Source organism: Mustela nivalis (assembly GCF_964662115.1).
Source record: "Mustela nivalis genome assembly, contig: HAP1_SCAFFOLD_1655, whole genome shotgun sequence".
Taxonomy (NCBI): domain Eukaryota; kingdom Metazoa; phylum Chordata; class Mammalia; order Carnivora; family Mustelidae; genus Mustela; species Mustela nivalis.
In genome coordinates, this window is record NW_028135009.1 from 1 (window position 1) to 113,480 (window position 113,480).

Genomic DNA, 113,480 nt, shown 5'->3' on the forward strand with positions numbered 1-113,480 from the left:
TAAGGAAAATGTATATAAAGTAGAAGTTTCTAAAAAATACTATAAAAGGGTTAAGAAGTTTAATACTGTGTCATAGAATAAAAGGAGTCCACACTTTATAATAAAACTAATATGAAACCCTTTTAGCTAACATAAAGTCATATGGCAGAAAAAAAAAGACTGCAGATCACATCAGTCAATAATATGAAAGAATATAAATTTTGTGTATACTGTTCTTCATGTTGCCCCATCAGAATAATTGCTTTCTGCCTAACTGATGACATGTCGACATTTTTCACTATGTAATTATAAATTATCCTCTTCTTATTAAGTTAATCTTTCTGACTTATTACCACCCTAGAACAATATAAGTTTAAAAAAAAACAACTACTGTACCTTTTAAACTTATCAACCACATGTACATCTGCTTTTTCTCTAATTAACAATTCCACCATTTTGTGGTTGTTTTCATTTACAGCAAGTAAAAATGGTGTGAATTCGACCTGTAAAAGTGTAAAAACAATTTATAATTTACAAAATTACATATTTCCATACTGAATTTTAAAACCTATAAAGGATCCTCTAACCTTAAACACATACATAAGTACTCTCAACCCCCCACCTTCCCCAGCCCTCAGTCTTCCCCACCCCCTCACACCGCCCCTACCCTCCCCCCCGCCCCCACCCCCACCCCTCTCTTTCACCAGCTGCTCCTTCTCTTGGCAATAGCCCTCCTCAGGGGACCTGGGCAGCTCAATCTGAGGGTCTGCCTTCAGCTCAGGTCCTGAGCCCAGGGTTCTGGGATCCAGCCTCACGTCAGGCTCCCTGCTCAGTGGGGAGTCAGCTTCTCCTTCTCCCTCTTCCCCACCCCTCTGCTCACATCTCTCTCCCATTCTCACTCTCTCAAATAAATAAATATTTTTGAAAAAATAAAATAAATTAAATTAAGTTAAATAGCCCTCCTCCACCTCTTCAACAGATTAACTGTAGTCATTCTCCAAATCTTACTTCAAACATTGACCGGTTCCAAGAATCTCGGCTTCTATCACAGCATTTACCACTGTATACTCCACTTATTTTATTGTACCCATCGAAACCAAGAGCTTCTTGAGGGAAAGGACTATATTTTATCTCTGTATCTCCAAACTCTAAAACATAGCTGTAAAAGCTGAAAGTATTTTTACTGAGTTAACAGCCTAAAGGATTATCTCCGGAGTAGTGTTTCTTAAATTATATTCCAAAGAACATATACTTCCTGGAAGGTGAGGATTGTGCCTCAATAGAAAGATTCAATGATCCGTGAGGATTGTGCCTCAATAGAAAGATTCAATGATCCTCGATGTTTGAGAAATATTACAGAACTGCACATTATCTCTAGCGCAAAAGAAATCAGTTTAAATTTGCTTATCCCCATTTTACAATACTTTCATGGCAAACATTAACATTTCAGAATTAGAGTTTCAGGGATACAGTGTTGAGAGCTTTCCAGTAAAGGTGAAGCTTTTCTCCAGGTTATACCAACATGCTTGATTCTCTTCTATCAATGGTATCAGGATCCCAGATGTCAACATAAAGCACTCTTGCTCCAAATGGGTCACTAAGGAGATGGACTCTGAATTAAAAGAGCAGCTGTGGGGCATCTGGGTGGATCAGTCAGTTAAGTGTCTGCCTTTGGCTCAGGTCCTGTTCTTGGGGTCTTGGGATCCAGCCCTGCATCAGGCTCCCCTACTTTTCCCTCTCCCTATGCCCTTCCTCCCTACTCATGTGTGCACTCTCACGTTCTCTCTCAAATACATAAGATCTTTCTTTTTAAAAAAGTTCATTAAAGTGAAATCTTAAAACTTCAAATAACTGACTTGACAGTTTACAGCACTGTTAGCCAAAGCCGGCCTCTTTCAAAACTTGAAGAAAACCAACACTTGGGTCAACAAAAACTTAAGAACTATAATCAATTGTAGATAATTGCTGCATTTAAGAATGAAAGTGTATCAAAGACTAGTATTAATATCAACTGAATCATAGAAACATAGATCACTTCCCTATCCCTATAACTAGATCATGGTCTTAGAGCAGAATAAGGCATATTCCATGTAAAATTACTCAGAATTACTACTTGGGTTAGCAGTCAAGAAAGAAAAATTCTTGCTATGTGAAGAACATGCTTCTCTCCTTATAAGTCTGCGTATGTGCTTTCTTCCTGCTTTCTTTATTTACAGTCCCTAAAAAAATGTATTTCCAATCTTAGACAATTAAGTTATTTAAAAATATTTTCATTCAGGGAATGCTCGAGCTTCTACGTATGAAAAATTGACCCTATCTATGTCAACCAACAGTGCTTCCTTAAGGGCAATGGTAGGAGGTAAGGCATGTCAAAGAAATAACAAATGGAAGAGTGAGTGTGGTCCCCCTCAACTCCCCATGCACAGCTACTACCCCCTGAGGACCTACACAATGCTGAGCAGGAACTACTCTGTGAAATGGGAGACCCCAGTGTGGGACATGGCAGGCAGAGTGGCTATGAGCACAAGTAGATGCCCCTGGAGGATGTCAGGACCCGATCCCCGTGCTCTCATCTTCAGAACCTTGGGGCCTGCAGTGCCCGGGGCCTGCAACCTGCTGCTTTCTCCTCCCACTCAAACTCACCCAAGTTACCCCACTGGGTCATGGTCTCCCACCCCTTCCCAAGAGCACCCGTTTCCTAAGCCCCTGCACAGCACCCAGCCTCCATCATCACCTCACTCCCCTCAGGCCTTCAAGCCTTTGTGGGCTCTGAGCCCACCATCCACTCCCAAACACTAATGGGAAGATTCTCCTCCTGGGGTGGAAGGGCGGCTGGGAAACAGAACTCTACCCTTTCCGTGGGCTTCATCGTTCTCTAGTCCTCCCTGCCCTGGCTTTGGAGTTGTTTCCCTGGTACAGGACTTGATGTATAGAATTCAGTATTTATTATTTATTACATATAGGAATAAATACATAAATAAATGTTTTGTAGCTAAAATATATATGTGTGTGTGTGTGTGTGTGTGTGTGTGTGTTTTAAAATTTTGAATACTTTATAAATAATGTTGACGTACCTTGTTTCTTGCTTCAATATTTGCATGGTATAAAATCAGCTTCTCTACTATTGATGTGTTCTCACCAGCAACAGCATAGTGGAGGGCAGTATTGCCAAACTTATCCGTAAGATCTGGATTAGCCCCATGTTCTAAAAGAGTAGTTACACATGCCTCTTCCTGGTATTGTACAGCCTGTCAGTAGTATCCCAAGAAACAGAGTGTAAATTCTGGGAATTTAAAGCAAGCATGCTACAACCAATTAGTTACATTTAATTGCAATAAATTTTCATTCTAAGTAATTAAATCAAATCCACCTCAGGCAGACACAGCTGCTACCACACACCTTCATTAGAGGAGTCCTATAGTCTCCATCATAGAGGTCAAGCTTGCATTTCCTCTCTACAAGAAAATCTACCATGTCGGCATGGCCGATGGTACAGGCCAGATGGAGAGGTGTCCTATGAAAGTGAAAGAATGTTTTAGGAAATTATAGTGCACAATTTCAAAACATGCAATTAATTCATGTAATTGTAAACATTAAATAGCATCTTATTCCTTTGACTCAAAAACAAAGATTTCATTTTCTTTTGAAGAAAGTACAATAATTATTAGTGATCATTCACCATACTAATAAAAGAGCAGTCTATCTGACTAGGTAGAGCATGACCTCAGGATTCAGCTCAACCTACTTAATAGTTATGGCTCAGCCTTATCCTCAATTTCCTCATCAAATAATGGAGATAAAAACAGTTAGCTCATGTTCCTGCCTTGCTCAGTTTGAAGGTCATGTGACTCTTGATCTCAAGGATCATGAATTCAAGCCTCATGTTGGCTACAGAGATTACTAAAAACTAATAAAAATAAAGTAAAGAATAGGTATCTCATGAGACCTCGTCACCATGCTTAAATGAGGATCTATGCAAAGTTTGTTACATATTATTATTATGACTATTACTATTGATACTACTGTACAAATCCCATTAGGTAAAGTGATACAATCATGCCTACTTCTCAGATATGCTTTAAATATTCACAAGAATACTACATATCAATGATTCTAGGAGGCTCATTTTGTCACCTTTTAGTATCTCTGACATTGGAATGTGATTTATAATTCAAAATGTCTTACAACTATAATTGGCAGAATTTTTTAAGATTTCTTATTGGTATACAAAATGGTGGGGCATCACACAATCAATGTGCCTTACGTTAAATGTAATAATGTTATATACATACAACAGCTCTACTGCAGTTCTAGTCACATGGTTGGCATTTAAATAAATTTTAGTTCTTGAAAGCATTATAGGAAAAGAGGACTAAAATAATGAAGAATTCTTTTTAAGTAATTCTTCACTCTGATTTTCAAGAAACTTTAAGCCAAAGGAAGCTCAGGATTCAAATAAACAGGAACAGTTTTATTTTTGTACATTATGTATTTTATATATATTTTATATGAAATAATATATTTTATATATCTTATACATAAATATATCATGTTTATATATGATATATTTTCATATACATTATATGAAATAATAAAATTATTTTTTTCATTTTATTAGATTTATAGATCATATGAAAATCAAGAATTACCAATTATCAATATTAGTATTTAATACCATTATAAATAAATAAATAGCAGATCTTTCTTCACCACTTATGAATGATTCACCTTTTCCTACTAATATGAAATGTCACCATATTGGGGTGTTTGGCATTTTCTTCTCTACCCCATTCATTCATCTATCCTTTCAGCCATTAGTAACTGTGTAATTTGTGGAAATTTAAGATACATTTTGATATCTGGAAGGGTATATCTGTCTACTTATAAAAATTTAAGTTTTTATTTTAATTCCAGTTAACATGCAGTGTTATATTACTTTCAGGTGTACACTCTAGTGATTCCAAAAAATTTCTTAATGTCATCACAATGATAAAAGACAGCAGGAGTAACACAAAATTCTTAAAACCATGATGATTTTATTTGCATTATGGAATGTCGATAAATACAGGAAGAGTACACATTTTGAGAAATACGTCTTCCTAATCACAAACAGAACCATCTTCCCAATTCAAAATTTATTTCGACAGCCATTCAGTAAATAACATACATACAAAGTGGACACAGATAAAAATTATATATTGGATTTTATCGAAAGAATTTGTAGCCCAGAAGTTGATCTATTATGGGATTAGACTTTTTTTATAACATTATCGTATAAAAAGATGTCCATTAAATATAAAATACTGGAGGTGCCTGGGTGGCTCAGTCATTCAGCATCTGCCTTGGGTTCAGGTCCTGATCTCAGGGTCCTAAGATCAAGTCCCCCATCGGGCTTTCTGCTGGTGGTGGGGGGCTGCTTCCATCTCTCCCACTCCCTCTGCTGTATTCGCTCCCTCTGTGTCTCTGTCAATAATAAAATCTTAAAAAATAAAGTGAAATACTGTATATACTTCATTTCTTTTCTGTCACTATTGAAATGTGGTTCAGTCATATCAAAGCTGTCTCTCAACTGGCCTATATGGGGACTTATGAGTGGGTCAAAAGGCAGCTGAGGATTTTGTTTTGTAGCTCAGCCAGCCTGGGCGCTAGACCCCTTGCTGCCCAGCCTCAGGAGGGAAGACCGCCAAGTGCCCTCAGTGACAGGAGGGTATTTACCCCAAAGATACATATGTAGTGAAAAGAAGGGCCATCTGTACCCCAATGTTCATAGCAACAATGGCCACGGCTGCCAAACTGTGGAAAGAACCAAGATGCCCTTCAATGGATGAATGGATAAGGAAGATGTGGTCCATATACACTATGGAGTATGAGGCCTCCATCGGGCTCCTTGCTCCGCAGGGAGCCTGCTTCTCCCTCTGACTCTGCCTTCCACTCTGTCTGCCTGTGCTCGCTCTCACTCACTCTCTGACAAATAAATAAATAAAATCTTTAAAAAAAAAAAAAAGAAAAAGAAAGGATGAATACCTAACTTTTGTAGCAACATGGCCGGGACTGGAAGAGATTATGCTAAGTGAAATAAGTCAAGCTCAGAGAGTCAATTATCATATGGTTTCACTTATTTGTGGAGCATAACAAATATCATGGAGGACATGGGGAGATGGAGAGGAGAAGGGAGTTGGGGGAAATTGGAAGGGGAGTTGAACCATGAGACACTATGGACTCTAAAAAACAATCTGAGGGGTTTGAAGTGGCAGGGGGGTAGAGGTTGGGGTACCAGGTAGTGGGTGTTATAGAGGGCACAGATTGCATGGAGCACTGGGTGTGGTGCAAAAACAATAAATACTATTATGCTGAAAAGAAATAAAAAATAAATTTAAAAAATGATAACATTAAAAAAAAATTCCTGGTTCCTTACCTCTTTCTCTTTTCCCTCTTCCCATTCTAGTTCCTCCTGCATTTACTCCCTGGCATTTAGCACATCCATGAACTACATCCTGAAACATACGCCCTAATTTAGAAACCTGGAACTGCTTGCCTATAAGCTCCTTAAGTTTTCATGTCCTCAAATGAGTACCCTGATTTATCTGGCCTACTAAGTTCTTACCTAGTCTCCGAGAAAGAATTAACTTTCCTGTTTTAGTCTTAGCCCAATTCCCCTCATGGTCTAATTTAGGCCATTTTTGTAAATACTTTAAATCTTCTGAATAGTTCAGTTTTTCTGGTAGGGCTGGAGCCAGAAGTGTAACCAGCTCCTGCACTGTTTTTTTGGGGGTGCTTGCTTTGCAGGTTGATCTGCTAATTGGTTTCCTTTTGAAGTCAGATCAGTCCCCTTTTAGTGTCCTGGGCAGTGCATAACGGCCACCTCTTTTGAGTCCCAAATAGCTTGGAGGAGAGCCAGTACTACTTCTCTGTTTTTAATTCTTTTTCCTTCTGCTGTTAATAGGCTCCTTTCTTTATGAATAGCCCCATGTATATGGAGAGTAGCAAGGGCATACCTGCTGTCCATATAGATGTTGGCAGTTTTACCTTTGGCCATCAGCAGTACAATCAGCTCCGCTTTTTGCACCGATGTTCCATGTGGCAGGGCTGCTGTCCAGAGTTCCTGCTCAGGGGAAACCACCGCAGCCCCTGCATCCCTTTCTCCATTGACCATGTAACTACTCCCATCCATGAACAGAGTCACCTCTGCATCCAGAAGGTGAATGTCTCTGAGGGCCGGCCTTACTTCTGTGACTCGGGTTAGGACCTCCCCGCAGTCATGTAGGTGGTGAGCCAGCTCTACTGGCAGCAGCGTGGCTGGATTTAGCACCACTGGGGGCCGGAAGCTCACTCTTGTTTCGTTGAGGAGGAGGCCCTGATACCCTGTCACTCGGGTGTTCATCACTCATCGGTCTGGTGGATTCTGGAGGAGGCCTTTGGTAGTGTGGGTGGTGGTCAAGATGAGATTTTGACCCAAAGTCAATTTACTTGCATCCTTGACCAGGAGGGCCATGGCAGCAATTATGCAGAGGCAAGGGGGAACCCAGCTGCTACTGGATCTAGTTTCTTGCTAAGATATGATACTGGCCTTTGCCAAGCCTCCAGAGTCTGAGTCAAAACTCCTTTGGCCACCTCTGCTTTTTCATCCACATACAACTGGAAGGGCTTCTGGGATGGCCAATGCTGGGGCACTCAGTAAGGCTGTTTGTAATTCCCAAGATGCTCCTTCTGCCTCAGCCATCCACTCTGTCATAGTGAGCCCACATTTTGCCAGTTCATAGAGAGGTCAGGCAATCTCCGTAGACTGCAGTATCCACAGCCTACAGTAGCCCACCATCCCAAGAAACTCCCTCACTTGTTGGGACGTGGTGGGGCGGGGGTATTGGGTGATCACCTGTTTCCTGGACTCAGACAGTGAACGCACTCCCTCGTGGAGATCAAAGCCTAGATAAGTAGCATGGCTCTGACAGAGCTGTGCTTTCTTTGCTGACACCCAATACCCTTTTCCTGCAGAATCTGTAAGAGAGCTCCCATCCCCACGAACATGACTCATAGTCCTCAGTGGCTATTAGCAAGTTATCAACATACTGTAACAGAGTGACTCCCAGGTTAGAGGTTCTATACTCATGCAAATCCTCATGTAGGGCCTCTCTGAAGATAGTGGGTGAATTCTTGAACCCTTGGGGAAGTCCTGTCTAGGTGAGTTGGCCTTGAAATCCTTCCTGTGGATTGGGCCACTCAAAAGCAACGAAGGGGCTGAGACTCCCTTGCTAAAGATATGCAGAAATATGCATCTTTGAGATCTAAGATGGTATAAACAGTTCTTTGGGGGCCCAGGAGGGAGAGGATGGCATAAGGATTAGGCCCCATTGTTTCCTGGAGGGTTTGGAGAAGGCTCCCTTCTCTTGTCTCCACTGGTTCTGAGACTGGCTCGTAAAGAAGGTATTCATCTACAGCTGGCACAGACATCTGCACAGTTGTACATTTATGTCTTTCTATGCCATTCACACCTTGTACCAAGACTTCCTCTTCAGATAGTTTTCCCATAGGTTTCAATTGATTTTCCCTCCACTTCAGTTTTTACCTGAGGTTTGGGGAGGGGCTCTGAACCACAGCCCCTTCAGTCTCTGGAGGACAGCATGGCCATCTTCCATTCGGGGCACTCCCTGGCCCAATGCCCTTTTTCCTTACAGTAAGCACACTGATCTGAATCTACGTCTTCCTGCCTGCCTTCTCTGTGCTTAGGCTTTTCCTTCCATTTACCATCCTCTACCTGCCAGATTGTAAGGCCAAAACCTTCCTCCTGTGCATCCCTGTTGTTAAACACCTTTTCTACTAGTCCCACTCACTCAGTCACATTCTTCCCTTCCAATCCTTCAATTTTCTGAAGTTTCCTCCCTATATCTGCAGCTGACTGACTGGCAAAAGCAAGATCATCTAAACAAGCTATCATGCAACTTCCCTGATGTTTACCTCAGGTTGTGTAGCTTAGGTAAACAAGCATTTAAAGACAATCACATGTAGAAGTTAACATCCATAAAGGTGTATTATTAAAACATAATTTTTCTCTCTAAAATAGCCCTCATTTCCAGAGATAACCAAATCAGGACTAATTTATTTGAAAAACAAGTCCAGTTTTAACAAACTTGGCCTAATTACTTACATAAGCTCTGCAAGAACAGTGAGTGATCATATAAATCTTTTAGAATCTGCTTTGCTGGAACTTCTCATAAGGAATCTCTAGGTTGAACTTATAGTAGCCTCTCCAGGCCAGAAGCCAAGCCACGTACTTGCCATCAGACATGCCTGCAATACCTCTCGATTTGGGCGAATTCCTCTTCCTGAGGTCCCCAAAGTATCCTGAGGTTCCTGCATCTGCCAGGAAGTTATATCCTTTACTCGCCTGGGGAGGCTGTTGGGAACTCTCTAAGCAAGGTATCAGGCCAACAGTACCAAAGGGCTTTCAGGCTCCAGGTTTTATAAAGTCCACCTTAGTTCCTTTAAGCTGTCTAGGCATAGCTGAATCTTTTCAAATATGACATTCCAGTCAAAGCCTTGGTAAAATAACCAGTGTTTCCAATGGTGTCTTGTTACAAGGAGAACCGATTCTTACTGAACTTGTGCAAATGACTGATTGCCATGGAAGAAAGAATACTTGCTGAGACCTTTCGGTTTCAGAGGGTTCAGATAGAGAGAAAGAGTTGAATACCTTGATTTGTTTACAAATGACTACTTTTACATCTCTGTAAGTTACAGATAACTTAAGAAAAAGTTTAACAAGCCTGGAAAAGCAAACACTACAGAACCAGTAATGTTTAAAATAAGACAAAACATCAAGAGATACAACATTACAATCTTTCAGTTCATCTAGTCCCATGTTACTCATTCTGGTTTAGTCTGAATGCAGCTTTTACTTCTGGCAATTCTTACCCATTTTAGTTCCAGGATTTTAACATATCAAAGACCTGTATTTGTCCTGAAAGTCTACCCATATGAATTTCCTTTAAGGCGGAAGTCATTTTACAAGAGAATTCTTAGAAGGCAAATTTATGAATCAGTTAAGTACAAAACATGTTCACCAGCAGATTTCAAAAGCACAAAACAGTTCCAGCAACCAACGCTCTAGCATTTTATCCCATTTGGTTAAGACCTAGATGTACAACAAATTTAATTCCATTTGTCATTCAAGCAAACCTTCATGTTTTCACAGTTTCAGGATACCAAAGACTTTGAGAGCTACTTTAACAATTACCCATTAAGACCCTGAGACAGACAATTAACCATCAGTTTAGTAACCTCTTTCTTAACATATTTCATGTTCCACCTGGGCCCACTCCACTTCAGATGCCATGCTCTCCTGCCAGCAAGGGGGAGGGGCTAGGCAGTCCACATCGGGCCATAGAAGACAGGAACTGCCCCAAAACAAAGAGAGTTTCAGCAGCTGCTTGGGAATATTCCTTAAAGTCTCTGTCTCGAGTTAGACTAACCACAGTCAGTTCCAGTTATACCCATTAAAAGTCAGAGTCCCCTCATTCTCTGCTTGCCCCATTTTTTCAAACACAGCAAACAACACAACAGACAACAACAACAACAAAAAAACAAGACAAAGACAACTGCAGGCCCAGTGGTCCTGCCACAGGTGGGGATTTTCTAGGGGGACTCGAAACCCCTGACAGCCTAGGGGGACTCGAACCCCCTGGCTGCCTAGGGGGACTCGAACACCTGGTGACAGCTTAGGGGGACTCAAACCCCCTGACTGCTTATAGGGACTTGAACCCCCTGGCGACCTACCAGTGGAGGGAAGGGGCATCCCCGCATCCACTCTAGCCCTGGGGAGCATGGCTGCTCCAGCTCCTTCCCGGTGGGCCATACCCTGGAGTTCCACAATCAGACAGACAGGATCCCGTGATCTTACATCCAGAGGCTTTTCCCAGAAATCCTGATACTGGCTCAGTGCTCATTGTTTTTTCCCGGACAATCCCGTAATCAAAGGAATGAGACTGATACAAAGCAAAGGTCAAGCAATGCTTTATTTCGCCCCAAGCATCGAGAATCAAACTGACCGCTCAGGGCTGTCTCTTGCAAAGAGATGAACCCTCCCAGCCTCACAGACTTTTCTAGAGGTCGTTTAGCCGGGCTATACACAGGTGGGCAATGAGATTGTGATACACAGAGAAAACTGCACAATCATGCTAGGTCTGCAACACACAGAGAAAACTGCCTGGGCTTTCTCTGTGTGGCCAATTGAATTTCAATTTACCCTAGTAAATATACGGATGGCCAACTGAATTTCAATTTACCCTAGTAGATATATGCGCATCCCACTGATTGGATGTCTTCACCTGGCCTGACATGCCCTTGTATCTAGGCTTTGCAAGTAATTTCCTCTGGGAGGGGCGGGGTCAATCTAAGTTCACTACATAAACACAAAATGACTCCCTCTGGCTAAGCAGGCCCTTAATGCCTATTACCTTTTCCTCTTGTCTCTTTTATTCACGTTCTTCCCACGCAGTAGCAACTGATCCATATTCCATATATCACCCAGGAGAGCAACTTTGTGGATCTTTTTGAGCTCTTTCCGGCGGATGTTATACCGGGGCTGGGTCTCCGTGACTTCCTCCTTGTGAACCCAAGCCATCAAGTCATTCATCCCCTCGATGTCCGAGGATGAGCACACCTTCCCACTCTGAAAACAAAAAAACTTCTTCATTGCAAAGCCTAGAGGCTTTACCACCACTTCACCTTCCGCTTGGCTCTTCGCCGCTTCTAGACACCAACACCAGTGCTAGAGATAAGCCGAACCCACCACGCAACAGTTCGGAATCTTGGAGCACCTAACAACGGTAACTATGACGCCAAGCACAAATGCGCATGCGCAACTCTGAATCCGGCGTGGCTGCGCCTGCGCATAAAGGGCAGCCACTAAGGGTGCCCAAAGCACACGTGCGAGGCTCAAGCCTCACAGATCGTAGTGTGGCAGAGCCTCCGCTCGGCTCCCCGCTCCGGGGCGACGGGGCAGCGGGCCTACGGGGCGGCGGGGCCTCCGCTCGGCTCGCTGCTCCGGGGCGGCGGGGCGGCGGGAGGGCGGGGCCGTGGGGCCGCGGGGCCTCCGCTCTGCTTGCCGCTCCGGGGCGGCGGGGCGGCGGGGCGGCGGGGCGGCGGGGCCTCCGCTCGGCTCGGCTCGCTGCTCCGGGGCGGCGGGGCGGCGGGAGGGCGGGGCCGTGGGGCCGGGGCCTCCGCTCTGCTTGCCGCTCCGGGGCGGCGGGGCGGCGGGGCGGCGGGGCCTCCGCTCGGCTCGGCTCGCTGCTCCGGGGCGGCGGGGCGGCGGGAGGGCGGGGCCGTGGGGCCGCGGGGCCTCCGCTCTGCTTGCCGCTCCGGGGCGGCGGGGCGGCGGGGCGGCGGGGCCTCCGCTCGGCTCGGCTCGCTGCTCCGGGGCGGCGGGGCGGCGGGAGGGCGGGGCCGTGGGGCCGGGGCCTCCGTTCTGCTTGCCGCTCCGGGGCGGCGGGGCGGCGGGGCGGCGGGGCCTCCGCTCGGCTCGGCTCGCTGCTCCGGGGCGGCGGGGCGGCGGGAGGGCGGGGCCGTGGGGCCGCGGGGCCTCCGCTCTGCTTGCCGCTCCGGGGCGGCGGGGCGGCGGGGCGGCGGGGCGGCGGGGCCTCCGCTCGGCTCGGCTCGCTGCTCCGGGGCGGCGGGGCGGCGGGAGGGCGGGGCCGTGGGGCCGCGGGGCCTCCGCTCTGCTTGCCGCTCCGGGGCGGCGGGGCGGCGGGGCGGCGGGGCCTCCGCTCGGCTCGGCTCGCTGCTCCGGGGCGGCGGGGCGGCGGGAGGGCGGGGCCGTGGGGCCGGGGCCTCCGTTCTGCTTGCCGCTCCGGGGCGGCGGGGCGGCGGGGCGGCGGGGCCTCCGCTCGGCTCGGCTCGCTGCTCCGGGGCGGCGGGGCGGCGGGAGGGCGGGGCCGTGGGGCCGCGGGGCCTCCGCTCTGCTTGCCGCTCCGGGGCGGCGGGGCGGCGGGGCGGCGGGGCGGCGGGGCCTCCGCTCAGCTCCTGCTCTGGGGCTATAAATCTGAATAATAATAAAGACTCAGAGGACCTACAACAAACTAAGAAGTGTTTATTCATGAAAATTACTGAAGTTTGATTGGAGTTGTGAGAGTCTGCTGTGCTCTCACCTCCCATGCCAGAAACCTGTCACTTAGAGAAGGGACTTGCCTGACCTGAGGCAGAGTAAGTCAAAGGGGTGGCCTCCATGCTAAGCAGACAGGGTTCTCTAGCCTGAGGTTGCAATGCTGTTTGGTAACAGTAGCAAGGTACTTAACTGTAAGCTCTGAGAGGTCAGAGAGCCATCTGAATGTGATAAGCACTATACATAAACTCCAGGTTTACCCAAGGCATGCAGTTGAAACTGAAGCTGGTTCAAGCCACCCACATACCCATGGTTGCCAAGCCATGCACATATACGCAAAGAAGCAAAAAGCTTGTTAGCAAAAACCAGGCAGCCTTGAAAATGACCCAAGTGTTGAATGGACTTAGAAGCCCACACAGATCCATCAGCAGAGGAGAAAGCATGAATAATGGGGTCTGCACACAACATCTGCCCAATCGTTGGCTAAATGTGAAAGGATGCAGGCACAGCAGCAACATGTAGGAAGCAAGACTTAAAAATTTAAGAAATGAACAGAGACATCAATGGCTGCACACTGCAGGAGAGACAGACTTCATAAATTTACTGGAGGCAAGTTATTAAGCAGAACAAGACAACCCCCTGGGGTGGAAATCAGAACCCCTAATTGCTACATTACCTGAAATTCAACAAGATTATAAAACAAAGGGACAAGAAAGGTGACCCTTACTACAAAAAGCATTAAGGAGAAACCATCTAAGTATTTCCAGATGGTAGATTCAGCAAAGATTTAAAAGCAGCTACATGCACATGGTCAAAGACGAATGGAAATAGTGCTGAAAACCATGATGAAAATGACACATGAAGAGTCTCAATAAAAAGATACAGGGGTGCCTGGGTGGCTCAGTGGGTTAAGCCTCTACCTTCAGCTCAGGTCATGATCTCAGGATCCTGGGAACGAGGCCCACATTGGGCCCTCTGCTCAGCAGGGAGCCTGCTTCCCCCTCTCTCTCTGCCTGTCTATATGCCTACTTATGATCTCTCTGTCAAATAAGCCTTTAAAAAATAAAAATTTAAATTTAAAAAAAATACAAAGTAAAAGAATTGAATGAGAACTTACAGCTGAAAAATACAGTACCTGCAATGGAAAATTCAACTGATTTGAGATGACAGGAGAATCAGTGAACTTGAAGAATCAACAGAAATTACTCAATCTCAAGCAGAGAGGTAGAAAAAAAAAAAAAAACAATAAAGAAAATGAACAAAGCCTGAGACCAGATCAACGATAAGGAGATCCCCAGAAGGAAGACAGAAAAGGATTAATAAATATATTTGAAGAAGCAATTGCCAAAAATTGCTTAAATTTGATGAAAACCTAATCTGCAGATCCATGAAGCCCAGTAAATCCTAACCAGGAAATAGACAAGGACATCCACACCTAAACGTGTCATCATGGGGTCAAACCGCTAAAATCAAGGATAAGCAAATGAACACAAAACCTTGAAATCTGCAAGAGAAAAAAACCAACCTATCACAAAAGGAGACCAAAATTATGATTAACAGCTGACTTCTTACAAAAAAATAATGGAAGCTAGGAGTCTATGGCATAACATAATCTAAATGATTACAGATTTTTTAAAAAGGCAACCATGTATTCTATATCCATCAAAACTATTCTTAAAAAAAACAAAGGCAAAAATAAATGACATTCCCAGAGAAAGACTGTGGAAAGAAGAGTCTATAAAGCACTAGTAGCACTGTATTGTTGAGTTGCTGTAACATGCACAGATATAACATATGACACTAGGAGCACAGAGAAGAAAATGAGAGCTACTGAAACAAAGTTCCCACATTTGACCAGAATTAGAGTAGACTGACAAGATGCACACAGTCATACCTAGATCAATCACTAAGATCTAACTCAAAAAAGGAGGAACAGAAGAATCTCTTGGGATACGAGAAAACCAGGAAAGAAAAAGCAAAGTGGGAAGTGAAGAAACAAGTATATCAAAACTAAATCTGAATTAACTAAACACTCCACTAAACAGAGATTGTCAATTGGATTTTTAAAAAGCAAGATTGATAAAGAACTTGTGTTCAGAATATATGATCTCTTACACCACATAATAAGACAACCCAAAAGGGACAGTGAGGGTGCTCTGAATGGATGTTTCTCCAAAGAAAATATACACACACGGCCAATAAAACAGGAGAGGATATCACTAGTGTAGCTAACCGTATGTTAATCCATGAGGTATTATTTCATTCACACCAGAATGACTCTCTAAGAATGACATTTTTATCAAAAAGTCTCTAAGAATATGCTGTAGAAGATACGGAGAATGATGCATTTCATCAGGTCCGTAAAAAGGTAAACAGAAACTTACTACATGACCCAGCAACTTCTACCCCAGAAGTCTGTCTAGGATAAATAAAAACCTGCATCCACACAAAGACATGTATACACACAGGGAGAAGGAAGGAAGGAGAGAGTGACAGGGAAGGATGAAAGAGGAGAGAAAGGGGAAAGGGAAGTGGCCAATTAAAAAATGGGATAATGAATCTGGACCAAAGGTACACGGGGTTCCTTGTATTATTCAAGTAACATTTCTATAAGTTTGAAATTAGATCAAGATTTAAAGCTACCAAAAAAAAAAAAAAAGAGGCAAGATACTGTATAGCAAACTCCCTCTATCAACTTCTTAAATTAAGACCATATACAGCTTAAAAGTTATTAGAAAACTGTAGGTAATTTTAATAAAATCACTTCAAGAATATAATCTGGTTGCAAAGCCAATACAATGAGCTCTAAAATAATTCTCTATTCAGTTAAATAAAGTCGTCTGTAAATCCTGTAACAACATGTTCATATTCACAAAATCTGAATGAAAAGCAAATATGATTTTCCATAACCAGGAGGGTAATGCAAAGTTCACTTTGAAAGGACTGAGATTTGGGGTTAATCTTTTAATACCAAGCAAAATTGTATAGTTATTCAGATTTTGAAGTGACTTGCTTTTTATTTAACAAAATATTTGCTGCTCTGAAATAAATTTCATTAGAAAGAATGATGATGTATAAAACAACAACAACAAAAAAAGACCATGAAAATACAAGCTGCATTTCTAAAAGGATGTAATCATTTAAATTCTGATTAAATCTGTACATTTACAATTCTCTCTTAGATAGACAAAAACAGAACTATTTTTTATATGGACAATCGGGAGCACAATAATTAAGTGCATCTTAATGAAGGTTCCACTGACCTATATAGAAATATGCTTCACTTGAGCCAAACGGCAGCCTTTCTTCATCAAAGATAAATAGTACTATATAAAAACAAAGATAAGCCTTTGATAATTTTACGTTGCCAAGTAAAAGTACTTCCCAAGAGCTAAAGGCACAATTTTTATTTACATCTAGTAGAGGAACCAACCATAAAATCATTACTTATTTTCAACTGAATAACTGATTAACATTTCTCAAATAAGCTTCTTCCAGTCCTAGTAGTTCTTTATTTTTCTTAACACATTTGCTAGGTTGATAATTTACCATAGGTGTCATCATGAGAATAACCAGAATTAGATTAAATGTGAAAAAAGAGAGGCAAAGTGTTTCACACTCTTGAGTGATACCAAGGCAAGAATGGGAGAAAAGCATCGCAAAAGGAGACTACGGAAATGCTACTTATATATTCCTGCAGCAAAACCAGCAATGCATCCATTTTAAAAGTTATCATCTTCGGGGCGCCTGGGTGGCTCAGTGGGTTGGGCCTCTGCCTTCGGCTGGGGTCATGATCTCAGAGTCCTGGGATCGAGAGCCCCGCATCAGGCTCTCTGCTCAGCAGGGAGCCTGCTTCCTCCTCTCTCTCTGCCTGCCTCTCTGCCTGCTTGTGATCTCTGCCAAATAAATAAATAAAATCTTTTAAAAAAAAAAAAGAATTAAAAGTTATCATCTCACTACCAATTTCTTTCCCTCAAGAACAATTTGAATCTCTTTGGCATCCAAAGTCTCATAAGTTAGTAAAGCTTCTGCTAGATTCTTACGCTCTTTTGCATGAGTCTTCAAGATACGTTTCGCTCGTTCTTATGAGTCCTGAAATGACAAAAAGGAGGTATCTAAGAGGCAGAAAACGTAGTAGAAGCAAAAAGCATAAAAAGTATATGCCTTTAAAAAAGTGAACTATATTCATTTCTATTTATAAAAGATAAAAGCATGAAGCTCTTTTTAAAAATTAACATAGAATGTATTATTTGCCCCAGGGGTACGGGCTTGTGAATCATCAGGCTTACACATTTCACAGCACTCACCATAGCATATACTCTCCCCGCTGTCCAGAACCAGCCACCCGATCCCTCCCCCCACCTCCCCCCAACAACCCTCAGTTTGTTTTATGAGATTGAGTCTCTTAAGGCATGGAGCTTTTAAACACCAGCATGAAGCCTACTTGATTAATTGATTGATAGATAAGGCAACCTTGGTTCTCAAAGATTAGTTTCATACTTGGAAATGTTCTATTTTAACCTCAAAATGTATCACATGGATAAGTGAGGACTACTTAGACAGATATACTTAAAGATACATAAATATATACTAAACTTATCTGTTTTTCTATTCTTATTTGGTAACAACTTACCTCTCAGTCAGTGACCACTATATCACTGTAAAATGAGTTTAACAACACCAAGAAGCATACGTCATATAAAAATAACACAATTATTAAAAATAAAGATCCTTAGACATTCTGAACAAAACTGTTATGGTCAAGTGAAATATCAAATTAAAGAGAACATATAAAGTATTATAAATATGTCATGGAATATTGAAACTAAAAACCTAGGATGAATTAGTATTAACTTTATAAACTCCATTGGAATGAAACCCGTACACTGTAACATGTGAGACTATGCTAAGGTTTTTATATCTTTAAGTTTCATATACATTTGAACCTAAAACGTATACTAAGCATCATTTTCCTTAATAACAATGTAAGTGTGCCATCTAGTGGAAAGAGTACCTAACGCCCTCGCAAGCTTAACATTTCAGAAAAGGATTAAGAGCAAAGAAAGAGTATTTCCAATGCTCTAATACTAGAAGAGATAATTTACTCAAGATAACATAAACATTAAAAAAAGGAATAAAGATCCAGGCAAGGGAGAGAGAATTCCTCTTCTGAAACACCTTCTAAACCTTTCCAACATATAAACTTTTCATAAACTTAAAGACTTTAAAGCTTTTACCTCCTTGAGTTAATCAAAACCTGGCCCTCCTGGGGACACTCTGAATCCCTCGACTGACAGCTACTGATTCCCTCCTATCCCAGATCTTTCAGAGTAAAGAGGTGAGACCATGGCTCCCCTCACCACTGACAGACGATTACTTTACCATCCTCTTCTATAAAGCATGATTTCTTTGAAGTTTACACCATCTGACTTCAACATCCTTTATTCAGCCATCTACAACCCTAATTCCAGTTCTCATTCACTAGACTTTCTGCCACGTAGCTCAGTCTTTTCCATTCCAAGACCTTCCTTCATGTACATCCAAATGGAATGCACATATCCAACCTCTGCACTAAGCACCAGACCCACGTATCCCTCCCCACGTGAAATTTTCACTAAGACACCTCAAATTCAGGAGCTGAGCTGGTTAAGTGTCTGCCTTCAGCTCTGGTCATGATCCCAGAGTCCAGGGATCGTGCCCCACATCAGGCTCCCTGCTCAACAGGGATATCTGCTTCTCCCTCTGCCCCTCATGCACCCCACTTTATGCTCATGCTCTCTCGCTCTCTCTCAAATAAACAAGTAAAACCTTAAAAAAAGTAAACACTTCAAATTCAATATGTATAAAACTCAGCTTGTAATCTACACACTTCCCCAACTTAGGTCATCATCAGTGGTTTCTCAGTCAATGGCACACAACTAGATGGCACCAGGCAGAAATCGAGAACACAGCTTTGTTACGTAATTTAGCTGCACTCTCACCCAAATATCAGAAAGGCATTCGATTCCACTAGATCAGAATCTCTTGAATGCTTTCATTTTTCTCAATTTCCCCTCTCACTGCCCTAATCCAAGCATCTGCACTGCCTTAAGCAGATTACACAGAACCTACTCACTCATCTCACTGAATTGACGCTCACGTACTCTGTACTGGACCCTGCAATCAAAAAGGCTTTTGTTTTCAAAGACCTTTATGCTTCATTCTCAGTGTATGTACACAGCGAGGCACAAAGCAACTAATATTTGTGGAATAAAATATGTTTCAGAGTGAAAAACTAATAAAGATTCAAATAATCAAATATCCTCCCTATTCTAACAACACTATCGTTTTACAGATGATGTAGAATATTTAAAATTACTGATATTGACAGTTCCTAGCCTATGGCCACAATAAAATAAAGATTCAGTCTATGACCAGAGGCTCCCAACTACATACTGAAATCGTGGCTTCAATGGTGCACTCATTCTCTTGATTATATATAGTGACAGCTCTACACAGGGGATAACCATTATCTTCTGGTAGCACCTATTTAGGCACATTAATGACTAGACAGATGAATAAGCACAGAAAAAAAGGAATTATTACCCTTAGAAGGATTCTAATTTCTTGTTCAATAGCAGATTGAGTTTCTGGACTCAGTTTCCCAGTATCACTGTAGATCATAACTCCAAGCTAAAACAAATGAAAAGAAAGAAATTGAACAGAAACACCCGAAACCACTAATGCATGTAAACAGAGGAAGTACTATCCTATACTTAAGGAAACCTCATCAAGGGCAAGGAAGAAATTCAGGATAGAAATTTCATCATTCTTCTGAAAGTGTAAGACTAAAAAGCATGAACAAGAGAGAAACTTTAAAATCCCAAGTATGGTTCTGAGTACCTTCTTAGAAAACCTTTGCCACTATTCTAAATCCAGAAATCCACAATGTAGTTACTAGAAGTGCTGTATGAAGCCACAGTGATAACGTAGGAGAGTGAAATACATGGGAAGGGCAAAGTAAGCAAGCTCAGCAAACAGAAGTTTTATGTCATATGAACAGAAACAGGATATCTTATCGTTTGCTTAACTCATGACATACTACTATTGTCCAAGCAGCAAGAATGGAAAGTGAATACTATACTTTAGCACTCAAAAAAAAAAAAAAAAAGTTTAGTTTAGAATGAGCTGTGACAAATCTACTCGGAATGAGAGGGGGAAAGTAAATGTTACCAGTTTATAACAAGAACCCTCTCTCCTAAGGTGCCTGGGGTAGCTCAGTGGGTTAAGAGACTCACTTCAGCTCCAGTCATGGTGCCGGCGTCCTAGGATCAAGTCCTGCACTGGGCTCCCTGCTCAGCTGGGAGTCTGCTTCTCCCTCTGACCATCCCCCCTCTCATGCACGCTCTCTCCAATAAAATAAATAAATAAAATAAAGTCTCAAGAATAAAAAAAGAACCCTGTCTCATAAGGAGACACTTGGCAAATCATTTGATACATGAGGGAGGGGTAAAATTAGCTATTCCCTTTTCGCTCATTCCAAATTTTGGTAACCATCCGCTTTGCAATTTTGGCTGCATTATCAAAATCACTGGAAGCCCCTAAAATTTAAAAATATACATAGACTCAATATTTTAAAATATTTTCATATCAGCAAGCACAATATGAACTAAAGCCATTCTTTACAGCCAACCTGTTGTGATATGGTCAGTTCCAAAAATAATCTCCTCAGCCCCTCTTCTTCCCATACTAACATCCATCTGCACAAGCAGCTGAGCTCTAGTTTCATTCCATCTGTCATTCTCAGGCAAGAGGGACACCTAGACAATTGGAAACAAAGAAAAACTCCAGACACAGTTGGAAATATTTACATTAATGATTAGAATTATCATCTGGCTCTTGCTATAGCACTTAATGTCATGATGCTGACAGTTCAGACATTTAGTAGAGTTGGTCTCAGAGACTAATGACAAAACTGGCATTATACAAAGGAAGAAAAATTCCTTACAAAGCAAAAGTTCATTTTACATGTCATAGCTCTATAACCCTGCAATAGGATAAAGCTGCAAGAGGATGGACTTGTACACAGGTGCTGTAAAGGGCTTAAAATGTCTATCGTTAGAAAGATAAGAAAATGAAACTTGTACTCAGTGAGAAAAATCTTAAAGGACTATGGAACCACTAACCTAATTTCTTTGTGGAGGGAAAAAAGCAGTGACATATTTAAGAATGATACTTTGTTGTCATTCAAGACTTAAATTTCATCATGTAGATATATAATATTTGAATTCTTAGTATTCTTTATTAGCATATAAGTTCATGAGTATCTCTGATCTCACAATGGTTCAGAATGTTAAAGAAGAAAGTTATCAGCAAACTTAGAACTTAGTTGAATTTTCTTTTAAATTGTTTTCCTCAACAGTTTCCTACAGCTTTTAGAGAGTGTTATTTTAAGGAAAAGAGGGGGAAAAAAAGATACATGTCCAGGTGTTGGCCCTCTTGGCATGATTGTAGCTTTGTTGATAGGCATTGCATCCTTAGTGTAATATGCAATAATAGCATGACCGGATTCGTGATATCCTGTGATGGTTTTGTTTTTATTGTCAATCTCCATGCTTCTACATTCATGCCCTAAGGATAAAAATTTAATTGAATAAAATTATTCCATTAGTAAGGTATATTTAGATGAATGAAACCCACTTGCCTTTAAGCAATTCTTAGAGTGACATGACTTAATATCATTAATAAGTTATTTTAAACCAAAATAAGTTGCCAACTGACAATCAAATTTGTAAGAGCTGTCCTCTTACTCCTTACTATCAACCAGGAAAGTTTAATCCTATTTCCAGAAAATAAATTTAAACAAGAAATGTCACAACGAAATTGTTCTGAAGTTCATTCAAGATTTAAAATCAAATACTTAAAATTAGAAAAATTTTTCTTTTATCAGTACAATTATTCTTTTATCAGCTATACCAGACAAGAGTAAACACATAGGCACCCCCTGCCCCCAAACTGTATAATCATATAAACTGTATTTGTTCTGTAAGAGGCCCAGTTGTGTGGCTACTTCAGAGTAAATATTTTCTTGCTCCTATAACTTTCTTTCTTATAACACTTTTCTCAAAAAGAATTTATTCTCTAATATAATGAACAGTGTAAGACAGGGAAAATGAAAAAGAAAAAAGAACCTACCCATTAGAATTTTATCTTTGGAAAACTCTAGTTCCTTCATGGTAACCATTTCTTTTCCATCAAGAGCTGCCTTTAATGCAGACTGGTTCACAAGATTCTCCAACTCTGCTCCAGAAAAGCCAACAGTACCTCGAGGTACAATTTCTGGATCCACAGCTATGTAGATAAACACAATATTAAAATTCCAAAATGACTCTTCACAAATGACTCATATTCCAAAAGAAAAAAGAAAATAACTATCCTGAACTAGAACTTAAAATATTTATATCACTGTAACTACAAAATAAACTTACTTTTTCTAAAGGAAAACCAAAATTGCCATTAAATAAATCATTAAAATCCCATTAGGACACATCACAAAAGTTCTTAAATTTAGACAACTTTGTGAAAAATAAAGAAATGCAGAGTTGCCAGACATGATTTATAAATCTTTAAATTATAACCTAAACTGTTATTAGCCTAAGCACAGCTGAAAACATTCAGAAAACATTTTGTTTTCTGAATTTCATCTTGAAATACTTTATACTTAAGTGTTTAGTATTATATGTACCTTTATAAAAGCTACCCCTATTAAAGGAAACATACCAGGCTTTTTTTTAAAGATTTTATTTACTTTTATTTGAGAGAGAGAGAGCATGAGAGGGGAGAATGTCAGAGGGAGAAGCTCCCTCATGGAGATGGGAGCCCGATGTGGGACTCGATCCTGGGACTCCAGGATCGTGACCTGAGCTGAAGGCAGTCACTTAACCTACAGAGCCACCCAGGTGCCCCAACATATCAGGTTTTATAAATTGATTCACCTGTCCTTGAAAATACTAGAGCTTAATTTAATAGCTGCATTTATTACTCAAGTGGGTCCATAATATTTTCCTATGTTTTGTTTTACAGTTTGCTTCTTTTTGGTCCAAAGTGATGACATTTTATGTGCTTTTTCTATTATTTCATATTTTACATTCATCTAAAACCACTTATATTTATCTTCAACAATTATCTAAATATTCTCAAGAAAACATTCCTTTTTAAAAAAAGAATTTTTTTGAAAATTGCTAAATTTTGTCAATCCCATTTACAATTGCACCCAAACCCATAAGATACCTAGAAAAAAACTCAACCAAAGAGGCAAAGAATCTATACTCAGAAAACTATAAAGTACTCATGAAAAAAATTGAGGAAGACACAAAGAAATGGAAAAATATTCCATGCTCATGGATTGGAAGAACAAATATTGTGAAAATGTCTATGCTACCTCAAGCAATCTACACATTTAATGCAATCCCTATCAAAATACCATCCATTTTTTTCTAAGAAAGAAAACAAATAATCCTAAAATTTATATGGAATCAGAAAAGACCTCGAATAGACAAAGGAATATTGAAAAAGAAAGCCAAAGTTGGTGGCATCATGATTCCAGACTTCAAGCTCTCTTACAAAGCTGTCATCATCAAGATAGTATGGTACTGGCACAAAAACAGACACATAGATCAATGGAACAGAATAGAGAGCCCAGAAATAGACCCTCGACTCTATGGTCAACTAATCTTCAACAAAGCAGGAAAGAATGTCCACTGGAAAAAAGACAGCCTCTTCAACAAATGGTGTTCGGAAAATTGGACAGTCACATGCAGAAAAATGAAATTGGACTATTTCCTTACACCACACATGAAAATAGACTCAAAATGGATGAAGGACCTCAATGTGAGAAAGGAATCCACCCAATCCTTGAGGAGAACACAGGCAGCAACCTCTTTGACCTCAGCCACAGCAACTTCTTCCTAGGCACATCGCCAAAGGCAAGGGAAGCAAGGGCAAAAATGAACTATTAGGACATCATCAAGATCAAAAGCTTTTGCACAGCAAAGGAAACAGTCAACAAAACCAAAAAGACAACTGGCAGAATGGGAGAAAATATTTGCAAACAACATATAAGACAAAGGGCTAGAATCCAAAATCTATAAAGGGCTCAGCAAACTCAACACCCAAAGGACAAATAATCCAATCAAGAAATGGGCAGAGGACATGAACAGACATTTCTGCAAAGAGACATCCAGATGGCCAACAGACACATGAAAAAATGCTCCACATCACTTGGCATCAGGGAAATACAAATCAAAACCACAATGAGATACCACCTCACACCAGTCAGAATGGCTAAAATTAGCAAGTCAGGAAATGACAGATGCTGGCGAGGATGTGGAGAAAGGAACCCTCCTACACTGTTGGTGGAATGCAAGCTGGTGCAACCACTCTGGAAAACAGCATGGAGGTTTCTTAAAAAGCAGAAAATAGAGCTACCGTATGACCCAGTGGGTATATACCCTAAAGATATAAACGTGGTGCTCCAAAGGGACACGTGCACCCGAATGTTTATAGCAGCAATGTCCACAATAGCCAAACTATGGAAAGAACCTAGATGTCCATCAACAGATGAATGGATCAAGAAGATGTGTCATATATATATATATATATATATATATATATATATATATATATTGCATCCACCAAAAGAAATGAAATCTTGCCATTTGTGATGACATGAATGGAACTAGAGAGTATTATGCTTGGCGAAATAAGTCAATGAGAGAAGGACAACTATCAGAGATCTCCCTGATATGAGAAAGTGGAGATGCAATGTGGGGGATTTGGGGGATAGGAACAGAATAAATGAAACAAGATGGGATCAGGAGGGAGACAAACCATAAAAGACTCAATCTCACAAAATAGGCTGAGCATTGCTGGGGTGGGGGGGTCGGGAGAGGGTGAGGGGGTTATGGACATTAGGGAGGGTATGTGCTATGGTGAGTGCTGTGAAATGTGTAAACCTGATGATTCACATACCTGTACCCCTGGGGATAAAAATACATTATATGTTTATTTAATAATTTAAAAATAAATAAATAAATAAATTATAGATTTTTAAACTAAAATTACTAAACTTAATTTATTATTTTAATTGTTTATTTTATATTTAATCATTTCATTCATTTATAGTTATAATAATTTATTTATATTTAATCATTTTATTTATTTATTTAATCTGTTAATTAAACTCTTTTTTTAATTTATTTTTAAAATTTCTTTTCAATGTTTCAGGATTCATTGTTTATACACCACACCCCGTGCTCCATGCTATACATGCCCTCCATAATACCCACCACAGGGCTCACCCAACCTCCCACCTCCTCCCCTCCAAAATCTTCAGTTTGTTTCTCAGAGTCCACAGGCTCTCATGGTTCATATCCCCCTCCAGTTTCCCCCAATTCCCTTCTCTCCATCTCCCCATGTCCTCCGTGTTACTCCTTATGCTTCACAAATAAGCAAAATCTTATGATAGTTGACTCTCTCTGCTTGACTTATTTTACTTAGCATCATCTCTACCAGTCCCATCCAACAAAAGTTGCTTATTCATCCTTTCTGATGGAGGCACAATACTCCATAGTGTATATGGAACACCTCTTCTTTATCCATTTGTCCACTGAAGGGCATCTTGGTTCTTTCCACAGTTTGGTGACTGTGGCCATTGCTGCTATGAACATTGGGGTTTACAGATGGCCCTTCTTTTCACCACATGTGTATCTTTGGGGTAAATACCCAGTAGTGCAATTACATAGTCATCGGGAAGCTCTATTTTTAATTTCTTAAGGAATCTCCACACTGTTCTCCAAAGTGGCTGTACCAACTTGCATTCCCACCAACAGTGTAAGAGGGTTCCCCTTTCTTCACATCTTCTCCAACACAAGTTGTTTACTGTCTTGTTAATTTTGGCCATTCTAACTGGTGTAAGGTGGTATCTCAATGTGGTTTTGATTAGAATTTCCGTGATGGCTAGTGATGATAAACATTTTCTCATGTGTCTGTTAGCCATTTGTATGTCTTCTTTGGAGAAGTGTCTGTTCATGTCTTCTGCCTGTTTTTTGACCTGATTGTCTGTTTTGTGTGTATTGAGTTTGAGTTTGAGTTTATAGATCTTGGATATCAGCCCTTAGTCTGTACTGTTGTTTTTGAATACATTATCTTGTTTCATGGGTTGCCTCCTACTTTTGTTGGAGGCAACCAGCTTTGCTGTGACAAAGCTTTTGATTTTGATGAAGTCCTCCAAATTCTTTTTTGCTTTTGTTTCCTTTCCCTTTGGAGACATGTCTTGAAAGAAGTTGCTGTGGCCAATGTTGAAGGAGTTACCTTGACATGTTCTGATTTAGGATATTGATAGAGTCCTTCCTCATGTTAAGACCTTTCATATATGTGTTTATATTTGTATATGGCATAAGAGAGTCATCAAGCTTCATTCTTCTGTACATAGATGTCCAGTTTTCCCAACACCATTTATTGAAGAGACTGTCTTTTTTTCCACTAAACATTTTTTCCTGCTTTGTTGAAGATTATCGACCATGGAGTTGTGGGTCCATATCTGACACTCTGAAGACAAGATGAAAAGATAACGACAACCAGAAGCTGGATGGAGCTTTGTGGTTTTTTCCACTTGTTATCTGTTTTATAATTGTTCATATTTTCTTTATTACTTTTTTAATTCACAAAGATATTACATGTTTTCAGTGACAAGTATAACCATAGGGGGACAATAAAAAAAGTTAAGATTCTGAACACACACTTGGATAGACATGGCTTTGATTTCTATATATACAAACATATATCATCTATAGCTATACAGAGCATTAGATAATACATAAAGTAGGATATGTAATATATATAGATAGATAGATTATAGTATTTTGTAAGAATTTATATCCATTAATTTGAACTTTGCTTTTAAATTTTTACTAAGACTATAGATCTTCCTTTAGCTCAGTATATATACATATATTTAATACTTCTACCAATTTTGTTTTTAAATTTAAATTCAATTAGCCAACATACCAATATATCATTAGCTTCAGATGTAGAGTTCAATCATTCATCAGCTGTGTATAACACCCAGTGCTCATCACGTCAAGTGTCTGCCTTAATCCCCATCCCCTAACCACCTCCCTTCCAGAAACCCTAGGTTTGTTTCCTATGGTTAAGAGTCTTTCATGGTTTTTAAATTAGAATTATTTTATCACTGACACTATAAAATTGTAAGTGCCTAATGCTTAAAAATGTGTTTGTTAGAACAAAAATACTTTTGCTTTAAGACACATGAAAAAATTTCATCATCACTAGCCATCAGGGAGATTCAAATTAAAAACACATTGAGATACCACCTTACACCAGTTAGAATGGCCAAAATTAACAAGACAGGAAACAACATGTGTTGGGAGGATGTGGAGAAAGGGGAACCCTCTTACACTGTTGGCAGGAATGCAAGTTGGTGCAGCCACTTTGGAGAACAGTGTGGAGATTCCTTAAGAAATTAAAAATAGAGCTTCCCTATGACCCTGCAATTGCATTACTGGTATTTACCACAAAGATGCAGATGTAGTGAAAAGAAGGGCCATCTGTACCCCAATGCTCATAGCAGCAATGGCCACAGTCACCAAACTGTGGAAAGAACCAAGATGCCCTTCAATGGACGAATGGATAAAGATGTGGTCCATATACACTATGGAGTATTATGCCTCCATCAGAAAGGATGAATACCCAACTTTTGTATCAACATGGATGGGACTGGAAGAGATTATGCTGAGTGAAATAAGTGAAGCAGAAAGAGTCGATTATTATATGGTTTCACTTATTTGTGGAGCATAAAAAATAACACAGAGGACATGGAAGATGGAGAGGAAGGGAGTTGAGGGAAATTGGAGGGGGAGATGAACCATGAGAGACTGTGGACTCTGAAAAACCATCTGACGGTTTTGAAGGGGTGGTGGGTGGGAAGTTGGGCCAGCCTGGTGGTGGGTATCATGTAGGGCATGTATTGCATAGAGCACTGGGTGTGGTGTCTACACAATGAACTCTAGTACGCTGAAAAGTAATTTTTAAAAATAAATAAATAAAAATAAAAGTTCTAGTATCATTTGATAGATATTTTCATGTTTGGAAGAGTAAATATGATTAAATGTTGCAAGTTAATGCCTCTCATATCCATTAACATTAAATATTTGAAGATTATTATCTTGGATGGAGTTTTGTTTCTTATTTCAATTCCAGGATAGCCAACATACAGTGCTATGTTAGTTTCAGGTGTACAGTACAGTGATTCGACAATTCCACACGTCACCCACTGCTCATCACAAGTGTGTTCCTTAATCCCCATCACCTATTCCAGCCTAGACTGGCATTCTGAATATAAATATTCAGAGAACTCCTTGTAAAACATGGCTCAAGTAACAGGTTCAATAACCAGAAGGCAGAACAAAGGTTGATAGAGATAGATAGCAGGCAATCCACATAAACAAAAACATGAGAGCTAGTCGCTCTAGGAACAATAATTCTACAGCAGTCTATTATGAAAGCTACACTGTGATAGCTTCCTATCACAACTGCTTTAAGTATAGAATGTTAAACCACAGACTTAGGCAAAGATTACAAAAAAAACTATTAGATCAAATTAAAATATGAATAACTTCACTGATAAAATTTAAAAATTTAAAACTGCTATAAATTTTATTTTAAAAATACTCTCCACCACCCCCAGACTTTTGTGATATAAAGTTGTCAGAAGATTCTTTTAACAACTTTACTGAAATTTAATTCACACATCACAGAATTCAAAGTAGATAATCCAGTGGTTTTTAATATAGTCAGATTTGTGCAATTACCAACAATCTAACTTTTTTTTTTTTTTTTGCTTTTTTATACCACTTTATTCCAACCTGAGCACCTCAATATAAAACTAAACACTGGTGAACTGTTTTCCTTACTAATTCTGAATTACTGTAATGTACAAGTTCTGCTAGCAGTTCAACACTTAAATAGATTAAATCATCTCTGACACATGGTAGATTTCATATAATGAAAATACCTAGAACAATTAGTGCAATATACTGAACTGATCAAAATAAAATGAACTTTGGAAAACAAGCCTGCAAGATTGTTACTAACATACTGCAATACTTATGTTACAAATTACTGGTACATTGTTTATTATGGTTCTAAGCCATGTAGGAACAGAAGCCCCTTCCTTTCAAAGGGAGAGAAAAGGAAAAATTAGCTGTTTTAGTAACTGTACATTTTGTATACTTTTAAGTAATTCTTAAATATTACAGGAAAGTAATAAACATATATGGAGACTACAGTGCAGTACCCTATTTACAGTACAGCTGAAGATCGAATTTAAAATAATCAAGTTTGAATGTACATAATTGTTAGTGCATTGACTATATTATGTCCAAAGGGAACAAAAGCTCCCTCCCTTCCCCCAAACAATAAAACCTATGTAATGGCTAGCAGTGATTAAACAGAAATCACAGACACCTGGTTCGTTCCACTTCTGCTGAAGAGCTCACCTGTTTGAAGGGAACACTATCCATTAAGATGCATTTATCAGTATTCATACTCTTAAAACAAGATGAGGTTACATTTGACTTTTTTTTAACCCCACTAAAAATATCAGGACTGGCTATACTTTAGATACCACTAATGTTCGTGTTTTCCCCCTGAAGATGTGGGACTGTTTTCTTGTGGTTAACTTGTTAAAATGTGGAATGTACATTTTAAATATGCATACTAAGAAATTACCAGTTGCCTGAATACTGTAGCTAAGCATAAATATTTTTAGAACCTCCTTCTAAAAAAAGACTGTTTTTGAAAAGCCCAAATTAATAAGTTCCAAATCTTTTACATAGAAGTGGCTGGTTAACTGTGGGTTTACATCATCCTTTGACTCTATCCCTGGTGACGAGAAATGATTCCCTAACCGTCCAAGGAAACAAGCGTACACGCACAACTCTCATTCCCCCCTTCTACTTCTGAAACATTAGTCAGAGGGTCACATGCATGTTATTAAAAATTAAGTTCAAAACACTTAAAATAATTCTGTATTAGAAACTTGACTCTATCATAAGTCTCTTCTTTTTGGAAGTCATACTGGGCTGTTTAAATGCTCCAATTCCACTGTCATTAACATTTAGGAAGCAGAAGAAAATTCCAGCAAGTTCAAACTGGAGGTTTAGTTACTACAACACTGACTCCTGGTTGGCTGCGTGGGTTCAGTAAGGTCTACTCCTCTTCCTCTTGCAGAATTTGCTCCTGGATTCTGTGGTTCATTCTTTGGCAACTTTTTAGCTATTGCCATGAATATTTCATTTACATTCATCGATGTTTTGGCTGATGTCTCCATGAATAATAAACTGTTGTCATCTGCATAGGACTGTGCTTCCTGGAAATCGACAGCTCTTTTATTTGCAAGGTCAGCCTTGTTTCCTGATAAAGCTATTACAATGTTAGGACTGGCTTGCCTCTGAAGTTCTTTAACCCAGTTTTTGGCTCTGGCAAAGGACTCCTCGCTTGTGATATCATATACAACTATGGCTGCTTGTGCTCCTCTGTAGTACATTGGTGCTAGGCTATGGTATCGTTCTTGACCAGCTGTATCCCATATTTCAAACTTTACTGTTGTGTCATCAAGACACACAGTTTGGGTTAGAAAAGCAGCCCCTATGGTACTCTCTTGAAATTCATGAAACCGGCCCTTCACAAAACGAAGCACTAGGCTGGATTTCCCAACAGCAGACTCTCCCAGAAGTACTAGTTTGAACTGGCATATTTTATTTCCAGTATTTGGCCCGTTGGGTCTTGTTGCTCCTCGATTAGCCATGTCCAAATTTGAAAGAAGTCCCTAATTTCAGTCTCTTAAATGAACTTCCAGGATGCAAGGTGTCCATTTTTTTCTTTCTAGATGTAGAGAAACCTGAGGCGGCAGCACGCGGAGCCGCGGGGCTGAAGCCTCCCGGCAGCAAGTCCCAGGCGTAGCCCGAGAAGAGGCTGAAGCAGTGGCGGTGGCTTAGACGGTGGCGGCGCGTCTCCTCCTCAGGCCGCTCCCCTCAGGCTGGACCGTGCGGGGATCGTGCCGTGGGGCCGCCCCCGTCCGGCTCCGTCTCCGCCTCTCTCCGCTCCGCCTTCCTCTTTCCTTTCTCCTCCTTCACCGCCGCCGGCGCTCGAGTTCCGACTAATTCTTCCTCCTCCTCCCTCCTCTGCCTCCTCCCCTCAGGCTAGCCGCCGGCTCCGCCACGAACCAAAACACAAACACTCAAGTCCCAGCCCGGGAGCCACTTCCGCCGCCCCAACAATCTAACTTAAGAATATTTTGATTCCCCCACTCCAAAAGAAATCCCATAGCCACCAACAGTCACTCTTCATTCTTTCCTCCTCCTGGCAGCCACTTATCTACTCTCTGTTGCCCCCGATTTGCGGATTCTGTACATTTCACATAAACAGATCATATGTGATGTTTGGTGATGGGCTTCCTTCTCTTTTAAAGTACATCCACGTCTCAGTATGTATCAGTACTTGTAAAAAACGGTCTTTTAATACATACTTATCAAATGCCTCTGGGAAGCTTGTGGCTCCTATTATAACTCCTTCACTGGGTTTAAAGCTAGTAAAAAAGAAGGAAAGTAACATTTCACTGAAAATTAAAACAATACACATATAGAAATGCTCTACACGAAACTATCATTAAATTTGGTAACAGTAAAGAAAAGGGACTGATCCTTTTTATACCCAAAGTGATAAGACATCCCTATTATTTTTTTAAAAGAACAAATATTACTAGGCCAGTACTCAATAAAACTGCTAACAATAAATCACAAAGTCATCTATGATTACATGCCTTCACAGTATTTGTTCTACTTAGGAAGACAGGACCGGACAGAAAAGGCTAGGGAACCTAATTTGTGAAAAATTATCCTCAAGCTTACCAATTCAAATTATTTGCTCCTAGACTTCCTGTTTGGTTCCAAAAGGTCATACATGGTTTTAAGAAGTCTTTCCTTCTGGGATACCTGGGTGGCTCAGCGGGTTAAAGCCTCTGCCTTTGGCTCAGGTCATGGTCTCAGGGTCCTGGGATGGAGCCCCGCATCAGGTTCTCTCTGCTCAGCAGGGAGCCTGCTCCCCCCCACCCCGCCTGCCTCTCTACTTGTGATCTCTCTCTGTCAAATAAATAAAATCTTAAAAAAAAAAGAAGTCTTTCCTTCTTCCAAAGCAACCCCACTTCTTGCTCTTTATATTATAAACACTCATGCAAACTTTTAACCTACCACAACACTAAAAGTGAGTCACGAATTTTGTAGGAACCAGCAAACACTCTTTACGTCTCCAAACAGACTAGTATTCTCAATGGGAATCATCACTTTCCTGTCATGATACAATCAATGAAAAAAGGTATAGAGTCACCAATTAAGAAAGGTTGATACCTCAGTCACCCCACTAGTAATGGAAAGAACACAATACAGAGAATGCAGCTTGTCTTGACTTCATACACAGAGACTACTCTGTTGCCTACAATTTTTCCTCTTTCTATTTTTGTTAAGATTTTATTTTAAAGTAATCTCTATACCCCACATGGGGCTCAAATGTACAACTCCGAGAGGAAGAGCTGCATGCTCCACTGACTTAGCCAGATGCCCCGCTATTTCTCTAATGTTCCCAAATATATTACCATATCCCAAAGACAGATGAAGATTCAATTACCCATTCATTTCAGCAAGAAGCTGATTTATAGTCTGCCTTGAATATGGATGCATTGGAGACTCAATTCGCTTCCCACCAACAGAACCTAATTCATCAATAAATATAACACAGGGAGCATTTGCTTTTGCTTCCCCTAGGAAAAGAGAAGAGATACAAATAACCTTAATGAAATCAATGTTTTTTGAACAAAATCATGTAAGTATTAAAAAACCTGTAAAACTGTCAAAGGCAACAAAAGACATTCATTAAGAAGAAGTCCATAAAAATGAGTTCTCTTTCTTTTCTTTAAAACTGATTTAAGAATGGTAGCCTCAGAAAAAAAACTGTATCATATAAAATGATATATTATAAAAACAACCAAGTATTCATTCTTCTGACTGTACAAGCCACAGTCAGATCTGAGGCTAACTATTCCTTAATTACATACTACTGAATTAATGAATAAGATAGTTTTAAAGAAGTTCCTGAAGAGAATCACTACTAGAGACATATGTTTTACTTTGTTTTAAAATAATAGTCAAGTGCTTTCAACCTCAAAACTATGTATGCATTAATTAATAACTATTTGTTTCATAGGTTGACATCAGGTTTTATTTTTATTTTTTAAGTTGAATTAATGAATAAGATAAAAAGGACAACAGAAAATCCAGCTTTTCAACAGGCCCCAAGCTCACCTAACACTTCTAGCTCTCTATTTGGGAAAGTACAGTTCTGTTTTAGGTCACACATTAAATTACCTAAAACCAAAACCTCACAATGGCGAGGTCAGCTATCAATCATAATTGAATAACAAATAGGTAAGAATCCCTCTTCCCCTAAAATTAACAAAATTACGTATTGCATGAAAAGTACATTAAAACGTACTAAATAAATTTCTGATATGGCTGGCTCCCACACTCACAAACATTTCATCAAATTCTGATCCAGAAGAATAATAAAAAGGACCATCAGCTTCTCCAGCCACAGCTCGAGCAAGAAGGTTCTTTCCTGTCCCTGGTGGTCCGACTAAAAGTATTCCTAAAAGAGAAAACAAATACACTAATTCAACTTAAAAAATAAAAATAAAACCTGATGTCAACCTATGAAACAAATAGTTATTAATTAATGCATACATAGTTTTGAGGTTGAAAGCACATGACTATTATTTTAAAACATTTAAAATCCTAAATTTGCAGAGATTCATACCAACACTTTTATACACTGCTGAACACTGTCAGTAGAGATAGTGGGAAGTATAGAAACAAACCTTAAATATGAGTGCCCCATTTAACTTACCAATTCTGTTTCTAGAATTAGAATACAGAATAATCAATAAATAAATGAGTAAATCTATAATTTATTCTAAAGAGATAAATAAGGATGTAGGCAAAGCCTTGAGATAATAAGATGACCATCACAAGTGCTGATTTTACTATTTTAGTTAAAAATGTCTGAGTATAGTTGACACACAGTTACATTAGTTTCACGTGTACAACATAGTGATTTAACAAGTTTAAACATTATGCTGCTCACAAGTGTAGCTACCCTCTGTCACCATACAACATTATCACAGTATCACTGACTGTATTTCCTATGCCTTTTACTCCTCTGACTCACTCATTTGACAACTGAAAGCATGTTTCTCTCTTTCCTCTTCATACATTTTGCCCAGCCCTCACACTGCTAATTTTAACCACAAAACACTGGAAACCATAAAAGCTTAATGTAAGTGATTACAGCATAGCATGATCATTTGGTCCAAAGTTATTACCATCTTGGACCCAATTCTAGCATATGGTTTTCCCTCACACCAAGAAACAATTCTCCAACCCCAGTCGGGCACCCTAACATTCCAGTCAATTCGGATGCTACCCACCTGGAGATAGCATCAAATACCGTAAGTTAAGGACTTCGTCCCAAAAGACCGCAGAATACATACTAACTTGTGGAAAGTTCCGGCCCATTTATCACATGGTTGATTCTCCCGGCAACCAGCTGCTAACCTTAGGTGTGTCCTAAATTTGACTCATTAACAGAAGACAAATCTATTCCTGTCATCACTATAAAACTACAAGAAATGGGACTAAGACATATGTATTTCTTTTTTATTAAAGATTTTTTTTTAATTTATTTGACAGAAATCACAAGTAGGCAGAGAGGCAGGCAGAGAGAGAGGAGGAAGCAGGCTCTCTGCTGAGCAGAAAACCCCATGCCAGGCTCAATCCCAGGACCCCAGGACCATGACCTGAGCTTAAGGCAGAGGCTTAACCCACTGAGCCACCCAGCAACCCCTAAATATATATTTCTAATTATAAATCACAACAGTCATTAAAAGAGAAAACATCAAAGACAAATGAGACTATTTCACAAATTAGTATGTTTTAAGGTTATGAAAGATCCACATCCACTCCCATAATAATGGAGTGAGGAGGGAAGCCTGGGTGGCTGAATCAGTTAAACATGAGACTTCAGCTCATCTCATGATAGGGTTGTGAGAGTGATCCCAGCGTGGGGCTCTACACTTAGTGCACAGTTTGCTTCAGAGTCTCTCCCTCTGCCCTCCCCCTTACCGGCTCCTGTACTTGCACGTGTGCTCACTCACTCTCTCTCAAATAAATAAATAAGTAAATAAATGAATAGGCTAAACAACTTTTTTCAGATTGAAGAAAAATCAAGAGGTGCCTGGGTGGCTCAGGCAGTTAGGCAGCAACTCTTGATTCTGGTTCAGGTCATGATCTGTCTGATTGAAGATTCTCATTCTCTCTCCCTCTGCCCCTCCCCACTGCCTGCTCTCCCTTTCTCTCCCTCTTTCTCTAAATTAATTTTTTAAAAAAGATTAAAGAAAAATCTAAATGTGTAAACCTGGATTGAGTCTTAAACCTGGATTTGGGGAGGGGGTTGGGAGGACTTCACTACAAAAGGTATTAATAAGAGAAATGCAGAAATTTGAATATAACTAAATTTCATAATTAGTTCTGGAACCGTGTGAAATTGCCTGACTTTAATAACTATACTGGTGTTATATAATAGAATATTCTTATACTTTAGGATATACATAACAATGTATTTGGGTTAAAAGAGCATGATATCTATGATTTACCCTTAAACAGTTTAAAAAATACATTTATGTAAAGCAAGTAAGCAAATGGGGCAAAGTGCTAAAAAAAAAAACTACTGAGTTTGGTTAAGTGTACAGAGGGTTCTCTGCACTATGCTCACAATTTAAAATCTGAAATTGTAATAAAATTCAAAATCCCCTTCCTCCCAAAAAAAGGTTATTAATGGTATGTTCAGAATGAAGACTTATTTGTAAAATAGCCATTAAGAACTAAACCTTAGCTTTTAAATCAGTAAAAATTAAATCAGCAATGCATTTTTTTTTTAATGTCAAGTCATAGTAAAGGGAAGGTACCTTACCTTTTGGAAGTTTACCTCCAAGCACAGTAAATTTTTGTGGATTTGTCAAGAATTCAAAAGACATCATTAAAAATGTTAGCTATGAACTTAAATTAAAAGCACATTTATGAGTGTACTTTTATGTATTTATTTTAAATTACACTGGTTTAATAATACATTTGCAGCCAATTTGCATCCCTGTATTAGACAACTATAAAGAGTTCTCAGTGGGGAAAAAAAAGAGTTCAAGTACATTGGTCAGGGTTAAAAAGAAACTACCTGATAAGAAGTATACCAAAACATGAAACATCTCTGGGATGAAGGGCATTATGAAAATCTAGAATTAAACTCATGACTCTCTTCGATTCCTAGATCGTTTTCTAGGACTTTCTCTAGGAAGTATATAATTGTTCCAGAGTAAATGAGTGTTTTTTGTTAGGCTTAGGATGGTCTTCGAAATTTACTGATGAAATTATAAAACTTAATAAAATTTTTGTAGAATTAACAGTCGTAAGTAAAGCTCTGTCCACCCCTAAGGAGAAATGCATACATATGTTCACCAAGAAACACAAGAGATATTCACAAGAGCACTCTTTAGGCCAAAACTAGAAACAACCCAATGTCCACCTAATGGAGAACACAAACTATTGTGATTCATAGAATAATCTGCAATGGGGATGAATGAAGTAAAACTTCATGTAAAAACATGGATGGATCTCATAAACATCATGTGGAATGAAAGAAGTCATATACGCTACATGTATTATGTTTATGTAAAGTTCAAATGCAGGCCAATTAATATATGTTATGAGACAGAACAATGATACGCTTGCAGTAGGAAGAAAGGGACACGAGGAAGTTTCTGGTAACATTTCACTTCTTGAGCTGGATGCCAATAATATACTGAGTTCACTGTGTGAAAACTTACTGAGGTACAGATTTGTGATTTGTGCAGTTTTGTGTAAATGCTAAGCTTCAAAATTTATGTTTATAAAGAGATCTGGGGGGCTCAGTCAGTAAAGAGCTACCTTAGGCTCAGGTCATGATCTCAGGATCCTGGGATCAAACCCTACATCAGGCTCTCAGCAGGGAGCCTGCTCCTCCCTCTCCCTCTGCCACTCCCTCTGCTTGTGCTCTCTGGCACACACTCTCTCTTGAATAAATAAATAAAATCTTTTAAAAAATAGCATCCCCCAAAAAAATTTTTTAAAAAAGTATATAAAAAGAGATTTAGCCCTTTATCCATTAAAATACATTTTTTAAATATTCAAAGATATCCATATACTGAAAGAAGGCCAAAAGACATTCGGTCAAGGTAATCAATAACTTTAAACTTTTAAACAGATTAGATGTCATCTACTACTAAAGCTACATTTTCTCTGCCCAAACTTTCTGTCAAGAAAATTCCCAACTGAGGTATATAAAATCTATATAGAATGGAGTTTAGGGATCAAGACAATGAATGGAGTTATAAAAGCCCTTATTAGTATTTTTATGGCAACTATATGTAAAATTATTCCTACAGAACCAGAAATTCTAGGCAAGGAAATGAAATTCCTATACTAGCTCTTTAAGAGTTGGTAAAACTGATCACAGGTACCACCTACTGACCCACCTATTCTGGTAAATGTTGTAAATTACATTGGTCTATATAAATTTAGATTCTATAGCGATAGTGGCAATATAAAATTGTAACATTAATTATAGTATTTGTTTAGAATAGCACAGAAAACTTCGTGATAATCTACAAACTTTGGGATGAGCCCTTTCTAATATTATCGATATGTCTTCTTTAGCTTCATAATCAGAATTGGACTCATTCCAAAAGAAGTGTAGTCTATTGAGTACTGAAGTAAATACATTGCAGGGAGAAAGGAAGAACGCCTCACTGACCATAATCTCAGCACAGGTTCAATGGAGAGCAGGCTGACTGCGCATCTTAACATGGGCAGGGCCCTCTACACTCATCAGTTTTCAAATACTCACCGCACCAACCTCTTCCTCAATTATTCTCTTTTCGCATTCTGACAGGGTTCACAACTGTTTAAATTGGCAAGGGAGGGGAGCCTGGGTGGCTCAGTGGGTTACAGCCTCTGCCTTTGGCGCAGGTCATGATCCCAGGGTCCTGGGATTGAGCCCAGCATCCGGCTCTCTGCTCAGCGCAGAGCCTGCTTCCCCCTCTCTCTCTGCCTACTGTGATCTCTCTCTGTGTCAAATAAATAAATAGTATCTTTTTTAAAAATTGCCAAGGGAAGGGAAGGACTACTTGGTATAAAATTATCATAGTGTATATGTATCCTGATACTTTATTTATCAGTATCCTGATACTTTATTCCCTAATAGTCGAGGCTGTGAAAAATATTTATGCATAGATAGGGAACAGAGTGTGGAAAGAGTAGGTGCTCTCATTCTACTCCATATTAAAGTGGACTTTTGACTGATCAAACAAGTCAGGCACATTAATTCTTAAGATCTTTGCTCTCTCTCTTCCTCTGGCTACAAGTGTCCTTTGCTCAAATACATACATGGTTTAGGCACACCTGGCTGTCTCAGTCAATAGAGCATGTGATTCTTGATCTCAGGGTTGCAGGTCTGAGCCCCATGTTGGGTGTAGAGGGTTTCAAGTTTGAGCCCCATGTTGGGTGTAGAGATCACTCAAAAATAAAACCTTAAAGAAAAAAAAAACACATGCATGGTTTACTCCATCATCTTCAAATCGTCACCCAATGTCACCTTCTCAATCAATCAGACACTGAATATCCCCATTTAAAATTGTGATCTTTAGGGGCACCTTGGTGGCTCAGTGGGTTAAGCATCTGCCTTTGGCTCAGGTCATGATCTCAGGGTCCTGGGATTGAGCCCCACATCAGGCTCTCTGCTCAGCAGGGATCCTGCTTCCTCCTCTCTCTCTCTCTGCCTGCCTCTCCGCCTACTTGTGATCTTGTCTGTCAAATAAATAAATAAAATATTTAAAAATAAAATTGTGACCTTTCACTCCAAAATCCCAGTCTTATTCATGCTGCTCCATATTTTTCCTATAATGCTGCATCACATTTGAGCATACTTTATTATTTCCTCATATGCAATATTATGGTTTAGTTTCTGTTAGAAATGACAGATTTATTTCTTCTGTCCCAATACCTAAAAGAGGGCTGGAGAATATGCAGTGAAGCTAAAACTTGCAAGGTTCTAATCACGGCTTCGTTTTTTCTAGGGTCCAGCCTCACCCAGGAGCCCACCAGAGTGGCCTCATACAAATGACAGTGCCATCACCCAGGAAATTCCTGGGGATTTAGAAGCCCTGTGTCAGACATCAGCATCAAAGACCAAACTGCAGAAGCAAAGATGCACTTAGTACTCTTGTCATTTAGAGAATTACAAGAGTTTTAGTGCCTCGAACTAGAGGTAGAGACCAATATATATATTTTCTATTTTATACCTTTAAAATCAAATATTGACCTTATATAATTACATAATATTTGAAGAGTGCAGGGTAAACTTTTTAACTTACTCCTTTAACATGTTCAAAGGTGACATTTTTCATCTGGACAGGATCTACTGCAGAGTCAAGCCCTGTTGTCCTGAAGCAGACTAAAGAGAACAAAAATAATTGTTTATATATTTGTTAGTTTCCTAAAATTTCAACCACCCTATTATTCAGATGTAAGAAAGTACAGAAAATTATATCTAAGTTTACATACATTAATTCATAGTGAAGTAAAGAAACTACATCTTCCAGATTTCTAGACCATGTTCAAGAATAAATGACTCACATTAAAGTGACGTCGTTTTTTTTTAAGATTTTATTTATTTGACAGAGAGAGACACAGCGAGAGAGAGAACACAAGTAGGGGGAGTGGGAGAGGAGGAACAGGCTTCCGCCAAGCAGGGCGTCTGATGCGGGCTCCATCCCAGGACTCTGGGATCATGACCTGAGCTGAAGGCAGACACTTAACAATGGAGCCACCCAGGGGCCCCTAAAATAATATCTTTACACCTTCCAATTAAAATAAAAAATTGAGGCACCTGGGTGGCTCAGTGGGTTAAGCCTCTGCCTTCAGCTCAGGTCATGATCTCAGGATCCTGGGATCGAGCCTCACATCAGGCTCTCTGCTCAGAAAGGGAGCCTACTTCCTCCTCCCCCTCTGCCTGCCTCTCTGCCTACTTGTGATCTCTCTCTCTCTCTCTCTCTCTCTCTGTCAAATAAATAAATATTTTAAAATGAAAAATTATTTCCCTCTTCCCCTATCATATCTAACAAGAGAAATTCTCAAACTCAACTCTGCATAAAAATCACTTGAGAAGTGTATAAATGCAAGTTCCCAGGCCATGGCCCAGAACTTCTGGTTTGTAGTTCTAAAAAAAGGCCCAGGACAATTTGCAGTTTTAACCATCACCCTAAATTATCCTGATACAACTGGTCAGGGATGCATACCACAAGATACACTGTCTTAAACCCAATATAAAAACTGGCACTAACATTTTTTTTTAAAAAAGGGAAAACCTTAAGAGATTATTTCACTTTTCATGCAGCCTCCTCCTCTAGCAACTGTTATTACTTGCCCTCAGATGATATATATCAGTAATGACATCCTTAAGAATGACAGTGAGAACTTGGAAAGACAGTAAAACACTTCAGATCAACTACAGGGAACTATTAAAAACTTTCTTAAAACCTCTCCCCTTTAGTTAAACTTCCCTACTCAACAGATGTAAGTGAGTAAATAGAGCAATTTCTAATTTCCTCAGAAAAAGACAAAAATATTGTCTTTAAGACAGAAATTTAGGTGCAAAAAAAAAAAAAAGATCAGTAAGCAAAACTAGAGTTTTGTTGAAAACACTTAACATACCAAGAATACACAAGTTGGCAGAGCTAATGTACACTGGACACTAACCGTTTTAGCCCACTACTTTGTTTATTTAAAGATCTACACAGGGACGCCTGGGTGGCTCAGTTGGTTAAGCAGCTGCCTTCGGCTCAGGTCATGATCCCAGGGTCCTGGGATCGAGTCCCACATTGGGCTCCTTGCTCGGCAGGGAGCCTGCTTCTTCCTCTGCCTCTGCCTGCCTCTTTGTCTGCCTGTGCTCGCTTGCTCTCTCTCCCTCTGTCTCTGACAAATAAATAAATAAAATCTTTAAAAAAAAAAAAAAGATCTACACAGAGGGACTTTATAAATTATGCAAATTAAATTTGTAGCCAACCACTTGAACCTTATAAGAAATTATTAGGCAATGCACTTCATATTTTGATATATATTTTGGTTTAATATAAGAAATTAAGAAACATAAAACAATAGCCAGAAATAACCCCACCCCTCCAATATTGATCATATGGTGTCCCTACACTGGTTGTGTTTTGAAAATAAGGAGACAAAAGAAGGTGACTCTAACTATAAAAAGAATATTCTGGGGGTGCCTGGGTGGCTCAGTGGGTTAAGTTTCTGCCTTCCACTCAGGTCATGAAATCAGGGTCCTAAAACTGCTCAACAGGGAGCCTGCTTCTCCCTGTGCCTGGTGCTCCCCATGCTTGCATTCACTCTCTGTCAAATAAATAAAATCTTAAGGAAAAAAAAAAAAAGAATATTCCTGGAAGTTAAAATCTCATCTAAGGTTTGATGCCACAAAAAACTTAAATTATCTGGGGTAATATGCAAGTTCTGGGATGAAGTCCTGATCCAGACCAACTGCTATTCTTTAATTGCTATTAGTTTTTTCTCTCAAGGTAACCAATCATAAAGAACATAGAAAACACGAGGTAAAAACTGAATAGCTGAGAAAGCAACAGGAACTACTTAGGATGGGCATTACTACTTCATTTTAGACTGGTAAACTGAGAACTACGAGAATCACTTGAGGCAATTCTTAATTATATACTAAATTTATATATGTGTGTGTATATATACATATATTTTTTTAAGATTTTATTTATTTGAGAGGGGGAGAGAGAAAGCACACAAGTGGGGGAAGGTGCAGACGTCTCTATCCCAGGACCCTGAGATCATGATCTGAACTGAAGGCAGATGCTTAACCAACAGAGCCACCCAGGAACCCCAAATTTTTATATACTTATGTATTATATATAAATTTTTCATAAATTTATTAGTGTGTCTTTGAAATAGCAGACTATTTCACTTTGTATTGGTATTATAAAATTATTCTACATGTTTTTAAGTTTTATAATTGGACAGGTGTAACTTTCTAAAAGTCTGGGAAACCAACCACTAACAGAAGCTAAGCTAACATTTTTGCTCTAACATAATCCTTGGAACATTAACAAAATATTAATTATTTTCTCAAAATAAAACTTGAAATTCGTACAATGTCTAAAGGAACTTTTCTTGTAACCCACAAAGCAATGTAAATAAAATGAGCCCTGATAATGCAGGGCTCATTATATTGGCATGTAACCATAACAGATTAAAACTTTTCTACTTCAATGCAAAAAACCACCTCAAATTGACCCAATCTGTGAAGTGTTGACTTAGGAAAGAAAGGCCAAGACACCAGAACAGTAAATGCTGGGGTGCCCGGGTGGCTCAGTGGATTAAGCCTTTGCCTTCAGCTCAAGTCATGCTCTCAGGGTCCTGGGATCAAGCCCCACATCAGGCTCAAGTCATGATCTCAGGGCCCTGAGATCAAGCCCATTAGGCTCTCCGCGTAGCAGGGAGACTGCTTTCCCTGCTCTCTCTGCCTGCCTCTCTGCCTACTTGTGATCTTTCTTTCTCTGTCAAATAAATAAATAAAATCTTTAAAAAACAAAACAGGAAATGCTTCTTCTCTCCTGTCTAAGGCAGACTATGAAAAAAAAAGTCGACTATTTAAAAGATTAAAAATAAAAGTCAGATAAATAAAAAGAGCCTTTACCAGATAAAAATGGATTTTTTAAGAGTCCATAAATGTCAAACAGCAGCAGAACGAAGAGAATCAGACGAGTTTGTCTCAGAGAATCTGGAGGAGGAAAAGAAAACAAATCCTTAAATCAAATAACAACAATGACAAATGACACCTTGACGAAAAGCAAGAATTAGGTTATTGACGGTAATCATATTACATCAAATGCAATTTTGGAACCTGACATTCTTTTGTATAGTTTCCATGATTTCCTTTCAGCACCCTGTTATCAAAAACCTCATGAAGGCACTCATGCTTCTGTCCTTGACTCTAGTTCTCATTTGAAAAAAGGGAGAGTGTCAAAAGGTATTTCCATTTTGACACAGCTTAAGTTACAAATATAATAGAATATAACCAATGAAAAGATGCATATGTGTTATAAAAAGTATGTGTAACCACTTAAAGGTAGAACTATGACTTCCTTTTAGATATTCTTTCCAAATATGGATGGTGTCTAATCAACTTACCGTTGGTTTTTTGCGTTAGGGCTTGAGATTTCAGAAATCCCTTGGCAAAACCAGTTTAAATGCATCTTGGTGAGCTTCAGGTATATTTTTGGTTTTCATGAGTTTGTCCAAACTCTTAACATCTGATCCCCTGTCCCGCAACAGGAACCCCTAAATACATAAATAAGGCATCAGTACTGACTTACTATATAGATAACACTGCCCAATAATATAATGATCACTTACAAAAAAATCCTTTCAAAAATTGTAGAATTTCTAGTTTTTGTTGACCATCAGAAGAATTACACTAAGACTCAAAAATAAATTACTCAATCAACGGCAAGGAAACTAACCCTGGAACTTACCCTTCCATCAGTCGATGAAGAAAGAAACTCTCTGTAAGAACACAATATTGAAAACAATAGGTCGTCTGTGGACTCAGGGTTCCAATGGTTTGAGGTTCACACTCCTTTATCTCTACTAGAGGAAAAACCTCATTAATTTATTAAATGTTTACGGAGTACCTTTTACAAACTTGGACTTGTACAGGTTGTGAAAATGTAAAGATCAATGATCAAAATGTTTTCAGTCTACTGGGGAGAGAAAAACAAATAACTAATTTTTTGAAATCATTTTGATATCATGTTAGAAATTCTAGGTCTGGGAGCACCTGGGTGGCTCAGTCGGTTAAGCATTCGACTTTTGGTTTAGGTCAGGTCATCATCTCAGAGTCATGGGGTCAAGCCCAACATCAGGCTCTGAGCTGAGCAAGGAGTCTGCTGAAGATTCTTTCCCCTTTCTTTCCCTCCCCCACCTTGCTCCTCCTCTGGTCTCATGCATTCCCTCTCTCAAGTAAAGAAAATCTTAAAAAGAAAAAAAAAAAAAAGAGGTTCTAGGTCTGGTGGCAAAATAAATGCTACCTCAGAAGTCAAGAGAGGCATCACAGAGAATAGAATTTCTAAACCACAGGGAACACAAAGCATAAACAATGTGACAGAGCCATGAAACAACAGGCCTTAGCAGTCAGGAACGGCAAACGATCTTGTATGATAGGACTTTAAATGCCAAGAAACAAGTCGGAACAGAGGTTCAGAGGGGGTGCCATATTTAAAGATGAGAACAGAAAAATGGTTGGCAGAGGCCAAATGGATACTACAGCAGGAAACTGACAAGAAAGCAGGGGAATACAATTATTACATTAAAACATTTCAGACAGATGGTGGGTTGGTGGCAGTCTGGAGGCTGGAGTCTGGAGAACTAGCCTGCAGCTCAGAGCTTTCTACCTGGCCTCTCTGCCATGCTCAGCATGTCTCTCATCTGCAGACTAGTTCCCACATCACAAGCTGGCTGCAGCCTTCTTAGGATCCCATTCACACACAACAGCATTGAGCAGAAGGAGGGGGACTGTTTATGTAGGTGCCTCTGATAACAAGAGAAGAGCCTTTTCTCCAAGAACACAAAGGCCTCTCACATGCAGTGGCATGCCCGCATCAGATTCAATAACTGACAAGGAAACCGGGTCACAATGATTGGCTTAGATCCATTAGAATTTCTTGCTGGGGTCTGGATACTGTATCTTTCTCAAGGTGCATGAGTTAGGGTTACACACTGGGATGCAATAAAGGCTCTACATACCCAGAAAAGGTGGGAACAGCTTTTCAGTAGCAAACAAGATTTTTATCTTGGGTAACACTTCTGGAAACTTCTACATGCTTCCCAACATGTATGGAAGAACACCAATTGCAACTGTCCATAGCCAATCTCAGACGACCTTGACTATCCTATAATGCTATCCCATCCCAGGAATAGTGTGAGACGTCATCTGAAAATGTGCTAAATTAACTTGCTCCATTTAGTCTGCTTTTTGCATGGCTAGAGAGGAAATAGGTGAGAGCAACATCTATTTCTTCTGAGAAATTGGGCTACTCTATCCACAACCTCCTCTGGAAGAACATACACAGTAGCCTGCAACATCCCTTTCATGTATGCCATTGAAGGTTCTGCTGGCCACTTCACAACAATGCTCAAGACAGCCCAAACCTAACAGTAATCGCACACCGCTTTCTTTTAGATAGAAAAGTAAGTTGTAAAGCAATATAAGCAATCTTTCATCTAACAACTATTTATTGAACTCCTATTACATTCTCTTGCCTGGGACTACAGAATTAATGATTGCCAGACATAAATTGTGACCTCGTAGAGCTTGATTCCAATAAGAAAGACAGGCATTATTGGCTAACAAGAACAATAGAAGCAAATGCAAAATTATCAGTGATAAGTGCCAAGAAAGAGCTCCAAGTCAGGTCCACGAAGGCAGACTTGAGAAGCTAAAGCTTGAGCTTATATTGCGGGAAGTTAGGAGTCCACCTGGTAAGTAGTGGAGAGGTAGAAGAGTGATCCAGACAGAGGGAGCCTCATGTGAGAAGACTCTGTGGCAAGAGAGAACATGGCCAGAGAGGTCAGAGCCTAGAGGAATGAGGGAGGTGGTGCACATGAAAGCCAGAGTCTAAGGGAGGGGCCAGATCATACAGGCACTGGAAACTTACGTTTATTAATAGAGTCTTTATTTTCAATGTAAAGGGGAATTTCTGAAGTGACTTGTCTAAACGGTGGTATCAACAGATTCATATTTGAAAGGATTATTCTTCCAGGGTGAAGGTCAGATTGCATACGAGAAAGCCATTTTTCAGACTAATAATGCAGTATTCCACATTTTTAAAAAATGTTGTTCAGATTATAGCAGAAACTTACAGAAGAATTCAAAAGATGTTTTGAAGGTAAAAAATTTCAGAATTCAGTGGTCGATAGGATGAGAGATAAAATAACCTGTCCAAATGAATGTTGGTGCCAGTCAATTAAAGGGGAACATAGAAATAGGACTTGGAGTAGAGCAGATATCAAAGCTTCCCTATGACCCTGCAATTGCACTCCTGGGTATTTACCCCAAAGATACAGATGTAGTGAAAAGAAGGGCCACCTGTAAAAAAAAAAAAAAAAAAAAAAAAAAGGCCATCTCTACCCCAGTGTTTATAGCAGCAATGGCCATGGCCACGAAACTGTGGAAAGAAACAACATCCCCTTCAATGGACAAATGGATAAGGAAGATGTGGTCCATATACACTATGGAGTATTATGCCTCCATCAGTAAGAATGAATACCCAACTTTTGCAGCAACATGAATGGGACTGTAAGAGATTATGCTGAGTGAGATAAGTCAAGCAGAGAGAGTCAATTATCATGTGGCTTCACTTATTTTTGGAGCAGAAAAAATAGCATGGAGGACAAGGGGAATTAGAGAGAAGGGAGTTGAGGGAAATTGGAAGGGGAGGTGAACCATGAGAGACTATGGACTCTGAAAAACAATTTGAGGGTTTTGAAGGGGTGGGGGGTGGGAGGTTGGGGGAACCAGGTGGTGGGTATTAGAGAGGGCACGGGTTGCATGGAGCACTGGGTGTGGTACAAAAACAGTGAATACTGTTATGCTGGAAAAAATAAAAATAAAAAAATACATGAAGATCCCATACAACTCAATAGCCAAACAAAACAAAACACAGTCTGATTTTACAATGAGTAGAGGCTCTGAATAGACATTTTTCCAAAGAAGACATACAGATGGCCAACAGGTACTTGAAAAGATGTTCAGCATCATTCATCATCAAGGAACTTCCAATATACATGCCAACTTTTCAGATGTTGTGCCGCATTAGCCCACTAAGAATTGATTATTGTCTATCTCATTTCTTTAAGACCCATAGGACAATTAACAGGATACAAATTATTCCTTTAAGTCAAGCTTCTTACCTGGTTTTTCATTCATAACCACTCAGAAATTTTCTTTCCACAGCTTTGCTGTCAAATAAATGTTAAATACTCTGAGAATGCTGTGTAAAATAGTGTTGAAACTGTCATTGTAAGACTATGATCAACTCTCTCAAACTAAATCAATCTAGTTTTGATAGTGCAGGGCAGGAGGACATTTTATTATTAGTCTGTTTCCAAATTTTCCACAAGAAAAGCACAGTCATCATGCTAATATAATGGTTTGACCCTTTATAAAATAAACTATACCTAAAATATATGAGTATATAATTAAATTTCTTAGTATGCCTTTGAACTCTACAAAAGCTTCTAATACCTGGTACCAAGAACGTTTACCCAGAAGAACTCTTCTTTTCTTATATTCTCCAGATTTGCCAAGAGCCATCTTCCCAGGCACTCACTACAGAACACTTATTACTTTGTGAGATGGAAATTAATGAAAGTAACTACATCTAGAGCTTTCATTATTGACACAATTACATGAACACACATCAGTATAAGGAAACATCTCCAGTTCCCCACTTTGAACACAAAAATTTTAGTCTCAAGATTTCTGTTGGATGTCTCATTTCAGGATTCCGAACGAGTCCTACATACAATGGGTCAAAGGAAATCCAATCACATTTGGTGATGGGGTGGGAAGGTACAGAGGGAGGGATAGAAGGAGGGAGAGGGAAAAAGACTGATTTTAGTTCAGGAGACTCTGAGACCAGAAATTCTTCTCGAGTCAATCTGCCCACCATTATGCTTACCCATATAAGTAAATGGCTAAAAAGAACGGGAAATACTAGAGGGTAACAGCAGATCAAAGCTTTAATTCTCTCTAAGAGACTTTCCTCCTAGGTTGAAGATCTCCAAACTTAGATCTAGTCCTTATCCATAATTATAAGCTGTGCATTTTCCCTGCATTAAGAGATTAGTTCTTACTGCATTGGGAACATTGGCCTGGGGCCATGTTACTATCCAGATACTTTCTTAGGAAGATATAATGGACATGGGTTACATTTAAAATCTGTCCAGAAACCTTTTCTTTTGAGTACTGCACCTTGTGTAGTCCATATAATTCTTATGCAAAGTGGACACACTACCCAGACCCATCAATGAGGGTCTTTGTAGGAATACTGGGAGAGAAACTAATGGCTTCTGAGATTGATGGCTATGAAAATTGTGAATGTCTAGTGCAGCTGGGGCAGTCTATCCTGCAACCTGGACATATGTGAGCAATAATGAAGACAACAGGGGGAAAACAGCAACAACAACAACAACAAAAGAACTGAGAGTAGAACACTTACATGCAGCTGTTTGAAGTTATTCAAACCCTGAACTTTTAAGTCTCATGTGTGGATAAATTCCCTTGTGTTTAAGCTACTTTGCACTGGGTTTCTACTACTTATAACCAAAAAGAATTGGACTGATGAAGAGAAGGAGAACAGGGAATGAAAGGACGGTGAGGACAGGGAGGTATTAGAACTATAGCTAGACAACAGCCTTACAACAGCATTTATGACAGGAAGGTGGCTGGTTCCCCCTTGGTTCCCATCATTTGTCTTTTAAAAAAAATATTTATTTTCTTCAGCGTAGCAGTATTCATTGTTTTTGCATCACACCCAGTGCTCCATGCAATCTGTGCTCTCTCTAATACCCACCACCAGGTTCCCCCAACGTCCCGCCGCCCCAACCCCTTCAAAACCCTCAGATTGTTTTTCAGAGTCCATATTCTCTCATGGTTCACCTCGCCTTCCAATTTCCCACAACTCCCTTCTCCTATCCATCTCCCATTATCCTCCATGCTACTGGTTATATCCACAAATAAGTGAAACCATATGATAATTGACTCCCTCTGCTTGACTTATTTCGCTCAGCAGAAGCTCTTCCAGTCCTGTCCATGCTGCGACAAAAGTTGGGTATTCATCCTTTCTGATGGAGGCGTAATACTCCATAGTGTATATGGACCACATCTTCTTTATCCATTCTTCCGTTGAAAGGCATCTTGGTTCTTTCCACAGTTTGGCGACCGTGGCTATTGCTGCTATAAACATTGGGGTACAGATGGCCCTTCTTTTCACTACATCTGTAACATTGGGGTAAATACCCAGTAACACAATTGCAAGATAATAGGGAAGCTCTATTTTTAATTTCTTTAGGAATCTCCACTTTGTTTTCCAAAGTGGCTGTACCAACTTGCTTTCCCACCAACAGTGTAGGAGGGTTCCCCTTTCTCCACATCCACTCCAACACATGTTGTTTCCTGTCTTGTTAATTTTGGCCATACTAACTGGTGTAAGGTGGTATCTCAATGTGGTTTTAATTTGCATTTCCCTCATGGCTAGTGATAATAAACATTTTTTCATGTGTCTGACACCCATTTGTATGTCTTCATTAGAGAAGTGTCTGTTCATATCTTCTGCCCATTTTTTGACATGATTGTCTGTTTTATGTGTGTTGAGTTTGAGGAGTTCTTTATAGATCCTGGATATCAACCTTTTGTCTGTACTGTCATTTGCAAATATTTTCTCCCATTCCGTCGGTTGCCTCTTTGTTTTGTTGAGTGTTTCCTTTGCTGTGCAGAAGCTGTTGATCTTGATGAATTCCCAAAAGTTCATCTTTGCTTTTGTTTCCTTTGCCTTTGGAGACATATCCTGAAAGAAGTTGCTGCAGCTTATATCGAAGATGTTACTGCCTATGTTCTCCTCTAGTGTTGTGATGGAATCCTGTCTCATGTTGAGGTCTTTTATCCATTTCGAGTTTATCTTTGTGTACGGTGTAAGAGAAGGGTCGAGTTTCATTCTTCTACATATAGCTGCCCATTTTTCCCAGCACTATTTATGGAAGAGACTGTCTTTCTTCCACTGTATATTTTTTCCTGTTTTGTCGAAGATTAATTGACCATAGAATTGAGGGTCTATATCTGGGCTCTCTACTCTGTTCCACTGGTCTATGTGTCTTCTTATGCCAGTACCATGCTGTCTTGGTGATCACAGCTTTGTAGTAAAGCTTGAAATCAGGTAACGTGATGCCCCCCATTTTCTTTTTTCTTTTTTTTCAACATTTCCTTAGTGATTCGGGGTCTCTTCTGATTCCATACAAATTTTTGGATTATTTGCTCAAGCTCTTTGAAAAATACTGGTGGAATTTTGATCGGAATGGCATTAAAAGTATAGATTGCTCTAGGCAGTATAGACATTTTAACAATGTTTATTCTTCTGATCCAAGAGCATGGAATGGTCTTCCATCTTTTTGTGTCTTCTTCAATTTCTTTCATGAGTGTTATGTAGTTCCTCAAGTACAGATCCTTTACCTCTTTGCTTAGGTTTATTCCCAGGTATCTTATGGTTCTTGGTGCTATAATAAATAGAATCGATTCTCTAATTTCCCTTTCTGTATTTTCATTGCTAGTGTATAAGAAAGCCACTGATTTCTGTACATTGACTTTGTATCCTGCCACATTGCTGAATTGTTGTATGAGTTCTAGTAGTTTGGGGGTGGAGTCTTTTGGGTTTTCCATGAAATATCATGTCATCTGCAAAGAGATAGAGTTTGACTTCTTCACTGCCAATTTGGATACTTTTTATTTCTCTTTGTTGTCTGATTGCTGTTGCTAGGACTTCTAATACTATGTTGAACAAGAGTTGTGAGAGTGGGCCTCCTTGTCATGTTCCTGATCTCATAGGAAAGACTGCAAACTTTTTCCCATTGAGGATGATATTTGCTGTGGGTCTTTCATAGGTAGATTTGATGAAGTTCAAGAATGTTCCCTCTATCCCTATACTTTGAAGCGTTTTAATCAGGAACGGATGCTGGATTTTGTCAAATGCTTTTTCTGCATCAATTGAGAGGACCATGTGGTTCTTCTCTTTTCTCTTATTAATTTGTTCTCTCACATTGATTGATTTGAGAATGTTGAACCATCCTTGCAGCCCAGGGATGAATCCCACCTGGTCATGGTAGATAATCTTTTTAATGTGCTGTTGGATCCTTGTTGAGAATCTTGTTGAGAATCTTAGCATCCATATTCATCAGTTATATTGGTCTGAAATTCTCCTTTTTGGTAGGGTCTTTGCCTGTTTTGGGGATCAAGGTAATGCTGGCTTCATAGAAAGAGTCTGGAAATTTCCCTTCTGCTTCAATTTTTTCAAACAGCTTCAGAAGAATAGGTGTTATTTCTTCTTTGAAAGTTTGGTAGAATTCCCCAGAGAATCCATCAGGTCCTGGGCTCTTGTTTTTTGGGAGGTTTTTGATCACTGCTTCAATCTCGTTACTAGATTTGGTCTATTCAGGTTGATGATCTCTTCCTGGTTCATTTTTTGGAGTTTATAGTTTTCCAGGAATGCATCCATTTCATCTAGGTTGCTTAGCTTATTGTCATATATCTTTTGATAACTTCTGATGATTGTTTCTACTTCCTTGGTGTTCGTTGTGATCTCTTTTCATTCATAATTTTAAGAATTTGGGCTTTCTCTCTTTTCTTTTGGATTTGTGTGGCCAATGGTTTATCGATCTTATTGATTCTTTCAAAAAAACAGCTTCTAGTTTCATTGATATGTTCTACTGTATCTGTGGTTTCTACCTCATTGATCTCAGCTCTGATCTTGATTACTTCCCTTCTTGTGTGTGGAGTTGGTTTAATTTGTTGTTGATTCTCCAGTTCTTTAAGGTGTAGAGACAGCTGCTGTGTTCTGGATTTTCAGTTTTTTTGAGGGAGGCTTGGATGGCTATGTATTTTCCCTTTAGGACCGCCTTTGCTGTATCCCATAGCTTTTAGACCTAAGTGTCCTCATTCTCATTGGTTTCCATGAATTGTTTCAGTTCTTCTTTGATCTCCAGGTTGATCCAAGCATTCTTAAGCAAGGTGGTCTTTAGCTTCCAGGTGTTTGAGTTCTTTCTGAACTTTTCCTTGTGATTGAGCTCCAGTTTCAAAGCGTTGTGATCTGAGAATATGCAGGGAATAATCTCAGTCTTTTGGTATCGTTTGGGTCCTGATTTGTGACCCAGTCGTGGTCTATTCTGGAGAAGGTTCCATGTGCACTTGAGAAGAATGAGTATTCTGTTTTTTTAGGGTGGAATGTTCTGTATCTATATGAGGTTCATCTGGTCCAATGTGTCATTCAATGCTCTTGTTTCTTTATTGATTTTCTGCTTCGATGATCTGTCTATTTCTGGAAGAGGCATGTTAAGATCTCCTAGTTTTAGTGTATTTATATCAATATGACTCTTTATCTTGATTAACAGTTTTCTTATGTAATTGGCTGCTCCCATATTGGAAGCATAGATGTTTACAATTGTTAGATCATCTTGGTGGATAGTCCCTTTAAGAATTATATAGTGTCCCTCTTTATCTCTGACTACAGTTTTAGTTTAAAATCTAATTTATCTGATATGAGAATTGCTACCCTGCCTTCTTTTGAGGCCCATTGGCATGTAAGATGCTTCTCCATCCCTTCCCTTTCAGTCTGGGTGTATCTTTACGTTCAAAATGGGTCTCTTGTAGATAACATATGGATTGGTCATGTCATTTTATCCAATCTGCAACCCTATGCCATTTTATGGGCGCATTTAGGCCATTCACATTGAGAGTGATTATTGATAGATACGTTTTTATTGACATCGTGCTACCTTTGAAGGCTTTCTTTTAAGCCTTGCCGGTCTTGGAAACTCTTTATCTCTTCATCCATTTTGAATGTCAGTCTTGCTGGATAAAGTATACTTGGCTGCATGTTCTCCTCACTCAGTGCCCTGAATATATCTTGCCAGCTCTTTCTGGCTTGCCAGGTCTCTGTGGACAGGTCTGACGTTATTCTGATGGGCTTTCCTCTGTACATAAGGAGCCTCTTTGGCCTAGCGGCTTTCAAGAGATTATATCTACAATTATAATTCCTCAATTTGACTATCAGGTGCCTTGATGTTTTTCTGGAATCTATAGTCTTGGGTGGAGACCATTCGGCCTCTAGTACATGAACACTGGTTCCGTTCGCGAGATTGGGAAAATTTTCATGAAGAACCTGTTCCACTATATCTTCTAGACTTCTTTCTTTCTCCTCCCCTTCAGGGATTCCAATAATTCTGACTTTGAAATGTTTCATGGCATCCTTTATTTCCCTGATTCTGTTTTCGTGGCTTCTAAGCTGTTTGTTCCAGGCTTCCTCCTGATCCTTTCTCTCTATCTGTTTGTTCTCCAGATCATTAATTCTATCTTCTGTCTCAGTTACCCTAGTTTTGAGAGAATTTAGATTAGATTGGAACTCATTGAGAGCATTGTGAAGCTCATCCCTGGTAGCTTTCAGCTCTTCCCTAACATTGAAAACATGATCTCTGGTCGCTTTCAGTTCAGCCTTAATCAGTTCTGGTCATTCATGGCTTTCTCCAACCTAGCTATTGCCTGAACAATTGTTAGCCTGAATTCTCTTTCCAACATATTGTCTATGTTGATAGCCGTTAGCTCTGTTGCAGAAGGTTCATGCTCTGTATTTTTCTTCTGTTGGGCATTCATCCTCCTAGTCATCTTGGTGAGAGATGGCTGAACAGATGTAGCTGGATGTATCAACCATGGTGTAGTCAAGGTGCACCCTGGAATGCTTCTGAGCAATCAGGGTTCCCCACCCAAATGAGAGAAAAAGGAAAAGAAAAAGAAAAAGAGAGAGAGAGGAAAGAAAGGGAAGATAAAAGAGAAGGTTCAGCCCAAATGGCCCCCAAAGTAAGATTTATGAAGTAAACAAACAAAAACAGACAAACAAAAATACTGATAAAAGTATATGACAAGAGAAAAAATTATATATATAAGCAAATAAAGGAAGTACCTTGTCAAAAAGAACCCCAAGTGTAAGATTTATATACTATCAGGACAAACACAAAAACAGAAACACTGGTGGAAGAAAAAGATGGGAGAGTGGTTACAAATTCTCAGTGTGGGCAAGGAAGTTTGTTTTGATTCTTCCTGGATGTATCTTGATATTTTTGTTAAAGGACTCAACTACCCTAAGATAAAGGGGGATTAAAAATTGGTTTACCTATAGGGGTAGCATTGATTGGGGAAAGGGGAATATCTTAAAATTTAACTCTATATGAATATTAGAAAATACCCAACTTTTGTAGCAATATGGACGGGACTGGAAGAGATTGTGCTGAGTGAAATAGGTCAAGCAGAGAGAGTCAATTATCATATGGTTTCACTTATTTGTGGAGCATAACAAATAGCATGGAGGACATGGGGAGATGGAGAGGAGAGGGGAGTAGAGGGAAATTGGAAGGGGAGGTGAACCATGGGAGACTATGGACTCTGAAAAACAATCTGAGGGGTTTGAAGGGGTGGGGGGTGGGAGGTCAGGGTATCAGGTGGTGGGTATTATAGAGGGCACAGATTGCTTGGAGCACTGGGTGTGGTGCAAAAATAATGAATACTGTTATGCTGAAAATAAATTAAAAATAAACTAAAAAAGAAAATAAAAAAAGGAATAAACTAGACTAAACTAAAGTTAAAAAAAAGAAATTTAAAAAATAGAAATGCAAGAGTAAAACACAGGTGTATGTAACAAAAAGTTCAGGTTAGAGGGTTATTATGGAATTTGATGTACTGGATATCTCACTGTGCTGGTAAATAGGTTAAAAAATTATCTATATTAAAAAAAAAAATGAGCCAGAATAGTGGGAACGAATTAAAATTAAAAGTTGTTCTATGAAGTAGTGGTGGTTGTTCTCTTGTCATCTTTTTTTTTTTCCTTTCCTGGTTGGTTTTCTGGGGGAGGGTCCTGACATGTGATTTTTCAGTCAATGAGGTTCTCTGAGTTAAGTCCTCCCACCCCCCTCAAGACAGAGGGCTCTGAGGAAACTGGTTTTTTCAGGCTTTTGTTCTCTGGAGGTTTTTTTTTTTAATTTTTTATTTTTTATAAACATATATTTTTATCCCCAGGGGTACAGGTCTGTGAATCACCAGGTTTACACACTTTACAGCACTCACCAAAGCACATGCCCTCCCTTTGTTCACTTTTGTTTTTCTCTCTCACCTTGACCACTTTTGATAGTTTTCTTAGGTTTAGAGGAAAGCAAAATGCACCCTGACCTCCCTCTCAGAGAGAAGCCTCAGTCTGGCTACAGAGCCCAAATAAATCCCCCCTTGGCTGCTGGCAGAACCGGTTCCCTGTGGCGGTCCCTGGGGACACAGGATTTTTTGCTTGTACCCAAATCCATGGCAGAGGCGGCTGTCTGGGCAGCTCCAGACTGCCAGAAAAGTTCCAGCAGTGATCACATACTGAGATTTTCCCACTCGCCCCAGCTGGGGGCTGGGAGTGCCTGGTCTTTCCAGTCAGAGAGCACCAGGCTGGCGCCTGTGCACACCTCCCTCAAGGGAAGGCACTTGGACTCTGATAGCAGGGCAGGGCACTTGAGTGGGGACTGCAAAAAGGTTGTGCTTTGGTTGGCTGGTGAGGCTCCCAACCCCTCACTGGAGCCAGGCCCCAGGCGCTCTCAGGCACTCTAATGGCTCCTGGACCAAGACCTGGTTCCTCTGCGGCACTCTCTCTGGCTCTGCACCAGGGGTGGCTGTCCTGGGTCTGGGGACTTAAGCCCCTGTCCCTAACACCCTGATTCCCACAATCCCCCCCCCCCACCGTGATCCTTTGCTCTTTTTGAGTGCTTTCTACCAGACTCCCAAGTTAATGCTGGTCCCCAGAGGCAGGGCACTCTAGTAGTGGGATATTACTTTCCAATGGGTCACCTCTGGTGGCTCCTTCCCCCTTTTGTTTATCTTCCAATGTCAGTCTGACATTCCCACTCCACTTTACCTGTCCACTGGCGTCTTCTGCTCTGGTAGAGATCCAGACTTGTATAATGCTGATCTCAGGCTGATTTTGTGGGTGATCAGAGTTCTTTGGAAGGTAATCAGCTCACTTTAGGGTACAGGTTGAATGGGCGCCTCCTCCTACTTCCCCGCCATCTTGTCTCCGCTTCATTTGTCTTTTGTAGGCCAAAGACAGTTTGCTAAACCAGAATATGTTAACAGAGTTAGGTCAGAACTGAGAAGTGGGTGGAATTGCCTTCTACTTTTTGCTTCTGCTTTAGGCATGCTTAGGCACACCGATCTCTTCCTTCTCCTTCCTCAGACACAACTTCAGTACTCCCCTCACTTCAAGATATCATTTCTTTTTATTTATTTATTTTCAGCATAACAGTATCATTATTTTTTTACCACACTCAGTGCTCTATGCAATCCATGCCCTCTATAATACCCACAACCTGGTACCCCGACCTCCCACCCCCGGCCACATCAAACCGCTCAGTTTGTTTTTCAGAGTCCAAAGTCTCTCATGAGTCATCACCCCTTCCAATTTACCCCAAACCCTCTCTAACTCCCCATGTCCTCCATGCTTTCTGTTATGCTCCACAAATAAGTGAAACCATATGATAATTGACTCTCTCTGCTTGACTTATTTCACTCAGCATAATCTCTTCCCATCCCATCCATGTTGCTACAAAAGTTGGGTATTCGTCCTTTCTGATGGAGGCATAATACTCCATAGTGTATATGGACCACATCTTCCTTATCCATTCATCCATTTAAGAGCATCTTCGTTCTTTCCAAGTTTGGCGACCATGGCCATTGCTGCTATAAACACTGGGGTACAGATGGACCTTCTTTTCACTACATCTGTATCTTTGGGGTAAATACACAGCAGTGCAATTGCAGGGTCATGGGGAAGTTCTATTTTTAATTTCTTGAGGAATCTCCACACTGTTCTCCAAAGTGGCTGCACCAACTTGCATTCCCACCAACAGTGTAAGAGGGTTCCCCTTTCTCCACATTCTCTCCAACACATGTTGTTTCCAGTCTTGCTAATTTTGGCCATTCTAACTGGTGTAACGTTATATCTCAATGTAGTTTTTTTTTTCTAAATTTATTTATTTATTTTCAGAATAACGGTATTCATTATTTTTTCACCACACCCAATGCTCCATGCAATCCGTGCCCTCTATAATACCCACCACCTGGTACCCCAACCACTTCAAACCCCTCAGATTGTTTTTCAGAATCCATAGTCTCTCATGATTCACCTCCCCTTCTAATTTACCCCAACTCCCTTCTCCTCTTTAACACCCCTTGTCCTCCGTGATATTTGTTATGCTCCACAAATAAGTGAAACCATATGATAATTGACTCTCTCTGCTTGACTTATTTCACTCACCAGAATCTCTTCCAGTCCTGTCCATGTTGCTACAAAAGTTGGGTATTCGTCCTTTCTGATGGAGGCACAATACTCCATAGTGTATATGGACCACATCTTCCTTATCCATTCGTCCGTTGAAGGGCATCTTGGTTCTTTCCATAGTTTGGCGACTGTGGCCATTGCTGCTATAAACACTGGGGTACAGATGGCTCTTCTTTTCACGACATCTGTAAATTTGGGGTAAATACCCAGGAGTGCAATGGCAGGGTCATAGGGAATTTCTATTTTTAATTTCTTGAGGAATCTCCACACTGTTCTCCAAAGAGGCTGCACCAACTTGCATTCCCACCAACAGTGGAAGAGGGTTCCCCTTTCTCCACATTCTCTCCAACACATGTTGTTTCCTGTTTTGTTAATTTTGGCCATTCTAACTGGTATAAGGTGATATCTCAATGTGCTTTTAATTTGAATCTCCCTGAGGGATAGTGATGATGAACATTTTTTCATGTGTCTGATAGCCATTTGTATGTCTTGATTGGAGAAGTGTCTGTTCATATCTTCTGCCCATTTTTTGATATGATTATCTGTTTTGTGTGTGTTGAGTTTGGGGAAACAGTCAAGAAAACAAAGAGGCAACCCACGGAATGGGAGAAGATATTTGCAAATGACAGTACAGACAAAAGGTTGATATCAAAATATCAATTCTAGGAGAGTTCAACTCTCAGCACAGCTGACATTCTTACCCTCCTTCTTCTCCTGCCTATATTCTCAGCCAACTCATACCCTTGAACCAGACAGGTAACTCCGGGCCAAGACCGCTTCACATCTGACTTCTCGTGATGTATCCCAGTTTAAGTTGCCCAATGCCCTTTCACTTACAACACCCCCAGAGAAACTCCTTTCCCTTGGGCTGAGATTCCAACCATTTAAACCAATTAATCCCGTGCATATGCGATGCATATTATAAGTCTTATTCCACCTACAAATTCTTATTTAATACTGTAACTCTAGCCTTATAGTCCATGAGCCCATATTTGAGGGAAAGTTATAACCAAATGTCCCTAAACAGCTTGTAATCTTTAAAAAACATAAAAAATGAAAAATAGCAGTGCCAAACGTTTAAAAATAGGAAATTGGTGCCATCTGGTGGTTACAAAGAAGTAAAAATAAAAATTTTATCTTACTTTTTCAATATATTAAAGAATCATTGCCAAAATCAGGCCCACCTTAAACAATTGTTTCTCTCGGTGTTCTGAAATTCCCAGATAAAACCTTTTATTCCTACTTTAGAATATTGTTCATGTGGAGAGTTTTCCTTGTCAATCAGACTTATTGCTATCTCAGCCAGGAAAATCTAATTTCCTGAAAAAATAGTTTCCATGATTATACTTTGATTTTTGAATCAGAAACAGATCTTAATTATGCATGCTAAGGTAATGCATTCATGGAAAAGAGCTCTAAGACTTGTTTTAGGCATTAACACGATAATCAGCAAATGTCTTTGAGAGATGATTCCAAGCGCTGGAAACAACATATGACTGGATTTTTTAAGAGTCCATGAAAGTATAGGTTGACTTCCAGAAAATGTAACGCTATGAAAAGTGTTAAAATCCTTCTTCCCAGAATTGTCTGGAGTGACCAAAGACATAAGATGAGCATGAGTTAAATGTCCTCCCAAATGCTGCACATCTTATAGACTAAAGGGAAATGCCATGAACTAACAAGCATCCTTACTTTGAATACAAAATGGTGCCAACCAGAAGCAGACATTCTTCTGCATTATAAAGGCATTCCTATACTTCACATCAGTCCATGAAGACTAAAAGGATATCCCCATAAGTAATAATATTTGGGTGTTCTGCACTTATACTAACATATAGGACCTCCTAGTATAAGTTGATACAGTAATTTAAATAATTTATGTTTAAATTAACAATATACCTCAATAAGAAACATGTTTGTGGGCACCTAGGTGGCTCAGTCATTAAGCATCTGCCTTTGGCTCAGGTCATGAATTCAGGGTCCTGGGATGGAGCCCCTCTTTAGGCTCCCTGCTCTTTGGGAAGCCTGCTTCTCCCTCTCCCACTTTGCCTGCTTGTGTTCCTGCTCTTGCTGTCTCTCTCAGTCAAATGAATGAATGAATTAATGAATGAATGAATAAAATCTTTAAAAAAAGAAGAAACACATTTGTACTTTATAGTACTAGAAAGTAAATATACAAGAGAGCCTGCGTGGCTCAGTTAGTTAAGCATCTGCCTTTAGCTCAGGTCATGATCTCAGGGTCCTAGGATCTAGCCCTATGTCAGGCTCCCTGCTCAACCAGGAGCCTGCTTCTCTCTCTCCCTTGTCCCAACGCCCTAAAACTCATGTGCTCTCTTTCTCTTTCTCAAATAAATAAATAGAATCTTTTTTTTAAGTAAACATAAGAATTTGCACTATTTGCCTGATGGGAGTTATTGATAGAAACAATGAGAATAGAAATAGTAGCAGACTTAGAGGATGATTGTGGAGCTTAACAGAGCAAGAAGAAAAGAAAAAAAGTGAAGAATGGAAGAGCCAGGCAGGGAAGAGAGAAGGAGAGTAAAAAGCTATTACATAAGCATAGGGTAAAATGTTGTGTGATGACCACATGTTGTTGAGCAAATTAAAGAGTAGTAATAATAAAAGCATTTGTTGAACACTCATCATATGCCAGGTAAAATGTGAAATTCTGACTGTGTAATATTTAATCATCTTTGAAAAAGAAAAAAAAAAGTAGGTAAGCTTCTAACACTACTAGAATTAGATAGCTAGATGGGATATTTTGCAGAATTTTTCTCTAACTTCAAAATTCCAGAGATGGCTTTTAATGTATAGGACATTCTGCTTCAGAACCTCGCATGGTGTCCATACATTAACTAAACAAATATTCCAGACTTTTTTTTTAAAGGAGATAGTGAAACATTTTTAAGTATCTTAAAGTCAGGATAAAATGGCCATATATGCACAAATTTTTGAAATCTCTTTCTTTAAAGATTTATTTATTTAATAATAAATAAAGAGAGAGAGAGAAAGAGCAAGCATGCATGCAAGGGGGTGGGGGCAGAAGGAGAGGGAAGGAGAGAGAGAATCTCAAGCAGACTTCCCACTGAGCATGGAGCCTGACATGGGGACCAGTTCCACAACCCATGAGATCACGACCCATGCAATGACCACCTGAGCCAAAATCAAGAGTCAGATGCTTAACCAGCTGAGCCACCCAGGTGGCCTTCTTGAAATCCTTTTCGAAATCACTCTTGAAAGTGAATGACATGAACTTAAAAAATAAAAACAGTAAAGAACAGATTTTTCATGATGAAACAAACAAACCAACAAAAGGTCCAATCTTATAACACAACCTTGCACCAAATTAAGATATAATGCCAGGAATTGAAAAGGGACTTCCTTTCCAGAGAAAAATATGCAAAGTACTAGCAAGTGGGAAAATTCTGGAAAACCCTCAGTGCTGACAGGTCAGGAGCAGAAAGAGCATAGCTGGTTGCTAGCCTCTTTCCCAAGCTGGCAAAAAAGGGCTCAAGGCCCACACTTGGAAGAATGGTCAAATTTATCTTCCACTTTGGCCCAAGGAGAAAAAGCTAAGGGGCCAAAGTGCAATCACCATTTTTACATTCCTGGCGGCAGTGAAAGTAGCAGTGATTCAGGTAAGAAAGGAAAATCCAGAACTATTTTTTTTTCACATTTGAATGTCTCTGTCATCTAACTGCTTAAAAAATCTACAACAAAAGAAATTTTCCATCTCCCAGATGGACGAGTAAGTGATAATACAATCATCATTCCTTGTATTTTCCTTTACCTTTGCATAGAAGAGTTATCTTGTGGGGTATTTTTAAAAAATTTTATTCTAAATGTGAGTTTCTGACTGTTTATTTAGATATCTTCTAAAAATCAGTCCATGAGGCATTATTAGCATAGAATTAATATGCATTTACCAAAGTGAAGAAAATATTTGCTATAAGAAAATAATGGCCCTTCCATACTCATTTGTGGATCTCTCTAGGACTTTCTAGAACCTATTTTACTGCTAATAGAATTAGATTTTGCTCTAAGCTCTGAAATGGGACAGAATGGTATACTAATTGAATGATCTCAGTGGCCATTCTGAATTTAAAGATGAACGTTCACTTCTGTTCTAGTTCCTATTCCAAATTTTGTCCAGCTATATTGCCCAACTTAGCCTCTCAGAGTTTCTGCAATGAGGCTAAATAACAACACTAAACCATTAAAATGAAATTAAATCTTCCAAATTAAATTAAAATATTCCAAAAATCATATATCAACATACTGTGATAGTCCTAAAATCAATTAAAAAACCCTCCCATTGTTAATTTCCTAGTGGCATAATTAAAATATATAAATCTTAAGAAATTAAAATCCAAAATCTTTTAGCTGAAGTCCCAAAGGGCTAAAGCGTGAAAAAATTCTGCTCTCCCTGTGCATTATGAATCCAAGAAATTAAAGTCCCCAATTCCAGTTTAAAGTCTAAATAATCATTTTCCTCAACTGCTCATTCTGCTCAATTTCAGTTAAATGAATATTCCATGTCTTCATTCTTTTTTTTTTTTAAGATTTTTTTTTTTTGACACAGAGAGAGATCACAAGTAGGCAGAGAGGCAGGCAGAGAGATAGAGGGAAGCAGGCTCCCTGCTGAGCAGGGAGTCTGATATGGGACTCAATCCCAGAACCCTGAGATCATGACCTGAGCTGAAGGCAGAGGCTTTAACCCACTGAGCCACCCAAGCATCCCATGTCTTCATTCTTTATGCAGCTGCAGCCTGGACTGACTTTCTCTAGTCTGGCTGCAGTTCAGGACCTCAGATTTTGTGTCTGTTTGCTTGCCACACAGCTCAGCAGCCTCACTATGAAGGATATACAGCATATAAAATTGCATAGCAATTGTTTTTCACACCTACACATTAACAAAAATAAAACAATCCCCAAATCTTAGGATAGTTAACCCAAACATAATTATATTCCAAATCTCAGCACTTAGTGTCATCAAAAGTCATAGTAGAAACTCAAAAGTATCTGAAAAATATTTTTTCAACTTTACTAGTCAACATATGTTGCTTGTCTGGGGCCCATGATCATGACCCCCAAAAACCAGTTAGGATTGCCCAAGAATGTCCATAGCAGCGCACCTGGGTAGCTTTTTGTTGGGTGACTGCATTCGGCTCAAATCATGATCCTGGAACCTTAGGATTGAGTCCTGAATCAGGATCACTTCTTGGTGAGGAGTCTGCTTCTCCCGCTGACCTCTCCTTTCAGACTTTCTCTCTCTCTCTAATTCTTTCTTTCTCTCTCTCAAATAAATAAATGAAATCTTTGAAAAAAATGTTCATAACATTATGCATAACAGCCAAAAAAAATAAATAAAACAATCCCTCTCCTCTCTGCTTGTGCTCTCACTCTCTCTCTCTCTCTTTCAAATAAATAAATAAAATCTTAAAAAGAAATCTTTCAGTGATGTCGTCATACTTAAAACAGACATTTTTAAAGATAGTCTACAAAGCACCCTGTATGATCTAGTTTACAATTTCATCTTCTACTATATATCCATATATTTGATATTTTTTTATTTCTTTGTTACCTCAGATCTTTGCACTTTCCCCTTTTACTTTTGTGATAAACTGAAGACTTTTTACATAAGTCTTAAGATTCTTTTGATCAAACCAATATTTTAGATAATTTATTGGAGTTGTTTCAAACCTCCATAAAAGTATGGCCAATTAAGGATGCATCCAAATTCTTTGGCCCAGATAATAAGCCATGTCTTCCATTGGGAGCTGTAGGGACTTCCTGGAACCTGTAGCCTATAGAAATGTTTCATTTAGACTCCTAAGATTCTGGGATTACTGCTTCAACCCATGATCTAATGACAACTAATGACAACATGAACATTGGTTCCCCCCAAATCTGAAATTGTTAACCCTAGCTCCCCTGATAAATTTTTGGGACTCTTTGCAAGCCTCCAGGCTTGCTGCAATGGACAGATTTAAATTATTAGTGTTTATGCAGTTTACACTATCTAAATAGTGCAAATATGGAAGGATCTCTACATACTGCTGCTTAATGAGGCCCATTATTCCCCCTGCAGATTCAGTGTGGCCACTGCTGCCTTTCACTGACCAACCTTCAGAGCAGGAGTCCCCTGTTGCTTATTTCTTCCAATGGTGTTTGCCAAGGTCTCCACTTTAGTGGGATCTCCAGCAGACATTCCCATGGTTAGTCTTGTACTGTACTCTCAATTGGTCAACATGAGTCAAATAGATGCTCTGTAGGGACCTCCCCCACTCTTCTGAGATGGTCTAGTGATGAAAGTAGCTGACTTTGATGGACAGTGATGGCACTGATGACTCCCCAGACTGTGGGATGGCCTTCTAGAGCTTGATAAAGAAAATAATAAAAATGTTATAGCTTTTAAATCCAAAATTAATTCTAAGGGTAACAGTGATGAGTAAATAAGATAAATTTTTAATGATTGTCAATATAAGGAATTGTGCTGACCTGGGATCAATAAAACATGGTTCTTGACTTCTCCCTCCTTTACTATCTTGCACAATTATTCACAAATTTTGGAGTACATTTAAAAATCTGGGAAAGGTGGGAGTGACATTACCAAAATAATGATGTAGGAGACCTCCATCCCTTCACAAAGATCAATAATCAGAAAGCTATCCGTGAACAAAAATGGCTCTGGAAGAGCTTAGGAGTCCTCTTAAGAAATCTTAGCAACACAGTGAAACAAAAAAATTGAGAATAATTGCAGAAGAAGAGAAAAATGTTTCATTTTGCCTGCATATCTCACCCTTCAAGCTGGCACTGCTCAGTGCCAAGAGTCCCCAGCCAGAAAGAGTTCCACTTACCAGAAGAGGAAAAGCAGAGTGAGGGACCAGCTTCTCCAGGCGTTCAGGATACTGCACAAAGGTCCCACTTCAGTTTTACCCCACCCAGAGACCAAAAAATGTGAGATATGCATAGATGGCTAGGAACAACAAGAAACACAATAGCTACTAATAGCAGCCACATAGCAGGACCCACTGCAGTGAAGCCCAGCAGGTTTTGTCAGTGAAGAAATCAACCACCAACTTAGCCTCCATGGAAGTAAGTTTCACTAAATTTCACTAAGATGAAAACCTGCAGTTTTCACCAGCTTTCAGGTATTGGCATTTGCTGACACCTGTTTTCGGGGTCTCTTCCCTCTAATTCCCCTCTCTGGCTGCAAAAAGAGCCTGGAAACTGCACCAGCAGCTAGCCCAGTCCTCTGTTGTTGCACAAGCGTAAGATGCCAGTCTAGACCCCCGACACTTACCCCACCACCATGTGTGCACTTAGGGCTAGCCCAACTACCTGTGAACTTGCACACTGCAGGCCTGGCAAGCCTGACAATTGTCACTGGCCTCTGCTGAAGTGTGCAGGCCTTGGAGTGAGATTGTGGAGGTGTAGAAGAGCACACCAACAGCCAGGGATTCTGTAATTGCTTGTGGGCCTGGATTAGGCCCTGTATTCTGTCACTAGCACCACTGACTGTGTACCCACACATCCCAGGTTTGAATCCTGTCAATGGTCTACTCTACTATACACACATGGCAATACCCAACAGCTACAGTAGTGCATGCCAGTGAGCCTGTAGCTGGGCCTGCCCTTTGCTGCCTTCCATAACCCCACCACTGCATGATGTGGCCAACTGACATGACATGACACAGGCACTTGCAGCTAGACTCTGAAGCCAAGTATGCCACCGTGAGCTCTGACCATCATCACTACATGCCTTGTCCCTAGCCATTGTACCTGGAAGTGTCACTGAGGACCCCAACTACCCTTGAAGTCACTGTGGATCCCTTGAATGCTTACCAAGGACAACAGTGTTGTCAATGCTGTAAACCCTAGTGGCCCTAGCCAAAGAGAACCATGCCACCCACACCCCACACTTGGTGCCCTGCATCAGCATGCCCCCACTCTGAGATCAAAGTCTTATATTACCCAAGTCAGGCCATAAAGTTCAGGTGACTACTTCAAATGCATAGATCTACAAAAGGCTATTGGAATCACAAAGAATTAGGAAAACATGACTCCACCAAAGGAATAGAGTAAACCTCTAGTAACTGGCCCCAAAGAAATGGAGATCCAAGAATTGCTCAACAAATAATTCAAAACAGTTATTCTAAAGATGCTCAGGACACTATTAAAAAAAACCATATAAACAACTTAACAAAATCAGGAAGACAATACAGAAGAAAAATGAAAAGTTCAACCAAGAGAAAACATTCTTTAAAAATACCAGACGGAAATTTTGGACCTGAAGAATACAGTAACTGAATAGTTCAATAGAGAGCTTAAATATCAGACTTGACAAAGCAGAATAAAGAATCAGTGATGTAAAAGAGAGATTAACTGAAATTATCCAAATAGGGGAACTAGAAGGAAAAAGAATGAAAAAGAATAAAGAAAACTTATGAAAATTATGAGGCACCATCAAAACTAAACAAAAGAAAACAAAAAACAATGTAAGGATTGCTGGAGTCCCAGAAAGAGGAGAGAAAAATGTGGTGAAGAGCCAGCCTAGTTAAAGAAATAATGGCCGAGAACTTCCCAAACCTGGGGGAGATATTTGGAAGTTAATGTTAACTAAGTTAATGAAGGTAATAAGTCACCACAAAATTTTAACCCCAAATGATCTTCTAGAAGATGTATTGTAATGTAACTCACTAAATCAAAGACAAAGAAAGAATTTCAAAAGCAACAAGAGAAAAAAACTCTCTCATACAAGGTAAGCTCCATAAGGCTACAGCAGATTTCTGAGCAGGGACCTTGCAGGCCAGGAAAGAATAGAATGATATTTTCAAAATCCTGTGAGAAAGAAACTGCCAACCAAGAATACTTAACCTGGCAAAGCTGCCTTCAGAAAGGAAGGCAAAATGAAGACTTCCCCCCCAAAAAAAGGAAGATGATGGAGCTCACTACCACTAGAACTGCCTTAAAAGAAATGCTGAAAGGAGTACTTGAAACTGAAATGAAAGGATGATAATTAGAAACATGAAAACACATGAAAATACACAACACTGGTATGCTAACCATTTAACTCTAGTTTCACAGTTAAAGGACAAAACTTTTTAAAAATAACTATGGCTACGTATCACCTGGAGCACTGGGCATGGTGCATAGACAATGAATTTTGGAACACTAAAAAAAAGTAAAATAAAATAAAAACTACAGCTACATTTATTAATAGGTATGCAATATAAAAAGAAGTAAACTGTGACATCAAAAATATAAAAGGGTAGTATATAATATAAAATATATATATATACTATATAACATATAGTATATAATACAAAATATATATATATATATTTATATTTATAATATAAAAATATAAAAGGGAGTAAAAGGGTAGAGTTTTCATGTGATTGAAGTTTCATTATTATCAGTATGAAATAGACCGCTATACATATAAGATGTTTCATGTAAGCCTCATGGTAACCAAAAAGCAGAAACCTACAATAGATTCACAAATGATACGTGGAAGAGAATCAAAGCATACCACTACAGAAAATCATCAATTCAGAACGGAAGGCAGTCAAAGAGGAAGAAAGGTATAAGGGAACTATAAAACAGCTAGGAAACAATGAGATGGCATAAGTAAATCTTTATCTATCCATAATTACTGTAAATGAAAATGCACTAATTTATCCCAGGAAAAAAACACAGAGTGGCTGAACAGATAAAATATATAAGACCCACATATATGCTTTCTACAAAAGACTCACCTCAGCTTTAATACATATAGGCTAAAAGTGAATGGATGGAAAAAGATATTCCATGCAAGTGGAAACCGAAAAAGAGCAATTGATGTAGCTTTATTTACATTAGACAAAAGAGACTTTAAGCCAAAAGTAGTAACAAAAGACAAAGAAGGCCATTATAGAATGATGCAAGAGTCAACTGATCAAGAAGATACAACAATCATAAATACATATATGCATCCAACACGAGAGCACCGAAATATATTAAGCAAATGCTACTAGATCTGAAGACAGGGGTGCCTGGCTGGCACAGTTGGTAGAGCATGCAGATTTGGGTTTTGGCTTAGGTCATGATCAGGGTCATGAGATGGAGCCCTGCATCATGTTCTGCACTCAATGCAGAGTCTGCTTAAGACTCCTTGTCCCAGGTGGAAAACAATTTACCATACTAATGGACATCAAAAAAAAAAAGCTGGGGTGACAATCCTTATATCAGATCAATTAGATTTTAGGCCAAAGACTATAATAAGAGATGAGGAAGGACGCTATATCATGCTCAAAGGGTCTGTCCAACAAGAAGACCTAACAATTTTAAATATCTATGCCCCTAACATGGGAGCAGCCAACTATTAAAACAATTAATAATAAATTCAAAGAAACAAATAGACAATAATACAATAATAATAGGAGACAATAATACAATATTTAACACCCCCTAACTGAAATGGACAGATCATCCAAGCAAAAAATCAACAAGGAAATAAAGGCCTTAAATGACACACTGGACCAGATGGACATCACACATATATTCAGAACATTGCATCCCAAAGCAACAGAATACACATTCTTCTCTAGTGCACATGGAACATTCTCCAGAATGGATTACATCCTGGGTCATAAATCAGGTCTCAACCCATATCAAAAGATTGGGACCATTCCCTGCACATTTTCATACCAAAATGCTCTTAAGCTAAAACTCAATCACAAGAGGAAATTTGGAAAGAATCTAAATACATGGAGACTAAACAGTACCATTCTAAAGAATGAATGGGTCAATAAGTAAATTAAAGAAGAACTGAAAAATTCAAAACAAATGATAATGAAAACACAATGGTTCAAAATCTATGGGACATGGCAAAGGCAGTCCTAGAGGAAAATATATAGCGATACAAGCCTTTCTTAAGAAATAAGAAAGGTCTTAAATACACAACCTAACCGTACACCTAAAGGAGCTGGAGAGAAAACAACAAAGAAAACCTAGTCCCAGCAGGAGAAGAGAAACATTAAAAATCAGAGCAGAAATGAAATAGAAACTAAAAAATAATAGAACAAATCAACGAAACTAGGAGCTGGTTCTTTGAAAGAATAAATAAAATTGATAAACTCCTGCCCAGACTTATCAAAAAGAAAAGAGAAAGGACCCAAATAAATAAAATCATGAAAGAAAGACGAGAGATCACAACCAATACCAAAGAAATTCAAACAATTATAAGTACATATTATGAGCAACTCTACACCCACAAATTTGATAATCTGGAAGAAATGGATGCATTCCTAGAGACATACAAACTATCACAACTGAACCAGGAAGTAATAGAAAACTGAACAGACCCATAATCAGCCAGGAGATTGAAACAGTCACCAAAAATCTCCAAACAAACAAAATCCCAGGGCCAGACGGCTTCCCAGGGGAATTCTACCAAACATTTAAAGAAGAATTAATTCCTATTCTCCTGAAACTAATCAAAAAAAATAGAAATGGAAGGAAAACTTCCAAACTCATTTTATGAGGCCAGCATCACCTTGATTGCAAAACCAGACAAGGATCCCATCAAAAAAGAGAATTACAGACCAATATCCTTGATGAATACAGATGCGAAAATTCTCACCAAAATACTAGCCAATAGGATCCAGCAGTTCATTAAAAGGATTATTCACCACAACCAAATGGGATTTATTCCAGGGCTGCAAGTTTGGTTCAACATCTGCAAATAAATCAATGTGATACAATACATTAATAAAAGAAAGGACAAGAAACATATGATACTCTAAATAGATGTGGAAAAGGCATTTGTCAAAGTACAGTATCCCTTCCTGATCAAAAATCTTCAAAGTGTAGGAATAGGGGGTACATACCTAAATATCATCAAAGCCATCTATGAAAAACCCACAACAAATATCATTCTCAGTGGAGAAAAACTGAGAACTTTTCTGCTAAGGTCGGGAACATGGCAGGGATGTCCATTATCACCACTGCTATTCAACATAGTACTAGAAGTTCTAGTCTTAGCAATCAGACAACAATAAGAAATTAAAGGCATCCAAGTTGGCAAAGAAGTCAAACTATCACTCTGTGCAGATGATATGATACTATATGTGAAAAACCCAAAAGACTCCACTCCAAATCTGCTAGAACTTGTACAGGAGTTCAGTAAAGTGTCAGGATATAAATTCAATGCACAGAAATCAGTTGCATTTCTTTACACCAACAACAAGACAGAAGAAAGAGAAATTAAGGAGTCAATCCCACTTACAATTGCACCAAAAACCATAAGATACCTAGGAATAAACCTAACCAAAGAGATGAAGAATATAAATTCAGAAAACTATAAAGTAGGCATGAAAGAAATTGAGGAAGACACAAAGAAATGGAAAAATGTTTCATGCTCATGGATTGGAAGAACAAATATTGTGAAAATGTTTATGCTACCTCAAGCAAACTACACATTTAATGCAATCCCTATCAAAATCCCATTCATTTTTTTTTCAAAGAAATGGAACAAATAATCCTATTTTTTTTTTATGGAACCAGAAAAGACCACAAATAGCCAAAAGAATATTGAAAAAGAAAGCCAAAGTTGGTAGCATCACAATTCCAGATTTCAAGCTCTATTACCAAGCTGTCATCATCAAGACAGTGTAGTACTGACACAAAAACAGACACATAGATCAATGGAGAACATAGGCAGTAACCTCTTCCATATCAGCCACAGCAACTTCTTTCAAGATGTCTCCAAAGGCAAAGGAAACAAAAGTGAAAATGAACTTTTGGAACTTCTTCCTTATGATTTTAATAACATTTTCTTTTGTATAACTTACTTTACTGTAAAAATATAGTATGGAATACATATAACACAAAACACAGGTTAAGTAACTGTTTTTGTACATGTAAGTTTCCTGGTCAACAGCAGATTATTAGTACTCAAGTGCTTGGGGAGTCAAAAGTTATTCACATATTTCTGACTGCAAAGGGTCGGTGACCTTAACCCCTGCATTATTCAAGGGTCAACTGTATTAGAATTAATTATCTGATTGTCAAGGTGGTACAGTAGTTATGCAGAATGTACTGACTTGTAGGATATAAATGCTATGGTAATCAGACATAATTTAACAATTGTCTTGCAAATGGTTCTGGGGTAAAAGTTCCTTTTTTTTTCTTCTAATCTTAAGACTGTTCTATAAAAGTAAAAAATAAACAGAAAAGGTGAAAAGCCTTAGGCAAATCTTATTTAACGTGAGGGAAGAGCTATGAATCAGTATTTATTTATTTATCTATTTTTTAAATTTTTTAAAAGATTTTATTTATTTATTTGACAGAGAGAGAGAGATCACCAGTAGGCAGAGAGATAGATGGAGAGAGAGATGGAAGCAGGCTCCCCGCTGAGCAGAGCGCCTGATGTGGGGTTCGATCCCAGGATCATGGTCCCATGATCTTAGCTGAAGGCAGAAGCCCAACCCACTGAGCCACCCAAGCAACCCAGAATCAGTATTTAAAATTAAATTTATACATAGGTATTATGGCACTATAAAAATTAGAATACGTGTAAACATTGACATTAAACTTAGCAGCAATATATCAAAGTAATGTCTGTCTAAATCTCTACGTTCATATGGAGTAATAACAATTGGAAAATACCAAGAAGTTATCAATTAACATGACTGAAGTATTCATGAAAACTTGGTTGGTTGGGTGCTGTTTAGAAAGCTTGTATTTATCAAAACCACAATGAGATATCACCTCACACCAGTCAGAATGGCTAAAATCAACAAGTCAGGAAATGACAGATGCTGGCGAGGATGTGGAGAAAGGGGAACCCTCCTACACTGTTGGTGGGAATGCAAGGTGGTGCAGCCACTCTGGAAAACAGCATGGAGGTTCCTCAGAATGTTGAAAATAGAACTGCCCTATGACCCAGCAATTGCACTATTGGGTATTTACCCTAAAGATACAAATGTAGTGATCCAAAGGGGCACATGCACCCGAATGTTTATAGCAGCAATGTCCACAATAGCCAAACTATGGAAAGAACCTAGATGTCCATCAACAGATGAATGGATCAAGAAGATGTGGTATATATACACAATGGAATACTATGCAGCCATCAAAAGAAATGAAATCTTGCCATTTGCGACAACATGGATGGAACTAGAGCGTATCATGCTTAGCGAAATAAGTCAAGCAGAGAAAGACAACTATCATATGATCTCCCTGATATGAGGAAGTGGTGATGCAACATGGGGGCTTAAGTGGGTAGGAGAAGAATAAATGAAACAAGATGGGATTGGGAGGGAGACAAACCATAAGTGACTCTTAATCTCACAAAACAAACTGAGGGTTGCTGGGGGGAGGGGGTTTGGGAGAAGGGGGTGGGATTATGGACATTGGGGAGGGTATGTGCTTTGGTGAGTGCTGTGAAGTGTGTAAACCTGGTGATTCACAGACCTGTACCCCTGGGGATAAAAATATATGTTTATAAAAAATAAAAAATTAAAAAAAATGCAGAAATGTAAGCAACCAATTGAAAAGTGTCTCCCAAAAAAAAAAAAAAGAAAGCTTGTATTTGGGCAGCCTGGAGCATGTAAAACCCATAATGCTGATTTCCACATAAAAAATCTGCTTAAAAGTTAATTAGCTGCTGAGAAACATAGCTTAAAATATTATATAAACTTTCATTACACACATGGTCCAGAAATATTTTCCTTTATTAAAGATTTTTGCATATCATACATTTAATAGGAAACAATTAAAATGTTGTGTAAACATCCAGTAAATAAATTTTTACTATTTATCTTTCAGATGCTATACTTTTGCTTCAGAAACTCTGAGTACTCTCTGTATGCTTTCGTTAAGTCGTCACAATCTGTATGTCTTTCAAAAGTAGATTCTAAAGAGGTGGCCTCACCAGGTAAGCCTAATTCAAATTCAGTAGCAGCTGAAAAGAAAAAGAATTACAGTCTTTATCTATAATAATTCATTTTTAATTAAAAGTCACTAAAAAAACAAAGTTGAAGCCTAATGAGTGTTATGAAGAATGAAAAATGTCTAATACAACTACAATATAAAATACAAGATCACTTTTATTTTTATTTTCTCCTGCGTACTTTTTTTCATAATTTTTTCAGCATAACAGTATTTATTTTTTTAAAAAGATTTTATTTATTTATTTGACAGAGAGAAATCACAAGTAGGCAGAGAAGCAGGCAGAGAGAGAGAGAGGAGGAAGCAGGCTCCTTGCTGAGCAGAGAGCCCGATGCGGGACTCAATCCCAGGACCCTGAGATCATGACCTGAGCCGAAGTTCCCAGCTTAACCTACTGAGCCACCCAAGGCGCCCAAGTATTCATTGTTTTTGCACCACATCCAGTGCTCCATGCAATCTGTGCCCTCTCCAATACCCACCACCTGGTTCCCCCAACCTCCCAACCCCAACCCTTCAAAACCCTCGGATAGTTTTTCAAAGTCCATAGTCTATCATGGTTCACCTCCCCTCCCAATTTCCCTCAACTCTCTTCTCCTCTCCATCTCCCCTTGTCCTCCATGCTATTTGTTATGCTCCACAAATAAGTGAAACCATATGATAATTGACTCTCTCTGCTTGACTTATTTCACTCAGCATAATCTCTTCCAGTCCCGTCCATGTTGCTACAAAAGTTGGGTATTCATCTTTTCTGATGGAGGCATAATACTGCATAGTGTATATGGACCACATCTTCTTTATCCATTCTTCCGTTGAAAGGCATCTTGGTTCTTTCCACAGTTTGGCGACCGTGGCCATTGCTGCTAGAAACATTGGTGCACAGATGGCCCTTCTTTTCACGACATCTGTATCTTTGGGGTAAATACCCAGCAGTGCAATTGCAGGGTCATTTTTTAATTGCAGGGTTATTTTTAATTTGAGGAATCTCCACACTGTTCTCCAAAATGACTGCACCAACTTGCATTCCCACCAGCAGTGTAGGAGGGTTCCCCTTTCTCCACATCCCCTCCAACACATGTTGTTTCCTCTCTAGTTAATTTTGGCCATTCTAACTGGTGTAAGGTGGTATCTCAATGTGGTTTTAATTTGAATCTCCCTGATGGCTAGTGATGATGAACATTTTTTCATGTGTCTGATAGTGATTTGTATGTCTTCATTGCAGAAGTGTCTGTTCATATCTTCTGCCCATTTTTTCATATGATTGTTTTGTGTGTGTTGAGTTTGAGTTCTTTATAGATCCTGGATATCAACTTTTTGTCTGTACGTTCATTTGCAAATATGTTCTTCCATTCCGAGAACCCTGTTTTGTTGAGTGTTTCCTTTGCTGTGCAGAATCTTTTGATCTTGACGAAGTCCCAAAACTTCATCTCCACTTTTGTTTCCTTTGCCCTTGGAGACTTATCTTGAAAGAAGTTTCTGTGGCTGATATCGAAGAGGTTTCTGCGTATGTTCTCCTCTAGGAATTCTGATGTATTCCTGTCTCACGTTGGGGTCTTTTATCCTTTTTAAGTTTATTTTTGTGTACGGTGTAAGAGAATGGTCGAGTTTCATTCTTCTACATATTGCTGCCCAGGTTCCCCAGCACCATTTATTGAAGAGACTGTCTTCTTCCCACTGGATACTTTTTCATTCTTTGTCGAAGATTATTTGACCAAAGAATTGAGGGTCCATATCTGGGCTCTCTACTCTGTTCCACTGGTCTATGTGTCTGTTTTTATGCCAGTACCATGCTGTCTTGGTGATCACAGCTTTGTAGTAAAGCTTGAAATCAGGTAATGTGATGCCCCCAGTTTTATTTTTGTTTTTCAACATTTCCTTAGCGATTCAGGGTCTTTTCTGATTCCATACAAATTTTCGGATTATTTGCTCCAGCTCTTTGAAAAATACTGGTGGAATTTTGATCGGAATGGCATTACAAGTATAGATTGGTCTAGGCAGTATAGACATTTTAACAATGTTTATTCTTCTGATCCAAGAGCATGGAATGGTCTTCCATCTTTTTATGTCTTCTTCGAGTTCTTTCAGGAGTCTTCTGTAGTTCCTCGAGTACAGATCCTTTACCTCTTTGCTTAGGTTTATTCCCAGGTATCTTATGGTTCTTGGTGCTATAGTAAATGGAATCGATTCTCTAATTTTTCTTCCTGTATTTTCATTGTTAGTGTATAAGAAAGCCACTGATTTCTGTACATTGACTTTGTATCCTGCCACATTGCTGAATTGTTGTATGAGTTCAAGTAGTTTGGGGGTGGTGACTTTTGGGTGTTCCATATAAAGAGTCTTGTCATTTGCAAAGAGAGAGAGAGTTTGACTTCTTCATTGCCAATTTGGATGCATTTTTTTTTCTCTTTCTTGTCCGATTGCTGTTGCTAGGACTTCTAATACTATGTTGAACATGAGAGGTGAGAGTGGGCATCCTTGTTGTGTTCCTGATCTCAAAGGGAAGCCTGCAAGCTTTTTCCCATTGAGGATGATATTTGCTGTGGGTCTTTCATAGGTAGATTTGATGAAGTTCAGGAATGTTCCCTCTATCCCTATACTTTGAAGCATTTTAATCAGGAACGGATGCTGGATTTTGTCAAATGCTTTTTCTGCATCAATTGGGAGGACCTTGTGGTTCTTCTCTTTTCTCTTATTAATTTGTTCTATCACATTGATTGATTTGAGAATGTTGAACCATCCTTGTAGCCGAGGTATGAGTCCCACCTGGTCATGGTGGATAATCTTTTTAATGTGCTGTTGGATCCTTGTTGAGAATGTTGTTGAGAAATTCTCCTTTTTGGTAGGGTCTTTGCCTGGTTTGGGGATCAAGGTAATGCTGGCTTCATAGAAAGAGTCTGGAAATTTCCCTTCTGCTTCAATTTTTTCAAACAGCTTCAGAAGAATAGGTGTTATTTCTTCTTTGAAAGTTTGGTAGAATTCCCCAGGGAATCTGTCAGGTCCTGGGATCTTGTTTTTTGGGAGGTTTTTGATCACTGCTTCAATCTCATTACTAGATATTGGTCTGTTCAGGTTCTCAATTTCTTCCTGGTTCAATTTTGGGAGTTTATATTTTTCTAGGAATGCATCCATTTCATCTAGGTTGCTTAGGTTATTGGCATATAACTGTTGCTAATAACTTCTGAAGATTGTTTCCACTTTCTTGGTATTCATTGTGATCTCTCCCTTTTCATTCATAATTTTATGAATTTGAGCTTTCTCTCTTTTATTTTGGATTACTGTGGCCAGTGGTTTATTGATCTTATTGACTCTTTCAAAAAAACAGCTTCTAGTTTCATTGATACTTTCTACTGCATCTCTGGTTTCTACCTCAGTGATTTTAGCTCTAATCTTGATGATTTCCCTTCTTTTGTGTGGAGTTGGTTTAATTTGTTGTTGATTCTCCAGTTCTTTGAGGTGTAGAGACAGCTGCTGTGTTCTGGATTTTTCAATTTTTTTGAGGGAGGCTTGGATGGCTATGTATTTCCCCCTTAGGACCTCCTTTGCTGTATCCCATAGGTTTTGGAGTGAAGTGTCTTCATTCTCATTGGTTTCCATGAATTGTTTCAGTTCTTCTTTGATCTCCTAGTTGATCCAAGCATTCTTAAGCAAGGTGGTCTTTAGCTTCCAGGTGTTTGAGTTCCTTCGGAACTTTTCCTTGTGATTGAGCTCCAGTTTCAAAGCATTGTGATCTGAGAATGTTCAGGGAATCATCTCAGTCTTTTGGTATCGGTTGAATCCTGATTTGTGACCCAGTATGTGGTTTATTCTGGAGAAGGTTCCATGTGCACTTGAGAAGAATGTGTATTCTGTTGTTTTAGGGTGGAATGTTTTGTATATATCTATGAGGTCTATCTGGTCCAATGTGTCATTCAATGCTCTTTTTTCTTTAATGATTTTCCACTTTGATGATCTATTTCTGAGAGAGGCATGTTAAGATCTCCTACGATTAGTGTATTCATATCAATGACTATCTTGATTAACAGTTTTCTTATGTAATTGGCTGCTCTCGTGTTGGGGACATAGATATTTCCAATTGTTAGATCATCTTGGTGGATACTCCATTTAGAATGATGTAGTGTCCCTCTGTATCTCTGACTACAGTCTTTAGTTTAAAATCTAATTTGTCTTATATGAGAATCACTACCCCGGCCTTCTTTTGAGGCCCATTGGCATGTAAGATGCCTCTCCATCCCTTCATTTTCAGTCTGGGTGTATCTTCAGGTTCAAAATGGGTCTCTTGTAGACAACATATGGATGGGTCCTGTTGTTTTATCCAATCTGCAACCCTGTGTCATTTTATGGGTGCATTTAGGCCATTCACATTGAGAGTGATTATTCATAGATACATTTTTATTGACATTGTGTTACCTTTGAAGCCTTTCTTTCTGTAGATTGTCTCTATATTTCTGTTCAATGCTATTCTTAGGTTCATTCTGCTTTTACAGAACCCCCTTAATATTTCCTGCAGTGTTGGCTTGGTGGTTGCATAGTCTTTTAAGACTTGCCGGTCTTGGAAACTCTTTATCTCTCCATCCATTTTGAATGTCACTCTTGCTGGATAAAGTATACTTGGCTGCATGTTCTTCTCACTTAGTGCCCTGAATATATCTTTCCAGCCCTTTCTGGCTTGCCAGGTCTCTGTGGACAGGTCTGACGTTTTCTGATGGGCTTTCCTTTGTACGTAAGGAGCCTTTTTGACCTAGCGGCTTTCTAGAGATTATATCTACATTTATGATTCCTCTATTTGACTATCAGGTGCCTTGATGTTTTTCTGGAATCTATAGTCGGGTAGAGACCGTTCAGCCTCTAGTACATGAATGCTGGTTCCATTAGCATGATTGGGAAAATTTTGATGAAGAACTTGTTCCACTATATCTTCCAGAATTCTTTCTTTCTCCTCCCCTTCAGGGATTCCAATAATTCTGACATTGAAATGTTTCATGGCATCCTTTATTTCCCTGATTCTGTTTTCATAGCTTCTAAGCTGTTTGTTCCAGGCTTCCTCCTGACTCTTTCTCTAAGTTTGTCCTCCAGATCACTAATTCTGTCTTCTGTCTCAGTTACCCTAGCTTTAGAGAGAATTTAGATTAGATTGGAACTCATTGAGAGCATTGTGAAGCTCATTCCTTGTAGCTTTCAGCTCTTCCCTAACATTGAAAACATGATCTCTCTTTGCTTTCAATTCAGCCCTAATCGGTTCCATTTGATCATTCATGGCTTTCTCCAACCTAACTATGCCTGGATAATTGTTAGCCTGAATTCTCTTTCTGACATATTGTCTATGTTGATAGCTGTTAGCTCTATTGCAAAAGGCTCATCCTCTGTATTTTTCTTCTGTTGGGCATTCCTCCTCCTAGTCATCTTGGTGAGAGATGGCTGAATGGATGTAGCTGGATGTATCGACCATGGTGCAGTCAAGGTGCACCCGGGAACGCTTCTGAGCAATCAGGATTCCCCACCCAAATGAGAGAAAAAAGAAAAGAAAAGAAAAGAAAGAGAGAGAAAGAGAGACAGGGAAGAAAGGGAAGATAAAAGAGAAGGTTCAGCCCAAATGGGCCCCAAGGTAAGATTGATGAAGTATACAAACAAAAACAGATAAACAAAAAGACTGCCCACTAGCGTCTTCTGCTCCGGTAGAGATCCAGATGTGTATAATTCTGATATAGGCTGATTTTGTGGGTGATTGGAGTTCTTTGGAAGGTAATCAGCTCACTTTAGGATACAGGTTGAAAGGGCGCCTACTCCTACTTCCCAGCCATCCTGCTTACCTTATTCATCTATTCTTATCTCTGTGGTCAAGTATGGCAGGGCCCATTGGATTTTTATGGTCACGACCAGCAGAAAAGTCTCCTGTCTTTAGGAAGAGAGGGGAACCTTCCAGACCAACAAGCCACCTGATTGCTTCTACAAGATCACTTTTAAATATATTTTGCTCATGGTTGCCCACTGAGGTAATAGCTATTGTGGATAAATATCAGAGCTTCTGTTTTTCTCATTACAAGATGATAACAGAGCAGATCATATAGGACAGACTGAAAAATCAAGCAGGCAAGTTTCAGCGTTGAACATAAGAACTCACAGAAGGAAAATCCTAGTTTTCTATCAATATTGTCTGCTTTTTGGTGGAGGGGATATGTAAGCTGATACCTGAAGGACAGGGAAGAAGCATGTAGGTAGAGGGAAGATGCATATACAAAGAATGTACACAGAGAGTGAGAAAGAACACTTGTGGAACTGCAAGTAGTTGATGCTGAAGAGGTGGGAGAGCAAAGCCGCAGAGTAGGGTAAATGTTAGAAATAGAGAAGGCTGAAAAATCTGGCAAGAACCAAACTGATTTGGGTGTTTTTATTCCATGTATGGAGCTTGGAATTTTACCCAATGGCAAATGATAAATCAATGACAAAATCAATGACTGAAGATTTAAATGTCACCTGTCAAGTGACAGCTATTTGAACTATAATTGCTTAACTATTACCTAAGACAAGACTTCTTTTTTTTGGGGGGGAGGATGTTTATATCATTAGCAGAAACAAGGATTTGAGAAAGCCCACATATTTAGGTTTACAGTTCCAGAGGGATGGCCAAAGTGAAGGAAGATTACAGCTTGAAATAACAGATAAATAGGCATTTGGAGATTTTTTTTAAGTCTGAAACAATGACTAAATGAGGAATAAATATATATCTCATTATGTTTATGTTTTACATTTTATTAGATATATATTAAAAATTTTAACATAGTACCATTATCCAAACAATAGAAAACAATGCCATTTAGTATTCATAGTTTACTTCAGAAATCAATGACCACCTTAATTCAGAAATTTGGCAACATACCTTCCTTTGCTGCTCTAGTTAGAGTTTCGTCAAACTCCTGCAGCGCCTGAAATTAGTCAAATATTATTTATAATGTTCAAGTTAAACAAGAGACTTTACTGTAGGAATTATATATATCTTATGAAATGTGAACTTAAAATAACACTATTATGTCCTCCATGTTGTTATGCTCCACAAATAAGTGAAACCATATGATAATGGACTCTCAAGAGGAAAAGGGAGTTGAGGGAAATTGGAAGGGGAGATGAACCATGAGAGACTATGGACTCTGAAAAACAATGACAGTTTTGAAGGGGCTGGGGGTGGTAGGTTGGGGGAGCCAGGTGGTGGGTATTATGGAGGGCATGGATTGCATGGAGCACTGGGTATGGTGAATAAACAATGAATTCTGTTACACTGAAAAGAAATTAATTAAAAAAAATTTAATATAAAAAAAACCACTACTAGAGACTAAGTTAGGGATTGCTTAAATAGAAAGATAATCACATAAATAAAATAAACCCCTACGTTTTTTAATCTTAGGTAACAGAAGAAATACAGGTAATGCTATTTAGATAAATCTGATAAAAAGTACAATTAATACTGGTCTATTAAATATACAAAATTTCTGGAAGTGGAGGAATATGGCAGAGGCGAAGGGGACCATAGTTTTGTCCAGTCCCTGGAATTCAGCTAGAGTTTTCAAATCATTCTGAACACCTGTGAACTCAACCTGAGATCTAAGAAAAGAACTGTTATAATTCTACAAATAGAAAAGTGACCATGTTCTGCAAGGTAGGAGGTGTGGCATGGAGAAGTGAATCCAAGGTGATACATGGGAAGATAAACTGTTGGTGGGGTGGGGTGCATAAACCGCTTATCAGAAAGTGATATAGCAGTGGCATGCAAACTGAAACTTTTATAAGTCTAATCTGATGAGAGACATCCCTGTTTGAAAAGCACTCAGGTGGAGAAGTAGGTCGGAATCCTTGGTAGAACTGCCTGATCTCAGGATCCCTGGGGTCACAGAAAGAATGGGGTGCCTGAGTATGGGAGAGTTCCCAGGTGTTTTAGCAGGGAAGCCAGATGCAATCAAAGAGCAGAGGAGGGGGCTTTCAGCTCAGTGTTGCCATTAACCACAAACCACATCCCGTTGGGTAACTGCTCTTAGGGTAAGGGCCCAACACACAGAAAAGCCAGGGCAAGACCTCCCTCCCTTCCCCTGTAGGAGCAGCATGAAGGCTTGCCACAGGAGACTGAAAAAGTTTGGAAACTCCAAAGGGGGTAGCATGGCTGAGATAAAAATGTTCAAAGGTTGAGCATGCAGAGAGTGAATACAGAAATCAGGGAGACAAGAGTGATTGACAGATTTTCTGTGAGGGCACCCTGAAGAGTGGAGTGTGCCCACTTTCAGCTCTAGGGCTGGACACTGGGAGGCTCACATTTTCATTCTAATCCTCTCAAGTGGTGTGGAAAACCATCAGAGAACAAAAGCCACAAAGAGGAATCTGGAAGCCCTTACTTAGCCTGCCCCCTGGCAAGGGCAGTGCAATACCACCAGGGTGAAGACCTCCAAGAATCAGCTAAAGTTCAAAGGCTCCTCCCCCAGAAAATCAGCAAGAACTTAGCGCTAGGATCAACTTTAACCAATCATAGAGAACTCCAAAACTCTAGTGCTGGGGGAAAATACTATATAGGACTCATGGCTCCTTAATCTTTCTAGTTTAATTTTCTTTTTTTTTTTTTCCATTTCAACTAATTTCTCATTTTATCAACTCGGGTTTTTAAATTTTTTTATTTCAATTTTTATAGTTACATTCTATCCTTTCATAGTGTTTAACTTTATTTTTGATTATATATATTTTTTTCTTTCTTTACAATTTTGGGATGTAGTTTCCTCCAGCAAACAGACTAAAATATACACAGAATCTAGTGTATTGTTCTGTTCTCATCACCTGATTATATTCTCTCTCTTTTTTAATTTTTATTTTATTTATTTATTTATTTTGGTTTCTGGTCTCTTCTGATTGGTAAAATTTTATTTCTCTGGGGTTGTTGTTATTTTAGTATTTTGTTCTCTCGTTTTCTGTTCTTCTCTAGACAGAATGACTAGATGGAAAAACTCACCTGAAATAAGAGAACAGGAGGTACTACTGACTGTCAGGGACCTAATCAGTATGGATATAAGTAAGATGACAGAATTAGAACATGGAATAACAACTATGAAAATACTAGCTGGGCTTGAACAAAGCACAAAAGACACTGGAGAATCCCTTTCTGCAGAAATAAAAGAACAAAAATATTACCAAGCTGAAATCAAAAGGTTATTAAGGAGATGCAATAAAAAAAATGGAGGCTCTGCCTCCAGAAACAGTATGGAGTTTCCTCAAGAAGTTAAAAATATGACCCAGTAATTGTACTGCAAGGTATTTACCCCAAAGATGCAAACATACTGATCTGAAGGGGCACCTGGACACCAATGTTTATAGAAGCAATCTCCACAATAGCTAAACTGTGGAAAGAACCCAAATGTCCATCAACAGAGGAATGGATAAAGAAGATGTGGTGTATATATAAATACAATGGAATATTACAAAGCCATCAAAAAGGATGAACTCTTACAATTTACATTGATGTAGATGGAAATGTAGGTCACTATACTGAGAGAAATAAGTCAATAACAGAAAGACAATTATCTTATTGTTTCATACATATGGGGAATATAAGAAACAGTGCATAGAATCATAAGGGAAGGGAGGGAACACTAAATAGAAGAAATCAAAGAGGGAGACAAATCATGAGAGTCTCAACTATAGGAAAATAAAACAGATGTTTGCTGAAGAGGAGGTAGGATGGGGTAGGTAATTGGGTGATGGGCATGAAAGAGGGCAGGTGATGTGTAAAGCACTGGGTATTATATACAACTGATGGTTAACTGAACATTATATCTGAAACTGATATATCATGTATCAGCTAACTGAATAGAAATTTTAAAAATTCATCACATACATAATGGGTAATGGTGAAATAAAACACTTCTTATCTTTTATAGACTTACTGAGCTATAATTAACTAATAAATATTAACTATTTCAAATTTAAAAAATTGGAGGCTCTAACAGGTAGGATAAACGAAACAGAAAGAACTAGTGAGATAGAAAACAAAATGATGAAGAATAAAGAAGTTGATAAAAAAAAGATAGATAAACAATTACTGGATCACGAGGGGAGAATTCAAGAAATAAGTGACACCATAAACCAAAACAATATTAGAATAACTGGGATCCCAGAAGAGGAGGAAAGGAGGTGTGGCAGAAGGTATATCAGAGAAATTATAGCAGAGAACCTCCATAATCCAGGGAAGGAAAAAGGCATTCAAATCCAGGAGGCACAGAGAACCCCCTTCAACATCAATAAGAATAGGCCAACACTTCGACATATAGTAGTGAAGCTTGCAAATTTCAGAGACAAAGAGAAAATCCAGAAAGCAGCTCAGGACATGCCAGAAAAGACTGGCAAGGTATAGTCAGGGTGCTAAACCAGAACAATATGCAGCCAAGAATACTTTATTCAGCAAGGTTCTCATTCAAAATAGAAGGAAAGATAAAGAGTTGCCAGGACAAACAGAAACTAAAAAAACTGTGACCACCAAACCAGCCCTGCAAGAAATAGTAATGGGGATCCTTTAAGCAAAGCGAGAGCCTCAAAGTGAGATACACTAGAAAGGAAACAATCTACAGAAACAATGACATTACAGGTAATACAATGGCAACTCAATTCATATCTTTCGATAATACCCTGAAAATTAATGGGCCACATTCCCCAATCAAAAGACATAGGGTATCAGATTGGATAAAAAAAGCAAGACCCATCAATATGCTATCTGCGAGAGATTCATTTTAGACCCAAGGACACCTCCAGATTGAAAGCGAGGGGGTGGAAAACAATTTACCATGCTAGTTGACATCAAAAGAAAGCCAGGGTGGCAATCCTTCTATCAGATAAATTAGATTTTAAGCCGAAGGACATCATAAGAGATTTGGAAAGACACTATCATAATTAAAGGATCTCTCCAAAAAGAAGATCTAACGATTGTCAAGAGTTTTTGCTCCTAACATAGGAGCAGCCAATTACATAAGCCAACTAATAACAAAATTAAAGAAACACATCGAGCATGATTCAATAAATAGGGGACTTCTACACCTCACTCACTGCAATGGACAGGTCATCTAAGCAGAAGATAAACAAGGACACAAGGGGTTTGAATGACACATTGGACCAGATGGACTTCACAGATAAATTCAGAGCACTCTATCCCAAAGCCACAGAATACATATTCTCCAGTGCACAGGGAACTTTCTTTAGTAGAGATCACATATTGGGTCACAAATCAGGTCTCAACCAGTACCAAAAGTTTGGGATCATTCCCTGCATATTTCCAGAACACAGTCGCTTCAAGCTTGACTCAATCACAAGAGGAAATTTGGGAAGAACTCAAATACACAGAGGTTAAAGTGCATCCGACTAAAGAATGAATGGGTCAACCAGGAAGTTAAAGAACAAGTAAAAGAATTCATGGAACAAAGGAATTTGAAAACACAACCATTCAAAATCTTTGGGATGCAGCCAAGGAAGTCCTGATGAGGGAAGTATAGAGCAATACAAGCCTTCTCAAGAAATAAGAAAGGTCATAAATATACAACCTAACCTTCCCCCTAAAGGACCTGGAGAAACAACAGCAAAGAAAGCCTAAATCCCGCAGGAGAGGCGAATTAATAATAACCAGAGCAGAAATCAATGAAAAAGAAACGGAAAGTACAGTAGAACACAGCAACACTAGGAGCTGGCTCTTTGAAAGAATAGGATCAATAAACCCCTGCCCAGACTTTTCAAAAAGAAAAGAGAAAGTACCCAAATTAACAAAATCACAAATGAAAGAAGAGAGATCACAACCAACACCAAGGAAACACAATTTTGAGAACGTATAATGAACAACTATTTGCCAACAAATTAGGCAATCTGGAAGAAAGAGTAACAGAAAAACCTGAACAGACCCATAACCAGCAAGGAAACTGAAGCAGTCATCAAAAATCTCCCAACAAAGAAAACTCCAGGGACAGATGGCTTCCCTGGAGAGTTCGACCAAACATTTAAAGAGGAATGAACACCTATTCTTCTGAAGCTGTCTCAAAAAATAAAAATGGACAGAAAACTTCTAAACTCTATGAGGCCAGCATTACCTTGATCCCAAAACCACACAAAGACCCCACCAAAAATGAGAATTACAAACCAATACTGCTGATGAACACAGATGCAAAAATTCTCACCAAGATACTAGCCAACAGGATCCAACAGTACATTAAAAGGATTATTCAGGGACGCCTGGGTGGCTCAGTTGGTTGAGCAGCTGCCTTCGGCTCAGGTCATGATCCCAGCATCCTGGGATCGAGTCCCACATCGGGCTCCTTGCTCAGCGGGGAGCCTGCTTCTCCCTCTGTCTCTGCCTGCCATTCTGTCTGCCTGTGCTCGCTCTCTCCCCCTCTCTCTCTGATAAATAAATAAAATCTTTAAAATAAAAAAAAAAGGATTATTCACCATGAATAAGTGGGATTTGTTCCTGGTCTGCAAGGGTGGTTCAACATCCACAACTCAATCAATGTGACACAATATGTTAATAAAAGAAAGAACAAGAACCATATGATACTCTCAATAGTGGCAGAAAAACCACGTGACAAAGTACAGCATCCCTTCTTGATTAAAACTCTTCATGGTGCAGGGATAGAGGGAACATACCTCAACATCATAAAGCCATCTACAAATAGCCCACAGCGAGTATTGTTTTTCAATGGGGAAAAACTGAGAGCTTCACTCCTAAGGTCAGGAACACGGCATAAATGGCTACTCTCACCACTGTTGTTCAGCATAGTACTAGAGGCCCTAGCCTCAGCAATCATACAACAAAAAGAAATAAAGGCATCTGGATCAGCAAGAAGTCAAACTCTCACTCTTTGCAGATGATGTGATACTCTATGTAGAAAACCCAAAAGACTCCACCCTAAAATTGTTAGAAGTCCTACAGGAATTCAGCAAAGTGGCAGGATATAAAATTAATGCACAGAAATCAGTTATATTTCTATACACCAACAATGAGATAGAAGAAAGAGAAATTAAGCAGTCAAAGCCATTTACAATTGCACCAAAAACCATTAAGATACCTAGGAATAAACCCAACCAAAGAGGCAAGGGATCGGTACTTGCCTCTTCGATAAACTATCAAACACTCACGAGAGAAACCGAGAAAGACACAAAGAAATGGAAAAACCTTCCATGCTCATGGATTGGAAGAACAAATTCTGTTAAAATGTCTATGCTTCCCAGAGCAATCTATACGTTCAACACAATCCCTATCAGAATACCATCAGCATTTTTTTCAGAACTGGTACAAATAATCCTAAGATTTGTATGGAACCAGGAAACACGTCAAATAGCCAAAGGAATGTCAAAAAAGGAAACCAAAGCTGGTGGCATCACAATTCCGGACTTCAAGCTCTATGACAAAGCTGTCATCATCAAGACAGTATGGTATAGGCACAAAAACAGACACACAGGTCAATGGAACAGAATAGAGAGCCCAGAAATGGACCCTCAACTCTATGGTCAACTAATCTGTGACAAAGCAGGAAAGAATGTCCAATGGAACAAAAGACAGTCATTCCAACAAATGGTGTTGGGAAAACTGGACAACCACAAGTAGAAGAATGAAACTGGACCATCTTCTTACACCACACACAAAAATAAGATTCAAAATGAATGTAAGACCTACATGTGAGACAGGAGTTGGGGTAAATTGGAAGGGGAGGTGAATCATGAGAGACTATGGACTCTGAAAAACAATCTGAGGGGTTTGAAGTGGCGGGGATGTGGGAGGTTGGGGTAACAGGTGTTGGGTATTATAGAGGGCACGGATTGCATGGAGCACTGGGTGTGGTGGAAAAAATAATGAATACTGTTTTTCTGAAAATAAATAAATTGAAAAAATTAAAAAAAAATCCTAAAAGAGAACACAGGTTGTATTCTCTCTGACTCTGGCCAAAGCAACTTCTTGCTACAAACATCTCCAAAGGCAAGGGAAACAAAGACTTCATCAAGATAAAAAGGTTTTGCATAGCAAAGGAAGCACCTGACAACATAAAAAGATGACGTACAGAATGGAAAATGATATTTGCAATTGAACATATTAGATAAGGGGCTAGTATCCAAAATCCATAAAGAACTTATCAAACTCAACACCCGAAAAACAAACAATCCAGTCAAGAAATTGGTAGAAGAAATGAACAGACATTTCTCCAAAGAAGACACACAAATGGGCAACAGACATGAAAAAAATGCTCAACATCACTTGGCATCAGGGAAATTAATACAAATTAAAAGCACAATGAGATATTATCTCACACCTGTCAGAATGGCTAAAATGAACAAGTCAGGAAACAACAGATGTTGTCAAGCATGCAGAGAAAGCAGAAACCGCTTACACTGTTGGTAGGAATATAAGCTGATACAGCCACTCTGGAAAACAGTATGGTGGATCCTCAAAGAGCTGAAAATAGAGATACCCAACGACACAGCAATTGCACTACTATGGGTTGATCTCAAAGATATAAATATATTGATCCAAAGGGGCACCTGAACACCAATGTTTATGCCAGCAATTTTATTTATTTATTTATTTATTTATTTATTTATTTATTTGAGACAAAATGAGAGATAGAGAGCATGAGTTGGGGAAGAGGCAGAGGGGGAGGAAGTAGCAGACTCCCCACTTAGCAGACAGCCTGAAGTGGGGCTCTATCCCAGGACCAAGGAATCATGAGCTAAGCTGAAGGCAGTCACTTAACCAGGTAAGCCACCCACGCACCGCTTGGTACCCTACATTAGACCACATCTTGGGCATTCAGAGAGAGGATACCTTTCATGAGTAAGAAAATTCTAAATGGGAATACTTATAATATACAGCTGACTCTTGACCAACATGGGTTTGAATGGTGCAGGTCTACTTACACATGGACTTTTTTTGATACTGTATTTTAGTGTATTTTCTCTTATGTTTTTCTCATTAACATTTTTTCTCTAGCTTTATTGTGAGAATATAGTATATAATATATGTAATGTACAAAACCTGTGTTAATGAACTATTTATGTTATAAGTAAGGCTTCCAGTCACCAGTAGGCTATTAGTAGTTTAGTTTTTTAGATTCCATGCAGAAGCGAAATCATATGGTATAGGCCTTTCTCTGCATTATTTCACTTAGCATAATACTAGGTCTATCAATGTTGTCACAAATGGCAAGATCCCATTCTTTTTTATAGCTGAATATATATATATATATATTCATCACATCTTCTTTATTCATCTATTCATCTATTGATGGACACTGAGGTTGCTTCCATACTTTGGTTATTGTAAATAATGTTTCAAAAGACATAGGGGTGCATATAACTTTTCAAATTAGTGTTTTCATTTTCTTTGGGTAAATACCCAGTAGTGGAATTACTGAATTGTACTGCATTTCTATTTTTAATTTTTTGAGGAATCATAACATTTTTTGACAATACCATTCTATTCTGGCCTTATAAATTAATAATCTGACAATATTACTAGACAGCCTTTTAAAACTAATAACTCAATACCACTTGATGGGAAAAACTTTTATTGAAGCAATTTTATAATACCATTAATCAATACTATGTAAAATATAAAATATTTTTATATGACATGACAAGGAATTACCAATGTAATATTACTATCTTTTCCCCCATAATTTCCTAAATATTTACTTCTGTGACCTTTATTTCCTGGAGAGAACTGTGTTTAGATGTAGAAATAGCTTGAAGTCCACTAATAAGGAGAACGCATTTGCAATTTTATTTATACTTTTCCATTTATCAAAAAATTAGGAGGGTAAGAAAATTATACACAGAAAAACAATGTTCAATGTATCAGCAAATTTTAATTCAAAGAATTATTAACTAGAAGGGTTTTCTCATAACTGTTAGTTTTCAAACTATGGCTCATAGAAATCTTAGGGTCCAATGGGACATAGCAGGATTGAGGGACAAGGAAGTCTATAGGTGTAGTCTCCTTTCTCCTTTAGCTAAACAGGTCTACTTGTCTCTGTTTTATATAATACAGTTTAATGCAAAATGGTTCACCTGCCCTTCCAATTTCCCTCAACACCCTTCTCCTCTCCATCTCCCCTTGTCCTCCATGCTATTTGTTATGCTCCACAACTAAGTGAAACCATATGAAAATTGACTCTCTCTGCTTGACTTATTTCACTCAGCATAATCTCTTCCAGTCCCGTCCATGTTGCTACAAAAGTTGGGTATTCATCCTTCTGATGGAGGCATAATACTCCATAGTGTATATGGACCATGTCTTCCTTATCCATTCATCCATTGAAGGGCATCTTGGTTCTTTCCACAGTTTGGCGACCGTAGCCATTGCTGCTATAAACATTGGGGTGCAGATGGCCCTTCTTTTCACTATATCTCTATCTTTAAGGTAAATACCCAGACTATGGACTCTGAAAATCAATCTGATGGTTTTGAAGGGACGGGGGGTCGGAGGTTGGGGGAACCAGGTGGTGGGTATTAGAGAGAGCACAGATTTCGTGGAGCATTGGGTGTAATGCAAAAACAATGAATACTGTTATGCTGAAAATAAATAATTTTTTTTAAAAAGCTAAGTTCTATTCTTTGGGAAAAAAAATTTTCCCCAGGGCACCTGGGTTGCTCAGTGGTTTAAGCTGCTGCCTTCAGCTCAGGTCATGATCTCAGGGTCCTGGGATTGAGTTCTGCATTGGGCTCTCTGCTCGGCAGGGGGCGTGCTTCCCTTCCTCTCTCTCTGCCTGCCTCTGTGCCTACTTGTGATCTCTCTCTGTCAAATAAATAAATAAAATCTTTTAAAAAAAAATTTTCCCCCAGCAGTATAAAAGTCACTAACTTAGTCAAAGTCCCTAATTTTACATAAGAGACAAAAAGGCTTCAGAAAGATTGTAGTTTGCCTGAGGTCAAAAAACCACCTCATTGCAAGCCAGGCATGTGTTTTAGTTCTTACTGAGCCTAGTGTTTTATGAGAGTTCCTTTCTGATATTCAGGAAAAATACATGCATTTTTAACTAGAACTCAAAGAAAATGAATACATAAACCTTTGTCATGTGGTTCAATAAAGTTAAAGCATTAGGCAGAAAACAGCTTTCTAACCATAATTTTTTACAGTCATGAACAGAAATAAAGGAAGGAAGTTACCTTAACTCCTATTAGTAACAGTCAATATATTCAATTTATAAGCATAAATTTTTTTAAAGATTTTTATTTATTTGACACACAGAGAGAGAAATCACAAGTAGGCAGAGAGGCAGGCAGAGAGAGAGGAAGAAGCAGGCTCCCTGCTGAGCAGCGAGCCCAGTGTGGGACTCAATCCCAGGACCCTGGGATCATGACCTGAGTCGAAGGCAGAGGATTAACCCACTGAGACACCCAGGTGCCCTATAAGCACAATTTTTTTTTAACTTGAAGGGACACAGAACTTGAAGAAGAAAGTCTTTAATTGAACGAAAGAACCTGAAACTGAGGAAATTCTTCCTTGAAAGAATTATTCATTTCCTTCAAATAAAACTTGGTTTATCAAAATCAATCAACAAATGAGTTACCTATGTTGTGAGTTATTTATAGCAAAATTTAAAACACTGAACAGATTTCTCTTTGCCATCTAGCTTCTCCATTAGTTCATATGTACAAAAGACACGATTAACTTTAATTATAAATTAAATCCACTCAGAAATTATAGGTAAACCTTCATTTCCATGTGAGAACACTTCTTTACCTTCTTCATGACAGGAAAGGAGATTTACCTAGTGGGTGAATTTGGGAGAAGGCACTAAGCAATGCTATGTGCTTCCAAATCTCTTCTTTGTAAAACTATGCCTGCCATAGTAACATGAATTGAGGTCTGCTTTCATCTTTGTGGGATGGGCATCAAACATCTGTTCCTTCCATTTACAACTCTGTGTGGAAGTGCCTAATTTGAAATAAAGTATTAGGAAGTTCGCTGTGGCTACATACCTAAGACAGATCCTCCAAGTTGTTACTATGTATTCAAGTCACTAAGCTTGTCTCCAGCTGCCTGACTCCTGTGTTCTCAACTCAGAAAAAGAAGAGCAATGTCATCTGCCACCTACTCCACCATAGTTCCAACAAGAAAAATGATCAGACAATACTTAGAAATGGTTTCTTCTTCCTTGACTTTATACCTAACATTCATTATTCAAAGCAACATACGTTAAAGAGGGAAAAAAGCTGAAAAGAACAATTTAAGAAATAATCAGAAAGTAAGACAAAATGAGGAGATAGAGGAATATGTTCCAAATGAAAGAACAATACAATGCTTCAGAAAAATAACTAATGAAACAGAGATAACTAATATCCCTGATAAAGAGTTCAAAGAAATGGTCATAAAAATGCTCAGCAAACTTTGGAGAATGGATGGATTCAGTGAGAACCTCAACAAAGAGAAAATATAATGAAGAACCAATCAGAGCTGAAAAATACAATAACTGAAAAGAAAAAATACACCAGAGGGAATCAACAGCAGATTAAAAGCTGCAGATGAACAGATCAGTGATCTACGGGACAGGGCAGCAGAAGCCATCCAAGCCAAAAAACAAAAAGACAAGAAAATTTTTAAAATGAGGACAGGTTAAGGGACCTCCTAGGATCAAGCCCCACACCAGGCCCCATGCTCAGGGAGTCTGCTTCTCCCTCTTTCTGTGGCCCTCCCCTCCCATCTGTGTTCTCTCTTGCTTGCTCTCAAAAATAGATTAAAAGAAAGAAAGAATAAAGAAAGACAAAGCCATAACTAGAAATAAGAAAATTATGAAATAGTTTTATTAGTAAAAGCAAACATACAATAAAAGTAATAGATCAGTTTTATAAAGTCGGTATGAATGTTAAAAGACAAAAGTAGTAACAACAATTGTATCTACAGTAATTAGTTCAGAGATACACAAAATAAAAAGATGTAAACTAAGACATCAAATACATAAAACAAGGTGGGGTGGAAAAATGTAGTGTTTTTAAAATGTGTTTGAACTTAAGTAACCATCAACTTAAAGACTTCTATATGCATGGGATCTTATATATGAACTTCATTGTGATCACTAAAGAAAGTCCTCAAATTAGGAGGGATGAGAGCAAGACAATAAGTAAACCAAATGAAAGAACAAGATTGAGGCCTCACTTACCATGAGCCTATGCTACTTTTGTCTACATTAGTAAGACCATGAATATACTTTCAAAACCATAAACCTATGTACATTGATTGAAATGGATATTTTAATAACAATGATACACAATGGAAACCAGCTGCTACTTAAAGACTCCCTATTATTCCCATCTTAGTCATCAGTCATTCAAGTGATGGCAAGGTAGATATATGTGAACTTCATTTTTAAAATTCCAGTTGGGGGCACCTGGGTGGCTCAGTCAGTTAAAGATCTGATCTTGACTTTGGTTCAGGTCATGATCTCGGGATTGCTGAGACTGAGCCCTGCATCAGGCTCTGCACTGAGTATGCAGCCTGCTTACACTCTGCACCTCACCCCCCACTGCCAGCTTGCATGTACTCTCTCTCACCCTCTCTATCTCTCTAAAAAAAAAAGAGAGAGAGAGAGAAGAAGAATCCTGTATCTGTTTGATTTGATTTAGCGATTTAGAAAATGCTCTACCAATTGCTCAGCAGGACATTTTGTAAAAATTGAAATAGAAGTGTTATAAGTTTTAAAAAATGCTCCAAGTAACACAACAATTAAGGATGTACTCTCAGGTGAGAAAATGACAGCAATTACAACTGAAAAAGAAAAATTAATCTCTTATTTTATTTTATTTTATTCATAAAAAGGACTTATCATAGGCTCTTTTAAATAATAAATATCCATATGTGATTATGTGTTTGGATTCTTATTGTTCACTTATACATAGGGGTGGGAATAATGGGTAATAGCAAACTTTACAATTGTTATGAACCATTGCCAACCAGGAAATTAATCAAAGCATCTAAGTATAAATTTCATTAGTGAGCAATAAAAGTTACTTTCTAAAATCGAATTTAGATGTAGGTTTTTAATAAATTTAAAATGTGTCCATTTTGGGGTGCCTGGGTAACTTAGTCAAGTGTCTGACTCTTGTTTTTGGCTCACGTTATGATCTTAGAATTGTAAGACTGGGCCCCATGTAGGGTTCCACACTCAGCAGGAAGTCTGCTTGAGAATCTCACACTCTCTCCCCCTCTTGTACACTCTCTCTCTAAAATAAATAAAATCTTGAAAAAAAATAAAATGTCAGTTTAGTTATATTTATTGATAAAGGTTATAATAGGTATCTCTTGAAAGTAAGAGTTCCAGGATCTAAGAAAAAAATCAAAATTTCTGTCTCATTTCTTTATTAGCACAAATAATTATGACTTTTACTTAGTGTGTATTAGTTAGCTAAACAACTCAGAATTTTACCAAATTAAAAACAAAAATTATATCAGGAATCTGAAACCCAAGGAAAAAAAGGAAAAATAATATAACTAACCTTGGTGATGTAAGTATCGATGTCATTACTTGAACGCCTTGAGTTTGAGGTACCAATCACCATGTTTTCTCTTAGAGAAAAATCTCTATTGAATAGCGAGCTATTATTATTACCATTTATGCCATAAGGCAGATATGGGGCTGGCCTCATATTGACCGCACTAGTCCTGTTCAGATAACAAAACACAATGCTTAGTATTTCATTTCTCCCCGAATCAGTCCTAAATTACTTGCATTTTTTAAGTTTCCATAATAGTAAACAGAATGTGCCATTAAATAGTGTTTTAACATGGTAAATGTGACAGAGAAGACCCACTATGTAAAATTATAGGTTTAAAACTGTTCTAAAGAAGTACATATATTTCTAGGGTTCCTAACTAACAAGTAATTCAAATTAAGGAGGGAGAGAAATGGCTATCAGTGATGTTCATGGACTAACAGGTTATACCTGCTGCCTTCTGGAATGGTTGTACTTAAAAGATTCTTGGGGATGCCATGATACATACTTATACTTAGTAAACAAGTTTAGAGCTGCAAAAATAAACAATCCTGGGGGTCTGGGTGGCTCGGTCAGTTAACCATCTGCCTTCAACTCAGGTCAGGACCCCACAGTCCTTGAATTGAGCCCCACACTGGGCTCCCTGCTTGAGGGAGCTGCTTCTCCCTCACCCTCTGCCTGTTGCTCCCCTCTGCTTGTGCTCACTTGCCCTCTCTCTCTCTCTCTCTCTCTCTCTGTCAAATAAATATGTAAAATATTTAAAGGAAAATAAAAATTTTAAAAATCCCTCAAAGACATTTTTCAAGCATTGGCTTTCACCACTCTTGTACATTTCACACATTACCTCAGAGAGATTGAGCATTTGGCACTGAGGAAAAATTTAGATGAACAATTGCTAGAGGACAAGTAGATGGCAGGGTTGTGATCAGAAAGAACTGAAACAGCTCCAGAGGCAATTAGGTTATAACACAGATACCAAGGTACTGGGGGTGGAATCTACCATTTCCATCTTGACATTTTGGGTTAAAGATGTACTCTTCCAAAAATAAACTAACATTGATAAATAATTATTAATAAACTCATTTCTATTTAGAGTAATTCTGACAATTTTGTAATAATATGCTGTCTAAATTATAAACCTTCCAACAATTAGTTTAAAGACTAGGAGATCAGATTAACTGAAAATATGCAACGGAAAAAAATAAAATCATTTAAAACCAAAAAAAAAAAAAGAGAGAGAGAGAGAGAGAGAGAGAAATTCAAACTGACTTGGACAAGCATTTCGACAATAAGTTCATTTACAAACATCATTTTTCAAAATTATACTATCTAGTTGGCTTTCACTTACTACTGATCTCATTAACATGGCTCCATAAAAATTATGGTTTAGAGGCAAATTAATAAGCTAACTCTACTTTCTATGATTGTTTTAACTTACTTGTTCAGTTCATTTGTCAATGACATTCGATGTGTTACTTCTTCTTGGTAGAGGTGCTTGTATAAGTCCAATTCTGTTTGAGTAGCATCTTGAGAATTTTTCATTTTGGATAATTCAAATTCCAGCTCTTTAATTCTGAGTTCCATTTGACGTCTTCCTGAAGCATAATTTTTTTCTCTTACCTGTGCTAAGCTTTCTTGAAATGCTACTTGCATCTAAAGCAAATCAAAAGCATAGTTTTAAAATTGTTACAACCTGGGTAATTACAGTATATTTCTTTCTTTTAGTTTTGTGTCAATGATTCAGAGAGAAATTTTTAAAGTGAAAAAAAAAAAAAGCTGAAATGTAAAATATTTATCACTAATGTGAACCTGAATTAAATGTGAATAATGTTCATTCTTACATTAGAGCTCATGCAATCTGATAATTCAAAGAATAATAAAATCATTTAAATTTTTAAAAAGTGAACAATACAACTTAAGAATAAGAGAGGTACCTGGAGTGCCTGGCTGACTCAGTCATCTGAGTGCCTGACGCTTGGTTTCTGCTAGTGTTCTCAGGGTCCTGGGATAAAGCCCTGTGTCCTACTCAGCATGAAATATGCCTGGAATTTTCTCTCTACCTGTCCATCCCCCACTCCTGCTTTCCAAATAAGTAAATAAGATAATTAATATTTTAAAAAAAGGAATAATCCAAGTATGGTACCATTTCTTCTTTTATGTAGGAATGCCCAGAATGGAGCCCAAACAAGCAACTGACTGAGCCACCCATGTACCACATGATCAAAATTTTTAAAGCACAGTTTTTTCTTTTCCTCTCAATCGCCTTGTTTTATACTAACTGGTCTTAAAAAATAAAATGACTTTCTACTGTGAATCATTCTGAAAGATCAATTAGTGTGAATAATAATGAAAACTAAAAATTTTAAAGGGAAGGAACAAATGCTTCCAGAAATTTACCAAATTGCTATAAAGGAAGTAGAGGAAAACTCTACACTGCATATAACCAAAATGTAATTTGCAGTTAAATGAATTAAAACATTCTATAGACAAATAAATTAACCTCTAAAAATAGATCAACTTCTTTTAATTTTTCTGCTACGTTCAATCTTGTAGTTTCTTCAAAATCCCGTTTATATTGTTCCATTTCACTATATTTTAACATGTTGACCTCTACACAACTTCTGAGCTTTACTACTTGTTGTTCCAACTTCTTTTTATTCTTTTCTAGCTCTTCACATTTTGTTTGTATTTCTTTCATAGATGATAATTCCTGAAAAAGAACCTGGTTTCTTGCTGTAAGATCATCCACCTGCATGAATAAAATAATACAGTTTGGAAGTAAAGTGAAAAGAGTCTAATGCAAAACTAAGAGCCCCAAATTTTTTCAAAGATTTTAAATATCTGCACCAAATATGGGGCTTGAACTCACACCCCCAAGATCAAGAGTCACATACATTACTGACTGCTCCGGGCAGGTGCTCAAATCTTAAAATAAGTTCATTTTCAACAAAACGTTATCTATATTGTAGTACAGTCTTGGAATGCAGAACCTCAAATAACTCAGAAAATGAAGAACAAAATTCAAACCACTAAGAGTTGCTAAAATCGATCTCTGCTGTCATCCTCTTTGCCACACATTTCTATTTAATTGTTATACTTTTATTTTTCTGATTGTTTCAGATTTTTCCTCCATAAGATAACTGTAAGTCACGTCTTAGTAGAAAGTCTCTTAACCCTTCCCTCATCTTAATGCCCCATAATATTTTTAAAAATTTTATATCTGTATTTGAGAGGGAGAGAGAGCAAGACAGCAAGAGCACAAGAGCAGGGAGAGGGAGAAACAGACTCCCCACTGATCAGGAAGCCAAGCATGTGGCTCAATCCCAGCATCCCAGGATCACGACCCAAGCCAAAGGCACTTAACTGAGCCACCCAGGTGCCCATGTACTCCATAATTTTTAAAGAAGTTTTAGGAATACCATATTGACTTATGTAGGTCTGAGCCAATAAATGCTTACCAAAATAAGACATTGAAAATAAGACTCTAATTAATGAATCTATAAATGCTGATTCTATTGCCATAAGCCTTTTTTCTGAATTACAAATGTCTTATGCTAATTTGAATTGCATTCTGAGGAGAAATGATTCACAAGATTAAGAAATCACATCTCTCAGTAAAAAAGAAAAATAGTAGTGGGGAAAAATTTAGTGAGATGATTCATATATTTTTGGATTAAAAAATATTCTTTAACTCGACAGTGTTACAATCCTTTGATACTTCCCACAAACTAAGAGAATATACTAAGCAATGAAAACAACCAAAAAACTTGCTGGAGTTTCAGTGATGCTGAGTTGGGAAGAACTCCTTTCCTTTAAATATGACTGGAAAGACAAGTGGATGTGGTGGGTTTATAAACTGACACTTCTCCCGTGACAATCCCTCCCTTTCATATGTGCTGGCCTTAGTAACTGGTTCCTAGTGAACAGAATATGGAAGAGCTGCTGTGTGATTTTTAAGGTGAGGTAAGAAAATGTGATATAGCTTCCATATGACTTTCTTCTTCTAGGAAACCTCCCCCTTAGAATCCAGCTGTTGTGGGAAAGCCCAGGGTACCTAGAGAGTCTTCATGCAAATATTCCAGCTGAGACTGCCCAAGCTAACATCCTAGCCAAAAGCCAGCCTCAACAGCCAAACATGTGCATGAACAAGGTTTTAGATGATTCTAGTTCCCAGTTTCCAGTCATCCTAGGTGATGCCAAATGAAGAAGAAATGAGTTGGTCTTACTCAGCCTTGTCCAAAGATTTGTGAACAAGATAAATGCTGTTTTGAGCCACTAGGTTTTGAGATGGTTTATTATATGGCAATAAATAACTGGCACAGATACTGACATTAAAATGGGGTGCTGCCATTAAAAAAGAAAACCAAAAAACTGAAACTAAACCTTCTTTGAACCAGGAGGTGGGTGGAACCTGAAAGAAGAGTAAGAGTGAGAAGTAGAGAAGAGTAAGAATGAAAACCAAACGGGTTTCCAAGAGACTGTGAGTGGAAACCTGATGTCCCTTGAAGGGGCTTACAGCAAAGGCTTCTAGACAAGTGAAGAAAATGACACTAGAGGGAAAAGGAACTTGTGCCACAAACCACATGAATGTAAATCTGGTAGGAGAGATAAGCTAAAGAAAGACTATTCAATATGAAGGAACCAGGACTTACTGGGTTCATCTATCTGTTCCCTCATTTATAGCCTCTCCACATGCTGTATTCTCAAATAATGCTAAAATAAAGAAATGGTTTCTGGGTTAAAAGCAAATCCAGGTAGACATGGCCTATGGATGAAACCAAAACTATAAACCCTTTATTAAGACTTGAGAAGGACTTAAGGTGTGCCTCAAATTTCTTTAAGGATCTTAAGAGTGTGAGAATTTGAAAGGCATTGTCAAATGAGAGCTGCACAGGAAACCTGAGGTGAAAGCTTATTTCAAAAGACCCAGGAGAATGGCTTTTCTAATGGCATGAAATCAAATCGTATTCATGGAAAACTCAAAAAACTAAGAGAATTATAGTAGCAAAAACACTGTTTGCGAGCTTGGACTAAAAGAGACCAAGATAGTACAAACTAAAAATAGGCCTTGAGTCTTAGAATTCCCACCAGGAGGAAGAAGGCTGAAAAAGCAGCTACAAACACAGGTCATTCCTCATGAAAAGGACAGAACCGAGAGCTCAAAAAGTAAAGCAAACAACCATGGAGAAGCATTCCCATGGTTAGGACTAAGTCCTCACTGAAGAACTGACAGCATGCTTCAGGCTGTGTTTCAAAACTGCTATGGACTAGTGTGCCTCCCATTTTCTTTCAATGGGAGAGTCCTTAACAGGTTACCAGAGTGTTCCATTTTGAGTGGTAGAGAACTGTCTTCCTTAATTCCCAAGTGTTCAGATGGAGGGGACTTGCACTCAAGGGACTACACTTCAGGCACCTTATCCCTGCTGTACCTGATGAAGATGGTAAGATCTTGGACTCAAGCCCAAACCCAATGAAGAACTGAGATTTGTGGGAGGTATGGGAGGGGGGAGGCAAGTGTATTTTTCATGTGGGAGGAATACAAAAAATTGTGGCCAGTGGTTAAATCATGCTGCTTTTAAAATGTGTCCATAGCTTTTTAAATATTCATCCCATTAAAAAAAAAAAGACCATGGGCCTACCTTTGTGACTTTCTCCTAACAGAATATGGTGAATGTGATGCTCTGTGTATTCCAAGGCTAGGTTACAAAAGACAATAGAGCTTCTGCCTTGCTCTGCAGTTCAGGCAGCTTTTTTGGATTGGAATTTAGCCCCCCATCTTGTAAGAAAATTCAGGCCACAAAGTGTCTAGGTGTGCCCATGTAAGTGTTTTGGCTGCCTGCCCCAACTATAGTCCTAGACAATAGCCAGCATCAACACCACCAGATGTGAGTGAACAAATCTTCAAACAGTTCCAGCCCCAAGCCTTTCAGCTGCCCCACCTGAAGCTAGGGGAAGAGAACAAGCTGTCCTAGCCACACTTTTCCTAACAGTAGATTTGTGAACAAAATAAACGTTATTTATTTAAGCCACTAAACTTTGGGGAGTTTGTTAAGAAAAAACAAACAGATAGAAAAATGGAATGCAAAAAGAGTTAATAAGATACATAATTTATATATTAGAAATTGGTCTCCATTTAAGTGAGAAGTAAAAGAAGGGTAAGATTAATTTTTTTTAATTTTAAAATATTTATTCATTTGGGAGAGATACAGAGAGACAGAGAACCAGCAGGGGGAGAGGCAGAGGAGAGGGAGAAGCAGACTCCCTGCTGAGCTGGGAGCCTGAAATAGGACTCGATCCCAGGACCGGGAGATCATGACCTGAGCCGAAGGCAGACACTTAACCATCTTAGTCACCGAGGTGGCCCTAAGATTAATTTAATAATGACAAACAGTGCTAATGAGAAGACGCCCATAACTAGAAGCAAGACCTAAGAAGTTTTTCTTTCTGTTTTCCCCCATTTAGGATGTCATTACCCGTGCATTTTTTATATATGGCCTTTATTATGTTGAAGTATATTCCTTCTAAACCTACTTTTTGAAGGTTTTTTTTAATTAATTTATTTTCAGAAAACCAGTATTCATTATTTTTTCACCACACCCAGTGCTCCATGCAATTGTGCCCTCTATAATACCCACCACCTGGTACCCCAACCTCCCCCCCCACCACCACTTCAAAACTCTCAGATTCCTTTTCTACTTTTTGGAATAGTTTGAGAATAGGTACTAACTCTTCCTTTAAAATGCTCAGTAGAATTTGCCTCTGGTCCTGGACTTGTGTTTGTTCATAGTTTTTGGATTAATGATTCCATTTCTTTGCTGGTTGTCAGTCTGTTCAAATTTTCTATTCTTGTTTCAGTTCTGGTAATTTATATGTTTCTAGGAATTTATCCATTTCTTCTACATCATCCAAATTGTTGGCATATAGTCGTTCATAATATGATTTTATAATTGTTTGCATTTCTGTGGTGTTGATTGTTATTTCTCCTCTCTCATCTGTGATTTTATTGGGGTCCTTTTTCTCTTCTTTCTGATAACTCTGGCTAAAGCCTTATCGGTTTTATTAATTTTTTCAAGGAACCAGCTCCTGGTTTCATTGATCTCTCCTACTTTTGTCTTTTTAAGGTTTCTATAGTGTTTACTTCTGCTCTAGTTTTTTTTTTTTTTAATGTATTTGAGAGAGAGAGAAAGCGGGAAGAGGGTCAAATGGAGAGGGAGAGAGAGAATCCTCAAGTAGACTCCCTGCTGAGCACAGAGCCAAAAGCAGGGTTCAATTCCAGGACTCTGAGATCATGACCTGAGCTGAAATCAAGAGTCTGCTGCTTAACCAACTGAGCTACCTACTACTACTACTGCTCTAATTTTTATTATCTCCTTCCTTCTGCTGCCTTTAGGCTTCATTTGTTGTTCTTTTTCTAGCTTCTTTAGGTGATGGTTAGGTTGTTGTAGATTTTTCTTATTTCTTGAGGTAGGCCTGCATTGCTATCTATATACTTCCCTCTTAGAACCATATTTACTGTATCTCAAAAGTTTGGGCAATTGTGTTTTCATTTTCATTTGCTTCCATGTATTTTTAAAAATTTATTCTCTTATTTCCTTGTTGGTCCATTCATTGTTTAGTAGAATGTTACTTAACCAACATGTATTTGTGGTCTTTCAGATTGTTACCTATGGCTGACTTCAAATTTAATAGTATTGTGATCAGAAAAGGTGCATGGTATGACTTCAGTCTTCTTGTATTTATTAAGACCGGTTTTGTGGATTATGGAGGGCACGTATTGCATGGAGCACTGGGTGTGGTGCATAAACAATGAATTTGGGAACACTGAAAAAAAATTAAATTTTAAAAAAAGACTTGTTTTGTTGCCTAACATGCGATCTATTCTACAGAATGTTCCAGAATGTGTTATTCTGTTGTTTAAGGATGGAATATCTTGAATATATCTCCTTAGTCCATCTAGTCCAGTGCATCATATAAAGCCACTGTTTCTTTGTTGACTTTCTGATCTGTCCATTGATGTAAGTGGTGAGTTAAAGTACCCAACTATTGATTATTTCTATTCCTTCCTAAAATATCCGAATTGTACATTGTCTTCATGGATACTTTTGCAAGTGGGAATAAAAGAAATGAATTTCATTTAAAACATATATAATAAAATTAAAGGACCCTACTATTATTGTATTATTATCTTTTATGTTAGTCATTAATTGTTTTATGTACATGGGTGATCCCATATTGGATGCATAAATATTTACAATAGTTCTTCTTCCTGTCAGATTGTCCTCTTCATTATGATATAGTGCTCTTGTCTTTTACTGCAGTCGTTCTTTTAGATTCTATTTTGTCCAATATAAGTATTACTATTCTGGCTTTCTTTTTATATCCATTTGTAGGATACATGTTTTTTCCATCCCCTGACTTCCAATCTGCAGGTGTCCTTATGACAAAAATAAAACTCTTGCAAGTGGCTTATACCATGGGTCTTGGTTTTTTTTGTTTTTTCTTCTTCTTCCTTTTTTTAATCCACTCTGACATCCTATGTATTTTGATTGGAGCACTTACCCCATTTATATCCAAAGTAATTATTGATAGATATGTATTTGTCATTTTACTACTTGCTTTGTGGTTGTTTCTGGAGATTTTCTCTGATCATTTTTGTGTCTTCAATGTTTTACTGGTTTTCTTTAGTGATATATTTGGATTTCTTTCTCCTCTTTGAGTGTTTATCAGTGGTTTGTTTTTTGTTTTTGTTTTTGTTTTTTTTGAGAGGGCATGAGTGGAGTGGGGAGAGGGAAAGATAATCTTAAGCAGACTCCATGGCCAGAATAGAGTGCAGTGCATGGTTCAATCTCACAATCCTGAGATTATGACCTGAGCTGAAATCAAGTCAGATGTTTAACCAACTAAGCCACACAGGCACCACTATTAGTGGGTTTTGATATATAATTTGTATATAACCTCTTCTGCATATAGCAGTCTATATTAAGCTGCTGGTCTTTAAGTTTGAGCCCATTCTTTTCACTTCTCCCCATGCTTTAGGTAAAGTATTACATTTTATATCCGTTTTTCCTGAGTTCCTAAACTTATTTTTTATATAAATGTTCATTTTTGCTACTTTTGTGTTTCCTGCCTTTATAGTGTCACATTTGGTCTCTTCTTTCCACTCAAAGAGTCCCCTTTAATATTTCTTGTGGGGCTAGTTTAGTAGTCACAAACTCCTTTAGTTTTTATCTGGGAAACTCTATCTCTCCTATTCTGAGTAATAGGCTTGCTGGATAGAGTATTCTTGGCTACAGATTTTTCCCATTCACCACGTTGAATAGATAATACCACTCCCTTCTGGCTTGCAAAGTTTCTGCTGAAAAAGTTCCTGCTAGCCTTAAGGGGTTTCCCCTGGAAGTTACTGACTTGCTTTCCTGCTTTTAAGATGTTTTTTTTATCAGTATATTTAGAAAATTCAATTACAATAGGTCTTAGTGTTAGTCTACTATTGTTGATGTTGATAGTTTTCTGTGTCTCCTGGATCTTGATGTCTGTTGTCTTCCCTAGATTAGGGACATTTTCAGCTATATTTCTAGAAACAAGTTTTCTTACACCTTTTTTCTGTCTTCTTCTACTGGGACTCCTATAACATGAATGTTATTACATTTGATGGAGTCACTGAGTTCCCTAGGTCTGGTCTCTGCATAATTCTTCTTTCTCCCCCTTCTTTGGCTTCATTGCTTTCCATTACTTTGACTTCTTAGTTGTTAATTTGTTCCTCTGTTTTTTCCAGCCTGCTGTTCATTGCATTAGGTGTGTTTCTTAACTCATTTATTCCACTCTTCAACTATGATTCTTTTTTAACTCTTTTATCTCTGTTGTAAGGGTCTCAATGATGTTGTCGTTCTTTTCTCAAGTCTGGTGAGTGTCCCTATGATCACTGCTTTAAATCCTCCATCAGCCGTGATATTTACATCTGTCTCACTTCAATCTCTGGACCCGTGGCTTTATCCTGTTCTTTCATTTGCGATAAAATCCTCTGTTTTCTCATCTTATCTAAGTCTCTACCAGCTTCTCTGTGTTAGAAAAGCCAGTTATGTCATCTGCTCCCAAAAGTAATGGACTTATGACAGAAGACGTCATGTAGCACCCAGGGTCTTGTGCTTAGGGGAGTATATCTAGTGTGTGCAGCATGCACTCTGCTGTTGTGTTCTGGCTGCTCTATCCTTCAGGCCAGACATCTGCAGAGGCTCTCCCTCACTGCTGTGGGCAGTGTTTTGTACCTGGCCTGAATGTAGCAACTTTTACCTAGGTGTGCCCTGGTGTGCTTGTGAAATGAGACCTGTCACCACCTCCACTGGTACTGAGGCCCTCCTGAATCTTGTCAGATGGGGTGTGGGCAGGGGCTTGTGCTGATTTTCTGGGGGGAAAGGCCTGCTGTGGTGGAACTGAGGCTTGCCTCAGTTCAATAAGAATGATTGAGCAGGGCAGTTCCACTGGAATGCAAGGGGATGTTGCTCAGTGTAGGCAGATTAGGCAGCCAGTGTAAGAGCTGCACTGCTTCGCTCAGGTGGCTCTTGTGCTTGTGCTGAGGGGCACTGGAGGGAAATGGTACCAGCTGGTTCCTTTGTTACTAGAGAGTTGTCTCTGTGAACACTTCCTCTCAGGGAAATGCTCTGAAAAGAGTGAGTAATTTCCCTACCGTATACCCCAGACACTGTTCAGATCATGATTTCCATGGTGTATGCTCCCAGGTTGTTTGCCTGCCTTTTCTCCAAGAGCATCACAGTGCACTACAAGCTCTATCACAGCCAAGGCCAATGACCTGTAGAATTCCAGGTTTTAAGCCCCCCTAGTTGTAAGAACTCATGAAATTAAGCTCCTCTCACTTTCCAGTGTAGCCAGTGGCTACAGGAAAGCATTCTTTTTGCACAGTCCCGTGTCTCCCTCCTGCTTTTCTCCATGACCATGACTCCCTCTCCTCTGCAGCAGCCAGGATCTGTTTCTCTCCTAAACCACATTTCTGTACTTCCTACCTTCTTTGGTGTGGCCTCCTCTCTAATAGTGGACTTTGTTCTCTTAGTCTTCGGGGATTAGGTGAACCTAGGTTTCTCTTACTCTGCCACCATCTTCTTTACTCTTGAGATATTTTTCTAAGTTTCCCATCAATTACAAATTATTACAACTGGCAGGAACACCTTTTCAGATTTCTCCCTCAAGTTAGGGGAAAAGAAAAACTCGCAAGCAGAGAGACGATATGATTTGAAGTATAATAGCTGAAAAACTAGAAATGGTTCGGTAACCAAAATTTGACCTTTTACCTGATTTCCATTAACTGAAATTCTAAAAGAAATAGACAGCTTTGAGTAGTTTTTAATCAATCTACTACTCAATCTTTATTCTTCTTTCATCAGTGAGGAAATAAAGAGAACATTATGGAATCATTTTTAATCTTTTCAGTAGAAAACCAAAGGTACTGTCCTTTGGCTTTATTTAAATTGAGTATAACTTCTCCTTTATCTTACTCCAAGCTTATTTATGTGGGGAGGTAAGTAAGACCATCTCATCTTTATGTTGTGCCACAAAGCTTTCCCATATAAAACAAACAGGCTTTGAATTTATTCAAACTGATTATCTAGTATTTGTCTCTGAGAACTCCATTAAATAAAACCTGATAATTTACAGCTCTATCCTTGAAATAATGTAATAAATGTTTATTCCATTAATTATGTATTGAGCTATTAAAGTACATATCTTTCTATTTAAACTAAAAGAAGACGGGTAAAGGCAACTGTGTTTTCTGAGAATGTAGGATCTGTGCCGAGAACAGGATCAACACCAGTGTTATACACAAGAACCAGGTCAAAAGAGTATCTAATTGTGAGTTGCAATTTTGGATTAGCAAGATTTCAAAACAGGAAAGTTAAAGGCCCAGAGTTCATCTTTTCCTTCCTAGATGGTGAAATTTATGGATGAGTCTACACTTTATAACAAGTTCATAAAACGTAATGAAGTAAATAGTAGACAGTAGATCCTACAACCAAGATTTGATGAAAATGGATATGGGAGGCACTGAATGAGAGACTGAAGATATGAATGGAGAAAAGAAACAAGACTCTAGCTTTTTGAGCCTAACTTCTCATCGGATCATGGAGTCAGCAAGGCATAAGTTGGTAAAATTCTCCTTTTTAAGAAGCAAAAAATGTCTACAGGAGTAAGGTTAAGTTCTACTACAGTGATTTTTATTATTACATAAGTGAGTGGTAATTTGCAAGAGGACTAGGGAAGATGTCTCATAAAATTTGATTGGACAGTGGCATAAGGATAGACATATAGATCATTGTATTAGAATTGACCATATAAAAAGAAAATGCTACATTATGGTGAACTGATGTACAATGAGGGTATAAAACAATTAAATGGAATAAGAATAGTCTTTTTTTTTTAATATAATTTTTTATTTTTTATAAACATATATTTTTATCCCCAGGGGTACAGGTCTGTGAATCACCAGGTTTACACACTTCACAGCACTCACCAAAACACATACCCTCCCCAATGTCCATAATACCACCCCCTTCTCCCAAACCCCCTCCCCCCAGCAACCCTCAGTTTGTTTTGTGAGATTAAGAGTCACGTATGGTTTGTCTCCCTCCCAATCCCATCTTCTTTCATTTATTCTTCTCGTACCCACTTAAGCCCCCATGTTTAACAAGTGGTACTAGGACAAATGGATATCCACATGCAAAGTAATAATATTAGAACTCTACCTCATAACATATATACAAAATTAACTCAAAACATAAGAGCTAAAACTATAAAACTCTCAGAAAAAAAACATAGGTGTATCATTTGTGACTGGATTTGGCAACAGTTTCTTAGATATGACACCAAAAGACAAAAAATGATTAAGTATATTTCATCAAAATTAAAAACGTCTTTGCTTCAAACGTCACCATCAATAAAGTGAAAAGTCAAGCTACTGAATAAGAGAAAAGATTTGAAAATCTTATATCTGATAAGGGATCTGTATTTAGGATACACAAATAACTCTTACAATAATGAAAAGATAACCCAATAAAGAAATGGGCAAAATAATTGATTCAGTCTATAAGGAAGATATAGAAATGGATAATAACACACATAAAAAGATGAGATGCTCAACATAATTAAGTTTTTGTGGGGTTTTTTTAATATTTTGTTTGTGTATTTGACAGACAGAGAGAACACAAGCAGGGGGAGTTGCAGACGAAGAGGGAGAAGCAGGCCCTCTGCTGAGCAGGGAGCCTAATGCAGGGCTTGATGCCGGAGGTATCACAATTCCAGACTTCAAGCTCTATGACAAAGCTGTCATCATCAAGACAGTGTAGTACTGGCACAAAAACAGACACACAGATCAATGAAAAAGAATAGAGAGCTGAGAAATGGACCCTCAAGTCTATGGTCAACTAATCTTCGACAATGCAGGAAAAAATGTCCAATGGAAAAAAAGACAGTCTCTTCAACAAATGGTGTTGGGAAAATTGAACAGCCACAAGCAGAAGAATGAAACTGGACCATCGTCCTATACCACACACAAAAATAGACTCCAGATAGATGAAAGACCTCAATGTGAGACAGGAATCCATCATAATCCTTGAGGAGAACACAGACGGCAACCTCTTTGACCTCAGCCGCAGCAATTTCTTCCTAGAAACTTCCCCAAAAGCAAGGGGAGAAAGGGCAAAAATGAACTATTGGGACTTCATCAAGAGCAAAAGCTTTTGCACAGCAAAGGAAATGGTCAACACAACCAAAAGACAACTGACAGAATGGGAAAAGATACTTGCAAATGACATATCAGATAAAGGGCTGTATCCAAAATCTATAAAGATCTCATCATATGCAACACCCAAAGAACAAATAATCCAATCAGGAAATGGGCGGAGGACATAAACAGACATTTCTGCAAAGAAGACACCCAAATGGCCAACAGACAGATAAAAAAGTGCTCAACATCACTTGGCATCAAGAAAATACAAATCAAAACTACACTGAGATACCGTCTCATACTAGTCAGAATGGCTAAAATTAACAAGTCAGGAAACATCAGGTGTTGGCAAGGATGCAAAGAAAGGGAAACCCTCCTACACTGTTGGTGGGAATGTAAGCTGGTGCAGCGACTCTGGAAAACAGCATGGAGGTTCCTCATGAAATTGAAAATAGAGCTACCCTATGACCCAGCAACCACACTACTCAGTATTTACCCTAAAGATACAAATGTAGGTATCCAAAGGGACACGTGCATCCAAATGTTTATAGCAGCAATGTCCATAACAGCCAAATGATGGAAAGAACCTAGATGTCCATCAACAGATGAATGGATAAAGAAGATGTGGTATATACGCACAATGGACTACTATGCAGCCATCAAAAGAAATGAAATCTTGCCATTTGCAATGATGTGGATGGAACTAGAGGGAGGGTATTATGCTGAGTGAAATAAGTCAATCAGAGAAAGACAATTATGATATGAGCTCTCTGATATGAGGAATTTGAGAGGCAACTTGGGGGGTTTGGGGAGTAGGAAAGGAAAAAATGAAACAAGATGGGACCGGGGAGGGAAACAAACTTAATCTCAGGAAACAAACTGAGGGTTGCTGGTGAAGAGGGAGGTGCAAGGGATGGGGTGGCCGGGTGATGAACACTGGGGAGGGTATATGCTATGCTGAATGTTGTGAATTGTGTAAGACTAATGAACCATAGACCTGTACCCCTGAAACAAATAATACATTATATGTTAATTAAAAAAAAGGACTGAGAGATGGTGAAATCAACCCAATTAACTGAGAGGATTAAATGTGATGGCAGGAAAATAAAAAGAGATGTCCAGACAATAACTAAATGAACGTTCACAGAAGCATTATTAATGGCCAAAAAGTGGAAACAACCCAAAGGTGCATCAAATGATGAATGAACAACAGTTTTAGCCCACAATGGAGTACTGTTTGATAATAAGGAATGAAGCACTGATATATGCTATGACACAGATGAACCCCAAAAACATTAAGCGAAGGAAGCTAGTCATAAAGGACCACACATTGTGTGATTCCCCATATATGAAATATTCAGAATGGGCAACTCTATAGAGGCAGAAAGTAGACTGGTGGTTGCCTGAGCCTGGGGGCAAGGATTAAGGGTTTCTTTTCAGGGTAATTAAAATGTTCTACTTGATGGCAGTAATGGTTGCCCAACTCTATCAATATACCCAAACATTGAACTACAAATATTAAATGGGTGAACTGTATGGAATGTGCATTCCATCTCAATACAGCTTTTAAAAAAATCCAATCGCAAGGCCAAGATAATTTTCTTAATTCTCTCTTTTGGGTATATATAGTATACATGATCTAAATATTTCTGTGCATTTATTATATATTAAAAAGGAAAAGAAAATGAAGGAAATGCCTAAGTTCAACTGGTTTGTGAAATCACTTTTCTGTACAAGTTATCCTGAAATCAGTACAGATTCTGTATCCATTCAAAAAAAGAAGATGAGAAATAAGACAATTTTCTGAAACATTCTATTAAACATTATCTTCTGCTTTTACATGGCTTAGCTCATGATGGTAACAGAGAGATCATTTAAAAACATTATTTAGCACACCTGGGTGGCTCAGTTGTTCAAGCATCCAACTCAGGATTTTATCTCAGGTCATGATCTTATGGGTCATGGAATCAAGCCAGCTTGGGGCTCTCTGCTGGGCAGGGGTCTGCTTGAAATTCTCTCCATCTCCCTCTGCCTCTCCAACCGCCCCACCATAAATAAATAAATAAGTCTTTAAAAAAATTATTTAGTAGGAAAAAAAGTCCCAATTTCTGTGAAGAATGATGTATAAGTTTCAACTTTCCTAAGGGTAACTACCATAAGAAAAACATGTATAAAACAAATAACAGAATGAAAGTCAAAGTTTAAGAAATAAGTATATTGTGAAGATACTAAAATTATACTAAATTAATTATAATGAAAAAGAGAAGGAAGTGGTCCATGGAAATAAGCATCCTAAAACACTTCATATTATTTAACCAACTACAGATTAACTTGACATGTTACATTTCATACATACCTGATTCTTACTCTGAGCCAGTTTTTCCTTTAAGTCTTTTACCTCATCTTCTAAATTCGTACAACAACGTGATTTCACCTCCAGTGAAGCCTCTGACATAGACAGTGTTTTTAGGGTATTGGCCAGTTCTTCTTGAAGTTGTCTCATAGAAGCCTAATAAGACATTTCTGTTACTGGTTTTATAAATCATCTTACTATTAAGATATGTTAACAATATATAACTTTAACCTATTTACCTGGAAAATTTCACTACAAACATCGATTCATCTCCTTTTCCTAACATGTACACATTATGGCTGTTTAATGAATTTGGTTAAATACACAAAAAGATGTTATCTGCCTAGTCAGTATTATGTTACTTAGTTAATTAATTCAGCCCCACTACCCTTTCCTTGTAGGTGAATTTTCCCAAAGCTTCCCAATCGACTGAAGTCTCAAAAAGAAATGGGTATATAGGTGGGACTAGCATTGGTAAATTCTACAGTATGAAATGTTTTCCTTCTTTTTTATTAGAGGCTTCAATTAATGTCAGAGTTCCTCACATGTTCAATCCTCTGCTCAAATCCTTTTAATAGATAACTATCTCAGAACATAAGTGAAGTCATTCTAATGGCCTTCAAGACCCTAGATGACCTGGCTTTCACCTCTCTCCCTGACCTCCATTCCTGCTACACAAGAATTCTGCCACCCCTCATTAATCTGAAAATGGAGATCCAATGCCCAGTTAATAAATTACAGAGATACAATTCTCTTTCTGTTGGATAAACTTAGGCCCAAATGATAGTAACTGAGATTTGAAATGAGCAAATTATTTGTAAAATAGCTTAAAAAATTATAAATAGCAGTGGGAAGATTAAATCAAATATAGTTTTGCTAAAGCTCATCACAATTGCCCCAAATTATGATTTAATGAAAAGGAAGGGCCTTCAAAGGATTGAAAGGTCATAAGGATACACGATTTCAGACTAAAAATTCAAATTTACATAAATAATAAAATCGAGCCAACCTAAAATGTATATAAAGGTACTATGTATAGTTTGCATAAATGTACACATATATTAAAGTATATATGTATATACATATATACATATATTTATACTTATAAATATATACTTGTATATATGGATAAAAAGTACTGAGATACTGTACTTTTTATTCAGTTCACTTGGGAAATCTGGAGCTAACTGTCAAGTTAATCCACTTAATTGAATCTCAATTTCAAAATATGCATGCTTTAAAAATCCTCTATGTTTGCAGTGTTGGCTTTTAAAATATATATACATATATACATGGAGAAAATATATATATACAAACACATATATATACATATATATACATATATACATATACATATATACATATATTTTATATATAATATATATATTTTTTATTTTATATTTTATAAATATATATTTAAAAAAGTAAAAGTTTAAGAGAACTTAAAAAAAATGTTCAAAAGAAGTAGCCTTTTTAAATACAAGGAATTTTATCCTACATGAACACAAATTTTAATAAAAATGACAGCTAAATTTGTCATAGATATACAGGTAGATATAGTATGTGAAATAAAATTTCTTTACAAAACACTTAACTAATTCCATCATAGTCTCAAGGTGATTTAGCCTATATTTTAATATAAAAGATCCAAAACTGGGGTGCCTGGGTAGCTCAGTTGGTTAAGTGTCCTACTCTTGGTTTCAGCTCGGGTCATGATCTCAAGGTTTTAAGATCCAACCCTGAGTCAGGCTCTGCACTCAGAGTCTGCTTGAGATTCTTATCCCTCCTTTTCCCTCCCCCTCTACACATCCCCTACTCATGCTCTCTCTCTCTAAAAATAAATGAAATATTTTTTTAAAAATAGCCAACATGCATATTTATTTCAATTTACCCTCCATCCCTTCATTCAGAAAATACACATAGGGTTTATATGAGAAACCAAGAATTCCAATAAATTAATGATTTTAGCTATAAATATCATAGTTCCTATTAGTATAAAACTAAATTTTTCATCTATTTTATACCTAAGTAATATACATTAAATCAAAGGGATATTATAAATAATAGTGATGGAAATATGCAATTTTTATCAAAGACTTACCTGATTGACATTATTTCTTAGATTCCTCAATTCCACATCTAGTGCTGTAAGATTAAATTCAAGTTCTTGTTTCGTTTCAACTTCTTTCTTATACTGCTCTTCTCTTTTTGTTAGTTTCTCCTGAATTCTTCCATATAACATTTCAGCATTTACTCTTTTTTGTATTTCTTGTTTTAGAGTAAATCTGCAAATAAATGTGCTTATTTTAAAATTTGTTTTGTAAACAATAAAAAGCTCATGTTATGATCTGGTGCCACATATGCTCGTTTATTATCCAAATGAAATTTCTATGTTCTCAATTATTTTCCTTTCTAGGGCTCATGTTTGTAATTTCTCACTTCAATCTCTTCCAAAAGACATATATAGTTGAAAAGAAGCAATGAAAAAGCATTATGCTGCTTAGTACTAGTATCTCTGGAAGACATCTCTGGGAGATACTGTAGGGAAAGGAATTTTGAAATTATTCAAGAAAGAATGGAAAATTATTGTTTTTTCCACATACTAGTAATTACTCCTCCATTAGAAAAGATAATTTAGGCCGGCCGCCGCCGCGACCCTGCGAGCTCCGCCGGCCCCGGGATGTTGCTCCGGCCGCGGCGGCCGCCCCCGCCCGAGCCCCCCGCGCCCCCCGCGCCCCCGCGCCGGCATCGCCAGCCAGCCCGGACCCCGAGCCGCAGCGGGCCGGGGGCGCGCCGGGAACCCCGCCGGGGCGGCCCGCCTCACCCGGCGCGCTGGCGGCGTCCGCGTCCCCCGGGTCCCCCGGCCTCCCCGGGTCGCCCGAGTCCCCGGGCTCGGCGCAGCGCACGCCCTGGAGCGCCCGCGAGACGGAGCTGCTGCTGCTGGGCACGCTGCTGCAGCCGGCCGTGTGGCCCGCGCTGCTGCTGGACCGCCGCCAGGCGCTGCCCACCTGCCGCCGCGTGTCGGCCGCGCTGGCCCGCCAGCAGGTGCGCCGCACGCCCGCGCAGTGCCGCCGCCGCTACAAGTGCCTCAAGGACAAGCTCCGTGACGCGCAGGGCCAGCCGCCCGGGCCCTTCGACGCACAGATCCGCGAGCTCATGGGGCTGCTGGGCGACAACGGAAACCGGCGCGGCGGCCGCCGCCGCTCCCCGGGGCCCGGGAGCCCCCCGCGCGGACGCCGCCCGCCCCCCGCCGTGCCCTTCTCGCCCGCGGAGCCAGACGTCCCGCCGCCGCGGTCCACGCGCGGCCCCGTCGCGGACCGGGCCTGGACGCTCAGGTTCAGCCCGACCCCGCCCAAGTCTGCGGACGCCCCTCGAGCGCCCGGCTCCCCGACGGCGCTCTCCACGGCCAGCCCCGCGCCGGGCTGGCCCGAGGACCGCGAGCCTTTCCGCGTTCTGGGATCCCTGCCGCCGCCGGTTCTGGACCCCCCCCCGGGAGGATCCAGACTCGCTGTCCAGCCGCCCGGAGGACCACGCGCCCCCGCAGTCCGCACCCCCGTCGCTGAACGCAGCCCTTCTGCAGACCCTGGGGCACCTGGGCGACATCGTGGCCATCCTGGGCCCCCTGCGCGACCAGCTGCTGACCCTGAACCAGCACGTGGAGCAGCTGCGCGGCTCCTTCGACCAGACCGTGTCCCTGGCCCTGGGCTTCATCTTAGGCAGCGCCGCGGCCGAGCGAGGGGTCCTAACGGACCCCCGAGAGTGAGGCTTGGCCTGCATCCGTCCCTTCTGTAGCACCGTGTACCCTGTGCCCTGACCCCACTCTGTGACCCCCCCCCCCACTCCAAATTTAGGTATGTTCAATAAAAACATTGTTAATTTCTAATTTAAAAAAATAATAATTTAATTACTATTTAAAAAGAGAAGTTCCTGTCTCACACGGAGGTCTTTTATCCATTTTGAGTTTATCTTTGTGTATGGTTTAAGAGAATGGTCGAGTTTCATTCTTCTACATGGATAAAAGACCTCAATGTGAGACAGGACTCCATCAGAATACTAGAGGAGAACATAGGCAGTAATCTCTTCGATATAAGCCACAGCAATTCTTTCAAGATATGTCTCCAAAGGCAAAGGAAACAAAAGTGAAAATGAACTTTTAGGACTTCATCAAAATCAAAAGCTTCTGTACAGCAAAGGAAACAGGAAAACAAAGAGGCAACCCATAGAATGGGAGAAGATATTTGCAAATGACAGTACAGACAAAAGGTTGATATCCAGGATCTATAAAGAACTCCTCATACTCAACACACACAAAAGAGACAATTCACACAAAAGAGACAATTATAACAAAAAATGGGCAGAAGATATGAACAGACACTTCTCCAATGAAGACAAACAAAAGGCTATCAGACACATGGAAAAATGTTCATCATCACTAGCC

General features: G+C 38.9%; 4 protein-coding genes and 2 pseudogenes across 6 annotated transcripts; 1 reads left to right on the top strand and 5 right to left on the bottom strand.

The window, feature by feature from the left end:
• Nucleotides 1-375: 375 nt before the first annotated feature.
• LOC309857990 (uncharacterized protein) lies at nt 376-11,668 on the bottom strand (the record flags this gene model as incomplete). The annotated part of the gene is made up of 4 exons (XM_082750681.1): nt 376-482; nt 3,054-3,227; nt 3,379-3,493; nt 11,430-11,668. Coding segments are annotated over 4 exons (635 nt in total), but the record flags the coding sequence as incomplete, so codon positions are not given.
• Nucleotides 11,669-20,566: 8,898 nt separating this feature from the next.
• Nucleotides 20,567-26,466, bottom strand: LOC309857994 (ATP-dependent zinc metalloprotease YME1L1-like; the record flags this gene model as incomplete). Its single annotated transcript, XM_082750683.1, has 6 exons — nt 20,567-20,652; nt 20,745-20,871; nt 21,531-21,682; nt 22,247-22,402; nt 22,540-22,544; nt 26,423-26,466. The coding sequence occupies 6 exons, from the start codon at nt 26,464-26,466 to the stop codon at nt 20,567-20,569; spliced, it is 570 nt and encodes a 189-aa protein (XP_082606809.1).
• A 2,567-nt stretch (nt 26,467-29,033) lies between these two features.
• LOC309857992 (ras-related protein Rab-5A pseudogene) lies at nt 29,034-31,344 on the bottom strand (annotated as a pseudogene). Its single transcript has one exon. The product of its transcript is annotated as a ras-related protein Rab-5A pseudogene (transcript).
• A 7,317-nt stretch (nt 31,345-38,661) lies between these two features.
• On the bottom strand, nt 38,662-63,756 carry LOC309857995 (ATP-dependent zinc metalloprotease YME1L1-like; the record flags this gene model as incomplete). Its single annotated transcript, XM_082750684.1, has 5 exons — nt 38,662-38,855; nt 39,699-39,778; nt 43,052-43,135; nt 43,546-43,585; nt 63,667-63,756. The coding sequence occupies 5 exons, from the start codon at nt 63,754-63,756 to the stop codon at nt 38,808-38,810; spliced, it is 342 nt and encodes a 113-aa protein (XP_082606810.1). The 3' UTR covers nt 38,662-38,807.
• Nucleotides 63,757-72,254: 8,498 nt separating this feature from the next.
• On the bottom strand, nt 72,255-93,057 carry LOC309857991 (ankyrin repeat domain-containing protein 26-like). The gene is made up of 3 exons (XM_082750682.1): nt 92,964-93,057; nt 79,351-79,396; nt 72,255-72,492 (listed from the first exon to the last, which is right to left on the bottom strand). Exons 1-3 carry the CDS (start codon nt 93,024-93,026, stop codon nt 72,353-72,355), a joined length of 249 nt encoding a protein of 82 aa, XP_082606808.1. The 5' UTR covers nt 93,027-93,057; the 3' UTR covers nt 72,255-72,352.
• Nucleotides 93,058-111,722: 18,665 nt separating this feature from the next.
• On the top strand, nt 111,723-112,805 carry LOC309857993 (undifferentiated embryonic cell transcription factor 1 pseudogene; annotated as a pseudogene). The gene has a single exon. The product of its transcript is annotated as an undifferentiated embryonic cell transcription factor 1 pseudogene (transcript).
• Nucleotides 112,806-113,480: the final 675 nt, after the last annotated feature.

Coding starts and splice junctions, on each gene's coding strand:
- LOC309857991 (XM_082750682.1), bottom strand. CDS start 93,026: ATGGTGATTGGTACCTCAAACTCAAGGCGTTCAAGTAATGACATCGAT. Junction 79,397..92,963: donor TCGATACTTACATCACCAAG/GTTAGTTATATT, acceptor GACTAATTTCAG/GCGCTGCAGGAGTTTGACGA. Junction 72,493..79,350: donor AACTAGAGCAGCAAAGGAAG/GTATGTTGCCAA, acceptor TTTTCTTTTCAG/CTGCTACTGAATTTGAATTA.